The sequence below is a fragment of the Desmodus rotundus genome, chromosome 13 (assembly GCF_022682495.2).
Source record: "Desmodus rotundus isolate HL8 chromosome 13, HLdesRot8A.1, whole genome shotgun sequence".
NCBI classification, from domain to species: Eukaryota; Metazoa; Chordata; class Mammalia; order Chiroptera; family Phyllostomidae; genus Desmodus; species Desmodus rotundus.
In genome coordinates this window covers 12,852,207-12,996,385 of record NC_071399.1, presented here as the reverse complement: position 1 = coordinate 12,996,385, position 144,179 = coordinate 12,852,207, and the positions used below count along the sequence as shown (strand labels likewise).

The 144,179-nt window shown below is 37.7% G+C and overlaps 1 protein-coding gene and 1 pseudogene across 3 annotated transcripts; both read right to left on the bottom strand.

Moving 5' to 3' along the window:
* Positions 1-52,724: 52,724 nt before the first annotated feature.
* On the bottom strand, positions 52,725-119,028 carry MSR1 (macrophage scavenger receptor 1). Of its 2 annotated transcripts, XM_024562724.3 has the most exons (10): positions 118,891-119,028; positions 110,124-110,230; positions 108,217-108,330; positions 101,329-101,738; positions 98,254-98,440; positions 90,854-90,934; positions 85,554-85,643; positions 81,390-81,443; positions 64,597-64,785; positions 52,725-55,410 (listed from the first exon to the last, which is right to left on the bottom strand). In XM_024562724.3, the coding sequence occupies exons 2-10, from the start codon at positions 110,224-110,226 to the stop codon at positions 55,277-55,279; spliced, it is 1,362 nt and encodes a 453-aa protein (XP_024418492.2). In that variant the 5' UTR covers positions 110,227-110,230; positions 118,891-119,028; the 3' UTR covers positions 52,725-55,276. The 2 variants fall into 2 exon arrangements, with proteins under 2 accessions (XP_024418492.2, XP_053772695.1); XM_053916720.1 differs by lacking the exons at positions 52,725-55,410; positions 64,597-64,785 and adding an exon at positions 77,928-79,214.
* An 18,869-nt stretch (positions 119,029-137,897) lies between these two features.
* Positions 137,898-139,454, bottom strand: LOC128779887 (heterogeneous nuclear ribonucleoprotein A3 pseudogene; annotated as a pseudogene). The gene has a single exon (XR_011650717.1). The product of XR_011650717.1 is annotated as a heterogeneous nuclear ribonucleoprotein A3 pseudogene (transcript).
* Positions 139,455-144,179: the final 4,725 nt, after the last annotated feature.

Below are 144,179 nucleotides of genomic sequence, written 5' to 3'. Positions count from 1 at the left end.
ATCATGTGGGCTCCAAAGCCCCCAAATTCTGCATTTGTCACTTCACTTTCCAAAAGAAAGGAATTGTGATTCTTAAAACCATGTGGAGAAATGTATTTCCCCTTTCCTCCTGCAGCCTTTACCTTGTTTTCTTTTAAGAGTTTTTCCTCAAAAATAGATAAATGCATAACTGCCAAGGAAGTAAAAACCCTGGACAGACCTGCCAGGCACGAGAGAGCAGGAAGAAAATGTCTTTGGAACCAGGCTTCCTTGAGTGACACGGCCTTCTTCTCCATTGATTAACAAAGACCTTCTTTTGTCTATACTTAATTTGTCTTGTCTGTGAAATGGACCTAATGCACACGCTCATTGGTTCTGGAAGAGAAACATGAAAATACACATGGGACATTTAATATGGTGCCTGACACATAGTGTGCTCAGGAAATGTTTCATTCCCTTGCTTGCCTATCCCTCTTCCCCACCCCCCTCCGACCACCTAAGTTCGGCCTGAAATAGAAAACATACAAGTAACTTTAACACAACTGACAGATGGAAGTCCCCGGGTCTGATCACAGCCTGGGAGACCACCCTAGCGCTGACCTTGATCACTTTCTTCCACATATACTCTGACGATTAATGCTATGATTTCTGCCCCCAACTAGCTCAGTTGCTCTGATTTTAATAAAAGAAAAATGCACCAATATTTGTTTAAGTTATATGTGAATATTTACTCTAAAGAGATCCATTTAAAGCACTTCTGAACAGCATTTGTCTTATCCCCAAGAAAAACTAGAGATTGGTTAAAATTTGCTTCCTTGTTTGGATGCTTATGAGAACTGACAGCAAACCTTTGCAATAACCAAAGTTTAATTCTCTTTTGATGTTTTCATTTTCTCTACTATTTATTGAAAGTAATCTGGCTTCAGTTAGAAAAGGAGTTGGCAATCAGCGAGCCCTCTGGTTCAGGATGCTATAAACTGTCAAAAACCAAACTTTCCAACGTGATTACAAATTATCCCTCTCTGGCCCTATCGTATCTCATAATTGACCTGTCACCTACTTGTTTTATTCATTATGATAATGGATGCAGTTGGTAACGTATACAAAGTGGAGCAAGTAAAGTCAGGGCCTGTTAGGAAGGCAATTTGATACATCGTGCATTTGAGCCTTTGGAAGACATCAGTCAAAATCTGAGATCTGTTTGTGTAGACATCTGGGCGTTGATGGGAATGATAACCCATTTACTATCTTGGCAGTAAGCAATGTGCTTCTTTACCTCCAGGTACTTGTTGCGTTAATACTGTATATTTTTAAATGCATTGAACACAGCAACTACTTTTCCTTCTCCATGTCCTTCTTCTTTCCTTCTTCCCACTTCCTGTTTCCTCATCTCCCTCCTCCCCTTCTTCCTCCTTGCTCTTCTTTGCCCCAGAACTGTGTAGAAAAGACTGCTTTCTAAATGCTTATACATTTTCACTCCCTGCTTAGTTGCAGAATTCAAATAATTGCATTATTTGGGGTTATAATATACTCATCGAAAGTAGAAATCATTTTTAAGTAGTTCTGGCCAATTGTTAACTAATGAGTTTTGTGGCCTTTCTGGAAATGCTGCTACAAAAGAAGCTGACTCAACAGCTTCCTGGCTGGAAACAAAATGACAGAAATTGTGGCAGCTACTTTGGACTATGAATTGACCTTGAGGACAAAAGCCACAGGCAATGGGGTTAGAACAGAAAGATGGAAAGAGCTTGAGTCCTGATGGCTCTGGAACCTCAGTTTTGACAACATATTACAGGTTCCTTTTGCCTGCAAGAAAAATAAAATTGTATTTTGTTTAAGCCTCCTGTATTTTTTTCTGTAATGTGGAGCACATCAAATTCTAAGTGATGCAAATAGTATTGTATGCTCTTTCATGGAGTACTATTATTGTGTTGTGTGTTTTAATTTAAAAAAACAACCAAAAATCACCGCTAAACAAACATAAAAAAAACAAGATAAAACAAGAACTGTGGCAGCCAATTAAGTTGTAAAATAATTCCTTCTAACATGTGTATGGCCAATGTACATACCCATAGTCTATAGGAGCAAATTAAAGGTTCTATAATTGCCCAAGAAAAGAAAACTAGTGAACTTGACTGGTCCTTCCCAGAATTAATTACTTGCCCATGAATCTCTTTCTTGCAAAACACTTCTAAGTATCTTATGGAATAGTGGTCTTGGAATCATTGCAGAAAACATCACTTTGTGACTGCACAGAACACTGGGTGTGATGAAGTCTGGGCTAAACTCAGGAAAACGGGGGCTGAGTCTCAGCTGTCACTGACTAGCTGGTAATTCTATTCTCTGTAGAATAAAGGACTTTGGATTCCACTGGTCAGGTGCCTTCAGCACTAGAATTCTGTACAGCTGACAGATTATGCCTGAGCAAACAGTTAGCTTTTGGGTGTCCCTGGACTTAAGCATATGCAAATAGCCTCTTTTACATTTACAAAAGCAGGAGAGTCTCAAAGTTTGAATTCTTCTCTGTTTTCAGAAAAACACAACCAAGAATTAGGATATGGCAAGTTTCTCAAGGCTCTGTTTCCTGACTTCCTTGACACGGAGCTATGCTTTTTCTGTTGTGGTTGTGAGGGCTAGTGATTACACCTATGATTCAGTTAAAAGATGGAGTGGGTCACGTATTCAGATGAGTATTTTGGGATAATTATCTTTTAACTAATTTAAAGCTGTCCACAGTCGGACTTGAAGTGGTTGACTAATGCAATTGCAAACTAAGTCTCCTTATAACAGAGGCAGCTTCAGGGTTGTTGCAATCAGTGGGAATTGTGGTCCTTTGCACTAAATAGAAACATCTTCTGATCTGGCTGAACTAAGCAACTCAAAAACATGAAGGAGAAAGAATATGCAAATGCATTTGTACTGTTGGCTGACCTTCTTATGTCTAAAATTGAACAGTTTTGCTTTATAAATAGGAAAAGTAAAAAATGTATACTAATTTTTCATAAAAACCTACTTTGTGGAAATGTAGACCCACAGATTGATTTGTATTTCAAACATTTTAATTTTATGTGTTTACATATGTTTGGGCTTTAGAAGTTAACCTTAAGTACTCTTTCTGATAACAGGTGTTTTTACATGTGGAATTATTTCAACATTGCTAAATATGGTATAATGATCATGGAGATACTTTATACTGGACAGAACAGCTAAATTCAGTGTAACTGAGTATGAAAAAGTTCAAAGTGCATATACGTAAATTTGCACAAAGGAGTAATTAAGAAGGGAGTACGCACATCACTAGGATTTTCTTCATTTATGAGTTTTTCTCATACTTTCTAGACAGTAGCCCAAGAATCCACTGAAAATATATAGTTTTACAGACCTCTGTTACAAGCATAAAGCAAGAGAGACTGAAATCCATACGTGAGTAGTCAGCTCTACAAGGTCTCGGTGTATATTAAATATTTGGTAAGGACAAAAGCCTCTCAAACACTGGCCTGGCACAAACATCTCTGAAGCTCCTTCTTTAGGATCCCATGGGACTGACACAAGCATTCATAGGCAGGTAACATATCAGGCACATTTGCTATGGCCAACAGCAGAAGACAATGCTGCTGCCGGGTCTCCTGTCACTTAACAGATGTGTTTGGTCCTCGTTGCCTTCAGACACTGAATTCATAGATGAACACTGAGTTCAGGTCACATGAGGTGTTGGTCATTCTGTGACACTTTAACAGCAGAATCTAGACAATAGGCATGTGTTTCAGTAGGGGAGATAGACAATCTATAAATGCACTAACTAATACACATACTAATACATTGCATAAATCCAGATTCAGTAACTATGATGAATGGTATAAACAAATTAATGTCATATAAAATAACAAAGACAGTCAGCTGACAAGGGGACCTAATGTTACATCCAAGAGATTTAAATAGAACGGTTGTGTGAAGGAAGAGCAGTGGGGGGAAAGAATATTTTAGGCAAAGATAAAAACAAGTGCAAAGGTCCCCAGGTAGACCTTGATTTGAAAAAGGAACAGAAAAAGAAGTACTTGAAGGAACAGGAATGGCACATGGTGACTGGAGCGATATGCAGAGGCAACTGTGTAAAACTCAGAGCTATGGTACAAATTTGGGGTTTTATTCTAGCTGTAATGAGAAATCAGTGGCAGCTTTTGAGCAGGGGCCGGCCTGATCTGGCCCGTGCTTTGGAACAGCTCTATCCAAGAGCAATAACACTCTGTGCAATGATGAGAATGTTCTCTGCGCTGTCCAGTGGGGTTGTCATATTGGACAGAGTACTCAGCTATTGGGCACTTGAAACGTGGCCAGTGTGACTAAGTTATTGAATTTCTAATTTTACTTAATTTCAATTTATTTAAATTTAAATAGCCATATGTGGCTTGTTGCTGCCATATTGGACAGCAGAGCTTTAGAACCATCTTTCTGGCTTATGTGTGAAGAATAAATTGTGGGCAAAGGTAGAGGCACAAAATTGGGTGTAGAGATGCCAGTTAAGAAACTATTGACATAGTTCTGGCAAAAGATGATGGAAGCCTGGGTCATGGTCATAGCACCTCTGGAGAGAGGTAGACAGTTTTAACGTTTTTGAAAGTAGCCAACAGGACTTGTTGGTGAATTAGGGTGGGGGGAGAATGAGAGTAATGACCCAAAAATGACTTAGTTTTTCAGCTTGTGCAAATGAATGGGGAGTGGCAATTATTAAAGATTATAAGACTAAAGAGAAAAGGATTAGAGGCAGAAAGAAGATGTCTATTTTTGGACATTTTAAATTTGAGATGCTTATTTTTATTTTCTCAAGATGTATGTTTTTATCTCTCATTGTTCTCTCAGTTATTCAATGATTTCAATAAATTTGACAACTCATCCACTCTACAGCACATCTTTCTTCTCTCTGTGCTTCAAGATGTTACCTGTCTGAAATACCATCTGTCACTTTTATTTGATTATATTCCATGCAACATGAATAAACATTTCTTACACCTTTTTGGCAAAGACCAATTGAGAATGTATTTTACATCATGACTGAGGCACATATGCACATATATTTTGAAACGAGAATTTGAGAAAATGATACTTGCTACTTGTTTTTTTTTTGTCTTTGTAATAGTTTAGTTTCTATTGTTTTTTTTCCATTACAGTATTTATGACTTGTGGTGCCCTCTGACATTTTCTTGTTTTTTCAATTTGATTGAGCTTTAAAATACTGCACATACTCAATTGATTTCTCTCTCACTAAAGGGCCAAGACCTAGAGTTTTAAATTCACTTAAGACTGATGTTAAATACTGTCTTTTTTCATCCTGCCCAGACTGCTATGCCTCTCTTAGACATTCTGTCTCTTTTAGGGTACTTACTCTACTCTGCTTTTTTCTCAACCACACTCATTTACTTTCTTTTCCATCTAATTTGCTACAAGTTCTGTGAGGGCAAATAATGACTACCTTTCACATTGCATAGAATAAAGTTGGTCTTCAAATTGTTATGGAATTGAGTATGAGTGGAAAATATACTCTGCTGCACTCCGTGTAGTTCCATGGTAACACCCACACTTCACGCTCTCAGAAATCATAGCTAGCCCGTGACCATGACTATGCATGTGGGACTCACATTCAACCAGCAGGGAGTAAGAAAAACAACTTCCCTAATCTACAGACTTCTGAAATTTAGAGCTGTAGACGATGCAATTAAAACAACTAAACAAGGGGGATAAATAGTGATGGAAGGAGACTTGAATTGGGGTGGTGAATACACAATACAATATGCAGATGACATGCTATAGAATTGTGCACCTTAAACCTATGTAATTGTATTAACCAATGTCAACCAAATACACTCAATAAAAAATAAAGGACTTTATGGAAGAAAAAAAGAATAAAAGCACAGCACAATGGTCTAACTTCTGACTCACGTTTGCCCTGTGATTACATTTCCTGATGCCAGTGCAGCAGGGTCATTACTTTGAGGAAGTCACATCTCCACTGCTTTGCCCTTCCCCACCCCAGAAAACTTCATCTTGAAAGTCTTTAATTCCAGGAGTACAGAGAAAACTTTTTGTTCCCTTGCTGGCAGAAAAGAGAAATTGCAGGGTAAACAGATCCCCACAAGAAACTCTCTGAAGACGCTTTTTGGTTTTGGAGATAGGACACTTATTTCAGTGATTAAGCTGGACTTGTTCAAAGTCAGAGGAGGTTTGGCGACGGTGGAGACTCTGACACGGTGGCACTGAAGCCCCCATGCTGGGAAGGGCGATAAAGGCTTTTTTAAGTATCACAGAGGGTCGTACCTGCTCAAACAGCTCCTTTGAGAGGGAAATATTCTGAAAGGGATGCCTACCTGGTGGCCAGTAAGTGCTGAGCACTGAGCTCCGTAGCCTTGGCCAGGAGCCTCCTGTATTCAGTGCTGACCCAGGGAGGAAAGAGACTTCCAGAGTTGTTGCTGGACCCTGTGAACCCAAACACAGATCCCAACATGGGCAACCAGGGCATCTGTTTCTTATCGTTTTAAAAGATGGTATGTGTCCTAGGGATCTTATTATATATAATAAAAAGAGTAAGCTTGGATCCTTGAAAGCTGGCTAGTATTGAAAATTCCACCAACCGTGGTGGTTGGAGACTTCAGCCAATATTTTAAAAGTTGACACTCTCTGTAATCTAAGTGCTATGGAGCAATCCATTCTATAATAGTTTTAAAGCAAATTAGTCCAACTGGAAAGTTCTTAGTGTTCTACAGGCACCTGGCCCAATACACTCATTCTCCCTATATTTTAATAAAGAAAGCAAGCCAAATACATTGTTCGCTCATCAGTGTTAAGTTCCTTTTCTTTTGATTATGTTGGAAAACCAATATTGCCTACAGAAGACACTGCGTTGACTCATGGGGCATTAGTGTGCTTTCTGGTTAAGAGATAGTTGTAATGTGAATTCTGGCATTTGAAGTAAACATACAAATGTTTCACTGATACAGATTTTATAATTTCATAAAACCAAAGAGAGCAAATCTTTTCTACAGTTGGCTGATGGGAAGCAACTACAGGAGAAGATAGCATGCTATTATTTCTCTTATCTTAAAAATAACAATGACCAACAAAACATTCTCTTCCCCTAGCTTCTACTCTCTCCTCTCCTTCCCTTTATATAAAAACTACTCAACAAAGTTGTCTATAATCCTCATATCTTCCAACTCTCTTGCCCACATTGCTATATCTAAACTATTCATATAGAGGTGACAAATGTCCTCCATTGCTATATCAAATGACCAGTTCCCTGTCCCTATTTTCTTGACTTAACAGCCACACTTAACTCAGATACCTTCCACCCCCTGCCCACTTGGACATTATCTTCACTTGGCTCCCAGGTACTAGCCTCACCGCCTTCTCTGAAACTTCTGCCTAGCCTCTGCTGGTTCTTTCTCACTGCCTAGCCTCGAAATGTTGGGGTGTTCAGGTCTCAGTTCTGGGTCCTTTCCTTTTTATCTACCTGCACTTGCTATTTTGGTGAGTTCATGCAAAATCATGGTTTGAAATATCATCAAAACTCTGATGACTCCCAAACATCTATCTTCAGCCTGGGTCTCTCCTGAACTTGAGACTTTAAATTCTACTGCCTTCCCAACATCTCTGCCTCAATGCCTGATAGGCATCATAAATAAATATGGTTGACTAAAGAAGAAATGAGTAAGTACCTTTATTATGTGAACATTCCCAAGCCACAGTCCATGGTGGGGGCTCCTGCTCCCAGGGTTTGTCCTGCATGGGTTGTTACAAATTTACTTTCCCCCCTTTCCTTTCTCTGATTTCGAAGTGGATGTTGTGTAGTGATATCAGAGTGGGATTCCAGCAGCCTAAGAGATTCAATTTTTGGATAACAAAGAATTTAGTAATCAAAAGTTTACTAAATACTCCTAGTAACAAAATTTCATTTACTGGGGCTTACAGAAGAATGAAGAATCCTTTCATTTACTCAACAAGAATGGGCCAGGCTCTGTTCTAGGTACTGGAGACACAGCAGGTAATAAACTAGGTAAGATCCTTATTCTCGTGACATTTGCATTAGAGTGAAGCAAGGGGAGGGTGAGGAGGAATAAACAATAAACATGAGCAAATAAATATACAATATGCCACGTGGTGACTGGACTATGAAGAATAGTAACACCAGGAATAGAGAACAAAGTAGCATCTCTTTAGATAGGATGATCAGGGACTACCTGTGAGAGAGTTTTTGCAAAGGCTTGGAGAAAGGGAGGGATAGAGCCACACCCCACTCCTAGGGAGGAAGGTTTCCAGACAGAGAGCGAACGTAGGGCAAAGGCTGAAAAGAGCTAGACTGCTTCCCGTGTTCATAAAACACAGCATCTGCTACATAGTTCTCAACTGTATAGCTATTTGGCTTAGTTTGTCCCCTTCTCTTTTCTCTCCATGCATATGAAATTAGGGAGGTCATTGTAAAAGTATCCAGCATGTCTATAAATCAAAGGGTTTTAGTTTAGAGAAGATTATATCATTTACATACCATATTCTTTTTGCTTTTCTGTATTAAAAGAAATCAATTGTTTGTCTAGGTAAGAACGAGAACACATAATGCCAGCACAAGGCGTCTTAATGGAAGCATCCATCAAACCCAGCACAATACGGTTTGTGAATACACGACGCTGTAGATGAGTATGAACACGAACACGCGAGCTCATTTCTATTGCAGTGAAAGGTTCAGCACAAGATGTTTTCTTGAAGGGAGGACATTTGTCATACTGTGTTTATGACCACAGAAATGGATTTGGACAGGTTCCAGTTCTCTTTCCTCTTCTCAAGAACAATTTAAATTAACCTAAATCACGATATCTCAGCATATCTTCCCCTCTCTCTTTACATAATGTGTCTTATTTTGTTATTATTTAATGCTGAGTTTCATTCTCTGGCACGAATCCTTTCGGTGTCGAAATCGCATCGCACTGCGGTGCACCATTTGTGGGTGACTTTGGGGTGTTTAGAGATTAGGACCTAAAAAACAATTAGCGGTAAGTACACTGCTGAAAAGAGCTGTCCTATCTTTCCAGACAGCTGATTTTCCTAGACAAAGGACACAGCAGAAGGAAGAAGGTGGAGGCTTTCTTGCCAGGCCGTCAGGATGCCAAATCACGCCAAGTGAATAATAGATTGAAACATGGTCCAGAGGAACAGTCCAGTTTCTGTATCAATAAAGAGTTTTTAGAAGAGATTTTCTATCCTAGAGAAGATAGGCTAATTCAAATAAAAGAGGTGAACTAGTTTTATATATATATATGTTATTTATATATATATATATGTATGTTATTTCTATATAAAGCTTTTCTTTCTTAAATTCCTGGCTAGACTGTTGCAAATGGCTCTGGCTACTTCTTTGATTCCTCATTTCTTGTCTATCCTATATCTATATAAAAATAATCTGTATATTACTTCTTTACGCTGCCAGCTTTTTTTTAAACTGAATGAAGCACATTTCTATTACAGTTCTCCTCATCTACCATCTTTTAAGTTATTAACTTAAAACAGCTCTCAGTGCCCTGTAGTGATAATTATTCACTTTTCCCACTTAGATATGAAGAAAGTAATAATTAAGACCATCCAGTGGACTCCTAAATGATAAATAGTACTTTACCACAAATAGGAGGTAAATGTAAGTTTTAGAAAGTAAACATTGAGCATACTGAGTTTATCTACCTAAGCCTTCCAGCGCACGTTTTTCTAATAAACTCCCACTCACAAACAAGAACAAGTCTTGCCTATGTATATGCATTATGTGGCCAAATAAGTAGTTTTGTAGGTACTTCCTTCCTGGGTTCTAAACCCACAGGATGTAAAAGTGCCCCATCATGAACTAGAAAATACCTGTTTTATGTCTTGCCAATTATATTGTAAATAATTAGTTATTTATCAATAGTTATATTTATACATAATACCTAATTTGCTGAGATCTACTGTAGCTTTTAATTCCATTTCCACATTGATAAAATGAATTAGAAATCACAGAGTTTAACTAATAAGAAACAATCAGAAATTATTAAGGTGTCTATAAAATTATTATAAAATTATTATAGACTCTTCCACACTTTTTCCTCATTCTGCCTGTTCAAAGGGGTTCTGGCTTTGTCTGGCAGATTCCTACCTTTCCTGGAAAATGTTGATTGTGTTTTAACTCGTGTTTGGTAGCGTTTGGAGAAGTTGAAGGAAGGGAGGAGCAATGTGAGAATGAACAAAGCTGAGAGCAGGGCTGGGCACGCCCTCTGTTCTCGCCCTTCCCCGGCACACACTCCTGATGTCTCTCATTGGGTGTTCCAGCCACACCTCACTCTGAGGAATCCAGTCTGCATTGGAGGAAAAATGCCGTCATAATTACGTGTCTTGTTTTAAGTGATGATCACCACCCTCCAGCTGGGTCTGAAAACTGCTCTTCAACCACTTACGGTGTTTCCTAGTCCATAAACTCATCCACTCCCACACCTTTCTCCTTGTCATGCCATCAGCCATCCCTTCACATCCTCTCTCTCAGGAGATGAATACGCTTCTTATTTCAAAAGTGAGACCATCAGAAAAGAATGTTCTCATTCTTCCTCTACCAAACTACCTACCTGAATCTGGACCCAGTAACCTGCCTTTCCTGGCGCTGTAACAATGAATTCTTTCTGCTTCTCCATGCGGATCCCTCCAATTTATGTGTAGAATTCCATCTATTGTTTCCCACTCAAGGTTTTGTTCCTACAGAAACCCTTTCTCCCTCAGTTTCTCTGTCTTTCTTTTTCTCAATCTCTCTCTCCACCTCCCAACTAGAATCATTTCAATCAGAATAAGATGGCCCCGACCAGTGTGGCTCAGTTGGTTGGGCATCATCCCACAAAGTGTAAGGTCACAGTTTGGCTCCAAGTCAGGGCACATGCCTGGGTTGTGGGTTAGGTCACCAGTCAGGGTGCAGATAAGAGGCAGCTGTTGGATATTTCTCTCTCTCACTGATGTTTCTTCCCCTCTCTCCCTCCCTCCCTTCCCTTATCTCTAAAAATAAATACATAAAATCTTTAAAGAATAAATCAGAATAATATGAACTAGATCTCATCTTAAAACAAAACAGAACATCTGCCTGGAGCCTGCATTGCCAACTAACTGTTGCCTGATTTCATTGCTCTCTCTCTGAGCAAAATCCTTTGAGAACATTTTGTTCACTGCCTCTTCCACTTTCCATTTTCACGTTTTGTTCCCTCTCGAAGCTTTTCCAATCAGATTTTGTCCATATCACACTGTAACGACTTCTGCCAAGGTCACTGAAGAAGGTCATTGGGCAAACGCATTGCCCAATTCTTAGTGTCCGCCTGACTCAATTTTCTGCAGCATTTGTGTTAATCTCTCTCTCATTTTTTGCATGCTATCTTCACCTGGCTCCAGGGATACTATACTCTCCGGGTTACTCCCTATCTCCCAGGAGTCTTCCCCTTGGTCTCTTTTATTAGATCTCCCCTCTCTCCCTCCACCTTTAAATGTTGGCATGCCCTGGGCTCATCCTTTCACATGGCACCTTTGAGTAATTTCAGGTCTTATAGCTCCTTAACATCTAATTTTTCACTGATGGTTCCCTAGATTTAGTGTGTGAGTTCCAGACTAAAATATTCAACTGCTTATTTGACATAGATGGTAGGATGTTCAATAAGTAGCTTAAATTTGATATACCTAAAATAGAACTCTTGATTTCCCCTTACTTTTCAGTATCTCCAATCCTTCTCCATCAAGCTTGATTTGAAGGTTTTAGGTAATTTCAGATTTTTAGCTCTGGAACATTATCAGATTTTCCCAGAGAGCACATCATTTGTACTTAAAGATTTCTTATTCAGAAATACATTATAAAAAGGGAAATACTGTACTTTCATGCTGTGCTCTATATGATTTCAAGGTTCCTTTGGGGGAAGGACACAACACAATGACACTGAGAAGAAAGGCCAAACCCTTTGTCCCCCAGTTCCAACTGGGAGGAAGCTCCGATGCAGCACCCTTCTGGGCTTGCCTCCGGGTGGGGGGCCAACAAACTGGAGTTTATATATGGCACATGGGTACCCAGATTCTGCTGTGTCTGTGGAGCCCGGCTACTTAGAATGATTTCTCAGGGCTCTGGGGCATAGGGGCTGTCCTAGTTGTTTAATATCTGGCCCTGGGGAAATTAGAGTAGGTGTGTATAGTGGTCCAGAGAATGAGAGCCAGACAAGAGACGTGGTTGTTCTGTGGACTTACTTAGCTGCACAAGGAGGACGACTCACCAGCCTTCTAGCCAGGGCCTCAAAACTAGATCAGAATAGCATTCAAAAGAGGACAATACCCGTATCACACACTGGACCTCGTGTCACTCACACGCGCATTTGTATGTGTTTCTATGTCTATGTGTATGTATTTACAGCTACATGATTACTCTCCAGTGGTTCTTCTCTTGTTGTTCTGTCAACTTTAGGTTTCTATTCTGATTTGTTTAATTAAGAATTTTTTTCAGACAGAGTACTTGGATGACAGTTTCCCTTGGGTTTCTCAAATTTTTTCTTTAATGAGGATATAAAGTGAAATCTCTGCAGGGTCTCGGGTGCCTGAACTGTGCCCTTTCTGTCACTGTGGTTGTGGCTGCCCCTCTGCCTGCCACCGCTGTCGATGAGGATTCTGGCGTTTTGTCCTTTGCCTTTTTGTTTGCCCTGAATCTTACAACACTTTCAGACTTTCCAGCTTTCTTTTTCCTTTTCTCTCCCTGAGAGTACAGCAATTTTACAGGATGTCTTTAGGTGCCTTTTCTCATCAATCTGAGCCTGGAGCTCTAAAAGCCCATTTAATCTGTGGCATCAGGTTTTTAGTTCAGGGAAAAAAATTTTCCTCTCATTTGTCCTTTCATTGACTCCCCTCCATCTGTCTTTTCTCTCTTCCTGGTAGTTCGTTGAATCGCACAGGGAGTCTCCTGCTTTCTCTTCTAGGATTCTTTTCTTTTCCCTCATGGTTTGGTTTCAATTTCTTTATCAGTTTTCCCTGTGCTTTGGAATGTTTCTTGCACTTCATTTTTCAGAACACACATTTGAGGAGTACACATCTCTCTTTTGACACCTCTCCTGAATTGTTTGGTTGATAAATTATGTTATGAATCCACAAACATTCTTTTTCTGGGTGTTTGCTATACTGGAACCTCTTTACATATTCTTGCTATTTTAAATCAGATTATTTATATGTATAATGGATTAGTGCTAATAAAAAGCTTTCATATGGTGCCATTATTAAGTCACAGATTTGATTTGAAACTTCAAACCATTTGGGATAGACCAAGACAACCTTAGTGAATAATCAAATTAGCAAGATATATATACGCAGTCATAGAAGTCTACTGTGGTATTTAAGGGAGAGAAACATGCTCTAGAGATTGGCTGCTGTGTGGATAGAAGCAAAAGGAAGGGAACAGACATGCCAGAAGACAAATTGGGGAAGTGGTTCAGGAAAGCACATTGTTTCTCTCTGTCTGGAGTGCAGTAACTTACCCTACCTTGCTCTACACTATGTCTGAAAACAAAATAGGAGAGATTATGTTTGCCTGGCTTTTTAAAATACACTAGAAAATACCCATTTTTTGAAATCTGTCTTAGATGAGGTTTGTTTAAAGGACTTAAACAGATACATGTATTTTAAACATTTAGTTTCTAAATAATTTGCATAAAGCCTACAAATATGTGACTTTATTAAATTTTACTTAACATATGGATGAAGAAAAAAGAGAAAAGAAAGAGATAGAGGGAGGGAGAAGGAAGAAAAAGGAAAGAAGGAAGGAAAGGGGGCATATAAGATATGAAAGATTTTGATCCAGATGTCTTCCTATAAAAAATAATGTAAAATCTGTACACACTTATAAAATTCATGCATATTTTACATTATTTGTAGAGTGAGAATAAAGCAAAGGGATAAAAACAGGCATGAGCATGAGGAATCCTGAGTTCTACCCCTGATTTGTACAGTTTGGTTTTTTAACTTTTTTGTTTCTGAGATTTCCTTGTATAGAATGAGGATGTTATCTATACAAGGTGGGTGAAAGCAGATTTACAGTTGTTCATATGGAAAATAATACAATAATTTATAAGTAAAACAAGAATAAATTCAGTTTTGTGTATTTGCAATTGTAAACTGACTTTTGACCACAGCGTATAAACTTATTGTCCTCCAACTATAGAAGTTTAATAACTAGAATAAATTCTGACTTAAAATTTTCTGATTTCACCTAGTCTTAATTGAGGAATCTATGCATATGTAGTGTGATGTGTGTGTATGTGTGTACGCATGTGTATATATACATATATAAATGTGCATATGTGTACATATAAATGTATATATTCAATGGTGTTTTACTAAAGTGAAGACTTCAGTTAAAATAGTTAAATTTTACTGAATGTAGTTACATACAGGGCCTGGCACAAACAATGCCCTTTTTTATTACAAAATCTTTTATTTCAAATCATAAGCATGTAATTCTGTAGCATAACAACATCACACTCAAGCACACCATATGACGTCAGGTGGAATGTTTGAATTAAAACTATAAATTATTACACCCATATTATTACCCTACTAACCACACTCAAGAAGGCCTTACTTCTGCCAGACCCTGTATGTATGAAGTTATCTACTGTTTGAGCAACTGAGGGATCTGGTGAGAACCTAGAATTTGGACAGTAAGGGTGCCGGAATGCCTATTATTTGCTTGATGTCTTCCATCACAGGGCCACACATTCCTAAGGATAGTCTAGCTTACTTTCCAAAATAAGCAATCAATGAGCTACACTGGTATACTCCAGCAAATAAAATGGGCCACATCACATATGACCCACATCAACAATGCCCCCCAAACCATTATCTTTCCCAAGAATTTATATGTCTATGTATATTAAGTAGGGAAATAGGTACACTGCTTTGAAAGAAAGTGTGAGTCACCTGGCTGGTATGGCTCAGTCTATTGAACTCCAGACTGCAAAGCAAAGAGTCGCTGGTTCAATTCCCAATTACAGCACATGCCTGAGTTGCAGGCCAGGTTCCCAGTAGGGGGTACACGAGAGGCAATCACATATTAATGTTTCTCTCCCTCTTTCTCCCTCCCATCCCCTCTATCTAAAAATAAATAAATAAAATCTTAAAAAACAAAAAAGAAGGCATTGGTAATTTGTTCTTAAAATGAAAGTTTCTCCCTAAATATCTTTTTTTCTCACAGAGTAAATTGACAATAAATGTGTTGTGTGTTTCCATTCTTGTATAAAATAGAACTTGATGATTATATTTTAATGAGGGCTGTGGTTGCAATGTGTGAGCAAAGTAATTGCATAGAAACCCTTTTGCAGTCTTATTCAAATCAGATTAAATATCTGAAAACTATACCAGAAAAATAAGAGGACAATTTTCACTCATTCTTTGTCACTGAATAAATAAAAAGGAAAACAAAATTGCTCATATCATACCTTATAATTATGTCTCTCCTGCTGAGGTATCCCAAAAGACACAATTAAGAGATAACTATTCAGAAAACAAAGGTTTAATTTAGTATTGAAAGAGAAATCTAATAATTCTGAGATTCAGAAAGTAGATGTTTTTCTTGCTTCTCCCTCACAACCATCTGCCCAGTGCATCAACTCTTCTTTGAAATAAAGGAGCATCAAAGAGGGGCACCCTTCACATGGGATCCCGTGGTCTCTGCTGAACCCAGGACTCAGAGAACCTCAAACTTTATGTCAGAGATATGGAAGGACTCTTGCTTTTCTTTACTTTTTGTCCTTTAGAAAATGTGCCTTCTACTTTTAGGGATGAGATCAAAATAGTAAATGTGTCTAGTTATGGTTGGTATATTAGTTTTCTATGGCTGCTATTAAAAAATACTACAAATTTACTGACTTCAAGTAACACACATTATTTCGTTCCAGTTCTTTGCATCACAAGTTTGGAGTGGACCTTACTGGATTAAAAACAATGTGCTGACAGACCTGCATTCCCTCTGGAGTTTCTAGGGGAGAATCCTTTCCTTCTCTTCTCCAGATTCTAGAGGCCTCTGCATCCCTTGGCTGACACGAACTCCCACCCCATACCTTCAAAGTCAGCAACAATTGGTGGAGTATTTTCCATGTGGCATAGTTTTCAACTTGTTGTTTATTTTTTTATCTTATTTATGATGTTTTTAATGCACAGCTTTTTAAAATTTTTATCCTCACCTGAGGACATTTTTTTCATTGCCTTTAGAGAGAGAGGAAGGGAGAGAAACATCAATGCAAGAAAGAAGCATTGATTGGTTGCCTCCTGTACATGCCCATATTGAGGGTCACACAAGTCCAGTCCAGGGGTCACACACGCCCATGCCCGGGCCAGGAACTGAACCCAAGACCTAAGCATGTGTCCGGACTGGGATTTGAACCTGCAACTTTTCAGTAACTGGACAGTGCCCTAACCAACTGAGCCACACAGGCCAAGGATATATTTATACCAGCATAGTCACATGCACTGACTTTACCAAATATTAACCAATACACACATTTTGCAGAAATAATTAATAGTGACAACTGTTAGGGGTATGAGTGAAGTTAGCAATTACCGTTTCTCTGCATAGGCTTCTCAACAGAACTAAGTACATGAAGAATCAGCACCTACTGGGCAAAAAGCAGCTACTTTGTTAGTAGCTGGGCTAGTGCCGAACACCTCATGCTCAGAGTCCTGGTGAAACACTGTGGGAGCATGCAGCCTCCCGAAGTAAACAGGACATCTTTCCATAAGCCTAATTGCCAGTTCTGTGGATTCACTTCCTTCTACGCAGCTGCACGGTCCGAAGGGACAGCTTGTCTGCTTTAGATATGTGTACAAGGGAACGAGTGTGTGAAGGGAGAAACAGGTGGTTACTGTCTTCACCAGGAGGTGACAGGAAGCTGGAACGAGAGGTGTACAGCCAGAGGTGTGCATTTCAGGCTGCAGGAGCTCTGCCCATTAATAACTATGAGCCAAGAAATGCCTTAAAATACAATCAAGGAATGGAAAAAGTGATAGGAGGAAGGAACGGAGAGCATCTTCCCCAACAAAAAACATCAAGACTTCATAACAGCCTTAAAAACATGCAAGCTCAATTGGCAGGAAGAAAATATACTAGCATGGATCATGTCTAAACTCTAGAAGAATAATTTGCAAGTAAATTTACTCTTTAAATCTCTGGGAAAAATTCACCAGTTATAATAGTCACTGAAATCATTATATAAACTACCACAGAGGATGGGATTAATAGATAATAAGCTCATTTGGAGATGCTTCCAAAGTAAACATATTGTAACATTAGATTTTATTGAAAATAATTTTTATTTATTTCCATTGATCTTACTTCTTAAATTTTTTACATGTAATACATTAAAGATATAAGTAAACACACACATAAAAAGCACAAAGTATTAACCCAGCAATACTACATAAAAAAATTGTTCCTCAAGAATAGTATACTTAACTCCAAGATAAATACAACTATATAAATAAGTAACTACACAGACTTGGCCTTCATTTAGATGTTTGGAGAAAACAGCTTCAGGCCTCTACACTTTCTGTACCTTCAACCATATTCTCATTTTTCATATCTCTAAATAAATCTGTTAGTTCACTGAGTTGAGACTTGGAAATGAGCAAGACTTTCAGTGGGCATTGTCTAGGCATCTCCCCAGCAATTAGCTTGTTGTGTATGAGGGTGCACATTTAATTAATTTTCTATTTGTAGGCTATTTTATAATTTTGTGGGTTGGAAATTAATTTGTACAGAACACCTGGTAAACAATATTTGTTCATAGTAATACACATAGATTTTGTTCAGCAAGATACAGTTTCCGCCATGCAGAAAAGATAACCACAAACATCTCATTTTATTGCCCTAAGGGATATCAATCTAATAGTAATTAACACTCATTGCAGCATCCACACCCAGATGTGTATATATATATGTTCTTCAAATTCTCCTTGAACCAATTTTTATATCTTATCAGTTTGCTCTTTAATTTCTGAATTTAATAAAATTGCTGACTTGTGTTTATTCTGTATTTGCATGGGACTCATAGTTTTAACTTTCTGAAAATTACAAATTGCTATACACAGAGCAGTAAATATATTGATTGAACTGGCTGTATAACAATAATCAGTGTTACTGGGAAGTGGTTCAGAGTGGTCATAATAGTTATTGAATTTCTTTATGACCAATGCAATGAGAACATTTTTCTCATTTTTACAAAAAAAAAAATGTAACTTTTCACCAGACTCATTCATGAAAGGGCAGAGGCCACTCTGCAGCCATGGGCTGTGACTATAAAACTGGGGTTCAGGGACCATGGGGAAGGGGTGCCCTTTCCATAGGCTCTGATGGGGATGATGGCCCAGGGGTTGTACGATACTGCAGCTCGGTTAAAGTGCTACAATAACATTGACTCACCCTTGTTATGCTGCAGGCATTGTTTTAAATGCTCTCTGTATATTAATTCATTGACTTGTTTTGTTGGAGAAGAAAGTGGTAAGAAGGAAAGAGCTCAATAGTATGGGGGAAAGCGAGCTGATGTGAATTATCTATGAATCCAAGGAGTACAAGGAATCTGGGGACGTGGGGGTAGGCATGCTTCCTGAACACAAGCAGTTAGACGAGCAGGAGTAGTATTTGTTCTTCCTAATTATTAAATAGTTCATTTGTATTGTTCTGTTTGTTTTTTGGTATCTTTTTTAAAAAGTCCTATAGGCAAGAATTTTAAAAAAGAATTACAGAACAGTAAATGGAAACTGTAGCCAAAGAGGAAAGCTTTCTTTCTTAATTGGTTACACTGATTAAAGCTTCACAAGAACGCAGAAGCAGTCTAAAATAATTTTGACAGGTAACTGGACTTCAACATTAATCCATGCTGACTGAACATCAAGGTCAACTGTCTGGAACATTTTAAATTATTTTCAGGATTCTTGAAAGAATGGCAAAGTAGGCCCTTCTGTGCATGTGTTACTATGGGATTTAGATCTAAGTACTGTATTAACAACCCTTGAGGCATTAGAAGTAAAAATTACTTGAATGCCATTCCATTGAAATAATAATAGAATTTTCAAGATTTGGAAGAACTTAAAGATCACCTTAAAAATGCACACTTATAATATTTAAATATCAACAATAAGCTGTTGTTCATGTATGCCCAGACTCTGTTCATATGTTTCTAGCACAAAAAGTCCTATTTCCTTACAACACTGTGGGATATCTTCAAAAATATCTAACTTTTAATCAGCGCTTCCTTCTGTTGAGCAAAATCTATTCTCACTTACACCCCAAAAATTGAAGGGAGAAGCTGAGTATAAGTCTAACTGGAATTCCAGAAAGAGATAATGGAGGTGGAAGAAAAAACATCCCTGGAATTGGAGATGCCCAATGTAGAAAACGCCCAGATTCAGAAAGCCGAGCAAACCTCAGTATAAATCAATCAAATTGGTACCTTGCGATGAAATTGCAGATCACCAAAGACAGTAATCTTAAAAGCCACCAGAAAGAAAATTATTTACTTTACAATAAGGAATTAGATGGAAAGCTGACTTCTTCCTACAAAATGAAAGCTAGAAAACCATGCAATTATATTTTCAAAGGACTGAGAAGTAATACCTGTCAATACAGTATTGTTCCACAGGGAATACATTTAAAGCATGAAGGTGAAACAAAGATTTGCAGATGAAAATCTTTGAGAGTTTTCAGCCAATATATAACTATACTCACTGGACTGTAGTCAGAAAGAAAAGAAGTTATGACCACACTACGTATGGCAGCCACGAAAATGCAACACCCTGATCTCCTGCTGCAAGGGTCATGGCCGACTGTCAGCCCAACGCCTCCCCCTGGATGACAGTATGTTTTCATTGAGGCTTCGCAACCACCCCAGGTTGATCCCAGCCAATGACTGGACCCAGTGGTCACACTAGGGTCTGCCCATTTCTCTGACTTCTAATGAGCAGGAAGAACTGCTGGGCAACCTAGCAGGAACTGTTTAGGAGCTTCCCTGCAGTTGGACACTTTTTCTACCAAATCCTTCTTCTTTCCCCTTCTCTGTCATCCTTCCTACTGTATTAATTGTAATAATTAATTATTCTTCCTATTGCTTTATTAGTATCTTTATTAAGAAAAAACTTATGGTTTACACTTGGTGAGTAGAACTAGTACTTGGTAGTCTCTATGAGGATGGGTGTGTATGAACTGAGCAAGGAGCCTTGAGGAAATTTCTTAAGGGGTCAGTATCCTGGGATTTTTTTTTTTTTGGTTATATTTCTTAATGAGTTCTGAACCAAAACTGAGTAGGGATAGTATTAGTAGAGCCACCCTGAATCTGTTCCATCCAGCACAATTCTGTGCATAGTGGATAATCAACACTGAACGAATGTGTAAGTTCAATTCCCCTGAAGGTTGATAACTAAAATTCATTGAACAGTCTTACAACCTCCAATACTACAAATTTAATCTACATTAACAGGTACTTATGTTTTCAGCCAGAAAGTTATTCCAGTATTTTTCTTTCCATCAATTATTCACAAGAAAGGGGAACATTTTGCCAGTCGCCATTTTTTGAAATTCTCACTTGGCCAAGCCCCTTGGGAAGATGCTATATTCATTTTCTGAAAGTGCTTTGGCTTTTATGGTAAGATAAAAGATGCAAAAAAATCTCTTTTCCTAATTAGGGAATATCTGCTGCCAAAAGGAAAACATAAAAACATAGCATTGTGCACGCTGGAAGACCTTCCCACTGATGGGCCCACCGTCCAAGACTGGCGTGGTGATCCAGCAATACATACCCCCAAACAGCGTTGTGTTTAAAAAAAATGCATCAGAGCTTCCCTTTTTCCATTCCACTCTGCATATTTTCCTCAGTGCTGTTTTTTAATTACATCCTCATCAATATGGAACGTGTTCTTAGAGCTCGTGCAGCTTTGCAGTCCATGCCCTGCTTCAGAACACACAGCTCTGTTTGCAGGCCACGTTGGAGGCTGCGGTTCCATGGTCGCTCAGGGTTCCGGGCTAGCGGGACAGTGTTCCCAGCCCTTCTCTTTTTGGTGGTGTTGGCATTTGATTGAGTCCTCAGCCTTCTTTCTAGCTTCTCTTAACATTTTATTCCCCCTTCAAATCTTTGTTTTTCTCACTGAGGAGAGAGAAAGCTTGCCTTTCAAGTGGAGCTGGTGTACTACTCAGTTGCCAAGTCTCTCTTGTGAAAATGGGTTTTGCTTTCCTCTCAGTTGTCTCCTCTGTTTTTAATTTGAAACTTGCCAGTGTCTACAGCCAGATAAAATGGCCTGTCTTCAAATCCAGGGGCAGAACAGATAAAATTATGGAGACTTCCAAGTCACTAACATGACGATCATATAGAACAGAGGTGTCAAAGTCATTTTCACCAGGGATCACATCAGCCTCGTGGTTGCCTTCAAAGGGCCGAACGTAATTTTAGGACTGTATAAATGTAATTGCTCCTTAACAGTAAAGCAAGAGCTCAGCACCGTCGCCCAGTAGAAACAAGGTGCCGGGCCGGATAAAACAAGGTGGAGGGCTGGATTCGGCCTGCGGGCCTTCTGTTTGCCACCTGTGATGTATAGGATTTCCTGATATAACTGGAATCACTTTGCAAATATATTATCTCTAACATGTAATTTTGACGGGGTTGGAATAATTGGAGGAGTGGCCAGGAATCCCTCACTTGGATCTCTACCTCTGAGTCAATGCAGACTCAGCACAGTCTGAGCTGACTCAGCACAATCTGAGCTGACTCACCAGAGTCTGAGCTGACTCAGCATAGTCTGAGCGGACTCACCAGCATCTCAGCTGACTCAGCATAGTTCATGACTCATGTCCTCTAAACCAATGAAAGTTAAACTGTATCTAAGCAGTGGCTGTTTTTAACTAGACATCCGGATCTTTAAAGATTCTACTTCAGTTATAAATCTGAAAGGGCTTGAGAATATTTTTGACTGGAGACGAATATTGTAGGGACTAAAAGTAAAACTTTTATTAAGATGAATATGGGAAAATGTACAATTACTCATGTGGTCATGTAAGGGGAAATAAAGTTAGAACCTTAAGAAATCATTCAGACCAGCTCCATTTTACAGGTCAAACAACTGAGATTAAAGCAGGATAAATATCTAGGAAGAACATCTTTAGAATATTCAAACAGACCTGAAATAAGAGCCAGGTCTCTTGTTTCTCAGGGCAATACATTTTATCATACACTTTTCTGATATATATATTTTTAGTACTCAAAATAGCAAAAAAGAATTTATATTACTAGACCTATGTATGTCTCATGTAATACAAGAATCTTGAAAAACAGAAATTATATTTCCATTATATGAATTTGTAATCCAAGGCTCCAGATTAAATGAACAGGGAAAGATACCACATTTACTAAATGTTTCACACACTCCATATAACTCAGCCCTCTCTGGAAAAGAAATCAAGGCCATTTTGGGCATAGAAACCTACAGAATCTTAATTTCACCAAAATACTTTTCTCATATTATTGTCATCATGCAAAATCAGAGACTGGGCTCATTTGGAATTTGACAGATGAGCTAACTACTAAGAAACCTTGGAGAAATAATTATACCATGAAGAAAACTAAATTTTTTCTTTTTTAACTTTCAAAACTGTGAGTTCATGAAAAAAAATATACAATTTTTATTTTAATTAAATATTTCTGTGAATTATATTGAAAATTATATTTGCAGCATTAATCTTAATTCAAGTATAAAATTTCAATTGTATTTTTATAATTAAATAGAATAAGAAATTTTTTAAAATAACACATAATCCCAACATACTACAAATTATTGATTGAGATATATATATATGATGTATGCTCATGTGCATATAATTTAGTATCCAGATTTTTATTTAATATTATCAACAGCATTTTCCTTGAAGTATATGGAACTGATAATTGCTATTAAATTGTGCCATCATTACTAACCTTAGGTCCTTTATAGCTTTGTGTTATTTTTTAAATGCTATGGAACTCTTTAGATGTGTTCCTCTCTCCATTTAGATTTCACTAGCATGAGTGTCCTGAACAGAGGTGACTTCTCTCAAGCATTAACATCTTTTCTTGTCTTGACAAATGGTACCAAATACCTTTTTGTTTCCCAGAAAGGTTATGTGCCACCAGCAATGTTCAACCCCAGCCGTTTCAGTCCACCTTTAACCCTGGAGAAGGCCCATAAAGCAGACAGACAAATTTGCACAAAATGATTCCACATGGCAATCTTTCTCCTTGGTCAAGTGTTGAAATGTGTCCTGGTATTTGCTATCAAGTTCTATTTGTCTTCTGTACATTTTCTGTTCATTTATTTCCTTTTTTGTTTATAGATTGGTTACTTACCTTGTTCTCTGTCTCTACAGAGAACTCACAGAATATGATAAGTGCGTTCACTTTTGTATTATCTACAAATGTATTTTCCAGTCTGTTTTCTTTTATATGTAAAAAAAAATTAGGTGATTCTTTTCACTGTTGTTGTTCCCCCACAACCTTCAGAGATTAGATCTAACTTTTTTACTGTTTTATACCATTATTTCCTCATTCTAAAGAATTTATTTTTTTCAAATTAAATGTTATTTTACTCTGGGCACATCTTAATTTTTCTTTCTTTAGTTTGTAAGTCCAACAGGTCAATTCGCAAAGGAACTAATCTGTGCACACAGACCACAAAGCACATTAAACCAGCAGCATGGTACGTACCTCATCAAGACCTGTTTTGCTACCTCGACATAATTCAGTTTAAGTTAATTCTTTCTGTTAACGTTTTTTCTGGTAAATAAAACAGAACTCGAAGATGTTTTTTCTTCTTCGAGGCGTAGGTGGAAAATGGCTGGAGTTCAGATTAAATGCTTCTCGCAGCAGTATGCCCAGCAGGTGAGATAACTTCCAAACCAGAGCGTGAAAGAGACGGTAGACAGAAAAAACACAGAGACGGCAAAGCTTGTAGAAGTCAGTAGCACGTGATAGTCTGTGTGAGAGGAGCAGAGTTACTTTTAGGAGAATTATTGGGAAGTTGTTTGTCTGAGGATAAATTAGCCTTACTTTTAAGAGCTAAATGACTTGGAAGTATTCATTTCAAACTTCTTTATTTAGGCTGGGCCTAAGTTAGCAAAATTTAGTGGACAAGTAAGGCTTGTCCTACCATACATCCATTACCCACTATGCCTCGTCTGAAATGTGCTTTCCCATGCTTTCAGGCAATCTATCTCTTTCCCTTTGAAAACACAGCTCAATAGTATAGCTAGTGCTTTAAGAAGTTGCACTGTTTAAATTCATTCAGCTGTAATGATTTCTTGAGTTGATGACACTCTTGAAATACAGGGTGGGGCAAAAGTAAGTTTAAAGTGAGTATGCAACACAGTTTATTCTTGTATTATTATGTATTAATTATTGTAGTATTTTCCATACAAACCACCACTGTACGCTTACTTTTGTCCCGCCCTATAGATCAATATGGGTATGTTTTCTATTTGTTATTTGGCTATTTTAATTATTTCTGAATATAGTAGAAAAAAGATAATCATTGGCTGAATTACATTGATAAATCAGGCCAAACAATAGCTTCTCACAAAATGTCCAGGTGCCATTTGGGGTTTAATTATTGGGATCACAGTATTAGCTCTACTATTTGTTTTGCTTTATCTTTGCAACTATAGGTGTTGTTTTAGAAAAGTACATTGGAGGAGAAAAGGTAATTTGTTAAGAGAAGTATCATTTATTTATAGCTTGCTAAACCTGTTTTTAAATGTGATGTTTATAGCTTCAGGGGGTAATTGAAAGCAAAAATAAATCACAATTTTGAAACTTGAAAATATTGAATACACAATTTGATTTTCTTTTCTTTCAGGGAAAAAGCATGATAAACCACAGAAATCACATTGCAAATAACCAAAATAATATTTCTTTAGAGTATACCACCATCCAGACTTGGCCAACAATGAGCATATAAACTTTGGTCCGTATTTCTTTTGGAACACTTAATATTGTTTTCTATTCAAGAAAAATATGCAGCAAAAGAAAAAACTGTTGCCCTGACTGGGTGGCTCAGTTGGTTGAAACAGCATCCAGTACAACTGAAAGGTTGTGGGTTTGATCCCTGATCAGGGTGTGTAAGGAGACAGCCAACTGATGTTTCTCTCTCTCTCTCTCTCTTTCTCTCTTTCTCTCTTTCTCTCTTTCTCTCTTTCTCTCTTTCTCTCTTTCTTTCTCTCTTTCTCTCTTTCTCTCTTTCTCTCTTTCTCTCTCTCTCTCTCTCTCTCTCTCTCTCTCTCTCTCTCTCTCTCTCTGAAATCAATAAAAAAAAATACAAAAAAAACCCATATCCTTGGGTGAAGATTAAAAACCAAACAAACAATTGTTCCACCATTAGTACTATTAAATGTGACATCTATGCTTTTTCTGGGCCTTATCATGTTCAATTTGACTCCCATTTATCAAATTTCAAAAATATTGAATGCCTACTCTACTCTATAGCAGAAGTCCCCAAACTATGGTCTGCCATTCACTAGAGCTTGCAAATTAAATTTATTGGAACACAACCACATCCATTCATTCACACTAGAACACCAGAGTTGAATTGTGGCTATTTCACACTGGAACCCTAGAGATGCATGGTTGTGATAGAGATCTTATGACTTGCAAAGCCTAAAATATTTAGTATCTAACCCTACAGAAAAAAACATTTGCTGACCCCGTGCTCTAAAGGAACATGAACATCGATGGTGAACAGGTAAATGTAGTTTCTGCCCTGTTAGAGTTGAAATAGATGTCATACAATCACAGGTGTAAGTATGGTTGCAATGAGAGTGATATAGAAAACTTCAAGTGTAAATTTTTATTTATATAGGTTTTCAGACTATAAATTTATGTTGAATGCAAACTATATTCATAATATAAAATATGTAAAGGAGTGTTTTGTGAAATCATGTAGGATTTTCAGACATATTAATAGATTGAAGAATATAATATCATTTGCTAAGTTAAATGCTTCTATCCTAGGTTGCATGATAAAGGTAAGGAGAAAGGGTGGATGGCTACCACAGATTTTCTCATATTAATAATTATTTTACTCATAGGGTCATTTCCAAAATTGATGCTTAATAAATCTTATTGGATTTCATTTTGTTTCATATATATCTCATACATATTTATATAGTTACAGCTTTTTTAGTTGTTCAAAGAAGGTATTTATACCTTCCCATTCTTACACACAAAGGTTTTCTTAATTGGTTTATAATAAGAGACACATACAATTAATAATGCAATACAAATAGAAAATCAGAACTTAGGTGTAGGGGTATAGAAATGCCAGCCATGGGATTAAACATAATTTTAAATTTAGCTCTGAGCTTCCTCAAAATTATTACACAAAGGAAAACTCGATTTGTTATAAAGTTCTCAATTTGGGAGGAAAAAAATAAAATCTTTGAGGAAATATAAAACTTGCCTAGAATATATAAGTTTAAATATATATATATATATATAAAATAAGTCAATTATATAATACATATGTCAATTATATGCATATAATTGATCTTCACAATTTATTGCAATCATACTGATGTCTGTGAATGTTTAATATCTGCCTCCAATGTCTAATGCACACACATTAGTACACACACACACACTACATTATATTGCATTTAGTCTCCCCACACTGAAGAACGTAGTTTTACTTCTGTCAATGGCTGTAAGATAGAGCACAATCCCCGAAGGGATCAGCGAGCTATTTTTCAGTGGCCTTGTAAATGTGTTTAGGGTGGTGACATTTTTTGTAGATCCAAAACAGAGATTATAGATGACCCATTTTTTTAATGCTTACGTTTTCTAAAAAGGTGAATTCTTTGGTAGCTTTGGAAAAGTCACTTTTCCTTGAATCTTTCTGTAGTCCAGAAAAGAATTCCTTCTGGGAATCTGATCTCCTGTTTTATTAAAACGAGTATCATAACATTCTGCCAAGGGTTTGCAGTAAATATTTGTGAATGGTTTCGTTGTTGTGCTTCAAATAAAATTTATCAGTGAATTCATCGTGTTTTCTGATACTTTACCTAACAACAACAAAAGAGGCTCCAGCACAATTCCTCCAAAAAAAGCTCCTTAAAAAATATATAGGCATCTCCTCAGTTCCATACTGAAGGTACTCAATTTGTAAATATTTTTTCTAACTTTACATTTTGAATTTTCTGTTCCTTCTCATAGTAAACCAAATGTACTGATTTTTCTTCTTAGACCTGAAAGCGCACCACAAAAATATCTTTGCATGGGAAAATTTTATAATTATGGAGTAGTTATTTTTCACAGCATTGCTGATAGCAATTTAGAAAAAAACTAAGTGTGCAAAAATTCAGTATCCATTAATTAAATTAAGGGACATAGATATAGTGGAATTCAGAGTAGAAAGATGTATTTTTTTTCAAAATACCAAAATTAGATTTGCCAAAATGTCAACATTAGTTATTTATGATTGGTGGGATTTTGATTAATAATTACTTTCTTCATTGTGCTTTTCTGCAGAGAATAAATACATGTATTCTCTGCTTGTAATAAGATAATTATTATTTTTTTTAATTTAAGGAGTGAGTTGCCTTTGGAAAAGCTGTGTTGAGAACACATATTGAGCATCCTTGCCACATAAGAGAACAAAATGACTCTTTTTGAGAGAATGACAGTCAATTGTTTGCTTTGTAAGAGTGAGGAGGAAGGGTGTAAAATACAAGGGTTGTGGGAAGAAAAAGAATTGCTTCATAGCATCTCAGAAGATTGCACCTGCCAGCATATGAAGCTCCTTGTGCATTCTCAGCAGTTGAAACACGCTACCAAGTTGGTAGAATTCTTGGGGAGTTTAGGCTTCTGTAGAACCTGGGGTGAAACTGAGGCAACATACGAGGGTTCAGGAGCCAAGACTGAAGGACACCCACAAGGACATAGGAGTAAGCAGAAGGGTGGGGAAGCTAGAATCTCCCCACATTTTTGCATTACTGGTTCAAGGCACTCCCCTCCTGACCTCAAGGTGGGAAGTGCCTCAGCCATCCCTGCCTGTGTTTGGGAGCTCTTTCCAGGAAACATAAAGTACACTTCCCTGACTTGTATCAGGTGATGTACCCACACCAGCCCAGCAGAAGAGCTTTGTGAATGTGACTCCAAACTAGGTGAATAGATGGGTGTAGTGGGTCATTATGGTTCTGAGAACACTACCTGTAAGCATTGGACTCACAGCCTTTGAGATGGATTGTTATAAAGGGGAGTGTCATACAAGCTCACAAGAGTAACAACATTCGTGAAGGTTTCCCATGAAGAAGCAAGCAAAAAAGCATTGTGCATCAAAAGATACATAATTATTTCTTTTTAAAACATGTCAGACCACTGTCTAGAATGAGCCCCCGTGGTACAGGGAGAGACAGGGACAGAGACGGAGCGCACACAAACCCTCTGCTGCCTCTTCTTATATGTAATGGCGCTGATCCCATAATGAGGGCCCCGCTCCCCTGACCTCGTACAGACCTAGTTATTTCCCAAAATGCTCCCTTCCAAATACCACCATGTTGCGGGGGGGAGGGCTCCGACTGGTGGCCCTGTCCAGTGGGCAGGAGGGACACATTAATTCATGGTGAAACAGTTACCTGCACTTCCGTCTGAACTGGCTACAGATTCAAGGGCTCCCACGACCCTCCATCGGTTCGATGATTTGCTAGAATTGACAGAACTCGCTGAAGGAGCGGTGCTTAGGACGGTAGCTTTATTGCAAAGATTACAGGCCAGGAGCAGCAAAGTGAAAGATACACACAGGGTGTGCGCGCAGGGGTAGACCCGGAGTTCCCACGCCCTGTCCTTGGGACACCCGGGCACGTCACCCTCTCAATATATCAGTGTGTTCGCCAGCGTGGAAGCTCCACCGGGCCTTGATGTCTACAGTTTTACACGGGGTTTTATTATCACTCAGGTGTGACTGATTAAATCAATGCCCATTGGAGATTCAACTCAACATGCAGTTCGTCTCCCCTACTTGGAGTTAGAAAGGTGGGGCTGAAACTTCCTTCTTTCTTTCTTTCTTTGTTTAATTTTCTCTCTTTATGTTTTTATGATGACTACCCCCAACCTGAAGCTATCCATGAGGCACATTGACACAGACTCAGGTATGGTTAAAACGGGCTACTAATGAATAACAAAGACATAATTCTACCACTCAGGAGATTTCAAGGGTTTTTGAAGCTCTGTGCCAGGAACCAGGGACAAAGATAAAATATACTTTTTATTCTATCACAGGTAATGATAAAGTGAATCCCCTCCCTGGCCATAGAGTCCAGCCAGCTGGAGGGGAGCCAACCTAAAATGAAGGCAGTTGGGCAGCTCTGATGCCTGGGAGATGGGCAGGTGACAAGGGTCTGGTCAGACCTCTGTCTTTCCTGTATAGACTGTGGCACACTCCAGACACACACCGGGAGGGAGACTTTCTGTCTCTCTCCCTGCCCTGATCTTTCTGGTATTTTATGCCGTCCATGGAGAAGAGCCTAGAAATGGGTGTGGTTTCTCTCCGTGTCTGAGGCCAGTTCTCACCTGCTCTCCTTGAAGGTGTCTTGTCTTTTCTTAGATTTCAGGCAGTTTGGTTATTCTGCAATCTCAGCTCTCTTATTTCTCAAGACAAGTTAGATTTTTATAGTTTATTCATCTGTGGCTTATCTTTAATTTGTAGTTTACAAAGCTTACTCAAACTATTTTTTTATTCTAATAGTGATCCTGTAAGACTGGCAGGATATAGTTTATTAACTTAGAGTTGTTCTAATTTAAAGGTAGTGTTCTTGCCAGCACATTTCATAGTTCTGGATCATCCCAAATGGATGGTGTATGTGGCTAAAATTCATGTGAGATTCCTTATAACCTGGTTTTCATTAGTAAAGGGAAAGAAGGAATCAGTCTAAGGATAGAGTCCAGAAAGCACATACATTTCTTTAGTCTCCAAAGAAGTTAGCTCATTTTCTCCATGTCCAATATTAGTAACCACGTCCCTTTCATTCGAATCTGCTTTCCTCTACCCAAGCACTGAGACGCAGAATACAAATGTCAGAATGCAGAAGAAATCACTGAGCAGCTACTAAAAATGCATATTCTAGAAACCATCTCCGGTATTTCTGATTCATTGCTAGGAAGAGGGACCTAAAGTGTGTTAAGAAACACTTCTTTGAGGAAGTGCCCTTGGAGATGAGCCCTGAGAGATAACCATGCCTGTTGACCAGATGAAGGGAGGGGCCTGAGAAAAAACATGCTGGTAGAGAAAAAACGTTTTCCAGGACCCTATGACGACCGCGAGACTGTGAGCAGAAGGAGAAGAGGAGCACCAGAAGAGACAAATGAAAGAACTGGGTTGGTATTAAGCATAGTCTTTTGGACAAGATGATGCTGTAAAACACTATACATAAAGCACAAAATCAAACAAAACTAAATACGCTGGCGGGCATCACAACATGGCTCTTGAGGGCTGACTACTGACTGGAAGAATGAAGAGGGAAGCTAGTGTGCCAGGAATATTGTTTCTCCACAGGGTAATGATTGTGTGGGTGCTGTCAGCTTATGAAAACGCATGAAGTGGCACATTCATGATATGTGGACTTTGTGCGTGTATATTATAATGAAGACTTAAAAAGAAAGTTCAGTCTAGCTATTTGTGAAGAGATTCTTCAGGAGGAGCAAGAGTACAGTTGGAAAAACCACCTAGGAGGCTGTAGTCCTGGCAAGAGGTGGAGGTAGCCCAGGACGGAGTCAGAGGAATTCAGTTTGGTAATTGGCATAGCAAGCAGCACAGGACTGAGTTAACTCAAGAAATATACAGTAAGAGATTTTGAGAGCCAATAATTATGCATTTGTAATGGTTATAGATTTATCCTTATCATTTTTCCTAGTTGTATTTAGCTTCCTGATACTAGCCACCAAGATACACACAGTTATTTTATATGGTAACGCGTTCTGGCCAGGCCAGTGGGAACAAAGGACTAAGTATCAGGGGACTTCAGAGTATTGGCAAGAAAGCACCCATATGTGTCAATAAAGATTTGATTTTCTGGTAATGATAAGTGTTATGGAACCAGCAACTCTGTTTTCTGTTCAACCTCTGCGATCTCAAAGTTTTCCACTAGATACACGGATTCTGCTGTTTCTCTGACATCCCAGTTTTAATCCATTATCTTGAATTGCTCCCTACCAGTTGAAATTTCCTCTACTGGCTTTTCTTAAAGGAAATATATGATCACAAAATAAAACTCAGAATTTTAACATTACATAATATAACGTCTTCTCCAGAAGCTGAGCCTGTGACTTGCAGTTTCTGCACTCGGTATGTGGCGAGGTTATGTTTGAGATCGTAAAGGAAACAGAACACAGCTCTTGAGCATTGCGCTGAAGGATGCTTACACCAGATTTTCACTTTGGGCTTTTGAAACTAATGAAATGGAGTTAATCCAAGCTATAATCTCCATGGAAACATTTCATTCGGAAACCGCACGATCGACAATATCCTCATATACAAAGTTAGCGAGGCGGCATATCTGAGATGCCACACATTTCCATATCCCTTGTCCTCGTGAGGAAGCCATCCCTCTGCGTTTCAGGTTACATCGAAAGTGCTTATTAAATCAAGTAACTTTTATGGAGCACTTATTAGTCTCAGAGCACTGTGGAAGATGTTTAGAAAAATCAATCACATAAGGTCTTAATTTTCAAGAGGTAAATGTGTTTGAATTATTTATAAAATAGAAATGCAATAAAGACTTAAGAGACTTTAAAATATGTTTTATCATGATTTCAGCATAGGTACTGTGAAGTTTGTTGTAAACTGTTAAATATGCATTTATCAGGAAGGGTGAGAGGAGATGAAAAGTCCACTTTGCAATAAGCAGGTAAACTAATAGTTGCTGATTACCACCCCCGAACATGACCCTGCTAATATCCAGAAGCAAGAGAACATTTGGTTTCTCTCAGAACCTAATATTTCAACTGCAGAAAGAAACTGATCACCTAGATGGTGACTGAGTCCTAACGTGAGGTAAGGAAATTATAGTCTGGGTAGAGAGGAACGGGTCCCGAATGGAGCTGATTGGGCCAGGGTGCACTGTTCATTGTCCCAGCTCTATGTGGGGCTGAAAAGCAACAGGAGCAGTTCCATTCTGACTGGAATCCCTGGGGTTGCGTCCAAAACGTGCTGGCTAATGGTGGGTTCTCTGTGTGAGCAGGTTGGCCACTTTGAATTTGTCTTCACCTACCGCACCTCGGAGAATACACCCAGGGTGGTTCTTTGAAAAGAGCATTGCCTAGAATTGAGATATTAGCAGATACTCTAAAAGACCAGATTGGTTAGTGGAAGAAAAATTGTGATGGAGAAGTGTTAGAAATATATTAAATATTAGGAACATTCAGCACTGAAACAAGTCCCGCCATGGCCTCTGAATAGGCAGAAAGAGAAGGTAAGACCTGGGTTTTCACCTCCCCATCCTCCCCACCACAACAACATGCCACCACCAGAGTCTTCCAACACAATGTGAATTCAAGGGACTAAACAGCTAAAAATACTGAGAAGCATACATACCATAAAAGAAAGACCCCAAAACAAGCAATGAGTACATAATTTAAAAGCAAACAGAAAAAGGAAATTATAGATTCCCACTGCCCTGCTACACTGCTGTGTCGTTGGGGAGCTCCTAGACTTCCTGACCCAGAGATGACACCAGAACCCGTTCTAATGCCATAGCTGATGTTTGTCCCGATTTATATGAAAAGCAAACATAAGTGACATGAAACTGTGCCAGCTGTTTTAATAGCCAGTAAAGTAGAACTAAGAGGAAAAAATCAAAAGGAAAAAAAGTTACATATAGAAAAAAGTGACATCCCACCAAGAAAAAATAACAAACAAAAATATTTATAGGAGACAGAAGAAGACAGTAGGTATAAGGCATAAAATTAGATATTTGTGTGTATATTTTATGCGATTTTGACTTTATAGATACATATATAAAAATAAGGTTTTATTTGTTTTTTTTTTTTTTAAGAACAGAAAGCCCAGGGTTTCCAAGACAACCACTTCAAATCACATGGGAATGGCTTCTGTGATCTAATGTTCAGTAGACACTGCAATGGGATCACCTCAGGGAGGCTCTGAGACCTGGGGTCTGGAGTCCCCAGCTGTGAGCACTATGGTGGCCAGTCCAGGACTGTAGATATGAAAAGAAGTCAGAGATGTGTATCGGGTTTGAGGGCAAAGATAGAGGAGAGATCCCCAGTTAGACCAGCTCCAGGGCAGGACCCAAAAGCTACTTGTCAGAAATTTGCCCAGAGTTTGGAGCCCATTTAATGTCGGGGATTCAACAATCAGAGCCGAAGGAAATGAGACCCGTGCATTGGAATTCTGATAAATTGGCTCATCAGGCCATTTCTGACGGACCTAGAAAATCAGGAGCAGGTGAGTGTGTCCAAAAACTGGTTTTGCCAAGCTTACCTATGGTTCCATTAAGGGCCAAGCCAACCCAGTGTGGCTGGTGGACTCAAGATAAATGAAAGAATAATGAAAAGAAGAGTATCTATATAAATTATGTAAGCAGGGCCTGAGGAAATAGGTGCATAATTTCCTCACATTCTCACAGTAATGGGTGAGTTCAAAAGTGCTTCACCATTCATTATGACACGTGAAGCTCAGAATAACTGTTAAATAGCCAGAAGCCCTATGTCTGTTGCCATTTCTTAGATGAGAAAACTGATACTCAAGCAAGTGAAATGGTGCGCGTGTTCATGGTCACATAGCTAATCCAAGGTCATGCAGAGCAAATACAATTCTCTTCTCCACTCATTGCTCCAGTCATTAATTTGTTCATTTGGAGTACCTAACAAGGCAGGCATTTATCAACAAGAAGTAATTTCTCCTTGAGCAGCTCACCAGACCACGAGGTCCTCTCTCTGCTAATGCTGTATCCAGAAGGAATTTTCTTCTCCCTGCCTGTCACTGAGCCATTGACAAGAAGGAATGTGCAATAAAAGTATGCAGTTCAACTCCAAGGAGTTTTGAGGACTCAATGGGAGGCCAGAAAGCCCGTCCATTTAGGTCTCATTATCTAGTTTTGCAGTTTGATGCGATTCTATCACCTCTACAACCCACGTGTTTGTTCGCTAGGACCTTTGCACTGATTATGAGCAGCAGCATCGAGGGGAGGAGAGGGAAATTAAAAAGATGAAACTCAGGTCAACAAGTTTTTCTATTTGTTAGTAGCCCATGGATGACAATGGTGAGGAAGCAGTTGGCTTACCGACGAAATGAGCTGACTGGACCACTCGACGATATGAATCATTCAGCCTCACTTTCCTTCCCCCCCCCCCCCCGCCCATTGCCCTGGATAATGAAGTTGGAGGTTTCTCATAGGTACATGACAATTTGCCTTGGATTTTCTCTTTTTCTAGTCCTTTATGCCAAAAATTATAAAGGCCTGCTCAACTACTAGACTAAATTGTTTCCGTGTTAAAATCATTATTAGCTTGTTCGTTTGGCTTTTAGTTAATGGGGTAGTGAGTGGTGCAGACAAAGTAGAAATTCTGCCACCAATCTGAGTCTGCTAACCCCTATTTTTTAAGATGGAAAATAAAAAAAACAGAGAAATTTTTATCATAATTGAATGAGTAGGTTATTTTTTAAACTATACAGGAAGGAAGGAATCAAACTAAATCAAGTTCACAAGCACACTGCTTATAACCACCTTCTAACAAAAGAGTCTGCAAGTCTGAAACATAACTTTCAAAATGACATTTTTGTTAAAATAATTAATTCCTAGGGAGACTTTGTTAGCATGGAACAAGTTTTTCACAATATAATTTGGTAGAACTGTTTGAAACCTCTGTCACAAGGAATAGGAAATTGAATTTAGAGACATCTATGGAAGCTTTATAAAAAACACTTGAGGCGATGCTTTGTTTGGTCCCTGGGAATATGTACCAGGTCCTACAGGAAACCGGAGAAAGAAAGGGGCAGTTCCTTGGAGGGGCAAAGGATCGAATGGAAGAATTGGGAAAGTTTTCAATTATTAATATTTTAGGAGTCTGCCGGAGAAGTGAGGAGGACATTTTAAGCAGGGGGAAAAATAAACAAGCGTACAGATACGAAGATGCTCAGGGTGGTCGTAGAATCATGAGTACCCAGAGAGGAAGGGGCAAGGGAAGCAGCAGGTACAAGGCAAGATTTTAAAGGGCCTTTCACTCCATGGTAGCACCGTGAAGTTTAGCTTCAAGACAATGAACTCCTTACATGGTTTTCAAAAGAGTAAACAGAGTGACTTATTCTATTTTCAAAAGTCATTTGTCACAGAAGTGGATTACAGACTCTTCAGGGAAATTGATCAACGATACTATTACCTATGATCCCTTCTCAAATAATCTCATAAGCAAACAGGCTGCCACTGTGAACCCAGAAGCACCTCCTGCCTGGGGAGTGCTGACCGGTTCCCCCTCTGAGCCAGGCTGTGGTGCTCAGCACTGATCAAGGAGGAGATGTACCATGTGCACATTCACTCATAGCTGTTCCTCAGCCTCTACCAAGCAGTTGCTTGAAGCTCAAGTCCACTCTCTTTAGTATATATTTTGAGTGCAGCCAATTTGTATTATCAAAATCTAATATGGCAGGTGGGAATTCTAAAATGTTATCAGAATAAAGGTATTTAATTAGTGCATTCTTCCATTCACCCCAAAAACCTAAAGGCAACACGTTGCTTCTTGAGAAGGATTTCAAGTCCTTTGTTGTGATTATAGCCATGGGGGCAACTCAAAATATTTGCCATTGATGTTCACCCTCTCTCACCCAAGGACATATTTATTGATTTTAAAGAGAAAGGAAGGGGGAGAAGGAGGGAGGGAAAGGGAGAGAGGGAGGCTGAGAGAGGGGGAGAGAGGAGAAGGGGAGGGGAAGATAGAGAGAGAGAGAAACAGCAATGTGAGAGGAACGTTTATCAGTTGCCCCTCATACGTGCCTGACCTGGGATTGAACCCACAACATGTTGGTGCACAGGACAATGCTCCGACCAACTGAGCCACCAAGCCAGAGCTGCCAGTGAGTTTTAATCAGTGTCGTGAGAAAGCTTTGGCACATCTCATACAAGATTGTGGTCATCTCTTTTACAGCTTTAGTAGCAAAAGTGGAAAGTTGCAGAAAATTGTAAAAATAGAAAACACAGTAAAAAAGGTTTACACTTACTGACCACCATTATCTCAAACCCTGCTATTTGATCATTTATTTAATATAATCTCTGATTTTAGCTAACAGCTTAAATTTCGCTTTTGATTTTCTTCCTTGTGTGAAGACTGCCTGGCGCCTTGCACCTGGCATCCCCACTAAGCAAGTGCTCGTTCCTGATGACCAGGAACCCAGGCAGCTACACATGTACACCACCTGCTCTTAGTGGGATATGATAAATGCTTATTAAAAACTGCCATCTTATGCACATATTTTGTGATCGTTTTGTCTTTGATTTAATATCAAGCCTTTTATTGTAAACATTCCAATCTCCCTTTTCAAATAACAACAGATGACTGTTTTTTTAATAATCGATAAGAGCTATTAGTTTCAAAGTTTATATACAAAATGTTTTAAATTCTAGGACAGTTTGCACTATTATTTTTAGAAAGTTTTTGAAAAATAATAATGCAGTAGGGTTAAGGCACTGAACTTCATAATAAAACTCCTTTATCCCTCTGGACTTAAACTTCAGGATAGTTTAGTCCCCTTATTTGCCTCTTAACCAAATATGATCTTAATATGTATTATCTCTTATTTTCATGTACAATTATTTGTGTTGTAGGTTTCTCGCAAACACACTGCAAGCTCTCAAGCAGCTGAAACGTATGCCATTGTTTTCCAGCTCCCCAAGCCCTCAGACACTACTTGGCATATTCTTTATTAAAAATGTCCAATTAAGATTAAGTATTTAGGTGAGAAACCTGCTTCTACTCCTTTTGTACTTTTAGCATACAACTCAGGAAAGTAGATGTGCTTATAAACTTATGTGTTTATCCTATTTCCTTTATTTCTCCTGTACTTCCTCTTCTCATTTGCTATGAAACTTTTCAGTGTTGTGTGATAGAAGCCAAATTGCTCCCCCAAATAATGGGAAAGTAGACGACAGGCGAATCATATGTTCTAATACATGAATGATGATCTGCCCCAAAGAGGTGCCTACAACATATATGTTAAATAATCACTATAAGGTAATGTAGGGAAATAGGCAGAAACATAGACAAGTGAGGGGAGACATGAATTCAGTACTGACAGGATCGTCATTCTTCTCAGAGAGGAAGATGGACTGCGAGAGAGGACATCTGTGGGGTCAGAATAATGTCAAAAGCAGTAGGAGAGGGAGAAGTGGGAGGAGTGAACTTAAAGCTGGCTTTAACTGAGCATTCAGATCGCTAACAGGAGTATGCCATAAGAGTGAATGAAAACATCAATAAACCAATTTCCAAAACTTTGCAATGCCTTTTCTCTAATCTAGTTGTAATAGAGCATCAGCGGCCATTAGAAACTTGTTTGCACCATAAATGAGAGCAAGACAATGGGTCAGAACCTGTTAAGAAGTAAGAAAATTAACAGGAAGATACAAGTGGTTCAGCGACCCAGACAAGAGGTTAAGACATTAGATGTGGAGTAACAACGAGTGAGACAGTAAGTTTCGTCTCTTGGGACTAGATCAGCCTGTAATAGAATGAAAGCTAAATAGACAATATGACAAAACGAGATCATCTGAAACTATCCCGTACCACAAACTGCCACTGTTTTCTTCAAAATTTTATGTGGCTCTTCTGGGTGGTTAACTCAAAGCTCATGTTGCGTAATAGTATGTTGTGTGGGTATATTACTCAATAGTTAAGGAAATGCTTACTAGGTGCTATAACAGAAATACCCTAAAATATAGTGGCCTAATACAATAATGTTTATTTCTCACTCATGTAAGAGTCCCTGATGTGTTACTGGTTGGTAGCTCCCTATCACCCAGTAGGCCCCAAGCTGGCAGAGGTTTTGCTTCCTATGACGTGACTTCTAAGATTATCTTTATTAGTGTTTTCCACACTGCAAATGAGATGAAGGGAGTGGGGAGACACAGAGGGAGATTTCTGTGGATGGGCCTCTGAGTGGTGTATATTATTTCTTCCCACATTCCTTCAGTCAGAACTTGGTAGCCCAACCGTACTTTCCACAACTGCATTCCCCAGGGGAAGCCAAATAGGTTTGATAGATGTTCTTCTCCTCTGCCAAAACGGGATAGGTGGGGAGAGTTGATCTGATATTCCTTCTTCAGTTCTAAATAATTTATCATATATATGCCATATATATATATATATATATACACACACACATATATATACATATATACACACACACACAATATATACACACACATATATATATACACACACACATATATATATACATATATATATACATATAATATGTATATATATATGTATATATATATAGTTTGCAAGGAAGTAGGGCTGAACATATAAGGTTTATAGGAGATTTAGGGAAGTGATATGCTACTAGGAAAGCTTCTTTCCCCATCCTCCTGTGACACATATAACAGGGGACAGCATAAAGGAATTGAACAACTGGGACAGAGAAAGTGAATGACAAAATGGAATGATGGAAATGGGCGTTGGCAGGTTTCCTGCAAACATTCTGTGCCTCCCTTGAAACATGCTCTCCCTTCTGTAAGGAAGGCCCAACGTTGCGAAAGTCCGTATGACAAAAAGCAGCACTTCCTCAGATGGAGAAAAAAAGAATCGGGTTTAGGACTCCCCACCTCTGAGAGCTCCCGTGAGCACTTCGAATGAGCCACTCCCTATGCTAAGTGCTTTGTTTGCATTAGTATTTTTAATTTTCACAGCAAACTTATGAGGTGATCCTATTCAGATCACTTTTATAAAAATGAAAATTGAAATTGAGAATTTAAGTAACAATATCACACAGCAGGAAGCAGTAGAACTAGAACTACGCCCATGCTAGTTTTATTTCCAAAGCCTCGATTTTCTTCTTCTAGTGATATTGGGAACGTTGAAGCTATCATACTTTGATATAATCAATAATACAGATTTGGAAAATCTGTATTACCTCATTTGGAAAAGAAGAGAGTGCTTGTTAACTTAAGAAAGGTATTTACCTGAAGAAAGAAATGTTAAAATGTTAATAGGTTGTATTTAGGAAGACTCAAATTACAACTAGTTTATTTGATTTTTTAAGGAAATTTCTAACAGAAAGATTTGAACACAATAACAAAACAGGAAGAGTTTTAGAAAAATCCAAAAGACATATTCAAACATCTTCATATAACAAAGAAAAACTTACCGTACACTGTAGGGGTTCAGAATGAGCCACCCCAAGACATACCTCAGTAGTACATGGACTATTTTGAGCTAAAGGACCCTGTGGGCTCAAAGAAACTTCTGTTCTCCCCTTAACTATATAGCAAGTTTTAAGTTAGGAGCCTGGTTCATGGTCAGACTTATTAACACCAGAAATAACCATTCAGCTACCTACATATCAGGTCAAACTGATCATCACTGAGCACATGGCCTCCCTGCAATGGCCTTTGGAGGCTCCAATGTGCCTCACCTCACCCCTAGCTCAGGACGTCTTGTACCTCAATTTCCCTTCTGTCTCTGAACCTCTCATGTATGTGAGCATCTCTGACTCTTTCATGTACGCAGGGTTTCCATACATACATATGTATTCAATGTGATTATTTTCTCTTGCTAATCTGCCTCATGTCTACTTGATTATTAGATCAACAGAAGAAAATCTTGAAGAAAGGGAAAAGTTTCTTCCTCCCTCACAATACTTAAAATTCACCAAGAGAAATTTGTGGCTCTGAAATAAATAATTGTTATCCACGTTTTCATATGATATTAAGTGAAGAAATAGATAGTGGATTTGGAGGGATGATTTCCTTATATGAGTATCTGGACTCTGTTTTAATGTACCTGAGCTTATAAAGAGGGGTTGATAGAAATCAGTATATAGTTTCACATGGGTTACATTTGGAAAATTAATTCTTATTAACCTATTCAGTCACGTCTAGTCCCCAGAACAGATTTCAGAATAATTATTTTAATTTTTTGAATTATAGTTTCTGATAATATAACATTTCTTGCTTCTTTAATAAAAAGAATGATGGTTTAACTTTGCAGTGTTTTTCTAACAACTTTCAACAGTTATTCAAATTCAACTTGTAAAATTTTCAGAATTTTACAAGCCATAATTTTGAAGGGAAGTAAAATATAACACCCCAAAATATGTCACCTTCGCCTGAGGATTATTTTAAACTGAAGGCAATTCTGAAGAAGCAGATATAAGAAAAACTCTTTGCCTCTCCCTATTTACCTAAAAACAGGGCAAAATTGGTAAAGCCCTCCCCTTTCCACTCTTTACCAGGAAGGACAGAAATCAATCACCAGACACAACTCTAGATCCTTCTTGGCCCAAAAGTGGCACCAGAAAAATCTACATACCCAACTTGACTGAAAAGCCCTTATCTTCCATTAGTTTCCCTATATAATAGCCTGTCCTTAATTTGCCACCCTTAGAAACTCATCCTTCTTTTTTTTTTTTTTTTTTGCCTCGCCACTTCTCCACAGATGTATTACCCCTTTGTTAGGATGCTCTGGAAGTCAGGTTTTAACCGCACTGCGGAGCTACTCATCACTGGGTGCTCTCAAGTGTACATTTGCTTGTGCATATAAATAACTTCGTTTATTTTTCTCTTGTTCATATGTCTTTTCTTTCTAATTTGCAGGGCCCTAGCCAGTGAAACTAAAATGAGTAGAGGAAAATACTTTTGCTCTTCTTCAATTCAAAAACATAAAAGTCAGCACCAGGTTTTCTGAATAAAATTCATTTTGAGGAGGACTGGCATGCTAAAGGGCTTTGTGAGCAGACACAGGTCAAACAAAGCAGGACTAGAGAATTTAGAGAAGGTTGTGAATAAAGCAATTACTCTAAAATATAGGGTCTTCTTAGAGAAGTAAAACCTCCGTTTCTTACTTCTCTGAAAGATGTAAAATGTAGGAAAGAGAGAAAAATATACAGGAAAACTGAAAAAAAATTCAGTGAAAAACCGAAAGAACGTGAGTGTTTAACTCACATCAGGTTGGAAAGCCAGCGAGAACATGGAAGAACTAAGTTTGCCATATAAAATACAGAATGTCCTGTTAAATTTGAAGTTTACATAAATCACAAATTACAATTTTAATGTAACTATGTCCTAAATATTGCATGGAACCTTATACTAAAATATTTTTGCTCTTTATTTGAAATTCAAATTTAACTGGTTATCTCTACTACTATTTGTTTAATCTGGCAATTCTTCAGAGCAAATCAATGACTATCTCATTGAGATTATTATTATTACATTCTTATTTCCCATCTTTCTATTAGTATGATGCTCTGGTCTAACCTTCATTTGTGATAATTTCTGACTCTACTTGGTATACGAAATTTTCCAGAAGTTGTTACCACGGGATTAACACTTTTGTAAGTGAGGCTGGGAAGATAAGAAGCTAGGAAATTCCTCCGCAAATGGAATGGGGAAACTCAGACAGATGGCTAGTTCACTCTGCCTCATCCAGCACCTGGACTCACCTGCCTCCTTCTTCCTTGCACGACCACTCCCTTAAGCATTAAGCCTGTACGGCAATGAGGTTCTGATCGGCATCAAATAATCTTAGGAACAAAGCCTCCGGTGTGTTGACTAAGGAGACAAAGTTTTGGTCAAACTAGAGGTAACATCTAGTCCTCAGTTGTGTTTCAGCTCCAGGCCCAGAAAAGCAGCAAAACCAGACAAAGCAACACCATGGCTGGCATCAGGACCAGAAGTGATGACCAATGATCCCATACCCTAGTGCCAATCAGTAAATAAAGACCACAAGCCTGACCCAATATGCTCATGTTGACGAACCAGTATACTAAAAGGCATACTTAGAAGCATGATGAATATTATTCTGAGATCCTCCCTGAGACTTCCCTTAAACTTCCTGCTTTTAAAAACAGATAAAAATCCTTAAGACAAAGAATACAGTGTGCGCGTGCACTCTCTCTAGGGCACACCCAGGCCTTTTTTCTTTAGCTGTGTATCTTTGCTTTCTTACTCCTAAACTCTAAGGGTTCCCACAAGACTTACAACCAGGGGAGCAGTGGGCAGTGGTAGTTCATCCCTGGCTAACCCTTTAAACCTGTCTCCAAGGGCCCTTCCTTTGCCTCTGTAACTTGTTTTCTGAGTCCACGCAGCCCAGCTGACTCACTTCTTCTGCCTCTGTGACTTTATTTCTAAAAGGCCAAGGCAGCTTTCTTTGCAGCCTGCTTGGTTCTTCTCTTCGAGTGTACTTTCCTTTACATGCTAAAATAAGCTCCCTCTTGTGCTAGACCTCTTGGCTCTGAATTCTTTCTTTGCCAAACTCAGGAACCAAAAGACAACATCGCCAGTAACATTAACATTTAGTTAAATACTTGAATTTGGCTGCTTCAGGAAGAAAGCACATGGTTTTAAAATGTAGTAAACACAGATAATGTGTTTTTAATTGTGAATGTATTTATTGAAGGGAACAGAAGTATTAAATGTGTTCTCATGGGTCAGTAATTGCAAACTGAGGAAGGTTTTCCCTAATCCTCATTTTCATACTGTTTTATTTCTCCTGCTTATCCCTCGTCTCTTTCTGATTCCTAGATCTTTCCCTGTCCAGTCCTCTCTGCCTCTTATCCCTAAAGCAAAGCCAACAAATGACAACTCTTAGGTAAATTTACTCCACTGTCCCCACCCTATTGACCTTTTCTGGCTGTTTCATGGTTATGTAAAGTGGTCTGTAATCAATGCAATTAAGGTCTCTAAAAATGCAAACCGCAGGACTACAAATACTTGTGCCTTTGTTGCTTCTCAGTAGAGGAACTGATTACCATGTCTGTTGGTTTAAAGTGAGACAGGGGAATACACAGAGAAAAGCATACAAGATAAACTTCCTCATGGTGTGTTGCTTTTGAATGGTGGCCAGGCCTTCTTAGCACAGAGTTCAGTTGAAGTAAACATATCTTTCATAAACATTGTCTTGTACTCTCTGTCTCTGCTTCCACAATTTCCAATCTGTTCCCAACCTCCATTCCTACCATTCTACTCTCCTGTTACCAAGACTACAAAAACTTACTAGGCCTTGAAATGTAAAGGATACTGTTCAATTTTTAAATTTTGAATACTTTGTACCACTTGAAACTATCATCCCCTCTTTCTGGAAACAATCACCTTCAAATGTTATACCCCTATATTACTTTTTTCCAAATTCAAGAAATGCCTGGCCAGGTGGCTTAGTTGGTTGGAGCATCATCCCGTACACCAAAAGTTTGTGGGTTCAATCCCCATACAGGAGGCAACCGATGGATGTTTCTAATATCACTGTTTCTCTCTCTCTAAAAGCAATAAATATATCCCTGGGTGAGGATTAAAAAAAATAAAATAATAAAATAAAATATAGGAAATAATTACAACTGCAAAATGGTTTACATAATAATGTAATGGACACCACTTATCCTGAGTGTTAAAACATTAGAATTATCGTTCTGACTTCCTTTATGTTTTCTGATTATAATCCTATCTTTTTCAATACCCATATTTCAAATCCACAACTTGATGTATATTATCTCTTTATTTTTTTCAACTTTGATCACATTTGTATGTACCCTTAAATAACCTATACTATTGATCTGCATTTATTTAAAATTTAAACATACTGAGGTTAAGCTGTACAAGGTCTGCCCAGAAAGTGTCCAGCCTTGTACTATGAAAAATAGAGACATTTATCAAAGAAGATACAAGATACAAGAAACATTCTACACAGGACAATTATGACTCATCGCCCTTCAAAGTTAGGACCTTCTTGAGGAAATCAGGTTCATCGGTAGCCGTCTGACTCAAGTCATTAGCAACTGCAGCACGATGCTCCTTCTGCTCTGGTTGCAGAAGCCATGGAACAAATTTTGCCACATCATATTTCATGCCAAGATTCTGTGTCAGAATCTCAGACACAGTAGTTCTTGGAACCCCCAGATTAGCTCCTAGTTCTCGCACTCTCAGTCACGAATCTTTGTTGACTGCAGCCCATACACATCTAACATTCTTAGGTGTTCTGCTTGTTGCAGGCCTTCCAGAGTGTGGATTACTTTTTACAGATTCTCAACCATCTTTGATGCATTTGTGCCACACTTGTATTTGTGCTGCGCTCATTGCATTGTCACCAAAGGCCTTCTGAATCATCTGAACAGTATCCACAGAGGAATGTTCAAGCTTAATGCAAAGTTTGATGCATATTTGTTGCTCTAGTCACTCAGTCATTTTGAATGTGATGGCCACACAGTACATATGCTCACGCAAAGGCATCTACCACCCTCACTGACTAGTACGGTGTCATTGTTCACGCATGTGCATTCCAGTCCACTCTCCTTGGCTGCCAGGTTACATTGATGTTGCACAAACTATTGTTATGTTAACAATGACTGTACCTTTTCTGGACAGACCTTGTATTTCTCCATAGCAGATTATTTTTATTATTAGTTTTTAAGTCAATAATATTTTTGTGAGATGTATTTATATTGGTATATATAGCTATAGATCTTTTCTTTTTAGTTTAAATGTAGTATATTCATTGCTAAGAATTGTGTATGAATTGAAATGTCTGTACTTATCCTCAGATCAATAAAATCTCAATAAAAAAATAAAAATAATATACTTAGTTGACTATCCAAAAGATCACCTTAATAACTTGCTAATCAAATACAGTTTATTAAAACATTGCAGTAAAAAAGAACACAACACAAAGTTTTCAAAGTGTTTCAAGAGGTCGAAAGAAGGAAGGATATTTATGGAATTGTAGAAACTGGGTTGGATGATTTTAAGGTGGGCCTACAAGGCAGGAAACAGCTTGGGATTGGACAAGGTTTACGACATGATGTCTTTGGAGTGAGAATCTTGAAGAGCAACTTGCTGACTCTCATAATCTTGAGGTGACAGGAGAATTATTCATTGATAAACAGGCTGCTCGAGGTGGTCCACAGGCTTACTTCCGGGAGCAAGTATTTTTTTGTAGCAAATGAAATTATTTTGCTTGTCTCCAACACTGTTTAGCATAGGGCTGTGATTAACAGCTCCATTCTATACAACCTTTGGGCAGGAAAGTACTGTTGAGCAGAGCAGGATGATATTGTGTTAAAATTCTCCCAATTTTGAAATAGCCATTTCTTTGTCTATTGACTGTTTCCAATGCTACTACGAACAGTGCTGTCATACCAGTTTTTAAAGATTAAAAACCTAAAACTGTAATAGATAGTTATAAGAAATAGTTTAATTTAGTACACAATGAAGATTTGCTATAACTTAAATTCCCACTGGATCATTATAATTCTCTTTTTTCCACACACTTGCCAGTACTTGCAACTTTTAGACTTTTAATTTTTTCCCAAAAGTTAAATGATACTTTATTATAGTTCAGTTTGTTTTTTTAGTTACTTGGTTCGCTCTGTTAGTTGCTAGTCACATTTTTTGCCCATTTTTCTACTGAGTCTATTTTTTTCTTTATTGATTTTAGATATACTATGATTTTATGGAAACCAATTATTTTCTGATTATGTGCATTACAAATATCTTAATTTTTGCCTTGTCTTTTCTTCCTGTTTTATGTATTTAAAGTCCTATAGATTTTTCAATGTTGCAAAATTCAGCAATATTTTCATTATATTTTACATTTTTTGTCCCATTCAAGAAATATCTCTCTACAAGGAAGTTATAAAGATATCTGCCTGTGCTATTTTTGCTCCAAGTTTTACAGGTTGGCTTTAAACAGTTTTATCTTTAACTGAGCAGGAATTGACTTGTGTGCTTGTTATAAGCCAGGAATTGATTTCATTTTTTACCATTTGTGGATGACCGGTGTTCTCAGTCTACCAGAGAATATCTTTTCCAACTTTCCATCATAGATCACCTTTCCATAAATGTGTGGGTCTACTCCAGGCTCTAACCTTTCATGCTATTTCCTACCTGATATGCCTAGAAAAGAAACAGAAAGAGGGACTCTCAAGGCCATGCTGGGCTACGCTCCCTGTGGATATAGGAACCATACTGGCCATCTTCCATCACAGTCCATCGCTAAGACTTAGTTTGGAGGGATAATAAATGGAAAATAGCAGGATGCTGGACTCCTGTCTGCAGTGAGAGACCCAGGAACAAGTTGAATAGAATCACAGAGCAGCTGAGCTCAGAGATGGCATACAAATCTGGTTCTGTAAACCTGGAATTAAAAAACCACAGTTCCAGTACCAGTTTTGCAGCTTCACAACATATCAGCCCCCGATTAGGATGTTATCATAGTGAGACAGGTCCTATAGATCACTCTCTGAGATTTTGAGAGTGGAGCTTCAGCCAACGCAGCTGCCTGGACAAGGAACCACTGCCGCAGTCCAGGGGACGGCTCCTCTGCAATGGAGTCCATCTTCTAAGGGCTTGGTGGAGAAATACTGGATGAGTTTGTTCATAGATCTACAAAGAAGTCAGGAACGGGTAATCACCTCTTCCTGTTGAAAAAACCGCTATCAGTTTGAGTACCAGTCTAACCTTGAGGCAGGATGGTCTAGAACAACCTCCAGGCAGGACAATAGAGAATCTCTTAAAATTTGTTGCTGCCTCTGGCAGGTAAGCTGATACACAGCAGCAGCTCCAACTCTGTGGCTCCTGTGGGGACTGTGCTTCCAGGTCTCCTTACTAAAGAGCTCAGTGGCTCAGCATGTCCCAAGGCTGAGGGCTAGGACCCCAGGTTGCCCCCCAATTTGGGGTGATTTAGCTCATCCCACCCAGATTCTGCCTGAACTACTGGGCAGGCTCCAAATTGGCCCACGGCTATCTGTTTTAATCCATTGTTAACACCAGTTTGAGTTTCAATAGGCTCTGTCCTCCTGCTATTCCCCTCTCTGCTTTCCCTTTGTCTGGAAGCTTCAATCCTATCATTCATGAGCACATACGCTGATCACCCAACTGCTCTTCCAGGGACTCAGACTACTGTGCACAACATTTAGTGAGGCTGCCAATGAGCTAGAAGACTGCCGTGTTTCTTTATGATAATTATCATTACACTAATATGAAAGAGAAGACCAGTGAGTCTGAGGAAGTTTGAACAATTTGCCGAAGATTATAGGTAGTAAACTTGTTAAATGCAGAGGCAGGATTTGAATCTAGGTCTCCTGGGCTTCCGATGCTGTATCCCTACCACTGTGCCTTTTCACCTACCATGGGATGCACTTAAGTCCTCATGTCAGTGTTCAATCTGCATGCTAGGCCTCCTCATTGCATTGTTTCTGATGCCTCAGTGCAAAGTACGGGACTAACTTTTAACAAATCTCTCTCAGCCAGGTCCATCCTATGCCCCATCCTGCCCTGTCCACAGTGGAGTGATGTCCTTCACATTCTGCTCCTACTCTGCCTTCATGATAAACCCTTGAGAATTACAGCTGATGGGAAACCCACCGTTCTCTCCGACACAACAGTTCCTTTTTATTTTTAGTTCCTTCTCTTTCTCATCTACAAAAGCGACTGACTCAGGGATGCCATCATTACTGTTTCACAGAACACTCAGCTACAGAAAAAGCGTTACAACTAAGCTATTATATTTGTTGTCAACTATTTAAGTCATAAATTGTTTTCCATTAGCTTTAATTTACAAAATGTGCTTTGAAAAGTCAGACAATGTTCAAAGAGCCCAGCAGAAGAGCCCTGGAGTCAACGGTCAGGGAAGGTGAGGCCTCCTCGGCTAAGAAGATTTGTAAGTCATTCAAAGGCTTATTTTAAAGTTCAAAAATGAAATTATTACTGCACAGAGACATCAACACAGCGCTTAGACAAAGGGTACGAGAGGAAAGCAATGACTGATACTTTATATGAACAAATACCTTTATATGCTCTATTAACAATTCTGTGCTTGAACTAGTGGTTATTCACATTATCTTCTAAAATGGATCATTGTTCAGAAGCTCTGGACTGTGATATTATGTGTTACATTAGCAGTAGAATAAAGTGATAAAGGAATTGAACTGTTTTTGAATGATAGTGGGAGAGATACTATGGAATCAATGAGTTTGCAGCATAAGAGAGATAGGGAGCAGGTAAAGAGAGTTCCAGCCCTTCTGACTGCTGTGTAGGGTGCACAAACAGGACTGATGTTTTCCTTGGGTCCACATAATAAGTCACAACGCCAGAAATCAGGATGGAAGGGGTATAGTTTTTCTGGTCTCTCTGGATATGAGCAGAGACACATTAGGATTCCTGGACTAGAGGACCCAGCTGGACCAAAAGAGACAGGGTGTTGGTGTGGACAAATTAGAATCATGAGACCCTTGCAAACTGGGCAGGGTCCCAGGAGGCGCCCCCACCCACCCAAGGCAGGCAGGGAAGCCCCACAACATCACCACTGAGGCAAGTACACAGTAATATGGCTAGCATGTGCAGTAGGAATAATAAGAAGACAACCTCTTTTGAGGCACAGTAACACTCAGCATTATCGGGAAACAGGCTGGTTACCAGGATTACGACTCTGCTTATGATTTAGGTCACATCTGCTTGCTGGGGAATGGGTTTCTTACACATACTCACTCTTATTTCAGTAGCTCGCCAGACTAAGTCATTAAGTAACAGAACCTATTTACTTGCTACAGCCTTCTGCAGATTATGAATAATAAATTCAACACCTCCTTATCCGTGATGATTCTTCCTGTTCATCTCTTATTTACTGGTTGTATCTTATTCCCTTCGGTTTTTCCCACAGTATGTAGCTAACTACATTCCTGCCTATTTTGACTTCTTAGTAAATGTATGGTAATGTTCTCCTTTTGAAACTCACCTGTAAGAAGGGAAAGAATATCGTTTTAGCTGCTCATAACATCTTCTTAGAGAGAACAATAATTATTAGGTAAGTGTCTATTGGTAGACTTAGAGGAAGAAAGTAAGACTCCGTAGCCTGTACCTAGTGACAAAACAAAGTACAATGAAGAGCTGGGATGCTCAAGCAATTTCTAAGCCTTGGGTGCTAAGTTAGAGCCTGAGAGGATAGAAAGAGGGTGGAGGAAAGGTGGGGAGCTAGGAAGCAAAGGGGAGGTAAAATCAGCCAATGAGATGGTCCCAGTGGTGGGGCATGTCAACAACTGGATATTTCATACTGGGTCCTGAGTTGCTTACGTTATTGGGAAACTTACCTGACTCTCTGTCCTCAGGGTTTGTGTTTGCAACATTTTGGGCACAATGGAATTTGAGTAGTGCCCATAATGAGGTGATGCAGGAAAAGAAACCTACTCTTGGAACACAAGTATGAACTCTAAAAGTAACTAAGAAGAAGGAGGAAAGCAAATCTCAGGTTAGACCATCAGTTCTCATTGTTCACTCCAGTAAAGTTCCTGGAGAGCCAGGAAGGGACCTAGACCTCCCTTTGCTATTGAGGAGACAGAAATCAATCCATTAATATAAATGTAAAGGATTTAGTCACTTTATAAGACTTCCCTGTTCAGGCTACAAGGGCAAAAAAAACACAAATCTACATAACTTCTTCTACTTTGTAATTCAGGGTGGATCTGGAGTGAAACATATGTATATACAAAGATATCCGGATCTGAAAAAACTTCTGATTACTACAAAAACATACTTATAATCCTTCAAAATTATGAACTCTTTAAATCAGCATTCTACTGAGGACTTTCATGTTATAAAAGTATATTTTTAAGACTCTAGGGGTGGGGAGCAAGAATTTCATCCCCCAAGAGTTAAAGAGAACATACAGAACTCTGCCCATTGTCCTCATCACTAAAGCTGATAATGAAGATCCCCTCAGTATTGTCTTTCAATGTTGACAGAACCTCCTTTCTAAATGACTTCTTATACAACACCAACATACCTTCTGTTGCTCTCACGTTATTTCATTAATTTTACCAACAGACCTGTAAGTGCTTTCATTATTCCCATAGTCACAGATGGGAAAATTGATGCTGATCAGTTGACATTTATGGAATTTAAAGTCATTTGTGGTGGATCCAGCACCAACCACAAGACCTGAGAACAGGAGTTCCTGGTAAGTGAGGGAGGAGTCAGCCATGAGGTTCTGTGCCCCCCAAATTCCTCCCCTAAAAGTTTCCACATAACACTGTGCCTCTTATATATGCCTACCAATGTGCACCTTGCTTCAGCCTTTAAAGAAAATCAAAGCAGAGTCTCTAGTAACTGTGCTGGCACCTGGCAATGTTGTAACATGAACTACACAATAAAGCAAGGTAGTTATGCCAAAATGACTAATCAGCACTACTAAGAAACTTATAATATTATCATATATTAAGAATTCATCCTACACATATGCATAATTCCATACCCAAAATTATACTGTCAGACTCATTCCTTGAGTATAAAATAGAAGCATTTCTTCTGCATCTCTCACCTTTTCTCCCTAGGTAGCAATAACAACAAGAGGGCTAATGGAGACATTATTAGGCTACGCATCTTACACAGACTCTCGTATCAGAATCTAACTCACTGCAATGGTGACATCGTGAAGTAGAGAGTCGAGGCACAAATATCTTATTTTAAAGATGAAAAATGTTAAGCATAGAAAGTGTCCCTGACTTGCTTAATTTCATTAGTGGCATTGGGACACTTCAATCTAGATTTTGTGACCTGCTCAAAATTGCTGTGAAGGAAGAGGGGAGTCTGCTTCAGCTAAAGCAGACCCCTTATCCTGCTAAACGGATGCCTGGTTGCGCATCACTAGTCCATCAAGCCTGCAGATAAGCAGCTTTTCTCCCAGCCCCGGTCCTCATTAGATATTCCTTCCCTTTCCGTGGCTGCACAGCAGCTCCCAGGTGTCTCCTACATCCAATTAAGAACTCCTAAATTGCAGGTTTTGATCTTCCAGCAAATTGTTGGTTTGTTTTCAACTTAGTGTTCTACTCAGGTGGTTAGTTAAAGTTTTATCTTTTTGTGGCACTGCTTATACAACTCTCCTCTGTGCCAAACCACATTCTTCTCCTTTGGGTCATAACCACTTCCCAAGAAGGGCCCAAGTGTGTTCTGTCTGTCTCGTTTCCTGCTTCTCCACAACTCTCCCCAGCCCGACTGGGATGTACTCTCTCAGGTGCTGGCTGACAGTGTAACTAGCAAGTGGTTTGGATTAAGGCCTTGGCCCGAAGTCTCTCGGACCAGCCAGTTTTACCCAACAGCTTTTAAATTAAACCCCAGACCTTTTTTGGAAGTGAGAGTAGAAAATGACAAACAAACAAACAGAGTGGAGATAGAGAAAATTGATGTAAAGAGAGAAAATTATTCAGTAAAGGGAAGGGAGCTTTGGAAGGCTAGGGGAAGTAGATTCTTCGGGGCCCATTTTTGCCAAAGCTTCTTGACCTGAGATTTCTGCTGTGGTGCCTTGTAGCATCAGCCTGTGAAGGCTCCTCACTCTCTCCTTTTTCCTTTCTTTCTCTGAACGTCTATGGAGGCCTAGAGCTGGCTGTCTACACTGGACAAGCCAAGTACCCCCGCGGCCTTGGAAATGTTCCCCTCATTGTTTTTTATGCATTTTCGTTTACAAGATAATTTCTTCACTGAATTAGACTAAGCTGATCACACAGCATTTCTCCCTGCCTAAAGAGCCGAGTAAATTAAAAGTTCTAGAAACACAATTAACTTTCTATTTTAGTTTACAGAGCACTATCCCATTTTGAACCCTAATAAAGCTGTAATGGGTGGGGATCTCCAAGTCACATCAAAATAAAAACAGTACAGCCTAGAAAGCAAAAGTAAGTTCAACAGAATTCAATGTCTTTACTTATATTAACACCAACTGTGGAGGGAGCTAGTAAATATTACGGGTACTGGAAAATGGATGACTTCGGTTTGTACTTCATGTTTACCCCTGGTTCTTACAATCACACTTGAGTTAGGTAAGCTGCATATAATGATTCCTATTTTGTTTGCTGGGATTTGAGGATTAGAGGTAAAATGACTTCTCTAAAGAATATGCAGTAAGCCCAAGGCACAGCTGGGACAGAAACATGGGTCTTTCCCCTGCCTGCCCGCTACACCGACCACATCCTATGGCTAGTAAATATTAGCCTTTTTGTGAAATGACGCTGCTCTCCAATTCATGGAGAAGACACATAAAATAATAATAAATTAAGTGTTTTATCTCTATAAGAAAAGCATAATCTACAGAGAATATTATGTATTTGTGCTTTATCTTACTAAGCTATAAACTTTCTCAGTGTTAATGATTAAAAGATAATATTGTAATTCTCTTTTACAATAAATGAAATTTATTGAAATGAAAAACAGAACAAATGGTGTTCTAGCATAGGAAATGTTTGGTCTGTTGTCTCTACATAAACATAGTCAAGTTTATAGGTGGGAATCTCCTCCTACTTGTAATTTGAGTACACAGCCACTGGTAGGAAGTATTTGTACAATAAATTTCTTTTCTTAAATTTCTTGACTCTCTTACTACCTGTACTACAAAATAAAAATCTGTTTTTAAGTAGGAAGTCAACTTTAGGATTTGAATTACTAAGATAGAAATATCTGTCTTATCTACTACAGTCCCAAGAGCCATCTCTTCCCAATTAATTTATAACCTCATTTCTTTCACATAAGATGTTTATAAATATCACAAACTGACCTGCCTTTTAATTCAAGACTTTCGATGTATGATGAAGTAATGATGAGCAAATTTGGTATTCCTTGAATCTCTTTTCTTCTGTCTTTCCTTCTTTCTTTCTCTCCTCCCTCCTTCCTAATGTCTCTGCTTCCTTCCTCCTTCCCTCTCTCCTTTATTTTTTTCTCCTGAACTCTCCCAGGTTATTCCTCTAACCTCTCTAATCACTCTGGCAGCTGACTTGGATGTATGACAAGTTGGTTCTCTGAAAGTAAGCAGGCCTTGACTTCCCTAATAAGCCCTTGTCCATAATAGTGGCTGTGTTTTCACATTATTCAACATTGAACCTTTTAGAAGAGAATTATTTTATGTACTTAATGAAAGAAAGTAAAAGAATAATTTATATCATTAATATTACCAGTCTTTTTAGGCAAATCTTGTAAACATGAAGCATCAAAGACTCTTTTTGAAAATAATTGAAATGTTCTTCAGGTTTTATTGAACGCACCGGTACTTGGCCCTGGGGAAACTCTTAGTGGATGATTAACAAATTATTTCAGTCTTTTTCCCCCCCACTCTGTAACCTAAAATTACTCTAGCTAGGAGTACAATTCTGAAGTTTTTCATTCAGGGAACCCCAAATAATTTTAAGGGTCAGATTCATTTCTAGAGTTATGAACAATAATATAGTAATTTCCTTTTTAAAAAAATCACTTGTGTACTTGATGTTTTTGTAGAGAAACCTACAGCATAAGAGCCTGATACTTAATGTAATGCCCTCGAGCCCTGGCTCCGCGTGTTTCAAACCCAGCATAGTTGCCTCCAGATAGCGCGGTTCAACGGCCAATATAATTAAAAATGATTTCATTTCTTTGTAAACTGGAAGATTCTAAATATCAAGCTCACCGCAATTCTTCAATGCCCTATATTCTCTTGTCCTGCCTAAGCCCACTGTCTCCAAGTCCAGAACTACTGTCCCTCTGTTCCTTTCAATACAGTTGACCTTGTGCAGCTGTGAGTTTTAGTTGCTGATTAAGCAGTCTAAGAAAAGTTGGTTGTTTTTGTGCCTGGTGCCGGGTTGTCTGAAATCCGCAGGGTAACACGCTAGAAGGGAAGATGGACGTGACCTGGGAGAGAGCAAGGACAGAATGGAACCCACGAGGATTAGCGCTGGAACCCGCACTAATTTCTCACCGCTTCCAGCTTTGACAGTTCAGGTGGCCTCACGAGAAGGTGGTGAATTCATCATGGAGCTACATAGGCACCCAGCCGAGGAGTGTGAGAAGCTGACAGGGCTTCCAGAGGGAACACAGGGAGGTGTAGGCACTGCCTTCTGCAGACCAGGGGCAGCCTGTGTGGGCTGCACCGGTGCCCTGTTGCCCCCGCAGCGACTTCCTGAGCACAAAGGGAGAGATGGCGGCTGCTAAACACTCGGTGGCCCAACCCCGTGCAAAATGTCTTTTGTGGTCCGTGATAAGCCAGAACAACGTAGGAAAGAGAATTTGGAAAATCTAGCTGTAGCATAGCTACACTGATGCCATATAAATACAGCACAGTAATGGGAGGCAGGGAGGACTTCATGAAAGACTCCAGAAGACAGTTGACACTTCCTTCTGCATTCAAGACATTTGTATGCTGTTAGTTTAAATGCAGTAAGTTAAGTAGATGTATTTGCATTTTAAACAGCCTGCTAGAATTGTAACAATGTAATTATTCAACTTAAATTAAATGCATAACAATCTAAACTCCAGGTTGGAAATGACTTTTTTGATCCACCAATTATTCAGACACATAGAGCAATGGTGGGCCTGTGCTTTTTCTCATAAGTGCTGCCTCAGCTAACTTTGTGATTCAGTAAAAACAAACAAACAAAAAACCTGTCAATACATGAGCATGTAAAATAAATATGTTATTAACTGTGCTATTACAGACCATGTTAATACGTGAGCATGTAAAACCTTCTGATAAAAATCTTACATGGCTAAAACTTATCATTTAAATTGTTATGTAATAGTCAAGTTATTGCTCATCAGAGATCTTGATAGCTGGATAAGATTCTTTTTCTAAAAATATGTACAGATTGAAGATTTCGCAAACGAGAAATTTTCTCAACCTCATTATGCAGAAAGCAATTAAATTAAAATCAACTAAATAGATTACAAAGAAGACAAAAATTACAATCTTATGGTGAAGATATAAACTGGAACCATTGACTGAAATCTGTGTCCATTATTACTCACATTTGTAATCTAGAAGCCTTGAACTTCAGTATATTCAATTCAATATATGTCATTATAATATCCCATTTGCCAAAGTAGATGTTACAATGGTTCAAAAACAGACACGTAGTACGTATGAAGGTCTTCAATATGTTTATCCAGTGATTTTTAAATATTCCTTGTCCTTTGACAATATTCTTAACCTCTTAAATATTAATTAAACTGATTTTAGTGGAGCAAAGTAATAAAAATCATATTGCAATGATTTCATAAATATGAATGAAATATGATACGTTATAAAGTGCAAGTGACTCCAGCATCTTCCTTATGGGTACAGGATCTCACACCCCACTGTCGGATTTTACACTCCTCAATAGATGATTCTCTCCCAAAACAGTATACTTCGTTCAGCCATATTGGACCCGTGCCTGCAAAAATCAGATACATTTGCATTAGTAAGTACAGTTGAGTGTTTATGTTTGAGTGAAACAAAGCCACATATTTACTCACTCATTTAACAAAATGTGTCCATCATTATCTATATACAAGTACTGTGCTCTCAATTAGGATTCAAAAATTAATCTCCTGCCCAAGAAAACTTTATAGTTTGTCAATGTGTAAAAATACTAAAATCCAAAAGGTAAGAGCTATTATAAAGGTACACAGTTCCACAAAATTATAGATTAAAAATGATTGGTTTTCTCCAAGGATTTAACAAATTATTTTCATTTTTAAAAACAAGGAAAGAAATAAGCTTTGATGTAACGGACATACGCAATGCCCTGGTGACCCAAGTGCATGGGTCTAAGGGGTATCTGGAATGCTGGCATCCTGGAGTCCTTTCTTAGCTTCCAGTGGGTTTCAGTTGACATGTGCCTGCTTTACCAAATACGTTATCTATTTTTAATTAAGCTAAGACTACCACAACGAGCAAAGGGCTTAGGAAGTCTCCTGGAGGAAGACTGTGGACTATGAATTGCAAGCACACGCAAACAAGAAAATGGCAGAGCTCACACGCTTTTCTGAACTCTCCCTCAGGTGCATCAGAAGCAAAAACAATGGTGTCAGCAGCAGGCTGCCTCGCAGATATTCTTCTAAATAAACATAACTGCCACTTTTAAGTTAAGGGCTTTATTTTATCAATGAATAAGAAAACAACTGCTATTTTAAAAACAGGAATTCATAGCAAGAAATTTAAAAAGTGAATGTTTGGAAATGTTTTCTGATATACCCTAAAATATTCTAAGTGTTTCATATATTAAAGTGCTTCTTTCTTTTAGGCTTGAGACATTTAGAAACAGAACCTTTGAAAACTTCTAAATGAAGGATTTCATTGGGTTTTGCTAAACATACAATATTGCAAACTCCTAATGAATTTTCAGAAACATTTCATGCCATCAAGAAACTGATGATTTAGCAGCTCAATTTCAACAAACACCTCCACAAAACTGAGGGAGGGTAAATAAATATGTTAATACTGTAGGCATAATCAACAAATCATTTTTTAATTTGGATCAGTAGGTTTAAAGGTTTTCGTTCAGTCACAAGAGCGATATAAAACATATTTAGAAATACTAAATTCAACTTAGAAACAGATCTTCGTGTAGCTATAAAACAGTGTTAAATAAAAGCCTTGTTTTCCAAAGAGGCAAATGTAAGATCACCTATAAGGACACTGCTCTTACTGACTGTTCAAATATTCTGCGAGTTCAATATATAAGTTAACAATAGGTATATGATTAATAATGTATACAGTGCATAGTAGTATGTGCATATAATATAATAACTCAGCAGATATTGAGAATTTTATAATCACGATGTCGATAAAATTGGACCCAACCTTAAAAAATGGATACAGGTGTCCATGTACAAAAAAGAAATCATTCCACATAGTGAGAGCAGCATGGAAATGCTTGAGATACTAGGTATTAGAATAGTTAATAGTCTCCCAGCAACGAAACACAAGGTATATTTATTAATGAGGGAGAAAGAAGGCTGGAGAGAAAGCTGGGGCCATGCTATAAAGTTTTTTGAATTGTATATTGTGAGTCACAAAAAGAAATGATATCATCAGAACTACAATTTTAGAACTATGTGTCTGGCAGAAATGTGGACATTAAATTGAAGAGGAATCTGTAAGGTAATAGGATGTCAATATAGACATTTTCTGTGATGACTTACGTGTTTATTACTTTTCAGATTAGGAAATTTTGATTTCCACATATAAAAAGATGGGTAAATCACTTCATTTTTGAATAATGTGTGCCTTCACTAGAAAGATCCAAGTAGAAGACAAAATTATATTTTGGTTTACATTATCAAGGTAACTAGGAATGTTGTGTTCTTCTTTTAATACAATACTAATTAAATCATTAGGATTCAAACAATATTTCTATTAGAAAAGCAAAGGTTTTCCTGGATTGATCAATTGTAAGAGTATGAGGTCTCTCCAGAAAAAGCCCAGCCATTGTTAATATAACAAGTATGGTTTCCACGACATTAATGTAACCTGGCAGCCAAGGAGAGTGGACTGGAATGCACATGTGTGAACAATGAAAACTTCTCTCTACTATTCAGTGGGGGCGGTAGACGCTGTTGAGTGAGCATGTGTACTGTGTGGCCATCACATTCAAAATGCCTGAGCAAGTAGAGCAACAAATCTGCATCAAATTTTGTGTTAAGCTTAAACATTCCTCCAGGGAATATATTCAGATGATTCAGAAGGCCACACCTCTGGGCACCTGGTGATTGGCAGCTTCATCATGACAATGTGCCTGCTCATGCATCACGTCTCATGCACAGTTTTTTGGTGAAACACGAAATCACCCAGGTGACTCAGCACCCCCTACAGCCCAGATTTGGCACCCTGAGACATTTGGCTTTTCCCTAAACTAAAATCACCTTTGAAATGGAAGAGATTTCAGAGCATCGATGAGATTAAGGAAAATATGATGGGGAGTTGATAGCTATTGGGAGAACTGTGTGAGGTCCCAAGGTGCCTAATTTGAAGGGGACTGAGGCATTTTATGTACATTGTTCTATGTGCAATGTTTCTTATATCTTGTATCTTCTTCAGTGAATGTCTCTATTTTGCATATTACATGAATGGATACTTTCTGGACAGACCTTCATATGTGTTTGAAATGTTCATACCAGTATTGAGCTTTTTCAACTTGAAATTTTAAGGCAGATAATGGCTTTCATTTTATAGTCAAATTACATACATAGCTTTTTCTCTCTGGGATAAATGTTATTTAAAATGTTATTTAATAATTTTTATTCATTTTAATTGTGAATTTTACATCTATGCCATTAAACATCCACATTTTAAAAACAGATTAATGATGTATGATATCAAAATCAGAAATCTTTCCAGGAATACTTTTTGGTTCCCAAATTCTTCTTACAGGTCCCTTTCATGTTTGTGAATGCTTGTATGTGTGAATATGTTTATGCATGTTTTTAAAAACAATACTATGTATAAAATCTATACCAACTTTCTGGAAGTTCCCAAGGGCTACTCAAAAATATAGCCAAATAATAACAATTGCACAAACAGTCAAACTACTCTTATGTTAACATGGAAGGGAGTCAAAATAATGGAACATGTATACATCACATTCACTACATCTATGGACATTTATAAATTGTGTAAACAAGCAGGAGCACATGTTTTCTAAAGCTGTGGCCCCGTCATGTCTGGGAACGCAGGAATGGTGCAGATCCATGGCTTCTAGACCCAGGTACCGGGGATTTGCCCTCACTCTACACTTTGTAGATCTAGTCATTGGATTTGGATCTCAGCAGTGCAGAATTCTTACAATTCAGGAAAAGAGAATTACAAGTGAGACCTCCCAATGGCAGTCACACCAGCAGGACCACTGCCACGGGGTCAGCACAAGACAGAATATTTTCTCAATTAATGTGCCGACACGCGGGCACAAGTGTTTAGAAACCACAGTAGAGGAAGTCGTGAATGTTAGAATTCCATTCTGCCGAACTAAGAATGAATATTTAAACCCACTCTTTGAAGAATTCACAACGTGGCCTGCAACATTCAAAGTACTTCTGATCTGTTATCTCACTGAATCCCCAAATAACCTTAAAAAGTTAAGTGCTTTTCTAGTGTCGCTTTACTGTGGAGGAAAGTGAAAATCAGAGACAGTAAGTAATTTGCTCAAGGTCACATAGCTAATGCATGTGAAGCATTTCCCCCGAGGCTGCCTAGAGCCAGGGCCTATAATCAATGATTTACTGCAATGCTTTGCATTATTAGATTCGGTCCTTCAACAGATGTTCCGAGTACCTACACAAGTGAGCAAAATCAAAGTCCATTTTCTCTCGGACTGACCTCCTGAGGAGGACTTCTGTTCTAGGCAGATGGAGCAGCTGAGGTCACAGGTGTTTAGTGGCAGAGCTGACACAGCATGTAGGACTCCTAGCTCTTATTCCACAGCTCTGAAAAATAGAGTGACTCTGGGCTCTCGTACGAGGAAAAGACTCAAATGCAGTGAACATGCTTCAGATACAGTGCACATACTGTATCTGTTTTCACATATGATTTTTAAAATTTACTCTTCTAATAGCCTTGTAAAATCATGGTAATTGTCTCCATTTCATGGGTAAATAAACTGAGACACAGGAAGGATGAATGGTTTTCTCAGAACAGGGCCAAGTGACAGAACATAATAACCTTTAAAATGTGGTGGTATTTAGTGACTACACAGAGAAGCCCAAATGGAGTTTTAAAAATAATTTTCAGATATGTCATTTTATTTTTATATTGATATATTCAGGACCACTGAGCCTAAGGGGGAAATTTATTTAATACGCATTTCCCATAGCCTTCTAAATTATTTTCTGCATTAAAATGAATGCTAAGGTAGTATAAAATTAATAAAATTTTATCTTCATGCAAACCTCAAAGATAAATAAAACAAATTTGTTTTTGTTTCTTTAGATAATAATTGTTACTCAAGGATTTTGTTGTCGTTGCTATCATTGTTATTTTTTGCCTCCAAAATATCCTTTCTACTTAGTGGAAACCTATGCAAAATTGATGGGTATATTTTAGATGTTTATATTCTCTGATCCTATCTACCTATCTATCTGCTCAGTTATACACCTTCAATCCCCTTTAATGTTTTAGGGCCTTGGGGATTCAAACTGGCTGACTTGGTGCTTCCAAAAGCAGACAATGATAAATGTATTGTCCATGTCCTCTGGGGGTTTATGAGCTTGGCTTGTGTTGCTTGAGATTATGCTTGACAGATAATATCATTTTCCCTTAATCTCTTTTTTTAAAAAAAATAAATGCAGATACTGTTGTTCTTTGAGGGATTTGAGTTCATTTAATCTCATCTTCAGTAACCCACCATTTTATGAAAAAAAAGGGAACCAGATTTTATGCATTAGCTAGATATACATCGAAGCAATGAGGTCTGTGATTAGCTGCTGAGTAGATATGTGGGGAAGTAAAAATCACAAATGGTTAAAAATCTCTGCGCAAATTTGCATTAAATCCAGTTATGACCGCGTGACGTGAATTTGTATCATTTTTAAGACTTCTAATAAAGAAGTACTTTGTCAACAGCTCAAGAAAAACATTCTTTTTTGTATATTTGTTTTGTTTTGTTTTGTTTTGTTTTGCGGGGGTGGGGGATCAAAGCTGAAAACAGAATGGGGATCCGAGTAGAGAATGGTTAAACAGACCAGAGCTCTGCATTCTAGTCCTGTGGTTCTAAAGAAGCTATGTATTTCCCCTATTTTATTACAAATGCAAAATAAAGGGGTATGGCCAAAGTACCTCTAACATTTAATTTACCTTCAAAATTCTATGATTTGAAGATTTTGAAGAAGCATGTCCTCCAGACATGAAGTTCTTAAGGATAAAGAACATTCTGTCTCTTTTTTTAAAAAATTTATTGTTATTCTATTACAGTTGTCTGCATTTTCTCCCCATCCCTCCACCCCACCCCAGCCAATCCCACCTCCCTCCCCCCACCTCTACCCTCCCCCTTGATTTTGTCCCTGTGTCCTTTATAGTAGCTCCTGTAAACCCCTCTCCCCACTATCCCCTCCCCACTCCCCTCTGGCTATTGTTACGTTGTTCTTAATTTCAATGTCTCTGGTTCTATTTTGTTTGCTTTTTTCTTTTGTTGATTATGTTCCAGTTAAAGGTGAGATCATATGGTATTTGTCCCTCACCGCCTGGCTTATTTCACTTAGCATAATGCTCTCCAGTTCCATCCATGCTGTGGCAAAGGATATAAGCTCCTTCTTTCTCTCTGCTGCGTGAGTGGATCAAAATGCCTATGGTACATTTACACAATGGAATTCTACTCAGAACATTCTGTCTCTTAAAGACGCAGGTTAAGACAATGAATCTAGACGCTCCCAACCACCATAATACCATAATAGCTGTGTAAACATCTGCTTCTCACAGGTGCTGCCGGCGCTAAATGAGACCATACAATAAGCACTTGCTATACAATGCTATTCCTACTTCATACTGTCTTTGTTACCATAAGAGCTCTGTAGGCTCTATATCAGGTTCCATAGCATTCAACATGTAAACATCTTTTAAAACGTTCATTGTGCATGGTGCACTATGTAAGAATTTGAGTTCTGACCCATTGAGATATTTTATTTATCTTTGAGATTATTTTTACTCCCATTTACTAAAGCACAGTTCAGAGGTATAGTTATATTTTTGATCTCTTTCAATTTATTTTCGTATTTATTTTAAATTCCACTTAGAAAATCGGTTATGGAATGAGAAAGAGGTAATGAATAAAAGATGACATTTGTGATTAGAATCTTCCTTTGTTTCTGCTCTCAAGTTTGGTGCTTCAGCACAAACTGGTGTAAAGTGAGAAGAGGAGCTATCTGCTCCAGGCCCCGCTCACACCTCCTGCATTTGCATATGGGCTCTGACTTGCCTGGAACAAATTCCCAGACTATCACTGTTGTCTGATAAAGCTCATCCAAGTTTGCTGCAAGGAGACCACTGGGAGGACAGACTGGAGGGTGGAGAGAGAGGGAAGTGACTCACCCCCTCTTCCCTTCCCCATGCAATGATGAGCAAAATGCCTCTCAGTGCTTCCTTATTTTAACCTTTATGTCTACTCAGGAAAAAAGAAAAAAAAAAAAAAAGAACATTCCACTTTAGCAAAAGGTGCACCCAAAGGAAGAAACCTATTTAAAGGAGCATGCTGTAAGCTTCATTTCTATAAATCATTTTTCTTGCAGCTGCAAAACTAATTCTTCTTAACGCTAACAAGGATTATCTCTGGTTAGCCAGATTTGCTATTTTAAACTGACAGAGAGAAAGAGAGAGAAGGGGGGGGGGGAGATGGAGGAATAACTGCATCCAGAAAATTATATTCTTTCTTTAATGGGGGAGTTATACAAAGTATATTCAATTTTTTTAACTTCTTGTTTCAATTTTGGTAATAATAGAGTATTAATGTGATTCTTCTTACTTTCCTAGGATATGACAAATAATTAAAATCCTAATGCATCTTTTCTCTCCCCAACCTTCCAACTCATATTTCTCTTTCCTGTCTCTATGCTGCATTCAAAATTGCTTTTTCTTTTCCCCCAGAGTGACACTGTAAATTTAAGGTGGAGGAGTGGAAAAATGAGGAGTTTATGCGGCTTTACATAAAAAGGTTGTTTGCTCTGTCTAATCCAAAATCAGCTTACAATGGAAGCCTGTTTCTTAAAATAAAACATATAATGAAGCAGATCACCAAATTTATTTCTCAGATTTTTCAGAACAAATAACCTCAGTTTTATTCATTCTCCTGGCTCCTCTTGCTTTATTATTTTGAAATTCTCACACTCATTCTTCACTTGCTTGGTACTGAACTCCACACAGTGGGCAGAGACAAGGGCTGGGTCTCCTCGGGCCGACTGGGGAGATGATCTGAGCTTCTCGCAGTGCCCTTCGGCCACACCTCTCTCCGTACAGGAGGAAATCACATTCAACTGGCCCTTGGAACGGCACTGCCATCTCTGTACAATATAACACAGACCTGGCTCTTCCGCCTTTCAGATGGGAAGGAAAATAACCCTAAAATTATACCATCGGTTCTGGTGAGCACTGCTACGAAGCAGGCTTTGTACTGGGCACTTTTTAGTATGCCAGCTCTTTTAAGATCCCACATAAATCTGGCTTGCTATTATTATTATTCTCATTTTATTGAAAAAAGAAATTGAAACTCTGAGACATGGGTATCAGCGCTAAAGTTTCAACTTTTATCGCCTTCGTTACCAAATTCACTTCAGCAGGCCCTTGAAAATGTGAAAGGAAAAACAAAATTCTGACATGCCTTGTTGTTTTATTATAGTAAAACTCTAGTGTCATTTATAGAATCACCAACTATCATAAATATACACTCTCAATAAAAATGGACACTCATCTTAGAGAAGCAGTCACTTATCTGAATAAAACTTTAGAGAATTGCCTCCAGAAAGCCAAAAAAAAAAATTTACACGAGACTAAACTCTATTGTTTTGTTACTTATTTAAAGAGAAAACGTTTCCCTGCCAGTATTCTACAACACGTATTTTCTTCCTTCGTACCATTGCTCTAGACAGGAAATCACTATAGATGTAAGCAGGGATGGATAAAAGCTGTGGGGCCGAAGAACATGTTACTTGTGAGACCAGGCCTTAAAGTCAATGCAATCTTAAAACAGTGATGTCCAGCTGCGCCTTTACCACCTCTGTTTGGAACTTGGATGGAAAAGCTGCTTTGAAGTCTATGACAAGGCTTGGAATTCAGAGAGGAAATAAAGCTGGGTTACAACATATTGGCTTTCCTACAACAGATTGTATTTTGCCAAACTTTATTAATAGTTTCCCCTGAATTAACACACATATGTGACTGCTCTCACTCTAAATTTGGTTTCTGCTTTGTCACAGATTAAAGGTTCCCTTTGAGATAGGAGAAATTAATAAACTGAACTACCCGGTTTGTTCCTTAAAGATACAAAGCTAAATGCAGAGTTGTCAATTCTCTGGATAATATAAGGTATAAGTAGTGTTCTTGATGAAAGCGATTTTAGTGTTATTAGTCTCTTCGTACTGAACTATTCAGCTAGTCCACACTGATTAAATTATATGTAGACAATTGAGAAACTAGTTTTCATTTTGTCAGCAAAGGCACATCCCAAGAATTCGGATCATCACATGCTGTTATTTCTAAAACTGAAGAACTGTTAGCCGTCATGTCCTCGCGGACTGAGTCCACAGGGAGACCAACTGTCATCTGCTGTTTGAACTGCAGCTGTCTGCTTCATAGATTCCAGCAGTCAAGTAGTTAAGTCCCCTGTCCAGCTTTGCCTATCTCTCTATTTTCCTCTGTGTTTGTACCCTCCAACTAACCAATTGAATCTAAATAAAAGCGAAATGTTAAAAGTTGTCTGAGAGCATATGGCCTTTGATTTTAATATCCTTTTCTTTTCATTTCTACTTTTTAGGAAAGGCCATTTTAAAACATCCTACATAGATTTCTTCTACCTATCCCATAAGTTTCTGTCTCCGCTTGCTTCTGCATATAAAAGAATGCCCATGCTTCGTTTAAAAAGAAAGCTGGAGAAAATTACCTTGTCCAAAACGGGCTCCCTTATGCACAGTTAGAACACCGCGGTATCCCAAACTCCTGCAGACGACCTGTCCCCCACGTAACTCCCAGTGGTCATCACAGACAGTACCCCACTGGCCATCGTGGAAAAGCTCCACTCGGCCTTCATGAGGGCCGCTACCATCAACCAGGCGGGCTGTCCTAGATGGAGCTGCAACAGAAGCAAGCAGAGGTTAATTCCATATGATATAGTGCTTGTTAAATGCTTGTTAAAAAATCATTTTAGCACTTTTTTTTCAGTGAGGGCCATTATTGAAATAAATTTTCAATGTTCTAGCATCACATGATGGTAAAGAGTTTAATTGGACGTGTGGCATCAAAGCTGAAGAGTAGAATCTCTTCCCTCCTTTTGATCATTTATGTAGGTTATGTAAATGAGAACTCTTCAAAGATGATGCTCCCATGACTGGACAATTCAACAGCTATGATTTTCTAAATGTTATATACATTTTTCTTACCATTTATGAAGTTTTATAACAAAGTAAGCCATTATTTTTCTGACACACTAACACACAAACAAAAATACAATCCAGGGACTTTCAATGCCATAGGAGGTGGAGGAGAAGATATTTTGTAATATCACTAACACACACAAAAAAGATGACCAAACATCCTACCTTCTAGCAAGAGAAACAAGATGACTCTGGGGATATTTACTTAGAAATATCAAGGATATTTCTTACGATGAGGCCCCTGGAGTTCGTCCCAAAATATTTTTCTTTTCTTTTTTCTTGAATGAGACACAAAGTAGACAATTGTTGAAAGAAGAGAGAGAATAAGCACCCCGATCTCTTAAGGGTACTGGTTCTATCATGAGGACCTCATCCTCATGACCCATCAAAACCTGATTACCTCCTGAAGACTCCACCTCCAAATATCATCACATTGGTGTTTATGGCTTCAACATACAAATCTGATGGGGGAAGGGGCATGAATGAACACCGTTCAATCCACAGCATATGCCTTAGAATCACAGATGGCTGCCCCACACCCAGAGTTTCTGACTCAGTAATCTTGAGTGGGACTCAAGACTTTGTACCTTTGACAAGTTCCCAGGTGATGCCGATGCTGTTGGTCCTGGGACCAAGCTTTGAGATCTAACCTTGATCTAACCTTCACTTGATCATATATAATAGGTTATATATAATATGATCTAACCTTGAAGATCATATTATATATATATAATATGATCTAACCTTGAAGATCATATTATATATTTAAAAGAGGAGGCATGTTTATCAGACAAACCTGCTGATACTTTGATACAATCCTTTAGTCTCATTTATTCCAAAGAGAATAGGTGCTGATTACTTCCAAACCTCCTATGCTTATGCAATTTTGAAGGGGAATAGGTTCCTCCATTGAATTTTTTAGGACTTAATCTACCTGGGCATGCTTATGCCTATCTGTCATCTAAATATTTTTTAATTACGAATCCGTTATAGAAGTGTGACCACACTTTGCTGATCCTTGCCCATCTCTGAACTGATACAGAGATGTGGCAGGCCAAGAGACTTTTTCAACCACTCTGTTTTGGTGATAGAGAAAAGTCCATTTTGTCATTTTGAACAGCCTCGATCAGCATTTGGTCTGTAAGACTGCTGGTCAGAATTGTCTCTGAATTTAGCCAGCTCATTATATGAATGTAAATAATGGTACAGTTTCTTTGGTATCAAGCTAACCCATTCAGTCCAATTTTTTTCCATTGGGGAATATTTGGTTTGAATCTAAAGATTTCAGAAAAGAGTAATTTGTATGTTGTTGTGGTTTTTTTTTTCTGGGTAGCTGTCTTAATTCTCCTCTTAACTTTATCAACATAGACTTTCTCCATATCCAAGTCAGATAAACACAGATAAACACTGACCACATGCCCACTTAATGGCTCTCTGTATTAGGCATTACTTTGTAAAACTGGCTAAAAACAGAAACAAACCAAAATGGAAATGATCAGGTATGTTAGGGACCATAGGATTCCCTGTGCAACCCAGGGATAAGATTATTTTTAGGCACCTAGAACAGCTTAACCAACTTGAATCTGCTCAGTACTCTCTCCCCGAGTTTTGTTCAAAGCCTCTCTGTAAATTGCTTCATTCTTTTCTTTTGTTGCAAACTAGATATCTCTGTTCCCCAATCCATATGATAAAACGTATGTTAATAACTTCTAAGTTTCTATTTTACAGTCTTTTTCTCAGTTCTAAATGCTCAGGCTTAGTTTGAGCTAGATTGCCCATTCCATGGCCTAAATGGGTTGGGCCAAAGACGTTTTCACTTGCGTTTGCATGGTATTTCCAGAGTGAGGGTGAGATGCATTTCCTTTTTGAAGGGGAGTTTTGAGTAAACAAAGACAATACGTTCATTCCATAAAAGACATTTTACTAATCTTTGTATGTTCATGCAACATTAATTATGCTATATGTTTAGCCCTGTGATCGTTTTCACATATGTGATTGTTGAGTATAAATGAAATTAAAAATCCAGGACTCAGATAATCTGGATTTTAGTTCTGCCTTGATATTGTTTATGTGACCTTATTAAAACATTTAACCTGAGACCAAACTTTTAAACTGTTTAATAGAAAAAATGATATTTGCTCTCTGTAAAATGTATCTTAACACAACTTCTTCTGTACCAGGTATTTTCCTGGGTTCCTGGAATAATTTGAATAAAATATATATCCTGTCTTCAAGCTTCATGTATATTAAGGTTATTAGGAAAGTTAGCAGAAATAATGCATTCTTTAAAATAGTATACAAATGCTTTATACAAATATAAAGGATTTATTTCTACAAGTTTTAAAAATTTTGAGGTTTTCATTTTCTGATGAAAGCATTGGGATGAATATATTATCTGTGTTATTAATCACCTTATTCATTAATTTTTTTTACTGATTCCCTGTTTAATGCTTATTCTTCTGAAAGAAGAGTTCTAAGTGAACCAGGATAAAAGCTCCTGCAAATAGACAAAAACCTACCCTGTGGTTTCAGATGTGAGTTTATTTGACCTCTGTTATTTCCAAACATGATTATCTGCTATTCTGCAGAAACTCTTCTGTAATAGTGATGAGTCAATTATGGGCCATGGGCCAATACCAGTCTGCTGGTGGTTATATAAATAAAGCTTTACTGGAATGCAGCCACATCCATTTGTTTGAATATTGTCTAGGACTCTTTTCATGTGAAAGCAGCAGAGTTGAATAGCTGTGACAGAGACCTTCCAGCATATTTGCTATCTGACCCTTGATAGAAAAAGCTTGCCAACCCCTGTCACAGTTTAAGACACAATAGTCTAGGATTTCAGTAGGGATTCTCCTGCCAAGTGACCCCTGGAATAAATAAAGTCCTGATCCATCACTGCTTTCTTCTCCTGTCCAACCCTCTGAGAACCTCTCAGCCCCTACACTCCTGCTCTTTTTTATTTTATAATTATTCACATTGCCCAGATAAGCCTTGCTCTCTTTAATTTCTGGGGCTGTGGTCCCTTGCCGGAATGCTCCGTTAATCCCGACTCCCAACCTCCCCTGCACCTTCCCCTCCCACACTCACATCTCCCATTTCTCTAACCGCAGCCCTGCTCCCCAGGGTTTAGATGGGTTTCTCACTTCCAACTTCCACAGCACTGCTGGCTTACCAAAGCACCAGTTTATGCAAACTGGTTTCTTTCCTCTAGACTGAGATTTTTACAGTTCTCTTCTTAGCACCTGACAAAAATGTAGATTTTCATTAGTAGTCACTTGGTAAAAAGCTATAATATGAATGAATGAATGAATGAATGGTGAGCTCTTCTTGATATACAACCTACTGAATGAATTAAATTGGTAAATGCTTAAAATACCAAACAATAGAACTAATAAAATTGAGTGTTTTACAAGTCTCTAGAGGGAATATCGTTTCTATATGTAGAAGCAATAAGAGAAGCCGTGAAGGAAAAGATTGATTTTACGGAATTAAACATGAATTTTATTATGGGAAAAAATGACATAGCTGTCTACTGGAAGCACCCTGCCCCCCTCAAGGCAGGAAGGGCCTGGTGGGGAAGTGTGATCAAATGCCTAACATATTCCAAAACCTGATTTTTAGGTTTAGAGGATTTATCTCTTAGTGGCAGACTAATGCTAAACAGAATCTTGGGACTAAATGTCAATTCAATTTGCAAGGAGAAATGTAATTGCCTCAAAAAGGGGAATATTTGTATCTGCTTGACAAGGCCATTTTCTCCCTGTGGGCAATCTTTATAGGAAGTCAAATCACAATAAGTGAATTATTCGTTTAATTAATTTATTAATTTACAATGAGACATAACAGTGAGATTTTGCCTCTGGGACTGGACAGCAAGCTCTTCGGTTCACACATTTTTCTTTATATATGTTCACACATTCCATCAGGTTGGGTGACTTGACATTATCTCTGCTTGATTCACTGTCATTTCACTTTTTAAAGGCAATCTTACTATTCTTACTTCCTAGTTCCGGAGGGAAGAATGTAATATGATAATTTCTATATATTTTTAGAAGTCCATATATAAGTATTTATCATACTAATAGTAAGTTCATATTTCTCTGACCTTAAGATACCAAATAAAAATATGTAGTAGGGCAGATATTTTGCAAAAGATTTTGCAATTTAATCTGAGGAAATAACACCAAATAGAATAAAAATTAACAAGTTCAGAGGTTATTTTTATTTCATTTATTACAGTCTTATTTAAAGAAGGTTACAAAACAAAAATATATTAAATATCTCAGAATAGAGGGACGGTTATACATTAGATGGATAGTGTTAGAGGCATTAAACATAACTGTCAAAAGGATCATGTAGGAATTTGGGAAAAGATGATAATATAATATTAAATGACTACCCCAATATTAACTATGCAAAAAAACTGATATATATAAAAAGACTGGAAGGAAGTATCTAAGCACATTGACAATAATTCTGTATATGGAATAGAAATTGAATATATATTTTTTAATTTTATATAATTATAATTTCTTAAAACTAACATTAACTTAATAAAACAAGTAGTGGCTGGATATTCACTAATATCCTTACTGTTGTAACATGTCTGAGACTCCAAACTGAAATTCATAAAATTGAGGAGAAAGAACAAGGTCAAAATGAGAGTTTTATTTTTGTAATAAAACATACAATACAATACCATCCATTGTTTATGCATACGTGCATTTGTAGTAAATGTATAAAAAACTGAACGGAAAGAAACACATAAACTCCAAGATCATGTTTTATCTTGTAAAAGCAGGGGAGGCAGACTAAATAGAGTTTCAACTGTATTGGTTAAAATTATATATCTTTAAAAACAAACACATGCAGTTTGTATGGTAAAATCTCAGCATTTAAAACATCCAGGTGGTTTGTACATAACTACGTATTAGCTATTTGTTATAAATGGTCTTCCTTCTTTCCTATACATGTGAAATATATTTTATTTAAAGAAGACAACAGATTCACAGAGATGTTGATGGAGCCACGCAGAAGCCCTAAATAAATTATAAAAGTGCTTCATATAGGTCTTTCCTTACAAGTTAGAAACAGATACTGTGAATCTGCAAACCTGCAGCAGACACACAGCATTGTAATTTGGAAAGAGAAGTTGGGAAGCATGTGAACTCTGCGGCTTATTTGCATGTGTCTTATCACTGCTGCTTGGGTGAAGAACTGAGGTTAAAAAAGATTTGAGGAGTGTAATTCACTTTCAGTTATGATATTCTTAACCTCATGGTCAGTTTTTATACCATTTATTTAAATTTGGATTTAAATATATTACAATGGTAATTATTATATTTGAGTTCCAAATGTAACTAACAAACTTTTTAAAAATGGTTTTAGGCTGACCTGGAAGTCCTTGCAATATGACAAAATTCCTCTAGGAAGGGGACTGTTTTTTTTATTTAAGATAATTATCTTAATGAGGTATTTAGCTATGAGAGCTAAAACCCAGATATCAGATGTTTGGGGAAACAAATTACATTTGTCTGAAAAAAAAAGTGTAACCAATTTTGAATCTGTTATCTGGATGTCAAGAGAGACACATATTCCGGAAATCCAAAGACAGAATAAAAAGGAGAAACTAGGACTATAGTAACAAATGCTCACAATTGTGTGCCTTCGAATGGAAAAAGTCCAGCCATTTTTAACATAACAAGAATGGTTCACACGACATTGATGTAACCTGGCAGCCAAGGACAGTGAACTGGAACACATGTGTGTGAACAATGACGACTTCACTGTACAGTCAGTGGGGGCGGCAGACACTGTAGAGTGAGTGTAGTACGTGGCCGTGGTCCCATTCAAAATGACTGAGCGCGTAGACCAAAAACTCCGTATCGAATTTTGCGTTAGGCTTGAACATTCCTCCAGTGAAACTATTCAAGTGATTCAGAAGGCCACAGCTCTGGGCAACTGGTGATTGGCAGCTTCATCACAACAATGCTCCTGCTCATGCATCACGTCTCATGTGGAGTTTTTTGGCGAAACATCAAATCACTCAGGTGACTCAGTACCACTACAGCCCAGATTTGGTGCCCTGTGACCTCCGGCTTTTCCCAAAACTAAAATCATCTTTGAAAGGGAAGAGATTTCAGGCTGATAGTGAGATTCAGGAAAATACAACAGGGCAACTCATGGTGACTGGGAGAACTGTGTGAGGTCCCAAGGTGCCTACTTTGAAGGGGACTGAGACATCATTGTCCTATGAACAATGTTTCTTGTATCTTCTTCAGTAGATCACTTTACTTTTCCTATTGCATGGCTGGATACCTCCTGGACAGACCTCACATGTTCTCTCAAACACTAGAGGTCAGAAGGCTGAAGTCAAGCTGTCAGCAGAGTGACAGTCCTTTTGAAGGCTCCGGTGAAATCCTTCCTTGCCTGTTCCTGGCTTGTAGTGGCTTCTTGGCTTGTAATTGCCTCACTCCGATCTCTGTCTCTGTCTTCACATGACCTTCACTGTCTCCATATGCGCTCTTCTTGTAACAGTGTCAGTCATTAGATTTAGGGCCCAGCTGAACCCAATATGAGTTCGTCTTAGTTTAATTGCACCTGCAAAGGCCCTACTTCCAAATAAGGTCACATCCTGAGGTTTTAGGTGGACACAAATTTTTTAAATTATTTTTTATTGTTATTTGTCTATTACAGTTGTCCCAGTTTTCCCCCCTTGCCCTCCTCCACCCATTCCACCCTCACTCCCACAGTCAATTTCTACACTGTTGTTCATGTCCACGGGTCATTCATACATGTTCTTTGACTAGACCCTTCCCCTTCTTTCCATCATTATTCCCTTCCCCCCTCTCCTCTGGTCACAGTCAGTCTGTTCCATGTTTCCACACCTGTGGTTCTATTTTGTTAGTTACTTTATTTTGTTTGTCAGAGCCCTCTTATAGGTGAGATTATATAGTATTTGTCTTTCACCAACTGGCTTATTTTACTCAGCATAATCTCTAGTCCCATCCATGCCGTTGCAAAAAGTAGGATCTCCTTTCTTTCTGCTGCATAGTATTCCATTGGGTAAATGTACAAGAGTTTTTGGATTCACTCATTTACTGATGGGCACTTAGGCTGTTTCCAGCACTTGGCCATTGTATATAGTCCTGCTATGAAAATGGGATTTCCTCAAAAAACTAAAAATGGAACTGCCTTTTGAACCAGCAATTCCACAAATGGGAATATACCCTAAGAATCCCAAATCACCAATTCAAAAGAACTTATGGACATGAATTTTTAAAAACACTATTAAACCCTGTATCACAAAAGTAGCAGGGATTTGAATGAGGAGACATGGAGGAATATAATTTTTCTATACTTTCATCAGACTGTTTTAGACAGGAATCCCTGGAATTGGCTTAGAGCATGAGGTTGGTACTCAAACAATTTTATTTCACTATTAAAGAACAAAGTGACCCTCACGATGTGAGAACTGCAGACTAGCTGGAGAGTAGATATTTTGGCAACACTGGGAATTTTAGTTAGAAAAGTCAACCATGATTATACTGAACACCCACAGTCCAGCTGCTGAATAATTAAAATAAAGATTGAGAATTTGTTGCTTCAAATTAAACTGTTCCAAATTCAGATGACACAGAGTAAATGTAACTTAATCATGAGTAAGAGTACATTACTTCACTGTATGAAAGTTTAAAAATAGCAGAGGGCTATTATGTTCAATATTCATTGGTCAGATTTTGAATTGGATCATCAGATAGGACTTTAAAATTGCTAAAAAGTGGTAAATATTTAAGACGAAAGAAGAACTTGGTGTTTAAGGAGACTACCCCTCTAGTTGTGTAGGCCCTCACAGGCATGTGATGCGTAAGAATAAGCTCACGTGTGAAAAACAGACAAACTGAAAAATGGAGTGAGACAAGAAAAGCAGGGCACAGAGTTCTCTTCGGCGTGCCATGGACTACAAAGCTGCTCCACCACTGGATTTTCAAAACTGCCAGTTAAATTAAAAGGTCTGCATTTCAAAAAGTGTATCGCTTTCTTCAAGGGCCCGTGTTCATTTATTGGGATGTCATCATTTAGAGCACTCTTATTATTATTTAATATTTTATTCCTAAGTGAGTCTTAGTTTCTTGAGTTACTTAAGAGACTATTTAAAAAAATATAAAGGAAAGTTCTATTTACCTATTCACAGGGTATTTAACATTTTGCTTTTCACTTATAACCCTAGGGCATAAAAAAACAATCGAGTCATCCATTAATATACAAAACAAAGTTAATTTAGAAAACTCACATCATAAAAAAGCATAAATTGTTATTCTTTCTGATTTCTGAAAGTGTAGTCCTCGGCTGGACCTCACAGAAGTCTTCATGTCCCTGTTTATAAGCTGTTGGGTCACTGGTAAGTGACCTAGCCTCTATGTGACTTCATTATGCATTTATAAAATAAACATAACAGGGGCGATTTCATTTTTATGACGTGTTTTGTAATTTTCTTCCAGGACTTTTGTGCAAATTGCTATAGTTCACAAATGTACTTTGATGAGGTTTGGGAGCAAAAGTCAGGTTAAGGTAAAATATAATGTTGTACCTAGTAATAGAATTTAAATTAGAAAAACCAAGACTCAAACTGCAGACTCACCACAAATATAATAGCTATGTGACTTTGCACAGGTTACGTAACTGTCTAAATCCTCATGGGAAAAACAGCAAAGTGATAGCTTCCTGTGAAGTTTAAGTGAAGGAGGTATCCTAACTGCCTGGCACAGAGGGTCACTCTATATATTATAGGCTTTATAGTTATCATTAATATTATTATTTCTTAAAAATTTAGATTTCTGGACTAATTATTGGGATGGGTGATGGCAGCACAAAATACTCATATATTTATAAAAGTTTCTCAACTGCTTTGGGCTCCAGAATCCCAAGGAGAGCTTCTGGAGTTTACATATATCTGACCACAACCCAAACCTTTGAAATCAGAATTTCTGTATGTGAATTGCAGCCATCTGCACAGGGTAAAAGCCTTGGAGGTCATTTAGATGATCTTCATGGCCTGGGAACAGCAGCTAGACCAATACAGAATATGGTATGGTTACTTAGGTCTCTAACTCTTTCACATTATGGAAAAATTGACCTAATACATTGCTGTCAATAGCAATTAGCAAGAGTATTACTAGATATTACTGGACAACACAAGGAGGTTAATCCACTTTTGGGGGGCCCTTTTTTTGCCTGCACGCTGAGATTCAGAAGGGGTGGTCCCGTCTAACCTATCACTTGGTATCTACCTGATCTGGTGGGACGAGTGTGACCCACTCTAGACACTGAAGTTATTAGTCAAAGGAAAACTCAGGGTCCAAGCAGAGACAACAGGAGTTCTTTTGAAGGAGAGAAGGAGGCATCATTTCTCAGAGAAGGCTAGATTTATAAATAATGAAGCATAGCAAGAGCTTACTGGACAATGAATATAACGCGTAAAGAGAAAGAGAGACAAGAGACAGAGACCAAGTCCAAATGAGCTCCTGGATCCCATCATGCCTGAAACAAATATAGCTCTGGAATTCTTAATTATGTGAACCAATAGATTCTATTTCTTCAATAAGCTAATTGCCATTACTTTCTGCTTTTAAAAATTCTTACAAATACATAGATTGGACTATTGGACAAAGAACATTAGAGGTGATTCCGTTCGCCATTAATTTCATCATCATTAGCTACTGCCTACTTAAACTGCATTATTCTGGCAATTTTTATTTTATAAAACACCATAGCATAAAAGAACAACACTGAAATGTGAAAACACAACATTAGCAAGAAACAAATAAAACTGAATTTGTTCTCATAACTATAAAATCACCAGAATGTCTTGAATTTATTTCTGGTACAATCTGGGCCCTCTCTGAGAACAAAAGGACAGGGAGACAGGCAGAGACAACTGAGGCAGGATCTTAGCCTTGGACTGCTGAGGCTGAGACTTGAGACTGCCCGCCAACACTGAGATAAGGGTACTCCCCAAATTCCTATTTAGAAGTCCTACCCCACAATGTGGCTGTATTTATATAGCCTCTAAAGAGATATTCGTGTTAAATGAGGTCAGAAGGTGGAGTCCTAATCAGATAGAACCGGTGTCCTGACAACACTCTGACACCGAACTTCCAGCCTCTGGAACTGTTAGAAAATAAATTTCGGTACTGTAACGCATCCGGTCTGTGTTATTCTGTTTTGGCAACCCTAGCAGACTAATATACTTCCCTTTTTATTTCTTTTTTTTTCAGTTTGTTTTGATTATTTTCAAATGAATTGAGAACTAGAGTACCTCAATGGGTATCAACTTGAAAATGTAAGCTTATCCTTTAACTTGTAAATGAGAATTAAGCAACCACACCTGCTGTGTGGTCATCTGAACATGTTAGAAACCTCTCTTTAACAAAAATAATCACTTTGTCACTGAAACACCTACTTTAAAGGGTTAGAAGACTCTTATCTAAAAATTGCAAAAGCATTTAAGGACCTACGAGATCCTTCGCAGTGGCCCTGGTGGGAACCGCGCGGTGAGAGGCAGCTGGGACCAGGACTGAACTGGACGGGCGCTGACTGCCGGGCCCATTACTGATCAATCTCTGTTGCCATGTACAAGACATCTCTGTCATACACACCATGAGGGAACCCATCTATTGTGTTCATGGGACACAGTGGGTTTTTAGCAACAATTAGTGGGCTTATTTATATAACGCTTTAAACATGACCTAGCTGTCCAGAATGAGGAGCACTCAGCTGACTTGCTAGGAGCCCACACAGCACAAGCACACTCTGCTGTGCTACCTGCTGGCTGGTGCTACTGAGAAAGTGAGGAAGTAAAAAAGAGGCACAGCGCAGTGTGGACATCCACACAGCCAAACTGTACTGAGAAATGTTGAACGTGAGCCAGTTACTGAAACAAAGACAGCATAGTGACAGGTAGCTCCTTCCCCTGCGCGTAAGTAACTCTCATTACTGATAACGGAAGCCTTGTGCGCAGTACAGGGAGACTATATTTCTCAATAATATTCATGGGGGGAGAGACTGGAGGCAATAGACAGGGGGTATATGAAGGCAGAAACATAGACAAATAAAGATTAACTGACAATGCTTTTTGGAATTTGGCCTAATGGGAGTCATGCTGTATGAATTTTTATTTCCTTCGGGTCTTCAAATTTTTAAGTCCATGTTAGAAAACCAAATTGTTCATGACAAATCTGTCCCTTGTCCTTCTTTCTCTCCCCATACCCCGTATATATTTGTGGCTTTATACAAAAAATACACAGAACCAATGTGGGACTGTTGAATGGAGTCCTCGTTACAAAGAGCAGCTTTGGAACTTGATATACTTGGCTCTGAGTTTCTGGTCTTCCACTTGCTAGCAGTAAGTAGGCTTCAGTTCCTAATCTATAAAATGAGAATTTCAATCGAACTTACCTCAAAGACTCTTCTGGAGGTGAAACTAGATAATGCATCAAAAGCCCCTGGTGCACAGCAAATGTTCTCTAAATGTTCATTATTATAATTATGTAGTGATTGGAGGAGAAGGCTTTGCATCAGTCAATTGAATGGTTTGGGAAAGACCAAAATTCATTTATGATTTAGCTGGGTCCTCAGTAGACATCAAGTGAATGACAAATTGATTGTTTGCATCACTGAGTTTCAAGATAAGATACTCTAAAGTCATATCCTAGTTATAGTACCATGGGCTTGAGAAAAGTACAGTAAAACATACCAACAATCCACACATTAGTAACACATATGTTCACAACACAGACTCATACAGTGTGTAATTGTATGGCGGGAATTCTTTTGCTTGAATGAAACACTTACCCTTACAAGTTAGGCCGAGAACACAGAAGACAAACCATGTGACTGGCATGAAAGCTTGGCTAAGACTTGCTTTCTTTTCATTATGCATGATTAAAGTTGGTATAATTTGTACATTTAAACTGGGCTTTCAGCATCTATTTTTGTCTAAGAAGGGAAGCCCTTTTCCCCTAATTTGGAAAGTAAAGCTTGCTATTTCACATACTTAAGAATCTGTTTGTAGTCTGGGGGTTCCGATAACTTGTGCATAGAACCCCTGGAACCATCTCCCAGGATCTCTGGGATGTGAGCCATTCTGTGGCTAACATGGACCAAAGCCTGTTGGCCAGTGAAAGGGGGTCAAGCTTTGCCTGCAAGCTGGATAGGAAGTTGGGTAGCAAGTCTCATCCAAATACACCATGAACAAAGAGATCCAGTGAGTCTCCAGACCTTTCCATTAACTGGACAGTCAGCGTTGCCAGTTTGCTAATATCTGGGAATGCTGGCAACTGGCTGATTCTTCCCCACACCTTCCTTTTTCTTTCTGGAGACTTGGGTGTCATGCAGTCACGCACGGACCCAGAATACCACTGACAACTCGAATTTATCTCAGCGCTGCTGCAGCTTTCTCATCAGCAGTGTCTTGGGGTCATGCTTCGTCTTTCAGCACCTGGGCTCTTGTTTTATGAGCCTGACATTTTTTCTGACCTCTGTGGACAGCTTCTGGCCTCTGGCATGCACTCTCTTTAGTTGCTGTTTTTATTTATAATTTATGCTCTTCGGCTTGGCTCAGACTCCTTGATTTGTGATCTGAACACACTTGTATTGTTCTATCAATGTAAAATCTTATTGCTTATATCCTAGAACATCTCTTTTTGTCTATGACATTCATTTGGCTTCTTAAATTGGCACTCTGCTTTCACTCCTTCCAATTACAGCTTTGAAATGTCTGTGTTAGAGCAACAAGAAAGAGCAGTTCCAGTTTAGAGAGAATACTATGAGCCATAACTTACATGTTTAAAGCAGTTTATGATCTTATAGAGCATCTTTACACACAGCATCTCATGTGATCCTCACAACAACCCTGTGAGGTGGGTGTTGAATGTCCATTTCACAGGGAAGGGAATGGAAGTGGAGAGACACAAACAGGCGCACTACTTAGAATTCTACTAGACCTGGGACTCTGTGTTAAACCTTGACAGAAGGAGGAGTTGTGAAAATGTGATCTGTTAATAGAGAATATTAAAAAAAAAAAAAGATAAAACCTCACATATTTCCTATTCTTTTTTTTTTTTTTGGTCTGCCACTTTCTTCACCCTCATAAAATATCTCCAGTTCTACTGAAATATTTATTTTTCTCCAGGATCTATGGTGGATTATTTGTAGTACAAAATACAAAGAGTTTTTCAGAATAAAAAATCATCAGTATTATTTTTTCATGATCAAAAATTCTTGCTTGAGATAGCCAGGCAATTTAAGAAAAGTTTTGTTTTTGACACCAATGTATTGAATGAGCTATTCAAGTTCCACTTTACCTCACTATAAAACTTGAAAAAAAATGCTGTAATTTAGGGACAAAGAAGACAAGAAGGTAAACTAATCAAATCAATTTAACCTTTTAATATTCTAAGGAATTTAAAAATTGTGATCTCCACTAAACATCTATAGAGCCCTATTCTTTCTCCAATATAGTTTTACATAATACAACTGGCTCTCTAAGGCCAGACACAATGGCTGTCTTATTAGTTGTAAAGTCCAGCTCCAGGGGATACAGGATGAATCTATGTTGAATGAATGAATGGATGAATGGATGGATGGCTTTTCTTTTATGTTATCCCTATCACTGGATGAGAAGAGTATTTTTGGATATTAAGAATATAACCCAATGGGTTGAATCGGTTCAGCGAGCACTGGATGAGCGGGTGGCGGAGGAGTCTGGCCTGGCTCTAAGGGCTGGCTGGAACAACATGCCAGCCCGTGCAATGGGAGGCGTCCCAGTTGGAGGTGTTAGCGGATGGTAGCGTTGGTGGGAGACTGGAGTGGGGAGAGGTATGAGCAGGAGAACAGAGGCCAAAACAGCACCCAGGCCTAGGAGAGGAAGCCATGCAGAAGCCGGGCACCACACAGGAGCCAAGGTCTTTTGGAGGAGCCACAAAGGGTTCATGGAGTCAGCTGTGCTGATGACTTGTCCAGAGGTGAAGGGCCTTTTAATGAGATGGTAGCAGAGGGTGTCCCACCCAACCCACCTGATCTTAAAAGGGCCCTGCCCTAATAGGATCAGGGAGTGGCACCGGTCCTGATGTGTACATAAAAGAGGAAATCAACTGTTACTTGTATTATATTTAAATTAAGCCTGAGAATTTATATAAAAGAATGTCTATTAAAATAATTCAATATAAACATTTATATACCAGAATTAATTAAAGATGCGGGGAGTCAGGCACTTCCATAGAGAATCAATTGATACAATTTTTTAGGAGCCATTTGCAAGTATCCCTCAAATTGTAAAATGCATGTCATTTTTGAATTATTGATTATACTTCTAGAAAATTCTCTATTAAAAATATTCCCACAAGATTATGGATAAGAATGCTGAATGTAACATTGCTTATTAAAGCCAAATCAAAGCAAGCAAAACTTTCCTAGTGTTCAGGACTAGTGGATTGAATGACATATTGTGGTAATTACAGTATCGCTGTGTAATGGGGTAACGGAGAGCCACTGGAACAAAGGTAGAGCCGTATTACTGACATGGGCAGGTGACTGGCATGTTAACTTAAATAAATAGAAGGCAAAGCATACTGTATAGATGTTTGTATATATAATCCTTTCGCTCTTTTTGAAACATAGAGTTATATGTATTCCATGGAGTCCGGAGGCTATATATACTTATACGCAGAAATACCTTAGTGCTTTCTCAAAGAAAGAATGCACATAAGCTTCAAATAGCCATGAAAATTCCTGTAATTGGAAACATTTCTGAACACATCTGAAAAAAAAATGTTCACCGCATTTGATAACCTCAGGAGACAGAAGACTTGGGTGTGTTCAGTTTACAGACTGCAAAATAAAGAAGTCCTGTATTTGCCAAGATGGGCCAGACTCAAAGTTAAGTAGCTCAGAAGAAGTCTCAGGAAAGGGAGAAGAAGTGATACAGAAGAACCAAAGATAAAGAGATGAAGATAGAGAAAAAACATGAAGCTAGGGGAGAGTTATACAAGGAACACAATTGAAAATAAATGGGGTGACAAGGAGAAGGGGAAGAAGTGGGAAAAAGTAGACAGTAGACAAAGGTAATCAGAGAAGAAAAGATATACTAATGTTTCTATTATCTTAACATAATAACAACACTAATAATCACCGAGTAACACTAAAGCACCTTGAGGAGACACACAATACTCAGTGTTATTTAGTTCAAGGGCAAACAGGCGAACACTGCAACAAATGTGGGAAATGTCATGTGGTTAGACCATACTTCAATGCCTGGCATTCGCAATGGTGACACTAAGTTGTCTAAAGGTGGCACTCATATACAGTGTTAAGATAAAATAATTGCTTTTGTTAATGTGGAGAAATTAGTACTGTATTTCTAAACAATAACTATAATGGAAAACTGCTAGATTAGTACTGTATTTCTAAACAATAACTATAATGGAAAACTCCCCTAGCTTGCCATAATCTGTCTACAGCAGACCCTTCATGGGTAATCACATGTAGTTCCTATTGAGAATACGGGGGGTAGAGGGGGGATCACTTGAATCCTGAGAAATCAAGTAGGGAATCCGTATTCCTTTTCGTGATCCTTTCATTTTATCTGTGTAGATTCAACCAGGACACAACGATTGCCTTGTGGCATGGCATTCTGAAGACATCACATTTAATATTCAGTTTTTAAGGCCCATTATGGATTCTGGACATTGCAATGTGAGGTTAACCTTCCCCACAGCAGAGAGCCCTTTTGTGAAATCTGTTCTGTTGCAGTTTTAAGGGTCTTGGATACACAGGAGCACTCTTCAAGTTTTTAGTAAAATAAAACAAAGCACAAAACCCCAGCCATCTCAGAATTAGCCTGGCAGAGCTCTTAGATTGCCCAGACTCCTATACGGAACATTCCGGTAAGCTCCGTTAATAGGCAAGGAGACGGTAATTGTTTCTATTCATAAGCTCCATTTTCCTCCACCAGATAGAAATTGGCTTGAAAATCGAACAATTTTTTTTTTATGTGGAGGTTTTAGAAAATTGTGCTCATCAAAAAACAAAATACAAATGAGAATCAAAGAGTTACATAATTTGGATCTGTTTTACTCCAATTAAACATACTTGCTGAAAACCGGGGCTGACTTCCACAGAATGTAGGGGGGTCAGTGCGGAAGTGCCTTCTCAACGTTTGCCTCCAGCCCGGACACCACCATCAGAGCTCATTTATCACGAAGGGGCGCGCACAACAGAAAACAAGAAACTATACACTTACATGCCATGCTTCTGCTCCCCTTTTCCCCCTTCTGGCCTTTCTGTCCAGGATTTCCTTGGGGGAAAATAAGCAAAAAAAGAAAACTTTTTAAATCAGGGCAAGTCACAATGCTTGCTTCAAATGGAAACAGAACAGCACAAAGTAATCTAGCATATCACTTATAACAACCTGCAGAAACTCAAATACAATAACAATGTTAATAGTCATTATTGTTATTATATTAAATATTATTATTATATTAAATATTATTATTATATTAAATATTATTATTATATCATGCTAGAATTCCCATTACCAACCCGGCACTGTTCTGGGTAGATCCTTTACAAATGTTATTTTAAATTAAGTACCAGGGCATTAAATGTCTCATTTACCTAAAAGCAGACAAAACTTAAGATGCAGTTAACTTGATTTGGGCTTATTCATCCTTTTCTTTCCCTTGTGTCTCCCATCTCAATCTAAACTGTGTTTTTCTATTCCCATTATCTACCGTGATTTCCACTTCCTTAGAGGCGTGCATCCCAAGGCTGGGCTGTGAAGGAGTTTCTGGGCATGCAATCCCTCACCTGTTGAGTCCCAAACACTGGGGGTCAGGCCCAGTAAGCTGTTTAAACAGGCCCTGTAGGTGATTTCGGTGCCTGCGGAAGTTGGAGACCCATGGACCTAAAGAAATTCTCTGCATCGCTTAGGCCAGCACTAACACTGTAGCACGTCTTGCTGGACAGAATGAATCATTCTCTGCTCTCTGCTCCCACAGCATCTGGTCCTGCTTCCTAAATGCTCATTACATACCACATGGCTTTAGAGCTAAGTGCTTCTGCATTTCCCTGTCATCTGATCTTGAGGGCAGCGGCTGGGCTATATTTATCTCCAGCACACAGTGACCTCTCATGAAACTGTGCTGACTGGGTGAATGAATGAATGAATGCATGCTCTCCCAAGTACTCTGGCTAGTGGGCATTTGTTGAACTCCAGGAGTTTGAGAGTAGAAAAAATATCTAAAACTTGTATAAGCTATAGCTAATAACCAACATGGATAGACATCTTGCGTTGTGATAAAAAAAAAAAAGGAATAAATAAAATAAGTACAGTAAATAAAAAAACAAGCTGTTAATCCAAGATACAAATAATAAAACTCAAAAAAACTGTTTGAAGCACTCAAGATGTCTATTGATTAACGGTAGTCCACTGTGATATTCATTTAGAAAGTTAATCATTATGATTTAATGTAAATAGGAAATTACAAATAAATTGTTCCAGAAGGAGTCCCAAACAAAATCTTACCGTGATTTGATTTTTATAGAAATTCTAAAACATGGGTCTTCTTATTAGTGTTGTTTTGTAGGTAAGAAAACTGAGGCACTGAGAGGCTGACTGCGAGGATTCAGAGATAGGATTCAAACATGCACCGTGCTATCTCTGACAAAAGCAAATAAGTGTGTACTATGCTATCCCTGTATTTCCTAAAAGGGCAAAGAACATATGATACATGAAATAACTGTGTGCCCCCATTAAATTCAAGGTCAAGCCACTTTGTTTAAACCCCCAATATGACAAACCTAAGATTGAGACCCTTCACATAAACTTTACAGAATCATCTCTTTGACAGAACTTTAGAAGAGAGATTGTTGTGAGGAAATGTCAACTCCGCCAGGGTGGGGAGACAGCGTGTCTTGCATCCTCATCCCGGAGCCGCGTGGGCGAGGCCCTGCAGGTGCTCTGTAAATGGGGTTAGCTGCTTCCCGTGAGTCGGATGGGTTGTGTATGACAACATGGCTCTTCTGAGGGTTATTTCTAACTTCTTCCCTCACCACTTAGAGAGAAAAGTTGTGTAAAATAGGCTGTTGGGAGATAGTGAGGTCTTAGGATTCCTAAAGTTCTGCCTCATTTCCCCTTTCTGTTTAGACTTTCTAGAAAGACAAACGGAGACAACTGTACCTGAACAACAATAAAAAAATGAAAAAATTAAAAAAGAAAGACAAATTAGTAACTCTGATTTGCTTATAGTTCACAGTGATATCCATTTATAGTTAATCATTATGATTTAATGTAAATAGGAAGTTATAAATAAACTGCACCAGAAAGAACCCCAAACAAAATCTTACCACAATTTGCCAGAGACAGTAAGTGAGTAGCTATTTGACATAGATCGTAGACTTTAAACTTAGAATACAGATAAAATGCATGTTTACCCACTTCACAGAATTACTTTTAATTATCTTGGAATCTATAAGTAGCTTTGCAATTTTGTCAGATTCAAGGTTTTTAAATATATTTATCTATTGAACACAAAGTGCCCAAATAGGAAATTCAGTAATTCCTGAGTGATGCAGATAATTTCCAACAAATTAATTAAATGGACAAACATTTCTTCCCATGTAGCCAAAAAGGCATGATTACAGCTAGACAGTTTTAGAGACGGCTGGTACATACATTCACCATTCAGTTCAGGTAATCAGGTTGCTGGTGGACACTGAGTGTAGGTTGGTCATTTGTGGCTAGCTGATTTTTTCTAAGCCCAATTAACATTGATACAGTCCGTAAACACTGATGCTGTCAACGCCAATTATAAGGGACACATGGAGAACAACGGGGGGTGGGGTGGGGTGGTAGAAATGGGAGGGAGGTGGGAAGGGCTGGGGGTTAGGCTGGGATGGGGGGAAAAGGCAGAGAACTGTACTTGAATAACAATAAAATTAGAGAAAAAAAAATACCTGGACACACCTGTTAGAATTGCTTAAATCCAAAACACTAACATAGTCAAAGGCCCGAGGATGTGTAGTAGTAGGAATTCTCATTCATTTGTGGAGTAATAGGAATTCTCATTCATTCTCATTCACATGGGAAGGCAAAATGGTATAGCCACTTTGAAAGGCAGTTTGGCCGTTTCTTATAAAGCTAAACACAGGTTTACCAGGCAATCTAGCCATCATACTTCTAGGTACATGCATGGCCACACAAAGATATGCACATGGATGCCTAAAGCAGCTTTCTTCATGATTGCCCGAACTTGGAAGTGACTAAGACGCCCCACAATAGGTGAATGGATGAATGAACTACAGTAGGGGCACACAATAGCACATACTGAGCATTGAAAAGAAATCAGCCTTCAAGCCACAAAAAGATATGCAGAACCTCAAATTGCTCAGTGAAGGAAGCCACTCTGACAAGATTACATACAGTACGACTCCAATTATATGACATTCTGGAAAAGACAAAAGTATGAAGAGAGCACAAAGATCAGTGGTTGATGGAGGTTGGGGAGGGACAGGGGCAACGATGAGCAGGTGGAACAGACCACAGGGGACGTTTGGGGGCAGTAGAACTACACTGTATGATATGTATTATAATGGGGATACATGGCATGACACATTTGTCAAAGCCCATAGAATGAGCACCACCAACAATGAACCTTAATGTAAACTGTTGACTTTGATAAATAATAATGTATCGATATTGGCTTGGCAATTGTAACACATGCATCATACTAATGCAAGATGTCAATAATAGTGGTTACTGTATGTAGATAGATGGTATATGGGAAGTCTGTAATTTTCTGTGCAATTTTTCTACAAACCTAAATGATAAAGATCCTATTTGTTTTGAAATTAGGGGGAAAAACCTGCTCAATTCTAAAATTTCTGTGCAAAATTCACAATTCAGTTTAGCCTTCTGGCTGGCATAAGGAATAGAAATATCTTCATGCACATAAATTTTAAAGGGCATGAAAAATGTTGATTACAAGTAGTAATATACAACAGCAGGTAGTTTATCTTGCATTGAATAGGATTTCAGGTCTATCTGTATTTTGCCAACTATCACCAAAACTGGCCCATTTTGGTTAAAGCATTGTTTATACTTTGCTTGTTTGTTTTTCTTTGCCAGTCTTTCCACTCTCTTTGTTCTAAAATAGATACTGTTTTTCATGGTGATTTATGGTTGTTGAAGTTTGTAAATTCTCTGCCTTTTTTTTAAGCTATTTTCCTTTGGGACACAGAAACTTTCCTTAGGAGGACAATAATCAGTTCTGAAATGTTTCAGACTGCTACACAGACTGCATGTGAATGCTACTATTCATACTGTGATGATCATTGTTTTTGTCATCTAAGAAGTATGAACAGGTGTTCACATACTCTATAAAGAAAATATACATTATCATAATACCTGGCCTCCCGGACTTCCCTGCTGGTCCTGAGAATCCGCGACTTCCAGGAAAGCCAATCGCTCCCCGATCACCTTTAAGCCCTGGGGGACCTGCATAGTCAATGGATACAAACACAGTGGTAATAATTCACATTACATATAGACTTCGGAGTATAATGAAACAATCTGGTTCCATTAATGGACATGACATAGGAGACTCTCCAAATGGAGTAATAATATCTCTCCTAATATTTCATGTGTGCCATTGGCAGATGATATAAACTGTAAGTAGAAACACTAGTGTATTTAGTACATTGTAGGTTTCCAACGAATGACATTGTTATTACAAATAAAAACGTATCAGGGGAAACAGTCTTGGCATTTTAACCAGAAGGCTTATGTCGTCTAGTATCAGAGTATTTATTTTTAAAAATTGGGCCCCTAGCTTTGGAATATGCTACTCTAGCTCTCATGGACTTGTTTTTACATATTCCATTGTAATCCCAAACAACAATGCAACTACACATACACGCATACATTTTTCTGTAGATATTATACACATATACAAAACCATGGTTTTACATACTTAAATAAAACAGCTTGTTTTTTGTACTATAAATCACTGTAGTAATTGTGAAAACTTCATATAAAAGCAAATAGTATTTTCCTGTGGAATAAAATATTCTATTCTGAAGTCCAGTAGCTTGAAATAAATTATTGCAAAACGTCATTTTAGGTGTCGTTATTAGTTCCCAGAAATTCAATTGTCAGTTACCTCCTTGGGAAACACATTATGAAAAACTGATTATATATCTTTTGCCAATGTCGATCTTTTAATATATTGCCATTAGGTTAAAGTTCCAGAATGCAGGCTTTATGGCTTATATATATTTAATTCATTAACAGTATTTTCTTAAGGTTCATTCATAGACACAGAAATTTGAGCTAACTCTTCTCTAAGAGATATTCAATTTAAGAAGTATATTATTCTAAAGAGTTAAGAAATATTATTCAATCTAGTATAAAATTTGGATTCTAACAGATAGTAAACAGATATCCAAAGCAATAAAATTATAAATTATGTTTGGAAATATTAGTAAAGTCAGGATATCTCCATTTAATTTAATTACTCAATATATGCTATTTTGTATATGTATAGATATGTTGTATATATAATATGTATATATGTCTGTATATATATGCATGTATATATAGTTATACACACTTTGTGGTATATATCAGCTGAACTTCATAGCATATGGACAAATAAAGACCTAACATCAGTTCTCAAAACAGGCTGATAGGTTAATATTTATACCTTGCTTCATTATCAAGCAAGGCAGTCAGACCTTTGCACATGCGATTCTTAGGATCTGCCTCTCAAACTTACAAATCAAAACATTGACTCTGAACTTCCTTATTTCTTTACCTTAGAACATTCTCCACTTATAGGGTGAGACTCATTTTTACCATTTTCTCAATTAATGCAAGAAAAATATACTGAGCCAGCATATTGCTCAGTCCATGCACATTGGTGGAGTTACAACTGTTCTTATCCAAACAGGTCTCCCAGTGTGGAGACAGAAGGTAAGAAAGTTAACAAATAAATGTAGAAGGTAATTATGGAGATTAAAATTTTAGAAGAATCAAGAAATGTCACAGAATGCCTTGGGAGATCAGAAGGAGCCTCTCCAAGGATGGCTCAATGAGTACATCATACTAATATACAAGAGTGACATTCATACTAATGCACAATAGTGACATTCAGAATATAGCCGTCCGACTAGGGGTTACATTACATTTTTAATAGGTGAAGGATCCATAAATGAAGCACTGTGATCCTAGAAATTACTCAATTATTAGACCTTTATTATGGCAGATGCTTACGCAGACTCTATATAGTCCATAGAGTTATGTGAATCGTTTGTATAACACTTGTTTGGAAACGTGTTTCTTTAACTATAAGCATGACTCTTGAATTTTATTCCAGGACACCAGATTCTGTGAGCCTTTCAGGTGGCAATTAGCTGATTTTCTGCAATAACCTGTGTCGAGGGGGAACGGTCTGGTCCCTGCTTCTAATCCACAGGAAACACAAGCACATTTCACATAGAATCTCAGCTATGACGTGTGTTAGGGTTTCAAGGGGCCTTACGCATCCTCCAATTCAAATCTGTCGTTTTATAGAAGCAGGAACAGAAGATGAGCGGTCCAGCCACCTCTGTGAGGCTGGTCTGGTCATTATCGACATATTCTGGGTGCCCAGCTCTGCATGGAGGCTTCTTTCTGGGGTCTGGCAGACTGGGTAAGAACATGGACTCTGCAATCCTGTCCATCTGTGTTCAAATCCTGGCTCTGCCACTTACCAGCTGCAGCATGATCTTGGGCAAGCCATTTAACCTCCCTGTGCATCTGTAAAATCGTGCATTATTTGTTCCTGTTTCATAAGTTTGATGTGAAGAGTAAAAGAGCTAATTAATGTAAAACACTTAGAAAAAATGCCTCCCATTTGACAAATGCTTTGTGTTGGCTCTTTTCCTCCTTCTGCCCTCCTCTTCCTTCTTTAATATAATCATTATTTCCACCAGCTTTTGGTGAAAGGTGCTACATTTAGTTTTATTTAACAATATGTACATAGTTAGCAGTGACGTTTTGAGATTCGCTGGCACAACACTCCTCACTCAAATGTGTGTTTTAGCAAGCACTGTCCTGGAGGAAGCCAGAGGAGAGGCCTTCCTAGGTCAGTCTGGGAGTAGAGGTGGGATGGGATGAAGACACACATGAATATAAAGACTACTAAAATACGGTTCCTGCACTCCAATATCCACAGTTATGACAGAATTTAGTTCTTCTCCAGAGACCTGATTCCTATGGTGGAAAATTCAGGCTATGTAAGAAAGTGAACAGCACCAGCCGATAGTGAAAATTCAATCAAAGGGGTCTTTGGTTCCCTCTCAAGCAAACTTATGAAGGTGGTACCTTCTGTGCATACTGGTCAGGCTGCCCTGTGATGCCACAGTGGGCGAAACCAGACCACTAAGGCCTACAGGCTGCACAAGTACACGCAGGAACTGTCTTCTTCAAAGCATTGCTGTCATGGTAGACTAACCCTAAAAGTGGTCCCCGAAGGATCTCAGATGAGATCAAGAGTCCTCGATGACGACATTCATCACCCTTATATAATTATTTACTGTGCTGTAAGTTCTATGAAGGCAGAAACTCTGCATTTCTGTGCATGAAACCCACAGAGCCTTGTAGAGCACCAGACACGCAGAAAGCGCTCAATTAACATTCTTTCAAGTAAAAGGCAATAGGTCATTCTCCCTGGCATATTTCCAAGGAAATGACATTCTGAAGTAAATTTCTATTGTTTTGAGGTAAAGCATACTCTAGCATAAATGCACCTTGTACACGAGTAACAATTGTGATGGCATTGATGATTTATGACCACTGGGATAACCACTTAAGTTTCTCAGATTTTCCTATTATTATTGTGAGCCTAGATGACTTTGACTTCACCAAGCTGAGCTTAGAGGGTCTAATAAGATGCATAGGTAGGGTTTTAGTGAACTTGCTCAAATCAGGAAGTAGAATTACCCTGACAGTTCACCATATATTCATGACTTCCTCATTCCAGTTCTCAGTATGGGGCAGTTGGGCAATTTGGCAGAGAGTGAAATAGAATGCAGCAATTAAGTAGGTAGACTCCATCGGGATTCCTGAAAACTTGAATAATTCTTCTGCTGTACACCAAACCAAATGGTGAACTAATCATCTAAAAGAGTCAACATATCACTCCAACAAATAAAACCTTTCTCTTACGAGGGCTTGGATAATGCCTGTTTGTGTAAGTGAGCGATACCAACCGCAGCAGACTCAACCCTCACTACAAGAATCAAGGCAGCTTCACAATGGCACCTGCATGGGATTAACTAAAGCTAAGGCTTTTAAATCCCTCTTTATATTTCATACACCCATAATTCAGAAACAGCTGCCAAAGATGCTCCCAGGTGAAGCTTTGAGTGGCAGGTGGAAGCCCAGTCTGGACTTTCGTGGCTGAATTATAAAGCATTGACAAGGCACTTTGCAATGGAGGAGCTGATGAACTTTCACAATGGCAGGTCCGGCAGCTGACATAATACTGGATACTTCAGCTGCTGATGAATTAACGCACCATTATTAACATCTGCTGAATGCCCATCAAATAGAAAGACTTTTCTCAATAAAGAATCTTACCTGGCAGTACTTTCAAGGGCCCACAAAATGTACATATAAATACACACATATTCATTTTTTCTTTAAAATAATTTTTAAAACTTTTTCATGTAAACTTGATATATTGGCTTTTAAAACACAATTCTACAAAGGTCAGGCAGTTGTAAAATTCATGTTTTTCATTTCTAAAAATTATTTTTCTGATGTAACCTGGACTACTCAATACATTGATCAAAAAGAAGAAAATTTTATGTAATCAAAAGACAGAAAAATTAGATAAAATGCATGGTATTTAGACAGTTCCGTCAGCACGAACCATTCCAGTTATGACGAGACCATGCAATATTCTCCCCGTTTGCAAAAAGCACGTGGGGTATTTGATTTCTAGCCAAGAAGAACATGGCAATCATGTCATTGTTGTCTTCTTAATTTTCCTGAGAGCAGAGAAAGTTTTTGCTCTTTCTCCTTTTCTGCCTTCTATTATCTTCTTTCAAAATATTGCTTTCAAGATTGCACCATAGACAGGGAAGATAATTGGAAACAATTGTGCTCTAAGTAAAATGCAATGTCTGACAACCAAAGTGAAAGTCAACTGCATTCTAGTCAGCCTTCGCATTTGGATTCCGTAGGTTTTGGCAGATGCGTTCCACTTAAGGACTATAGAAGGAATTTAATCCAATTTGCCTTTGACTTATATTAATGCATAATTTTTGCATCTTAAAAACCAGATTACTTGCAAACATATTCAGCATGAAGACGGCTGTCATATTCTCCTCCACGGGAGATGTGAAGCTAGATCGCGCCTTATGCTGACTGCTGTCCGTGATATGGACAACACTCCCTAGATTTATGCGCTTTGCGAACAGCCCCATGCGGTTACTCCGGCTAAAGTCTCTAACTTTCTCCAGGATCAGCACTTGCTGATCCACACGTTAGAGTGATCAGGCTGCTGGGACAGGTAATACGCCCCTCGATGCACACACACAGACACACACACTTCCCACAGGGAAATAAATAGCTCTCGCCCGTACGCGCATACACAGATGTGTCTTACAGAGCCCTGAAGTGCATGAGGAAGTTTGAGTAAATAGTTCCCATTACCGTACCCATTGGGCCTGGGCTGCCTCGCGGGCCGGCTTCTCCGGTGAGACCTCTATCTCCTTTTTCACCTGGGGGTCCAGGGGGACCTTTAAAAAATAAATTACAATTACTGATCATAGTTTTAAAGCGTAGATAAAACGGATCGTTCATTTGTTAAGACAATCGTGTAAGTAAAGCCGAAGCCTTTTATTTGTTACAGAATAATGCAGAATAAGTAAGACTGACCTTCCCGAACAGAGAGAGGCACACCCTGCTATGGAGCAGTGCAATGTCATATACTCACAAGGGTTGCACAGCCCTAAATTAGACAACCTCATTGTGGACACATATTTATCTGTGCCTTGCACCTTTCTGGGTTCTCAGAACTGGGGCACAGAGAAGAGACACTGAGTCAAAATCAGCACAAACCCATATTAGCACTGTGTACATACTGGACAGATTTTCCTATATTGAGTTCGAAGCCGTGTGTAAAATGTATAAGGAAAAACATATAACTTATGAGTGACGCCCTCAAGGGAAACTAAACCACACATAGCAGGCAACCAAAACACTAGAGTTGGAAGTGACAAACTCGGATATTTGTTAGGTTCGGATCAGCGTGAGTAGCAGTGTAAAAAGACTTTATTGAAGGAGTGGGATTTGAAGGGTACTTTAAACATTGAAGAGAATGAGATGAAAGAGAATTCTGGGTAAGTGGGAGAGATGCAGGGAATGGAAAACAGGTGGAAATAAGTAAAGGGATCCTTTTTCAAGTAAAATATTAAGTAGAACCCTTACTTAATATTTTATAGATACAGATATTCTAGAATAAGTTGGAGGGGTTAGAGGGAAAACTTGACTACTGGGCTTCACAATTTCCCAGGTGTCTCTGAGTACTGAGTTAGATCAACACTGACTTGAATTTCATTTGAATTTCATGTGCCCAGCAAAACAGGTACGTGATACGTGACCACTGCCTTAGAATGATGGTACCGAGCATGTCTTTAGAACCTACGGGCATCCTACTAGAATTCTCTCTTCTTCACAGAGTGCACAGGGCAAGCATTATTCTCTACATTTGCAGCAAACACTCAATTTTCTTGTCAGCTCCAAAAGGAAGAAACAAACTTGGATGGGTCATCGAATAAGTGAATAGCAATGTTTTAAAAGGCATTTCCAATTGCTGTGGTTCAGCCACATACACAGCCCAAGGACACCACACAACTATATTTAGTATCACTGGTTAGAGCTGTTTGTTTATAAGTTTTAATTGGATTGGGAGATATAACAACTGAAGAATTTTAAGAGGTAACCACATAAATAGGTAAAGATTGTCTCATGAGAAAGTAAAATCAGTCCATTTTCTGTTTCTTTGGAAGTCCTTGTCCCTGCTTCTCTCTATTCTTCTGAACTGTTCCATTTTTTAAGGTCTAACTTGAATTTTTAGAGCATTCCTTTCACAGTTACTCAATTTCTAAGATAGCATTGTTCTTCCCAGTGGTACATTGTCCGTTTATCTGCATATACAACATTGGACAGTAATGTTTTATTGTGTTTTCATTACAAAAGCAACTCTACTTATTATAGGAAATAGAAAAGCCTAGAAAAGAAGTGAGAAAGATATAATTCATAATTCTATCATTTTAAGAGAACAATCATGTACATTTTTCCTGTGTTTGTGTTTGTTATTTGTTATTGCACATTTTTTTCACATAACCATCATGTAAACTACATACTACTAGGTATTAAGTAATTAACTAGCAAATTCTCCTAAGCTATAGCTTAATGCTGGAAACATATATTTAGGTGGTGCACAAGAAATGTGGTTCTACATCAGCGGGAATCTGTGTGCATCTCCTATTCCAAGTAGAACGCTCTTCCCAGCAAAGGGAGTTTAACTTCCACACCTTGAACACAGCCGTCGACTCTGCACAGAGATGAAGGAGGCAGCAGCAGGCAAGGCAGAAAGACTCAATTTGCAGGCTGAGTTGTGCTGAGCAAATTGAAGGGAAGCAAATCCACAGTACCCAAGGATGGTGTTTTTTGTTTTGTTTTTGTTTTTTAAATGGACAATCAAAAACTTTGATTTAGTAATTCAAGCTCTAAAGCAAGATACACTGCATTTGTATATAAAGCACTGCAGGAAAAACCAGAATGTGAGAGACAGAATAAGGGACCTCCTGAGTAGATCTAGGCTCTTAGCCTCCAGATTAAGAGTTTTCACCATTTCTTTATAGTAAGAAAGACGTGAAACTCATAATCACTAATTATCCTTTCAGTTACTTTGCATGTAACTATATCTCGTAACTGTATATAGCTCTAAGGTTGGAGCACTAGTTCAATCATAACGAACACATGTTATTTTATAAGATTCTGAGTTAAAAATCCCCCTCTGTCTATTTTTGTATGAAAATACTGACACCAATTGGCAGTTACAGAATAGTCACAAAAATGTAAAGTACAGCATAGGGAATATAGTCAACAGCCCTGTAATACCTGTGTATAGTTGCCGGGTGGGCACTAAGCTTATTGGAGGAGCACTTTATAAGTTACAGAAATGTCTAACCACTATACTGTACACCTGAAACTAATATAACATTTAATGTCAACTGCAACTGAAAAATAAAAATATAACTTGAGGAATAAATCAAGAAGAACAAGAACAAAAACCTGATACCAGGCATCTGACTACCAGAGGAAGGGAACCAGGACAAAGTTTTCTTTAAAGAGTTCTAACTAGGTACATTAGATGTTAATTTTTTTATTGTTATTTTGGTCTTTATATAACATTAATCTCAGCTACTATACTCTGTTTTATTTTTAGCCATTGTTATGTCCCTTCTACTGCTAAGACCGAAATGTGGGCAGTATCTCAATAAACGTGTTTAGCATCTTACATAGTTGTGCGGATAGAAGTATAGACATAAGCCCCTTTTCTCCCAGTTTGTTGCATAGAACTTTTGAGAACATTGTCAGCCTCATGCTATCCTGCTACCTCTCAAAACAGCTCCCCTTGCTACCCCTGCTATGGTTGCCACACTCATCACCCTGAAGTCGGACTATTGCAGAATTTCTTCTTCATCTGCTCTGAAAGCATTTTGTCTATTTCATCCTCAGATTTCCTTCGATCAGCTTTTAAAAAGTGTATCTTTATCGATCTGATTGATTTGTTGATCCATGTATTATATATCTCCACTGGAACCATAAAGAAACGTAGCAATCTATTCTGCCATGTTATAGAAACAAGAATCAAGAACTTTAACTGAGGAGACTTTGAGTCCATTGTAGTCACCTTCTTTGTTTGGAATTACTATTTAGCTTCTCATAATTCTGTTTCACAATCATACCACTAACCACCTCTGAGCATCAAATGGAAAGAATGCTACCTGTCAGCTCCGTTGCTAACATATGTCAAAGGAAACTAGATTAGTAATGGCCAAAACATATGATTTTCTCGAATTCAAAAAGCCCTAAGAATTCACATTATTTTTCTTCATCTTTAATACCTCATAACTGTGAAGTTATAGGAATAATTCATAAATTCTATAGCAACAATTTTCCACGAACAAATCCCTCTATAAAACATACATATAAAATCCACTATTTAGCTCCTTCCTTATGGTAATTTTTTAAAAAGGAAATCAGATTTCTACATAGCCCCAAGATATACACTGATTTAGAATACTCAGTAATCATAAATATCATAGATTAACATTATGCAGTTTAGTGCAAAGCAAACCCAGGCATATTTTTATTTAAAATGCTCAGATGATGACATAGCACTAACCATATCTGCCTATATTTCCAGAGCTAGGCTTCGTGTCCTACTCATTATGATCATAAATTTTTATTTGTTTTCAATCTCGCCTCATATTTAGGTCATAAAAACCTGCCAAATCTTCTAGGCTCTTACTGCTTAAACCTGCCCCTTTTTTGTATTCTTCCAGTTTTCATGCTTACTGAGTTAGATATATTTGATCTGGAAGAGGCCTTAGAGACTTTAGTCAAACGTAGTTACAGAGGGTCGGAGAGAGTGAATTGTTCAAGGTCCTAAAGCTAATCAGGTAAAACCAGAACTAGAATTCTTATTTCCTGACACCCTAGGCTACACTATTCCAAACTTAATTGACTTCATTTTTGACATCTGTTCTTCCATTATTCCTGAGATTATATGATTATATTTTTATTGATAGTAGCTAAAGACACAGTCTACTTTTAATTCCAGTAATTAATTGCACACAAATCTCTAACTTTAAATACCATCAATTGCTTATTCTTCTTCTTTACTATTATATATATGTGTGTGTGTATATATACATATATATTAGATACTACAAAATAAACATTTTCCAAATGAATATAATGTTATCTTTTTCACCACTGAGACATATCATATTTTATTTCTCTTAATGTTCTTCCTCAATGTCCACCAACTTTGTTTCTTTAAATCACGATGCACCCATTCATCACCAAACTCTGTTTCAACAATTTGGTCCTTCAGACTATAACTACTAAAATTACCTGAGAAATGTATTAAAATATCTTTCTCTCTTTAATCTTTACTGTTATTCAGAAACTGTTAATATAAAAAGGAGGAGCAGAAAGTAATGACGCTGATCCTACAACCCACAAGTGACAAAGAACTCAATTTATACAATATGTCTCTCTGGGTTATAGTTTAATAAATAGTTATTCAAAGTTTACTTTATGGCTAGATGCTGTAATAATATAAAAATAGTCCCTCATTTTAAGGAACTTAATGTTTCCAAGAAGATGTAACATTTCACTAGAAGATAGTATGAGATGACTTTTAGATATGACAACCATATTAAGAATTCTCCTGTGTGTGTGGGGGGGGGGGGAATACTTAATGTTCAATGTAAAGGAAGATATAAATGTCAGTAAGAATATTACTGTGGTGGAACCAGAGAAGGTTTCATGTAAGAGGCCCCACATTAGATGGGCATTGAATGATAGGTATGTTTCGATATTAATAGAAGAGGAAAGAGATTATTTCAAGTGAAGGAAAAATACCTGAGGCAGGATGTAAAAAGTGTTGGGTATGTTAGAATCACGGTAAAATCAATTGAAATATTTTGTATCAGAAAGGGAAAAGAAAGGGCATGAGGCATTCAAAAATCGTTAAGAAACCATGAGTGCCAGAGAGAGAAGTACATGTCTAATAAGGAGGCAATGAGACATTTTTACAATCCAGGGTTTCCCTTCAGGAACACTACATTCTAACAAGAATGAAGAAAAATTATAGTGGGAAAGACTGAGGCAGGAAATGATTGGGAGTCTAGTTCCATAGCTGGGCAGAGTAGTGATAAAAATAGCTTACTCATGAATATAAAGAAGTGACAAGGGGATAGAGACCATAGAAAATAAGAACTAATGATAGCCTGGGGAGAAAGAAGGAAAACAATTACATTTTCTTCTTGGAAACCTGGGAGAATGATACTGCCAATTGCAAAGTGTAACTTAACAACAAAATACTAAGAATAAGAAGAAATAAAAGTACTGGCTTCACTTCTCCATTCAACACGTATGTAATTGCTCACCCACTATATATCAGGTGCTCTAACAGGGCCTATGTGTGGACAGGAAGTCCTGAAGGACAAGACCAAACTTCCTGGAGCTCACATTCCACTGGGGAAGACGTATGTAAACAAATAAGCAATTGAACATGGGAAATAAGTCCCTGTAGCAGTAAGTGCTATGAGGAAGTTAAAGCAAATGATGATAGAGAGAGAGGGAGAAGAATGAGAATGGGGGAGGGAAAAACGACCTCTGAAAGCATGATTTTGAGTGGTGCCAAGAAGGACTAGAGATGTAAGAGAAGAACATTTCAGAACAGACAGAAGGGATCTAGTGCACATTCTGGACAGCAGCACCGTCATTCTTTCAGACGTCCAAGCCAGACAGAGGGAATGCCGAGGGTAAATTGGAAAAGGAGGGCAAATAGGTGGATGGATGCCAGACCCAGTAGGAGTTTAGATTTTCTTCCATGCCTCATAGGGAGACGGCAGAGGGTCTTAAGCTTGAGAAAGAAGAGGCCTAATTATATCTTTTGATAGCACCCTTTTGCTCTGCATCATGTAGAATGGATTAAAAGTAGAATCAGGGAGAACAATTGGGAAGCTGATGTATTACATTAAACTGGAATGCAGTTGCTTAAATTAGAGTAGTAGCAGAGGAGACAATGAAAGGGAGTTTTATTATAAATATTATATGCGAGAAGAGTTAACAGGACTCATAGGTGGATTAGATATAAGGAATGAGGGAAAGAGAAAGGTCAAGGATAGCTTTCCAGACTGAGTAACAAATTGGACAGCGATACAACTAACAGATAAGATTGGGGAGGCAACAGATTTGCAGGTAGATGGGTGTGGGATGCTCAAGCACCAAGGATTTGGTTTTGGATTTGTAAAGTTTTGGATCTTTATTTGAAATCTGCCATGGAGTTGTCTAATTGTTAGCAAGAAAGCTGATTAGTTTAAATTTGTCTTTCTCATCTGTTTTAATGTAATAATTAAAGAATACATACAATGTGTTCGACATAAGTAAGCTATAAAGCACAATAACAGAGAGAACATCTCTGCAACATCACAACCCAGAAAAGTAGGTATCCATCTAGGTACTCCCAGGTCTCATTCATCTATTTTCTTTTCAGAGATAAACATTAATATGAACTTTGTGTACCTCATTTCCTTGTATTTTAAAAACAATCATTGTTATTATATATGTATACATCTGTAAATATGCATTATTTAATTTTACTAAATTGTGGGCACTGTAAACAAAATGTACTATATATAATCTTCTGAAACTTGTTTTTTACAAGAGACAAACCTAAACAAAAGGATACAAAAAGGTTGAAAGTAAATATGGAAAATACTAAAAATATAAGGAATTAGAAGCTAGTGTGAAATATATATGGTATATCTATTAACTTGAAAATCAGTAATATTCAACTTGTTTTACAAACAATACAAAAGTATTTGACAAATTCATTTTTTTAGGAGAGTTCAAAGTCTTTTTGAATTAATAATAAAATAGTGTAAGACATAAGAAAGAACCTGGAAGTTTTGGAAAAGAGAATTAACAACCTTGATTTTTGAACAGGTAGAGAACGTTGTGCCTTACGGAAAACCTCTTTTGCTCTTCAGTAATACGGGATACTTGGAATAATGACTTACTAGACATTAAGAGAGATTTCATTTTTTAATCCCTTTCTGTTGAAAGAACTCCAGGATACTGTTATCATACCATGTTTTAATATGATCTGAAGACTTCTTCCTCTAGGTAATTGTAGTAAATATATGCTCAAAACTATTTTAAGTCATAGGATCCAGAAGACCAAATCTCAGTGTGTATCAATATCTTTTAATATGCCATTTTCTGGAAGAATGAAAAGATATTTTACCTTGAATTAAAGTGATATTTTTCAGTGTCTGAGAATGTTCCCAGTCTTTCAGTCTGAGGTCATTAGTGATGTTATTCAATAGTTTCACTTCCCCTTTTATTTCCTGTTCCAAGCGTGCATGTTTTTCTTTCATAGACATAATTTCTGCTGACGCATTGTATACACGCTCTTCTAATATACTCATCTCCTGTGAAACATAGGCAAGCATCCACAATTTTTGTTACACAATTATTTATGAAATATGTAAGTTTAAGAAACTCTGAAATCCACATTAAAGAATCCACGTAATATTGCAAGAATATTATGGAATAAGAATACAAAAATTAGAGAACTGTTTTAAGAGAGTAATTCTTTGGTTTTGAAGCATTTCGTCTCTGACTGAATGGCTGAAATTTCACATCCTCTGTGGTGCCCCCTATCAATTAGCTGAATATATTTAAGGTATTCTTCTATTACCAAATATAAAGATGTCAAAATGCTAATCAATTTTTAAAAACTTGTTGCATGGTTTTTAATTCACCTGATATAAAACTTTTTATATTGTACTAATAGTAGAAGCATACTATGAATTTGGTAGATTTAAATATTAAACTGTTTTACAGCAGTAAAAATGTTGAATGGCATATTTCTCAGTGGTAATTGACATTCAGGATAGTTTTTCATATTCAATGCAATCTCAACTAGCATATTAATGATATCTTTTAATTTTTATTGCCTCTGTATTTGAGGTTTCATTGTTTGTTTTCAAGTATAATTATATGTATTTTGTGTACATTTTTATACCTGCATGCATATATAGAGAGACTGTGAACAAGAGATATCCTACTTGTTTGATCTGGGACATACTTTTAGTTTTTACTCTATAATATATTAAGAATATACACTATTTGATATCAAACTATTAATACAAGGCCATTGTAATCAAAACAGCCTGGTACTGGCATAAGAACAGGCATATAGATCAATGGAACAGAACAGAGAGCCCAGAAAAAAACCTAAAACTTTATGGTCAATTAATATTTGATGAAGGAGGTGAGGGAATATAATGGAGTAAAGACAGTGTCTTCAATAAATGGTGTCAAGAAAATTGGACAGATACATGCAAAAAAAATGAAAACTAGACCACCAATTCACACAATACACAAGAATAAACTCAGAGTGGATAAAACACCTAAAATGTAAGTCACAAAACCACAAAAATCCTAGAAGAAAACATAGGCAGTAAAATATCAGACATCTCTTGTAGCAATATTTTTGCTGATATATCTCCTAGGGCAAGGCAAACAAAGGAAAAAAATAAACAAATGGGACAACATTAAACTGAAAAGCTTTTGCACAGCAAAAGAAAGCATCAACAAAATGAAAAGGGAACCCACTGTGTGGGAGAACATACTCACCTATGATACATCTGATAAGGGGTTAATTCCCAACATATAAAGAATACACACAACTTAACACCAGAAGACAAACAATCCAATTAAAAAAATGGGCAAAGGACCTGAATAGACACTTCTCCAAAGAAGACATACAGATGGCCAGTAGACATATGAAAAAATGCTCACCGTCACTAGCCATCAAAGAGATGAAAATTAAAACCACAATGAGATACCATTAAAGATCTACAAACAACAAGGGCTTGCAAGAACGTGGAGAAAAGGGAACCCTAGTGCACTGTTGGAGGGAATGTAGACTGGTGCAGCCATCCTGAAAAACAGTATGGAGTTTCCTCCCAAAATTAAAAACAGAACTGCCTTTTGACCCAGTGAATCCACTTCTAGGAACATGTTCAAATAATCCTGAAACACGAGTTTGAAAGAATATAGGCACCCCTATGTTCATAGAAGCATTGTTTACAATAGCCAAGATCTGGAAACAGCCCAAGAGCCCAGCAGTGAATGAGTGGATTAAAAAGCTGTGGTACATTTGCACAATGGAATACCACTAGGCCCTAGAAAATGAGAAAATCTTACCTTTTGCAACAGCACAGATTGACCTGGAGATTATTATGCTAAGTGAAATAAGCCAGTCAGAGGAAGACCAATAGCATATTATTTCATTTATATGTGGAGTATAATGAACAAAATAAACTGATGGACAAAATAGAAACATTGGCACGAATACATGGAACAGATTGGCAGCTGTCAGAGGTGGGAGGGGGGACTGGATGAAAGAAGGTGAAGGGATCAGCTATAAAACATATATACACAGCACACAGACACAGACGACAGTATGGTGATAGCCAGAGAGAAAGAGGGCTGGGGACTAGGTGGAGGTGGGCAAAAGGAGGGGGGCAGGGGAGAGGCTTTGCTTGGGGGTGATGGCACGTGATGCAGCGTGCAGATAATGTTCTACTGAGTTGTTGTACACTTCAAACCCGTATGGTTTCGCAAGCCAGTGTTACGCCAATAAATTCAATTGCGAAACATGAAATAGAAAAAAAATATTGGAGTGGTATGTCAAGCAAATAATGAAACTATTATGTAATATTTCTCCATTTTATAATGTTTACGATATTTTTCAATTTTTAAAAGTTAAAATTGTATGCTTTTTCCCTTATTCTGAGTATTAACTTTTGTGCCTAATTTTCTGTTTATAATTTCGTATTATTTTTTCTTAAGGATTGTCCCTCCAAACCTGGATCTGCCCCTGGGTATATGTGCCCACCATGGAGGGGTCAATGGCATGATGTGGGGTCATTTGTGTAGTTCTTTGGCCCCTCCCAAATGCCAAAGGTATTTATTTAAATATTAAATAAATTCATTTTAAGAATAAAAAATAATATATTTACCTATTAAAACACTTAGAGGCTGCCTTATTTGTAATAATTTAGTGGATGTATACTGTGTATGTTTTTTTTTAATTTGTTTGATTCCTACTGATATTTTGCTGGGAATCCAGAAAAGAAGCCAGGTAAATCTGCTTGAGACCTTCTGGTAAGATTACCAAAAAAGAATCAGGGTAGGTAAGGTGATGTTCAAACACGATTTGCAATGTTTGTTTTCTTGTTTATCAGAGGAGATAGGATCTAAATGAATTCAATGTCAACCTGTGACTTTCCGATACAAAAGCTCTTACCTCTTGATGTTTAATTTTACTCTCTTGGACTTTGCCATTCAGTGTTTCAATACTGAGCTGCAAAGCAAGCAATGTGGTATTCAGACTTATTAACGACTTGGAGATTTCATCTATTTCATTTCCATGTTCCTGGACTGAGGAAACTGCAGCACTCAGCTGGACAAGCACATCATTAAATCTTTGATCAGTCGTCACACTGAAGTTTTGGAAATGCTCTGAATCTATGAGATTGGCTTGTGTATCTGAAATATACTCGATTCTTTTCTCCATTTTGTTCATGTTTTCTGTGACAACTTCTCGAAATTTTATTTCTTCACTATCATTTCCTTTTCCACTGAGATGCTGAGGAATATCGTTGATATTAATTGAACCAACTGTGCAGTTCTTCCATTCCCACTTTAGGAGCTGAGCTGCATATGTAAGCAAAAACAAGCAGAGTCATGGTCTGTCTCCTTAAACACATATACCTGTCTCCTTACATGCATTCGCTATCATTCCATTCTGAATCTTGCCTGTCCGTTCCATTCTAAGGTTCTGAATGCTAACCTAAATCAGGTATTTATTTAAACAGACAATGTGTGAACCGCAGTAGGCACACTGCTGAGAGGGCAACCGTCTCCTCTTCACACTTCACACGAGAACTTATTCCAGGATTAAGCCATTCTTCCTGAAGTCCTGCTTATAAGAATCTTTTGGGGCCTGGCTGGTGTGGCTCAGTGGATTGAGTGCCAGACTGGGAATCAAAAGGTCGCCAGTTTGATTCCTAGTCAGGGCACATGCCTGGGCTGCAGGCCAGGTACCCTGTAGGGAGTGCCCGAGAGGCCACCACACATTGATGTTTCTCTCCCTCTCTCTCTCCCTCCCATCCCCTCTCTCTTAAAATAAATAAGTAAAGTCTTTACCAGAAAAAGAGAGAATCTTTTGGACCATTGTATTTGATTTCCCAGTAAGAGAGATTCTACAGACTAGAAAGTGCATTGTACCCTATTCCTCGGGTCTGTCGTTAGGATGAAATGAGATAATGTTAAACAGGGTATCAGAAGTCAGTGTGTTCAATATGTTAGTTATTATCAAGACAAATGGTGATGCTGACAAAATATGTGGTAAAAGCAGAAGTATCAGTGTTACCCACTGTATGAGTAAGTTGTGTGGTTCCTCTTCCTCACCCTATCCTTAAGCTGGCAGAGAACTGTCATGCTCAGTTACACAGGTCTAATTTATAGCTGGTGGAGCAGAAAATTGGGCAAATAATATTCTTACTTCAGAAAGTATTATTTTTATAAGATTCCCCTTTGCCTACTATAAAATATATATTCATAGTAGAAAATTTAGAAAAGATGAATAATAAGGAAACATAATTTACCATTAAAACCTTCATCCCAAGTTAAATGCTCACAGTTTGGAGTATGTATATCAACTCTGGCTCTCTGTTTTCACTATCACATTATTACTATAAAGCAAGCTTACATTTTATATGCAATCTGGAAAGTACTCTAAATTAATACTATATTATAAAGACTTTTGCATATTATTTAGAATTGTTCTATAAAAAGAATTTTAAGAACTACATTGTATTCTGTATATGGATCTACACAATTTATTTAACAAACCCCTTACATTTGTTTCTGTTCTTACTAATATATTCAATGTTTTGATAAACAACCTTGTGAGTAATTATTTCCTGAAGAAAAAAATCTATTAAGTGGTATGGACATAAAAAGCTGCTGATATGTATTTCCAAATAGACGTACACTCTCTAAACAAACTAATTATCCTTCTGAAAGGATCTGGAACAATATATTTACAGTTTAAAAAAATAAAAGGAATAAACATTAACTTTGCAGATAAAAATAATACATAATTATACACAATAAAGAAACCATTAAACACTATTTTACTTCCAACCAGCGATGGTTAAGATTTTGTTATCTTTCTATATCTCTACCTCCATTATTCATACCTTTTATCTACATATATATCAGTCTCTTATTCATATTTGTTTAAATGTATAAATTTTTATACTTCACCATTATTAAGCAATAATAAGAATAACTTCATATACTTGTATTTGAGACATATATCTACATAGTCAGCTTTTTCTGAACTGTCACTTTTCTGAGTAAAAAATGATGCAGCGATAGTACCAGCTTTATAGGATTCTAAGAATTAATGAGATAACATATGAAAAAAAGAAACATTTAGCTTCTACCCTTAGCTCAGGGTACCTGTTACGTACATGGGACCTTGGTGTTCTTTCGCACAGGGTCAAGCTGCCTGACTCTGGAATCTAGCTCTGCTCCTCACTATTAGCTGGGGTACCCCAGGCACGCCATTTATCTCTTCTTTCTTAGGTTCCCTCAGAGACCTGCAAATAGTAACTGTCTCAACAGCGGTGCTGAGGATGAATGAGATAAGGTATGGAAATCCCATAGCACACAGGTGACACATACGAAACTTCTATTCAAATTTAAGCGCCTTAACCATGAAAGAGGTTATCTTACTTACAGGGGAAACATTTACCACCTTCACTGAAAGAAGCCGTTGATGGTGGTTGCGATGGTAGACATTATTATATTAAGAATAAGTATTAAACTATATGTGCAATTAAATCCCTATTTAAAAAAACACATTTTATTATGTGCCCCTAGTTACATTCTCTTTAAAGCTGGCTTATTTGAATTAATAAAACACATGTGACTATATGATCCACAACAGAGACTATGGGGAACCGTTCCATGAGTGGGAAATGTGGCCCAGCCCCCACTCAGAAAAGCCAGTGGGGAGCAAGTTTCGGCGGTCAGGACCCACGTCCACAGACAGGTTCTCCCGTGGGGAATCAGGCCTGCATTGTACCTAGGCTGCTATGAGACTTGCTTTTGCTAAAACTCCCTCACCCTGAATTGAGGCAGCAAATGTTTATTGAAGTATCTTTAACTACCTAAAGTCTGTGCTAAACCACCTAAGTATGGAGTGTAACCAGTTCAACCACTTTCCCCCTTGATCTGTAACATCCTTCTCTTTGAAGTAATTAGCAGTATTCTGTCCTTTGTTGTCTGTAAAAGGTGATCACCTACAGCGAAACTGTGCATAGTAAATGAGGACCATCCTCGATGTAATGTGCCCAGAAAAGCAATAAAGGCCTGTCCAGGCGGGGGTCGGCTCTCTCTCTTGGGTTCTCTCTGGCCCTCTCGCCCTCTCTCACTTAGAGAGTGGCCATGCCATCCCTTTTCCTCCACAGGATTTCCGTAGTCCCTGTGTATTTGTCTATTGCAGCCACAACACCGGATCCTGCGGGCTGGGGTCCGCATCAAGAGACCATTTTAAGTGTTCATTATTTTATACTTCTTAATGTATCAACAAACTAGAAAAAAATTATATTTCTTAGTGGGATCTTATCACACTTATTAAATTAAGTGTGGGAGCACCTTTTTGGTTGACAGCCTCACTCATGCACTCATCAATTATGTGATTTATTTATTAAGCACCTACTACATATAAAACACTGTTTGAGTAACTCTCAGAAGAAGACTGACTGAAACTCAAAGTTGTTCCTTAAATTTTTGCTTTTATGATTATTATTCCTTTTTTTAAATAAGAATCTGGTTTCTTCCCTGGTGGGTATGGCTCGGCTGGTTGGGAGTCACACTGCAAAAAGAAAGGTCACTGCTTGGACTCCTGGTCAGGGCACGTGCCTGGGCTGCGGGTTCAGTCCTGAGTTAGGGAGTTGGAGGCACATGCGAGAGGCAACAGATCGATCGATGTCTCTCTCCTTCTCTTTCTCCCTCCCTTCCCCTCTCTCTAAAAAGAAAGAAATAAAATCTTAAAAAAAAGAAGAAGACAGGTTCTGGATTAGAACTGCCTGGGTTAGCAGTCCTTGCTCTTTCCTTTATAAATTGTATCTTGAGCAAGTTAATCTGCCAATGCTTCTATTTCACTTCTGTGTAAATGGAATAATAATAGTCAGTATTTAAATAATTAAATGAGCTAATATATGTAAAGTGCTTAGAGTAATTCCTGGCACATAATAAGCATTTGATAAGTTTCAGCTCTTTCGTTATTTTTAATATTTTGGATTCACTATCTGTGACTTACATATCCATTTGTATGACCCTGATAACTAGGGTAAATTAATATTATATAACATAAAAATTGAGGGGAGGTTTGGCATTACAATGAGTACAGTAATCTGTGCTTTATTTTACCAGGAAAATTGATCTAATTGTTCAACCATATAATTTTACTTATACTAGAATCAATTTCTACTTTATATGGGCAAAGCAGCCCTTTTCCACAGTATAAATGAAAGACCTGATTTAACAAAAGGTCTATATGACCAAGAGTTTTTATTTGACATCAATTTTGACATGAATTGACAAGAAAAGTAACATTTTGTTTATAGATTTAAAAACACAACAGTGCTTATTTCCCAAATTCTGAATGAAAACCAACTTGACCCTTACTTCCGTTAAAAACGTTTAACTCTGTACCACAAACCTAGGTAACGAATGCCAGAGATTCTGTTTTCGAATATTTCCTTCCCCCGCCACTGGACAGATGGCGTGTTTTGACTTTTCTTTGTCACGTTGGAAAGCAAACCAGTTTTCATGGCTTGTGCAAAGACCTAGGGATAGAGTTGCATTTGATTCTGCAGATCACAATTGCTCTTTCATGTTGGTAGTACCTTCTCCTACCAAAAATCTGTATTATTCTCAGCTGAAGAATCTTCAGCATTTCAGTTAAAATTTATATAAATCAATGCCAAATTATATTTTATTGTCCAGAGACATAATCACGTTGTTATACTACACCAGTGACCCAGTAGCTTCTTTAGGAAAAAGTGGCATGTGGACTAGATGTTATAATTCAGAAACGTCTTTCTACGAATATGACATTGAAGGTTAAGTAGAGTTTTTATGTACAAATTTTTACTTTACCCACCAGTTCATATTTGCCAAAACAAAGTGATTACTATCATTTTAGGGATATATTTTTTTCTATAATTGCAACTTTTTGATAGCAAGTAGTGATTGTGCATTGAATTTTAGTTCCTTTTCTGGACAACATTCCTATCTACAATGTAATTAAAGCTGTAAATGGACTGTCAGTTGTTTATTATTCAAGTGTGATAGACACAGTAAGATCTATTTCAACTTGTGATGAATTTGGGTGCTAACATGAACTTATTGATTTGAACATTTTTACCTTCTTGTCAGTCTTCACGGATACCTGCTGTAGTTTTAGTTTATAAACCCTAAAACAAATGTGTTGACATGATAGTATTTTCTAATAGGTCAGAGATTTTAAATTTGGTCAGAACCCAAAATTCTTTATAGATATTCTGCATAGCTTATTAGAAAGAAGTTGCATTCCCGGGTGGGCTCTGCATACCATGGTTTGTATAAAGGTGATCAAATTCACCCAAATTATCACTGCCTTATAGCTAATAATCACAAACTAAAACATCTTTCAGCTATGCCTTTCAAACTACAGATAGGCATGTACAGAAACAAAGTAGAGGCGACCTCAGGACACCGGGAAGTTAATTTCATGACAGATACATCAGCTTTTTTTACTTAGACGGCTGTGTTTGGTTTGACTGGCTCATTGGTTTAGTTTGTCGTGGTTGGTTTTTCTTTTTTCTTTTGTTTTTAATAGCCAAAATAGGAGCTGATCTTTACCTGTGGAACACATTTTCCTGGCTAAAATTATGGCAACTCTGTTTGTTTTTTTAATCGTTCAAGCATATTTTGTGCTAAAAACCCAATTACACTGGGAGATAGCAGACCATCAAGGTCAGGAGTCAGGGGTCACGGGTGGGAAACTCCGGCTCCACTACTGAAGAGTCTCCGTTTCCTCCTGTGGATAATGAGCACAGGTGCGTGTCTGCTCAGGGGTGACCTGAAAGATGTATTTAGATGATCTGTGAAAAACGTAGAGCCCAATGTCTGCACATAGTAAGTGTTCAAAATGATAGCTACTGTTAACCAGTGTTGTTGCCTTACTATCATTTCTCTTTTAGCAGCATTTTTGCTTTGTTTTGGAATATTCCTTTAGATTGCCTCTTAGCAGAGGAGGTCTGGCCTTGTGTTTAGGAGCAATTTCTTGTTAAGCTGACTAATATGCACATAAAAACATCTCTTACTCCCAGCCTATCTCTTACTAGAGCATACATCTGTTTTGCCGGTCATAGAGAAAGGAGAGCTACAAGGCATATAAACTCGAATGCCAATCAAGTATATCAAAAATGCTACTGAGGGAATTAACACTTACAGAAAAACACATATACCTGGAAAACACCTCAAGCCCAAGTACAATGGTCTGATTTTTTTCTTTGAAGGGATACTATTAGGTTATTTTTAGAGATGTTTTTTTTTAAAAAATGGCTTAATGAAACAGGTAGCCATAAAAACATTAAAGATATGGACCATTATTTTCTTTTAAAATGCTTACAAGAATATTCCTTTTTGCCCTCGATACAAGCAGTAGAGGAACTTTATCTCAACTGGCTTGTTTTTACATTTTAGGCATTAATGTCAACAATCATGTTCATAATTTAACATTGGCAACAAGGATACTAATCGTGAAATCGGTGACCCACCACTAGACGTCTGTAGGACTTGGATGATAATATATTTTTGAAAATGTCAATTCTTTCTACAGCTATATTTTAATCTTTAATTTGTCTATTCTACTTCATTTTTTCTATTTCTTCACTTAACAAGTTTGAAGACTCTTTTTTCATTTAATAAGTTTGAGGAACACCTTGTCATATGAGGTTCACCTGATGACTCTTCCATATACAAAAGACTAAATGCTTCTTTTTGCTTCTAGAGTAACAACTAATACACACGATGAGCTGCTGGGTTTCAGAACTCTAGAATACTGTACCTGCCACTATTCCAATGACAGGTATGAGAATTACAAACACGAAGAGATAAAGGGCAATCAGTGCAGCTTTGAAGGACTTCAGTTTCTCTTGAAGGGTAGGGCCATTTTTAGGATCTAAAAAACAAAAGCCCAACCTCAATTAGAAAACGTAATCTTATTTCATTAAAGTGTTTGTAATCTGCAGTTATATGGTTAGTAAGAAAACAATTGAAATAAAAAGGAGAAAAATTGCTCCTTGTTTATTCAGTAGGAAGCAAGAGGAACAATCACAGACTAAACCAATACGCCCCTCACTATGGGCATTTCATTTACTCACCCATTCACGAAGCATCCCCGGAAAACGGACTACCCTCTACATGCTGTGCTCGTCTCATTTTGGAGCATTAATTGATAAATTTTAATATTGATACCAGCATATGTGAACACATTTATTCTTCTGTTTCATAGGGGAATATATTCTGGGTGAAAATAAAATCCCTCAAGAAAACTCCAAAACTAAAAACAAGAGTTATGAGGAAATGAAGGGAAAAGGAGAGAAATCTTGAAGAGGTAAAGAAAAGGGAAAAAACCAGGAAAGATCTAAGGAAAAAGAAAAGAACCACCACAGTACTAGCGAGATGGGCTATTCCATCTGCCAGATTGACTGAGCCTGAAACCCTTCTTCCCCGTTATCTGCAATTTACAGTCACAACTCTTCTGCATGCTGCCTTTTAAAAGCTCTCAAAAATTGTGTGTGTGTGTTTTGCTTTGTTTTCTATTCCCAATGATGCTGTTCTCCTTCCTCAATCTCTCAACATCTCCACTTTCAAAAGCTTTATTATTACCTTTTTCTACCTTTTCTCCTTGTCTCATTGGTGCCACATGCTCCCATCTATTGCTAACACAGCATGCAAGATCCATCATGCCTTGGAGTTGTGACCTGCATTTCAGGATTTTCTGTGTAAGAATTCATATAAGATCCTTTAACTTTGCATTTGCTGCCTCCTCTGACTGAAATATCTCTATGACTTCTTCCCTACCCATCCCATCCCCTGGTAAAATATACTTAAGGGCTTAAGCAGAATTAAAGCACCTCTGTCTTCAACACCTTAAAAGAACCTGCCCAGATAAAGCCAAGTAATGTATTCTGAGGTCTTGTGGTAACCTGTACAAACAGTTTCAGCACTGTTATGTACTGAATTGTGTTTCTCAAAAAGATATTGTTGAAAACATTGGGTATCTGTGAATGTGAACTTATCTGGAAAGAGGATCTTTGTAGAGATAATCAAGTTAAAAATGAGGTCATACTGGATTAGGATGGGCCCTGACCCACTGACTGATGTCCTACAGGAAGAGGACATGAAGACACCAGGGAGAAGACCATGTGAAGATGGAGTCACAAACAAGGCGCAGTGCTAAGGATTACCAGCAGCCACTAGAAGCTAGAAAGAGGCAAGATGGAATTCTTAACCGAGAGCCTTCAAAGGGACTATGGCCTTGCCAACACCTTGACCTCAGACTTCTGGCCTTGAGAAGTGTGAGAGAATAATTGTCTGCTGTTTTAAGCCACTCGTTTGTGAGCATTGGTTACAGCAGCCCTAGGAAACTAATACAAGTGCCTACCACCCATGATTTTCAGATTAATTCATGGTGCTAGGTTTACAGTCATCTCCAGGACCTACTCCAGTGGCTGGGAAATCGGAGAACTCAATCAATGTTGTGGATTAATTTAATCTATTATAATGTCTCCTTACCTCAGTTTAAGCTTATGATGGATTCTCTCTCAAGACAGAGATAGGCCTACTTATCCAGTAAGTATAACTTTAACATTCATACACATGTCAGATAAGTGTCAAGACTCTAACTTTACATAATGTCAATACCTCTAAGGGTGACCTCCCTGGGCATCCCCCCCTTCTCCTACTTACTCGGAGGTAGCAAAGTTGTCATTGATCGAGCATCAAACTTCACAGATTCTGAAAAGCTATCGTTGTCCTCCAGTTCATCAGGAATGGTATTCCACTGTGCCATATTTCTGTCAAACACACGTAAAAATTTATCAATTACACATAAAATGGCTAGGACCCTTTGGTCCAACATTTCCAAATGAATTTCATAATTAAAATTTAATTTCGCCAAGGAACATAATTAACTAAATTTATATACCTACTCTCTACATTAACATATTATATTAATACCTACCCATAAGGTTTCAATTGTAGCAGGAAAAGACAGACTTACATAGAAACTACTCATCCCTCTCTCCATGTGCAAATGTGTATGTGCTTGTATGTGTGTGTGTTCTGAGAGTGAGAGATAGCTTTTCACCTTTAGCCATAAAAACTATTTTTCCAAGTGGCAGAAAACAATGATTTAGCTGAAATGAGAAAATAATTTGCCTTAGAACAGAGAGTTGTGCAAAATTTGAAGCAAATATTTCCTGTGGTCTTTTATCAGGTCTCCATGAGCCAGTTCTTACTCTGCCAAGGCATCTGCTCATCACTCTGGAGAGATAAAATCTAGTCAGCAGATTAGGAATCACGGGAAAAACAGTTTTTCCCCCCTTTCTTACTTGTATGTATTTATTTATTCCTCAAGACTCCTCATTATACATTGGCAGCATCACAAATATGTCCTTGTAGCTTTTTAGGCACAATCTATATTTTATGATACGATCTATGCCTGTATCTCTTTAAGATGCTTTGGACTCATTTGAGAGCCTTGATTAAAAGATAGTTTTATAGGACTTATCCCCAGAATTTTCAATGTTTGGGGTGGGAGAACCAAGAATTTGCAATTCCACCAAGTTTCCTAGAAATGCTGCAGCTTCCAACGTGAGCACTCACAGCTGAAGAACATTTTCCGTGAAAGGAAATGATATGATGCTATCTTGGAGAAAATTCAGTTCATTTGACTGATAAACTTAGAATAACACCAAAATCTTATCATTTCTTATTTTCTTTAATGGTGAGTCATGGATTTAGCCCAGCCGGCTGGCCACGTTGAGGTGAGAGTACTGGAAGCTCCAGAACATCAAATTCATAGCTCCTCCAGGAAATGAAGACAATCATTCACATGCAAACATCCATCCTGCTTTTGGCAGGGGTATTGCCAAGTACCTGGACCCCAGTCGATATATGTTTTTTAAAAAATACATTACCAAGGAGATTCTTTGTATTGCAGTTTGCAGTGACAATCTTGGTTCATGCAACATTCTGTGAATTGGTCTTAGTTTCCTTATATCCTGTTGATCTGACCAGAGTGTGTTCTTAAATGATCTGGCTGTGGTGGAGGAAGGAAGTGGAGGGGGAAGGTATAAAATCTACATACTCTTCTCTTAGGTAGAGGCGAAGTACAAGAAATTACCCTGGAAAATTGATCATTCTAGGAAACCAACTTGGAGAATTCAGACCCAGAGTCCCCTAGCACCTGCCTCTTTTTCATTCACTCTGTTCTTTGAATTGGATGACAGTTTCACTTGCCAAGCAAGACAAATGAACAAACCACTTTAAAAACTGAGATTGCAATAAAGCTTAGCAAAATTAATTTTTAAAACTATGGGTCAAAGCAATGAGGACTATGTGGCAAAGCTTTTTAACTTTGAACTTAGTTTATAAAAAGCAGACTCACAAAGTATGCATTCAGATACACCTACTATGTAAGTAGAAATCTCTTCTTTCAGGCTGCTGACTGGCCCTTCTCAGTGTGTTTGATTATGGCTTTGGTCTTAATATTTGAGTTAGTGTGACTCCATTTCCACTTAAATACAAAGTAAACATCTGTTATAATACTCAATCTTCTAGATGGGATTATTGTTGTAAAAAAGATGAAACCCTTTGAGTCTGATAAATCTCTCTAGACTCTGAGGTACATAAAAGGAGGGACCATATTTTATTTTGTTAAATATTTATTACCAGAGCATAAAGCAACCTGGAAGGTAAAATATACTGAAAAACATTTGTTGAATGAACTGATTTGTGTTTTATAAGGCACTGGTCTCATATATTATTTTGGTTTGGGTTTTGGTTTTTAAACAAAATGGATATTTTGAGACAGGGGGACCAAGAAGGTGTGCTTTTCTGATAGGGAATTTCTTGGTAAGTTTTGTTCTTAATTCAGACTTTTTCTTCCCCTATTCTACACTCATTCTTCTCACAGCTTCCTTGAACATGAGCCAAATGGAGGGGCTGGTGACTATGTGACACTGCTGAGACTGCCACTCACTGTAGCCTGTTCTAAATCAGCATTTATTTTCCTTTTGTCAGGTCAATGGCAACTAGCGGGGGACATGCCCCGGCGGAGTTCTCAGGAGGACATTACTAGCATTTTGGTTGAGACAATTCTGTTTGGCAAAGGCTTGTCTCAGTGGTACAGCAGGTGTTTATACCACCCCAGCTGCCACCCACGAAATGTCAATAATGTCTCTTAACCATGACAGCACTGATTTCTGCCCGCAAAAGTCCCAAAACTTCATCCCTACACACTTCCAAACACCCGTGTCTTCTTGAGAACCACTCTTCAGTATGTATCCCCAATGTGGATAGAGAGTTAGGAACACTCTCTGCAACATGTGCCTCAAGCAATTGGACTGTTCACATGGAAAAATGGGCATTTCCCATGTGCTTCAGCAATACGAATTCCTCACATTGTTTTGGGGGATATTTCTCAAATCACTGCCTGCATGTTTAGCCCTTTAAATATATATACACTATAAACTTTTGTTAAAGCTTATATGAATATTTCTTACAGAAAACTTAAACAGATTATTATTTTAAAGAGAAAAGAAAGTAGCAAATCCAGGATTATAATATGGTGGTCTAACTTTGGCCTCAATAAATGGAAGTGAATGTTATTCTTATTCATATACTCTCCCAGAAGCTCCACATGTACTTTTCAATAAATTTGCAATTTAGAACCCACAGGGCCTTCTTAGCTTAAAGGACTTTTCTTGGGAGAAACAAAGTATTCTACTCTTTTTCCTTCCTTCCTTCTTCCTTCCTTCCTTTTCAGATGGCTCTAGAATGCCAGAGGCTACCTCATGAAAAAAAAGGTAAGTATTAGGATATTTTTCAGTCAATATACTTTGAGATGGAAATGCCTAACCCTTCACGTAGACCAGTTCAACAAATTCCTATTATGTACCGTTACATCAAGCACTGTGTAAGTCACAAGAATGCCAAGGTCAATGAATATAGAATCAAAAGATCTTAGGCACTAATGTGGGAGACAAAAATCTATAAATTATCACCAGTGATATATATATATATATATATATATATATATATATATATATATATATATATAATTTCCAGCTCAGATGCCATTTTTGGTCCAGCTCAGAATTATTCTTTTTAATAATACAACTAGCTACAATGGTACATTTTCCACGTCAACTTAATTTTTCTTTTTTTTAGATTTTTGGGTATCAGCATATAATCTATGTAATCTGTTTATTATAATCATTTATTCCTTCCAGTCTTTGGCCAGTGAGATACAATGGTACAGTTGGGTATAAAGGTAATATAGAGATACCAGCAAAGTATAGTCACCTCAGCCAGAGGTCAGGCTTTATTCTAGTTCACTCTCATCACGAGACCCATATCTGATTGCACAGAAATCAATCTTTTGACTTCCTCGGATCCATTCCTTCCACTCTATTCCAATTTTTTGACGTGAGCTCATTTTTCTCTACCCCAGCGAGGCATCATGGATAGTAGCAATGGAGTTGGCAATTAAAGGGGGGAATTCCAGAGGCATTAAGAAAGAAAAGGAAAGGAAAAGAATTGATGAACAAGCATCACAAGGTAGCACTTTAACAAAGAATAGGAGAAAAAACATCAAACGAAATGTTTTTCAGGAAAATAATACGGAAGACATAAATTTGAAAACAAGCATGTTTAATGGGCAGGTAAAGGAAGAAGAATCCGTAGTAAAAGTAGAGAAGAGCTCTGACACTACTGTAGGAAAACAAGTCAGAGGCATGGCAGAGGAAAAGGGTTTTCAAGGCATGCGAGGACATCTGTAACTTGCTACATGGAATTCGAGCTGTTTTGCCTTATGGTAGAGACAGAAGCAGGGTCTTGAGAGATCAAGGAACAGTAAATGTGCCCTGGCTGGCGTGACTCAGTGGACTGAGTGTCAGCCTGCGAACCAAAGTGTCACCTGTTCAATTCCCAGTCAGGGCACATGCCTGGGTTACGGGCCAGGTCCCCAGTTGGGGGCACATGAGAGGCAACCACACACTGATGTTTCTCTCCCTCTCTTTCTCCCTCCTTTCCCCCTTCTTAAAAATAAATAAATAAAATCTTTTAATAAAAGGGGAAAAAAGGAACAGTGAATGTATAAAAATGATGGGCCTTGAGTGTACAGCAGAAATCTGGTCATGCTCTTGCCTTTCTATTGAGAACAGATACAGAAGATTGCCGTAGACAGTCCATTGAGGGGAGTTTATTTTTCCTTGCTTATTCCTCCCCATCTTCCAACTTATTAACATTGGATTGTTCCAGGTCTCCGTTTTTGCCCTCTTTCTATTTTTATTCATTCACATGGGTGTTCTCACCAACATCTCTGCTTTAAATACAAACTATAAGGCTGGTTGAAGACTCCTACATCAGTATCTGTTGTCCAGACCTCTCCTCTTAATGCCAGACCTGTACATGCAATTCACTAACAACATCACTACTTGGGGGTGTTTAGTGGCCCAAAGCTGGGGGCCTTCCTTGTCTCATACTCCACAACCAATCAATGTCACCTTCCCTATGACCATCCTGGTTGGTGCCCCATCAACTTTCTCAGCTGGTCTCTCAACTTCACTCCTACCCTTTGTATTTTATCCACTTATTTCTTCTCCACGCTACCTCTAGGGCATTGGTCTCACCAAGCAAGTCAGATCATGCCACTCCATTGCTCAAAACATGTGAACACCTTCCCATCTCACTCTGGTCCTTATTAAAACCTCACTTTCTTACATGGACGTTTTCTGAGCCTCAGATGTAAAATTGCAACATAGCTCTTTCACTTCCTCAAGTCCTTCCTGGCTTAAGTTTTCTTCTCAAAAAACATATCACTATCCAACTTGAAATACTTGTTTTTAAATTCATCATGTCTATTGTCTGTCTACTTTTACCCAAGTTAGATCCATGATTCAAGAGTTTTTATCTGTTTTGTCCAGTGACCAGAAAGTTCCTGGCACTTGGTAGGTGCCCATTAAATATATATATAAATTATAAGAAATTTCACAAATAAATGAAAGACAATATTTTTTGCAAGATGACTAGGTTTCATATATGGGGTTATGCTTCAAGAAAAGTTTGTATTTAACTAATGTGGAAATTACAAAAGTTCTTCTTTTATATAATGGCAAATAAAAAGGTTTTCTCTGAATTGTCTGGAAATAGGAAACTGAAACAAAAATTTCACCCCCAAATTTTCCACTTTGCCTCAAAGGCATTCATTAGACTTACTAGATGACTTCAGTTCTCTACTTGCATTATTATTGCAATTTTTAAATAATTTTAAAGAACACACACATATAAAGTTTTATTAGCAGCTAGTGAACCATTTACACAATCCAAATTTGTCTTTAAATGCCATTTCCAAAGTTAAAAGAAAGAGTAGCCTCACATAAAGTTACAATTTCAACCAAATGTCAATGCACCGACAAAGAACTGTGAAATCTTCCGAGTTTGTGTAATCTATCAAAAGGATGTTCTCGTGAGAAGTGAAACAAATCTTTGCAATATCAGCTTTTAATAAAGTGGGTGAAAAGTTTACAGAAGCTACAGTAGGAAAATCATATGAAAGAATTCCAATGTTATCTTGTTTGGAAACATAACTGCTACGTTCTTCCTGTTTTTTATTATAAGAACATTATAACACTATTAGAGATAAACTGGGGCAAAGTTTCTATCGTCCTTTGCTCTAATGTAAGAAAAAACACTTTCATTTTTAAATGAAATTTGAGTCTTTGTGCCTACATGTCTATGTTACTTTGTTGATTCATAGTGATGTTACCATTTGATTGTATATACCTTCAAGATCTTATTCATATTTGTATACTTTAAATTGTTTTTTAATTTAAAATTATGGGCTACATAATAACTCATCAAATATATGAATATTATTCATGTGGCCATTTCTCTATAATCTAATTCTGCTTTTTAAAATGTCCCCCTCTTCTTCGGAGGGCAATATTTACTAATACAGACAATGTAAATATTTTCATAATTTCTCTGTCTTTTTTTGAAATGTTGTTTTAGGATAACTCACCATATGTTGACTATAATCAAACTATCAAACTATGTGAACAGAAAAAATATTTTAAACTTCTTGGTATCTACTGCCTAACTGCTCTTTATAAAGATTATAAAAAATTTACAACGATTCTCATAGAAAGTGAGTATGGAAGCTTTAAACCAAATTCACCAATATTTAGTAATGATATTTATTTTAGAATCATTGTGATTTTGATGAAAATTAATATCCTAAGGAGGCTTTTATTTGCATTTTCTGTTACTAATCTCAAAGACATACCATGTAATTATGTATTTTCTTCTTGGGTTTTTTTTTTTAAATTCATATCAATTGCTCATAGATATCAATTGCTCATATATACCCAGGGAATCTTTACATAAATAAACCCTTTTATACAATATATATTTTATGCATGGTATTTCTTCTAAGACTATCCTCTATTCAGATTTGTCATCAAACTATTAAGCTTAACTTTATCTTTAATATTTGGAGTAAATAATAACTTTGTAATGAAAAAACTTTGATTTTGAATGAACAGTTAAAAATGTTACAAATACCATATGATCTCACCTTTAACTAGAACATAATCAACAAAAGAAAAAAGCAAACAAAATATAACCAGAGACATTGAAATTAAGAACAATCTAACAATAGCCAGAGGGGAGGCGAGAGGGGACAGTGGGGAGAAGGGTTTTCAGGAACTACTATAAAGGACACACAGACAAAAGTAAGGGGGAGGGTGGAAGCAAGGGAGGGAGGTGGGTTTGGCTGGGGTGGCAGGACGGTTGGGGAGAAAATGCAGACGATTGTAATTGAATAACAATAAAGTAATTTTAAAAAGTGTTACAAACTAAAAATAATTATGTATTTGTGAAAAAAATTGCTCTCCACTTAAGAAACGTGCCCATAAAAGGGATTAAGGTAAGAAGTGCAAATAAGTATACTGTGCCTGGTACTCATCCCTGGCAGTGAAGGAGAAAGAGCACCAGTTTGAATCTGAAGTCTAGGCTTCAATATTGGTTGTGCCATTTGCGAACTATGTGACCTTTGACAAATATCTTCATTTACTTGACTGTAGTTTATATTTATGTGTAAAACATGATTAAAATTTCAATTTAAATAATTATGAGGATTTAAAATAATTTTTGTAAATTGGTACACAGACAACCATCAATAAGTGAATCATCTTTATTTTAACATAGCAATTTCTTTTTTTAAAGACTTTATTTATTTTTAGAGAGAGGGAAAAGGAGAGAAAAAGAAGGAGAGAAATATTAATGTGTGGTTGCCTCTCATGTGCCCCCTACTGAGGACCTGGCCCACAACCCAAGCATGCGCCCTGACCAGGAATGAAACCTGAGACTGGTTCGCACGTTGGCACTCAATCCACTGAGCCACACCAGCCAGGGATAAAATATCAATTTCTTTTTATCTGAATTTTTCCAATTATATCCTCACAGCAGCTCCTTGAAGTATACAGCAGTATTGTCATTTTACAAGGCAAGGAAACTGAGACCTGAAAGGTTTAAGTAACTAGTTAAAGTTATACAGCTAGGGCGTGGAGAAGCTGGGATTTGTATGCAGGCAGGGTACTTACAGGACATCAGCTACTAACTGCTGCAGAAAACATTTCTATCTCAGTTCTGTAACTTTTCTATCACTATTCTCACATACTCAGAGACAACTCTAACTCCCATTTTATACTGTGTCAATCTTACCCAGTCTTCAAGACAAATCTAAATTCTAACAAATTCATGAATACTTATTAATGGTCCTTTCTCTCTTTTGGCCTCTCTTATATTCCCATAGTAGTTATCTGCACACTGTTGTGCTAGTTAAGGTACTCAAATTATATGTTAACATATTACACCGTATTAGGGTGCTCAAGTTATATATTTGTCTTAAATCATGAACTTCCCGAAGACAGTATTTTGACTGTGTATTTCCCTACAACTAGTCCAGTGAATGTACACATTGATGCACAAGTAATAGTTCCTATATGAGTGTGTAAAGGTAATTAAAAGGTATTAAGTTAAAGCCAAGAGTATAATGTGAAGATTAAGGAAATGTGACTAATTAAATGTTTAATTATATTTTGAATAAAGCCAATATTTTTCAGTAAAATATACACAGTCATATGCTAAAAATTTCCTACCAGTTTAACTTACAAAGTATTTAGTATATTTCATATACATATCTATATACACACATACATTTTTATTCATGGAGAACCTAAGAAAAATTTCTATTTTTTACCACTGAAGCCATCAAACTAAATTATTAGAGATAGGATAAAAAATCCTACCATAAACTATTGATGCTGTGTATGTACACCTATATATACATACATATCTCATACAACACACACACACCCAGACACAGATTAGATCCATATAATTAATAGAAGCAATTTTGGAAAAACATTAAAATAAATTACTTTACCATTTGTCCTAAAGACAGCTGAACTGGTTTATGCACTTCCCGCTCTTCACAATTGAAATGTAAAATCTTTATCACATAGTGTTTCAGTATTTGATTCATGAAAAAAGGAAATGACACATTGAGTGTTGAAAATCTTCCTTAACATCGTATTTCAATAGTACTTTCATGAAAGCACAAGTTTGCAAAATCTAAATTTGTCAGATAACTCACTCCTCTTCCTATCTAGGACATTACAAAAGAAAAAGAGAAGCAGAGGAAAAAGAAACAAGCTTTACTATAATAGGCAGATTAATTCTCACTTTGGATGATATCTACACCTTCTATCAATTCGTACCATTATCTTCTACTAAACTCATTATCTTCTATTGCTTCTCATTATACCTTCTTTCATACTAGGGAAGTTTGAGGCATAATTCCATGTGTAAGTGAACTGATTTTCTTAATTTCTCTCCTGATCACTTGTCTCTTGTTTCAAATGGAAAGCATATGAGAAAAGGACACAGATACTAAGTAAAAGCAATACTAACAATGCTCACTTCAGCTCTATGTATGCTGACACTAGCATTATCTAAAGCTGTCTTGTGAGCCCCTAACCAATTGTTTATTGCTTCGGAAGTGTAGTGGGGAAAAGGGGTCTCAGGCAGGGGGTCAGAGGAAAGAGATGTCTTTCACCTTCCACCGCCCTGTCAGAGTTTACACTTTTCAACTCCTTTATTTGATCACGTTCAATAAGTTCCAGTATGTTCAGTAAGTTCCAGTATGACAAGCATAAGAGGTATGCATCGCATTAATGAGCCAATTTTTAGATCTAATTCTTCTGGAAGGTGTTAGTTTATATTCCATGGGTGCTCTAAACAGGGGGACATGATATTTTCTACCATAAATGGCCAAAATAACCTTGCCACACCCTTGAACGCCAGAGAACCCCCTCAGAAGACAACATGCTGGGGAGAAAGAAGGCAGGAATGGTGCGCTGCGCTCAAGGAAGAAAGTAACAGTATTATACAGCCACTCTTTTATTTTGGGGGAGATCGATAATATTTCAGTTGTCCTTTTTTAATTGACATTGGTTCACAAAATCATACAGGTTTTAAGTACACAACTCAATAAAACATCATCTGCACACTTAGTGTGCACCCGTCACCCCAAGCAAAGTCTCTGTCATCATTTCACACACACCCCCACCCCGCTTTGCCCACCTCCACCTTGTCCCCACTCTCCCTTTCCCTCTGGCTATCACCCCCTGTCATTGGGGTCTAGGGTTATGCACATATGCTTTTTGCCTGATCATTCACTTTTTTTTATCTGGTCCCCCAACCCTGCTCCCCTCTGACAGCTGTCAGTCTGTTCCATGGATCCGTGACTCTGTTTCCATTTTTTTTTCAAATGCACCTGGCATTTTAATGATAGATTCTTTTTAAAAATACTTGCTGAATTCCCATGACACACAAGGTGAGTTTACCTGTAGTTTCTCATTTATTCTTACAATAATTTTTGAGACAGGAACTATCAGTGACCTCACTTCATTAATGAGGAAATTGAGACTCACGTTAAATGGTTTGCTCTGGCAAATGGTTGGGCCAGAATTCAAATCCAAACACTCGACTTCAAGTCCCATACACTTCTGTCTTCTTCCTTTTTTAAAAAGTTAAATGTGTTGGGGTGACATTAGTTAATGAAATTATATCGGTTTCATTAGTAACAGTAACAGGGACACAGAAACAAGCGGTGAGAGCTCTAGCCAGGTCGTTTGGGACCAGCAGTGGGATCGGGGAGCCGGGCAGGTGCTGGAAGGCTAGTGGGCTGCTCCTTCACCACACTCAGGGCATCACCACATTCTTACTGAAGAGGAACTTAGACTAACATCAGAACTGGCTCTATTTTGTTTGTAACTGTTTGTATATAGGTACGTCTTCTTTTACATATATATCTTATAAAATAGGGTCCCTTGGTGGAAATTAAAAAAACTAGAATTTTTAAAAAACTTAAAGTTGAATACCCCTGTCAACGCTACGGGATTAGAAAAGCAAGACTGGGAATAATAAATTAGACAACAACATTCCAAAATTCTAGCCTAGTGAGGTTTATTTTTGTCAGAGTAGGCTGTATTTCTAGTATGTCTCTGTAATATTGTTATGTATACATCTTTACTTTCACGACGCTAACCACTTCTCTCTTTGATCACTTCCACATTCTTCAAAAATCTACTTATGCATTAAGAAAGCCCTCTTTCTTCGGTGTGTACAAATAACATACAATGTGTTATATAATATTGTCTGTTAGGTTTTACTATATGTAAATGCCTTACCAGGGAACCAGGTAGAAAATATATTCAAGTCAAGCTAATGATTAATTGAAAGAAGAGAGGGAACGTCCACGGTGTCGAGAATTTATATTCACTGCTTCATTTAATTTCACAATAACTCTGCCAGGTCATTTTCCTGGTTAAGAAATTGAGGCTTAGAGATATTAGGCAAACTGGTCAAGAATAGAGCTGTGAGTCATTGGAGCTGGTATTCAAACCCAGTGATACCAGATTTCACATCTTGGCAAATCTAAGATCAGTCTATGTCATATTCCCAGGGGTCTCTATCAGAAATGTCGTATCAAGAACATTCTGCAAACGTGGGTGTGTTCCAGGTCCCCTGGGTGGTGGCTTTTCCCTCAGTCTCTGCCATGGGATTCCCATGACTTCGTTTCTGTTGCCTGTGGACGTGCGTGTCTAGAGTGCAGGCTACGTAACATCATTCCCAGTGTAACATCGTTCCCAATAAAGTTTTCAGTCAGAGAGAAACAGGTTGGAAGAAATGACTCAAGTGTCTTAGGGCTCACTGTGGTGAAAGCAGACATGCTGAACCCAAAGGAAGATATATCTCACACTCTTTAAGAGATACTTGTGTATCTACAATTGCAACAGGCCATGAGTTATAAGGTATGTAATGCCACATTTTTATGTGAAAAATTGGCCAAGATGATACTTGTAATATCCTGAACTCAAGGCAACAATTAGAAAGTGATTTAAATATATCTTAATCATGTTGCAATGGACACATCTCTACGTGAATATAAAACATGTATATAACTATCAGATCATACCTGATCAAAATTGATATTAAAAACTTACAGCCTAACAAAGCTTTTGTTTGATGATTACAAATAGAAAAGTAAAAATCTTGATATTATCAGTAAATTCTCTATAACAATATGGGAACAGAAATTTCCTACACAAGTTTTATTCAAGGTAAAATATAGAAACACACTAAGTATAGTATCAGAACTTAGCAGGATCTTCCTTCCACTAAGCCTACCAAAAATGTTTTGGTTCCATCACAAAATCTTAAACTGATGTTGCTGATTCAGGTTTTAGTATTTTTACAGGATCTTAAAATCTTCTTTACACATGCATTACACCTCAATAGTTGATTAAAAACTATAGACCTATGGAGTGTAGATTTAAATGTATGTTTCTATGTCAATATAAAATTAAAATAATATATCAACACTCAGTGGAGTGGAAGGACCAATATCCATCTTTTTCTTTGAGAATCAATGCATTTTATCAGATTTTAAAAGAAAGTGCACACAAGACTTCTAGTCCCAGTCCCAGCATCTAAAGAGCTTGGAAGTCATTGATGTGCCTACAATAGGAAGAAGTAAAAATTAATGACTTTTCTTGGAGCCATTAGCTCTCTAGCTGCAATTAGCTCTCTCTCTGCAACTGAGGTTGCAAGGCAAAGAGCCACCCAAATTGCAGAGAGGTGACTAGAGAGGCCCACAGCTGAGGTCAGCTTACTGGGAGCAGAAGGCTTGGACAGGAGCATAAACACGTGAGAACACTTACATGGCCATTTTGCTGAGTTGCTGGATGGTGACTGAGGACTAGTGAGAGAAGTGGGAGACTCTAGGGGGCTGCAATCTTAGGGAGACCCCCAAACTTTCCTGGACCCTATCTCCAGAAATCTCACTGGGTCTTGACAATGAAGAGCCAAAAATATATCACTGTGTGCCTCTGGTGCAGAAAGGGGAAAAGTAACCATTTTTAATTGCATTTGTTAGAATTGCATTGTTAATAAAATTATATAGATTTCAGGTGTACCATTCTATAATATATCATCTGTATATTGTATTGTGTGCTCACCACCAAAAGTCTAGTCTCCTTCCATCACCATTTATCCCCCCTTTACCCTCTTCTACCTCCCCAAATCCCCCTTTCCCTCTGGTAATCACCCTATTTTGTCTGTGTCTGTGAGGTTGTATTTCGGTTTCTGGGGGGTTTTTTTGCTTAATCCCTTCACCTGTTTTAGATAGCCCTCTCCCCAGCTGCCAGTCTGTTCTCTGTATCAGTGAGTTTGTTTCTATTTTGTTTGTTGTATTTATTAGATTCCACATATGAGTGAAATCAGATGGTATTTGTCTTTCTCTGACTGGCTAATTTCACTTAGCATAATACTCTGTAGGACCATCCATGCTGTCACAAAAGGTAAGATTTCCTTCTATTGTATGGCTGAGTAGTATTCCATTATATAAATTTACCCTAGCTTTTTTATCCACTTGTCTACTGATGGGCACTTGGGCTACTTCCAAATCTTGGGTATTGTAAATAACACTGCAATGGACATAGGGGTGCATATATCTTATGAATCAGTGTTTCGGGTCTCTTTTAATATATTCCCAGAAGTGGAATCACTAGGTCATAAGTCAGTTCCATTTTTAATTTTTTGAGGTATCTCCATACTGCCTTCCACAGTGGCTACTCCAACCTGCACTCCCACCAATGGTGTGTGAATGTTTCCTGTTCTCCACATCCTCGCCAGGACTTGCCGTTTGGGGATTTCATGATGAGAGCCATTCAGACAGGTGTGAGGAGGTATCCCATTGTGGTTTTAATTTGCATTTCTCTGATGATTAGTGACATTTAGCATCCTTTCACGTGTCTATTGGCCAGCTGTATGTCCTCGTTAGAGAAATGGCAGTTCAAGTCCTTTGCCCATTTTTAAATTGGATTTTCTTGTTGGTGTTGAGCTGTTTGAGTTGGTTATAAATTTTGGATATTAACTCCTTATCAGATATATCATTGGCGAATATGTTCTCTCATTTGGTTGTCTTTTCATTTGTTGATGGTTTCCTTTGCAGTGCAAAACCTTTTTAGTTTGATATAGTCCCATTTGTTTATTTTTTTCTTTTGTTTTCCTTCCTGAGGAGATATATCTAAAAAAATATTACTGCAACAAATATCTAAGATTTTACTGCTTATGTTTTCTTCTATGACTTTTTTGGTTTTAAGTTTCACATTTAAGTCTTTAAGCCATTTTGAGTTTAATCTTCTGTATGGTGCACACTATTTTATGATAAAAACTCTCAGCAAAGTGGGAATAGTAAGAACATACCTCAACATCATAAAGGCCATATACAACAAACCCCCGGCCGAAATCATACTCAATGCACAAAAACTAAAATTGTTTCCCTTAACATCGGGAACAATACACTGATGTCCCCTTTCACCATTCTTGTTCAATATAGTACTGAAAGTCCCAGCCACAGCAATCAGACAAAAAAAAGAAATAGAAAGCTTCTAAATTGGAGTGTAAGAAGTAAAACCGTAGTTTTTCAGATGACATGATAATGTATATACAAAATCCTAAAGACTCCAACAAAAAAACCTGCTAGCACTGATAAATGAATTCTGTACAGTAGCACAATACAAAATTAATATTCAGAAATAGGTAGCATTTTTATACATCAATAATGAACAATCAGAAAGAGAAACAAAGAAAATAATCCCATTTACAATTGCATCAAAAAAGGCACCTAGGTTAAATTCAACCAAGTAGTTAAAAGATCTATACTCAGAAAATTATAAGATACTGAAGAAATAAATTGAGGAAGATGCAAATAGAAGGCAACATATACCATGTTCATGGATAGGAAGAATTTACATCATTAAAATGTCCATACTACCCAAAACAATCTACAGAGTCAACACAATTCCCATCAAAATATAAATGGCTTATTTCACAGAACTAGAACAAAGATTTCAAAAATTTATATGGAAACACAAAAGACTCCAAGTAGCCTCATCAAACTTGAGAAAAAAAGGACAAAGTTGGAGGCATCATGCTACCTGATTATCAGACTAATACTACAAGGTCATAGTAATCAAAACAGCATGGAACTGGTATAAAAACAAACATGTAGACCAATAGAACAGAATAGCAAGAAATAAACCCACACCTCCATGTTCAATTAACATTTGACAAGGGTGGCAAGAATATACAATAGGAAAATGATGGTCTCTTCAATATGTGTTGTTTAGAAAACTGTTCAGATGCCTGCAAAAAAAGAAAGACAGAAAGAAAAGTAACAGTTTTAAGATACAACCAGAGCATTCTCAACATCAAAAGCTTCCCCTCCAGTGAATAGACGCATCTGATGGAGGCAGAGGAAGGGCATTACCCAAGTCCAGCTTCATCGCTGTACTCCTTAGAGGGGAGAGGGGAAAGGCAGGGCTAGGAAACGCCCATGAACGTCACAGCCCAGGGACTCAGGCTCACTAAAAGACTGGGATTTAATCCTAAAATTATAGAAATTGTCCCCTTCCCCCTAACTTACCACCCCATCAACAGCGCTGCCAGATGATAACAACAGAGCTGACGGAGTTGCAAGGTTCTTTGTTAAAGGAAATTTGTAGGGAAACCCAAATGATAACAGACAAGACAAAAACAAGGATGCTAGAAAAAAAAGTTAGCCTCTAACAGCTGCAACAAACATTAAATACAGCCCAACTTCTAACCAGGTTATCAAAAACCTCACCCTAATGCCTATTTATCTCAGTTCCTCTTACCTGATATATCATTTCTGTCTTTCAACACAAAATTACAAGTTTTGCTATAAGGCAGGAAAATGTATCCCAAGCCCTAGAAGTTATGCTCCTTGGTGAGTTGGGGAAGTACAGGAGCAGAGTGTGGCCAAAATATTAGTGACTAATTTCCTTACAAGCTCAGCTGACTCCCCAAAGGAACATTAACAATTTACCCTTTCTTTGCAATTCATGTCTTAATAAAAAGACACAAAAATGCCAGTTAAAAAAGGGAATGTGAGCTCAATTTTCAGTGATATTTTAAAAATATGAAGCACCACTGACCTGGGTTTGGGAAGCGAGGCTGCAGAATTAAAATGACAGACCCATGCAGTTTAAATAAGCTTAAAAGTGCTAAAAGTGTTCATTTAAGTCTGAGCAAAACTCATTAAGTTCTTACCCAGACGCTTTCTGGAATCATTATGGGATGTCAGCCTAGGGGGTCAGGAAGAGAAGAGAACTCATAGCCAAGGGCATTGTAGCAAAGTGGGTATCATTTACTTAATAGCGATTCTGCATGCTCCCTGGGCTTTTCTTCTCTTAGCAACTCCTCTTTATCTTAAAATGAGAGAACTTGAAGGCCCTTCAGAAATTATGTAGGGGTCACCTGGCCAGTGACAGAGCATGAACTAAATCTATGTTCTTTCCACTATGCAACGTAGGTTCTTAGATTCTGTGAACAATGTGATTATTTATCTGTACCTCTCCATTTCCCCTCTGAAAAATTCAAAAGCCACCGCTGGTAATTACCAGGAGTGCTTCCGAAGCTCAAATTAGTCTTTTGTTGTTTGATCTTCCTGCGATGGCTTTCGGAGAATAAAAGGCCCCTTTTCTTTTGCCTTCTACATTTCTTTCTTCTTTTTTTTTAGATTTCATTTATTTATTTTTTAGAGAGAGGGTAAGGGAGGGAGAAAGAGAGGGAGAGAAACATCGATCGGCTGCCTCTCACAGGCCCTCAACCTGGGACCTGGCCTGCAACCCAGGCATGAGCCCTGGCCAGGAATCAAACCAGCGACCTTTTGCTTTGTGGGATAACGTCCAACCCACTGAGCCGCAGCAGCCAGGGCACCTTCTACATCTTTGGAGCACACCACTCACTGAGGAACTCTAAGCAGGAACCACACAGTGAGAGGGTCTGAGGTCTGAGCCATGCAGTTCCTAGCATCTCCTGGGGGGCACAGAAAAGAGTGAGAACAGGAGAGTGGTGCTGTGCAGTGAGGCGAAGAGTAACACCTCCTTAGCCAGGAGCCCAGAAGAGGGCAGACAACCATCTGAAAGAGTGGAAGTTGAATTGCTGAAAAGGAAGAGAAAATTCTGGAGGGAGGAAACAGGGCATCCAAATGCCTGAAGAAGACAAGAACAGGAAGAACATCAAAGCCCAAAGGCAGGCCAGGGTGGCTGGAGGGAAACAACCAACCACCCCAGAATGTGGCCAGTAAGGTTCCAGGTAAGTCAGAAAATTAGGTAGGAGGCTAATGGGTTGAGAAGTTTTTCTTTATCTTAAGAGCAACACCAAGACACTAATGATTTTGAAGTGGGACTAAGGAGATACATTGGGACTTTCAAAGTTGATTCATTCACATTGCAATGTGGAGAATGAAATGCAGGTTGGAAGTTAGACTGAGGGCAAGTGGACTAGTTAGGAAGTTAATGTGCCAGTGCGGTGGGAAGCTGGAGGCAGTCTGGACTCGGGTGGTGTCAGTGGTAATGGAGAGAAGTGGACAGAGACATTAAAAGGCAAATTTAATGCGGCTTGGTAATGAATTCTAAGTTGCAGGCAGTAGGCTTGTAAATGAGACAAGGTACTACTGTAGGTCCACTCTTTACCTCTCTTCACCCTTCTATTTTCCCCAACGGACTAACATTTTCAGACTAAAATCAACGGCTCCCTTGACCTCTGGCTTCCAATTAGGTTTAGCAAATGGGCAGCCCAGCAGGAGAATTGTGAAAGGAAGAGGAGTTAGTTCTTAATGTCAATTGTCTAGAAATAAAATGAATATTTGTTGTCTGGGAAGGTATAGAAGCTACTTGACCTATATAAGCAGAAAATTTCTGGGTCTGGTAGGCAGAAACCTAATTCTTTTTATTATGAGGATTTTAATATCCTACCCAGCTCTAGAACCACAATAGTTAAAAAAAAAACCAAAAAATCCACAACTTTTTGAGTGATGGGGCCCTTGAAGAACCCACAAGTGATAGAACTTGTGGAAAGCAGGATAATGCTCTCCCTTAGGAAGGTATCCACATCCCAACTCCCAGAACAATGTAATATTATAGGGCAAAGAAGAACTAAAGTCACTCGTGGAATTAAGGTTGCTAAATTAAAAAAAAATTAAGGCACCTGAAATTAAAATAGGGAAATCATTCTGGGTTATCTGAGTGAGTCAGGATCCTTAAAAGTAGAAGAGGAAAGCAGGAGAGGGTCTGAAAAAGGGATGTGATGATGGGAGATTGGCCAGAGCAATACAAGGTTGCTGGCCTTGGCAATGAAGGAAGAAGGCCACTAATGACTGTTGTGCCTCTAGAAACTGGAAAGGCAAGGACAGGTCCCGCCCCAGGGCATCCAGAAAGGAATGCAGCTCTGCCAACACTTGATTTGAGCCCAGCGAGATCCAGTTTGGACACCTAACCTCTAAACCTATAAGAAAATAATTGTGTTATTTTAAGCCTCTAAGTTTACATGAATTTGTTTTTGTAGCAGTAGAAAAAAACTAATACAAGATTGTATTTGTTTCCTAGGGCTGTCACTCAAAATACTACACTGGGCTGCTTAAACAATAGAAATTTCTCTCTCTGTTCTGAAGATTGACGTCCAGGACCGAGGTGCCCGCAGGTCTGACTTCTGCTGAGGCCTCTCATTGACGTGCAGGTGACTGTCCTGTGCTTCTTCTTCACATGGTTGTCCCTTGGTGCTCACAGTCCCATTGTCTCATTATTAACATTTCCTCTTCTTTATAAGGACACCAGTCAGGTTGGATTAAGGCATCGTGTTACCTTAATCACCTCTTTCAAGGCCTTCTCTCCAAATCTGGTCACGTTCTCAGATACTAAAGCTTAGGGTTTTATCATGAATTCAAGGGGACTACAATTTAGGGGACAATGAGATCTATCTCCTAAACCTCCCTTGACACCATCTCCAGAGGGTCCCGAGGCAATACACCCAGGGGACTGACTGGGCCCTGTGAATTGGATACTTAGAATTCATGCCATGTTGGATGCTTGTGGAATGTCTTGGCCCAAGTTCATTCTCTTCGAAAAGCCAGTCAGTCTCTTCCACCAGCTACATGTACAAAGTGATCTTGCAACAGAGAGGAAAGTGACTCCTCAGTTCCACAAGAATGGCCCGGATATTGTTGCTGATGAGTGTTCAGTATGTCAGCAGCAGAGGTAAGCACTGCAATCCTCTGTTTGTGGCTCAGCCAATCTATCTGGTGACAAACTGATTATACTTGCCTTGACACTTACCATCCTTCTGAGAAAACAAAGGCCCAGAGTATCATCTTTTCAGCCAGGATTGTAAGTATGGTAAACATCAACTTTGAATTAGAACCCAGGTTGTTTGTTAACTGATCTTTCTTTGCCACATTGCACTACCTGTGGGTATGACATCGATGATTGATGTAAGCCATTGTCTTCTGACTAACAGCATTAGAGACCCTCTCTGTTTCCGGTCATTTCCCCACTGTGAGTATCTTTTTGGGAGGCAGAGACTGTGAGGCTCTAGGCTCCGACATCTCTGTCTTCTGGCCCCTTGATAACTGGAGCTCAGGCTACCAGTTAAGCCAGGCCAGCAACTTAAGCCTGCCAGGGTTTTGAGTCTTGAGAAAATAAGACAAAGATGTTAGGATAGGGAAGAAATGATTTATAGCAACGGTAGGAATGCCAGTCCAGAGGAAGATTTACTATCGAGAATCTTGTGTTGGTGATGCTGTCTGTGAGCATCATCCTTAAATAAGACAGGCTTTGGTCCTCTGTGCTTAGCCTTTTTCACTTCTCGCCCTTTCCTCAGTCGGGGTTCTCCAGCCTTCCTACTGATTCTATGAGGGATCAGAGTGTCTTTCAGGAAATTTCTTTGCTGCTTACAATAGCCATAGTTCTTACCACTACAATGGCGATGATGCTTGACGTAACCAACGAAAAGCTGATGTAGAGAAACCAGATAGTCTCGAGAATACTGAATACTCTTCCCTGGCTAATCACCATTGTCTAGGACTTTTTCTTTCTTTATTTTCCAATTCAGTTTTTAAGAGTTCAAAATTTAATAGTTTATCCTATTCCAATGGTAACTTTGTAAATGGCACGCTCTCTGCAGAATCAAGGGCAGTATGAATAAATGGATTCTCTTACATGAAAATTGGTCACATTCCATCTCCTTTTATTCAATATGTAATATGAATATGAGATGTGCTTTGTGACTGTTAGTAATGTTCCATCAATTCACTTTATGTCGAATGACTTAGAGGTAACCACTTTACTTTACCAAATCTATGATAAAAAAAACAGTTAAAACTTCATTAATTAGGCTCAGATGACTGATCAGATCTGATGGAGTCCCACAGTTCCCTGCAGCTCCCTGCAGGACAAGGGTGTCATCCAAAACCCAGTCACCTAAGGAGAGCAATGAATGTGAAAATAAAGATGAAAGGAAATGGCAACTTTTCATCCTAAACCAATGTGAAGGATATTCCACAAAGGACAAAAAGCAACACTACCTTTTGAATAATAGTTCAAAGAAGAGGATGATTCAGAAAAATGAAGAAATGGAACTAGTGTAAAATGCTCAAAATTGTGTTTTTCTTTATAAGTCACAATTGCAATGCTTAATCTTGAACCTTCTATTATTTAGAAATGAATAAAAATTATCTTAAAGATTCCTTTGCAAACAAAAGTTCTCTGAAATTTAAATGAGTTTTTCCCCTCTGTCATAATGCTTAAAACAAATTTACGGAGCCTCACATGGCAAAGGGAACAGTCTCCCCCCGCTGTTTTTACCTCACAGGGACGAGATTCTGTTTGTTTATTTGTTCGATTTATTTTGTTTTACTACGGTAGACAGCAGCATACCAAATATTCTAGCCTGCCTCTAAAACCTATACCCCAAACACTCTGTTTCGTACATTTTAAAGTATTCACTAGCTAAGTCAGATTAAAGAGAATTGTTAGAAAATTGGTTACCGACATTATTATGCTTACATTGCAGAACGAACTCCTTGCATCCAAATCATTTGCTATAGTCATGCAACATAGGAGAAAAGGAGCAAGGTGAGACCTCTAATGATAGAGTGTAAACTAGCTGGTAGAAACCTATTCAGAAAAGAAACATGGTGTTACTCATTCAAGAAACACATTATAGAATCCTCAGTGATTTCTCAGGAACTAAACATTTTCATTTTCTTATGATAATTTACTCATTGTTATACATAAGATCCTTATTTAAATAGCACAGAATATAAAGTATGGATGCTAATGCATGCTGTTGAGACTGCATCCTGCCTCTGGAATTTACTGTGATATCAGGCAAATTATTCTACCTCAGTTTTTATCAACAAAATGAGCATTTAGAAAAGAAACTATTAGAATTGAATAAATTCATATTTGTAAAACACATTTAATAGTGCTTGGCATTTAGTAGCCCTCTATAAATGTATTGTTAACAGCAAATATAACTTATAGAAATGTTAAAATTCAGAAATGTAAAATCAATATTGAATCTTCTCCATTACTATGACAACTTGTTTCCCTAAAAGACAATCTCTTAGGAAATATTATCTGATTGGCAATAGTGTTCATTTTTACCAGCTGATTTTTAACCCTGGCACACCCTTTCACCCAGTGCCCTCAATTGTGGGATTTGTTTTGATATAAACTAAGTGGCTGGTTATATTTTCTATTTTCTTACGCATTTCTTTCCTGACAGAATTTTTTATTCTTGATAATTCAACAATTTAAATTAATAATTTACATTCTATAGAGTGGGAAGATGCTTGTTATATATATCATCGTGATTGATTTGCTTATGGAGTCTAGCTTTATAACATCATGGCGGGGGGGAAATCACAAAGTCTAGAACCAACCTAACTGGTTCAGATCTATTCTTTAAATTCCAGATCTATTCTTTAAAAAAAAAATTTAATGTTAAAACTGCTTTATTATTTTTATTGTTATTCAAATACAGTTAACAAGCAAGCAAAATACAACCAGAGACATTGAACTGACAGTCACCAGAGGGGAGGCGGAAGGGAAATAATGGGGGAAGGCAGGGGAAGGGTCATCAAGGAACATGTACAAATTCCAAATCTACTCATTAGCTCTGTGACTTTGGGCAACTTATTTAACCTCATTGTGCCTCCGTTTTGCTCATCTCTGAAACAAGGATAAAAGAAAGTTATCTCATAAGTTTGTTATGAAAGTTAAATAAGTTTATAGCTGTGTCTCCCTGAGTGTTCATTAACATTACTGGTATTATTATAATAATTCATATGACACCATTATATTTTAATTTTTGGTACCCATTTCTGGGCCTTTGAAATATCTATTTGCTGTAATTTTCAGTAGCTGTCTACCCTTTGACATTGCCCATATTTCAAAAATGTGTTTATTGAGGATCTGTGATGAGTTAGCCAGTTTGATAGACATGTGGACGAAATAAATATACGATAAAACACTCCGTGTGTTTAGGTTTGAAATCTGGAAGGGGCGTGCAGAAGTCGTCGTTAGTACTCCTCAACAGCAGATTCTCCTTTCCTCCCTAGGCATTTATGAGATCACATCTTTCAGGCCACTTGTGGGTCCATGTGATTATTACAGCTGATAAAATATGAAATGAGTCACATGGGCCACTTTGGGGCTAAGGCAATGGAAAGTACAAACTCAAGTAGGAAAAGCACGCTAAAATCTTAGAATTGTAAAGATTATTCAACACTGGATTACACATTGCAAAGAAAATGGCATGACATCAAAAATAGCATACTATAACATGCAAAAAACACAATACATTTAAATTAGTATTCAAAATACCATTTCTTAGAGCAGTAACTGCCTCTTTTCAAATAAGATAAGACACTTTAAAGTTTTGGAGAATTTCACAGAACATAATTAAGAATAGTTTATAAAATTACAAATAAAATGTTCTATAGGGCTCTTAGAAATGTTTTGAAACATCTTTAGAATGGAGTCGATTTCATGATATTCATAGCTTCAGTGAAAAAGAATGTCAGCTTGCTCATAAATCATAGGACTCATATTTCCTGTTTATTTTTCTGTTTTCATATTTCCTATTATTTACTAAATCATATTTTCTCTTATTTACTAAAGCGAAAGGAAATTTGTTGAAATGTGTGTGCATCTATATTGAATCATGGGATTTAATAAAATAAACTAATTTTATTTAAAAAATACAATCAAGTTTCTCAAAACATTTGAATTAAATGTGTACTAAAACCTGAATATCTTATCTTTATAGTATTGGTCAGTAAACTATGGCCAACTGCCTGTTTTTATAAATAAAGTTTTATTGGAATACAGCCATGCCCATTTGTTTACATATTGCCCATGGCTGCTTTTGCTGCACTTTAGAATTAGGTATTTGAGACGAGAGTGTATATCCTATAAAGCCTGGATTATTTACCACCTTTTTAGAGAAAAGTTTACTAACCTCTGCTAATGGATTTTAAAATTTCCACTAATTTATCAATTTTTAAATATTTTGAATTTAGAGTTTAATGCACCAAAACAGAAATCTATGTTTTAAGCAGAAAGGTATTTAATTCAGAGAATAAAGTATAAAAACCAATATAAATGGAACCACTTTAAAATGGAGTTGGAACGGACATCCCAGAGTAACTGCTTTGCATGTCTTACTCCTCAGACCTTTGGAATGTTAAAACTGAGCACAGAGTATTCGGTCAATGCAAAGATAACAAGAAAGCAAACCTCATGACTACCAGACTGAATGACATTCCTTAGAATCACTGTATCAGTTATCGGCAACCATTGAAATGCCTTCCTCCTTTTCATGTAATTGTTCCCCTTACCATTCTCATAAATACCACTTACCTTGACCTTCGAAACAGAACACTATGTAAGTTCCTGTCTGAATCAATGCTTTCCAAATAGCTATTCTTTTCGATCTCAAAGAAACGCTTGTTGCCATTCACTTTGGCCTTTAATTTTTAGTTAACCAAGGCGTCCAAAAAATTGTTAGAAATGCTGAAGGGGCCAGATCTAGTTTGGGGCCATCGAAATATCTGCCAGACATTGAGAAGAGAAAAATTTTCAAGTTACCCTGAGACTAATCACAAGGTGTTTCATATTTGCAGGCAATCTAATCTTTGGTCTTTGGATTTTTTTTCCAATTTTTTTAGTCTTTACTGCCTTTATCATTCCTGACCATCCAGAAGAAAAACCTCTAGAACTGCTTGATCAGTAACACTTCCAACAAACTTTCCTTTATCTTTTAAGTGGCTGTCCAAATCTCCAAATTTTAATCAAATTGAGGACCTAACTTCTTAGCTCCCACTCCAGGGCTAGTGAAGGATGTGTAAGACACAGAGGGCTGTATGAAAAATTCATCATTTCCAACTGGATTAAACCCTCATAACCTGCCAGTCTTTTTTACTGGTCTTTATTTTTTGCTTTCAGCATCTAATCCAAGCTTTTGGTAGTCTTTTCAACTCCTATCAAGCCTCCTTTGCCCTTAACACTCAGGAAAATGTCAATCTCTAATTGCACACTTCCTTGAGAAAAATGTGATGAAGCTTGGATTTCCTCCAGTTACTGACTCTAACGTGCACACTTTTCTCTTGGTGTCTCCTCAGGCTTGCCCTTGGTGTCAGAACACAACTTTGTCCCTATAATCTCTGCTGTTCAAAAATTATATTTTCACCTTTGCCTTCTAACTAAACAGCTAATTGCCTACTGGATGGCTTCAACTTGCATGATTAATAGTATTAAAACAATTTTTTATCCTCAGCTGAGAGCATTTTTTGTATTGCTTTTAGAGAGAGGAAAGGAGAGATGAAGCAATGAAGCAATAGAGAGAGAGAGAGGGACAGGGAGAGAGAGAGAAATAGAAACATCAGAGTGAGAGATAAACATCAATTGGCTGCCTTCTTGTATGTGCCCTGACCAGGGATGGAACCCGCAACCTTTCAGTCTATGGGATGCGATGACCCACCTGAATCACACCGGTCAGAGCTGATTAACAGCATTTTTAACATAACACCTCTCATATATGTTATTTCCATCCCTCCTTCCCCCCCAAATTCTTATTCTTACTCATTTTCTTTCCTCAGGAAATGCTATCATGCTTCACCCAGGTGCTCTAGCCAAACACTGAAGTCATCATTGCATTTCAAGGCAAAGAGAGCAAAACATTGATTTTTAAATAACTTGCCATCTGCATACAATTGCTAAGTCAAATTCATATTTCACCACTGAAATTTTAGATGAATCAAAAATGTAAAGTGAACATAAACCAAATCAATAAATGCTTTAGAAGGGACTGGGAATAGGTGTTTTAGTCTTGATCAGGGAAGGTTTTCTTAAGAGATAAAACCCAGAAACTACAAAAGGAGAAACAAGGTACTGGGTTACATTAAAGTTTTTACATCGAATAACACATTGTCAAAAGCGCCTGAAATGTGTGTGAAAAAATATATGTTTAACATACGGGCAACTTTTATATATTCATTTCCTTACCAATACTGTAAAGTACTTCCAGTACCCATCTACGTGTTTTAAATTGAAAACATCTCATCCATATATGACAGACGAGAGATATTAGATACACTTCATTAAGAATGGGCAACCCAAGTGGTGTGAAAAGATGAGAAAAATACTTGGAGGAGAAATTCTTCAAATGGTGCTGAATTTGCTTTGCTTCAAGTTGGTGTAGTTGAAGTCCTCGTCCAGTCCCCACAGTGTCGCTGGCATGTTACATATGCTCATAACTGTTCAATATGTCAATGAGCACATTTGAGTAGTTAATGCACATCTGACACTCTATGTAAACTGATTTACTACTCATTATAGTTTTGAGAATGATGCTATTATTACTTTCACTTATAAATTAGTGAAAGGAGCCAGAGACAGGTTGATAAAACTTGTCCAGGGTCATTCAGCTGTCAGGTGTCAGATCTGGGATTCAGGCCTCAGGTTCAGAGGCTCAGTTCCAGAGACTGGGTCCTTAAGACAATACCATAGTGTCTCTTAGTGATTTCCTATATATGTTTAGATAGAGAAATAAATGAACAAATAATGAATATATGAGCATATTACTCTTAAGGTAATTATAATGTAAAACATAACAAAAGTATGCTGCTTAATTTCCAAATACTTGGGAATTTTAGTGATATTTCCTTTTGGTTTTTAATTTAATTTTATTGCTATCAGAAGACATATCTTTAAGGTTTCAATATTTTCAGATTCATTGAAACTTCTTTTATGTTTTCAAGTGTTATCTATCTCTGTACATGATCTGCGTGCATTTTAAAAGATGAAACAGGAAACAAAAAGTAGTGATGCCAGAAGTGAACTTCAAATCAGATATAAATGGAGGTACCGGAGAAATAGCTGTCTGGGGGGCGTCGAAACCCCCGCTACGCAGGAGATTCTAGATGTGCAGCTGGAGGAACACAGGGAAGGCAAACATTAACAAAATTAGAAAGGGGTGTGACCAAAAAAATTAAGAGGTTTTAAAGGAATTGATACTGGCAAAAAATTGCACATTACAGGAACTCTCAGAGAAACTGCAAGACTTGAAAGCAAAAGGATAAACTATTGGAAGCTGATTCAATCACAGTAAAGAGTAAGAAAAGAGTTTTGCCAGGGCAGAACAAAGATGCCTCCTCTGTATGGTGTTCTGCTCTATTCAAACTACTTTAGAAGGCAAGCTCTATTCAAACTACTGCTGACATTATATTTGACAAAGAAGTAAAACATTTCAATCTCAATGCGTCGTTTTAAATTACAGTATATTAAAGAACTGTTGTACTCTTTTTCATTTTTCCTATACATTTATAACATATGGGAAAAAAGTTTTCATAATGTTTGGACAAAAGTTAATTTTGAAGTTAACGAATCTACTATAATTTTTCTCTTTGCCTGAATATGCTCATTGTATTTTTAACTGGCACAGTTGTTTTTGAGTTCCCACAACACCTTTTTAAATGAGAACTGCCTATATTTGAAGTAGCCAATTTTATAAGACAGTAACATGCCGTTTGACTCATTTGACGGTCTACACATACTGTGAAATCATCATAGCAACTAAGACATAATAATGAACATTTACATGAAGAAAAATATTTGTAGACAATTTCCTTCTAAAAGGAGGTGAGGGTGGGTGGGGAAGGGGAAAGTAGTGGTGGGAAAATGGAGACAAGTGTATATGAACAACAATAAAAAAAGATTTAAAAAATGAACTCAAACATTTATAAAAATAAAATAAAATGAAATATTAGACAGAATGGTAGAAAGAAAATAGAAAGAAAATTATTTAAGCCCACTGCTCTGTTTGATTAAACTGGGAGCAAGTTGGTAGCACTTTCTAAGTTGTGACCTAAAATAAGCATGATCAAGAAACTAAAAGATAAACACATCTTTTTCAAATCAGACAATTTACAATTAAATTAAAATGATACAAATTTAATGATACACTTAAAGGCATGGCGAAGAGAGACATTCACATGATATAGTTCTCAAAAATGATTGATTAGAATTCTCTGACATAGCTAAGTTGGTTTATTTGGTCTGTTTCTACATTGTGAGTTCCCTTTATCTATAAGCAATATCAATATTGACAGTTTCCCACGGTACCACTACAGCATTTGCTCAACATTTTTTTTTTTTTTTTTGAATTTTGAGATTTTTTCATTTGAAGGTAAATCTTAATGCTATTAAAGTCACAAATATGCTAATTTAAATACCCAATTCTATTTATCTAAAACACACAATGCAAACATACAAATATCTATTCTCTCCACATGTCAGAGCCCATTCATTTCATGGTTTGGAAATGGGGAGAATAGATTCCCCTTAAACTGCAAGTCAGCAGGTGTTTCTTTACAGTTAACTTTAGCAAAATTCATACAAAATAGTGATTAACAATGGTCTTCTTTACTTGTTAACTCACAAGGAAACACCTTCAAAACTGCATTTTGTTAAAGATTCTGTACTAAAATGTAGAAAAACTGAACTACACAAATATTGAAAAGTTAAAAATTCCTTAATTTTTTATTCCTGGTACCACTACCACAATTTACAGGGCAATATACCTGATGTAATGAAAAGAAAAAGAAAAAGACAAAGCTACAACAGATAAAAGACCTCAGGAATGTACATCTAATTGACACTACATTACATTAATCAATAGCTGCACTTTTTGCAAACTGTGGCTATGACAGTCCTGAACAAGAAGGGTTTCCTGTTTAAGCTGCAGTAACTTTTCTGACTATGGATCATCGCTCCTTCTGTGGCAGATTTTTACAGTTCCTCTAATGCATTTGGGACGACTGTCTCAAAGTAACCTGCAGCTTTCCTGACAACTCCTCGCTCTCTCTCCTGCTAAGAACTGTAGCCCTTTTCTGCTGAGTTTTTAGAACCTTCTGCTACCATATCCACCACTTCCACCACCAGATCCATAACCACCACCATAGGGGCTGCCCGAGCTTCTTCCACCAAAACTGCCCCCCTTCATGGGTCCATAATTTGACTGCTGTTGTCCACTATAATTTCCAAAATCATTATAGTTCCCACCACCACCATAGTTACCACCAAAATTTCCCCCTTCATTGTAACCATCATATCCACCACCACCACCATATCCACCACCACCTTGGTTTCCATATCCGGGTCCACCACCATAGCCTCCTCTACTACTATAACCAGGTCCACTGCCATAGTTGCCACCATCACCTCCAAATCCATTATATCCACCATCACCTCCTCCATAACTACCTCTGCTGCCACCTCCACCATAGCCTCCTCTTCCACCAAAGTTTCCACCACGGCCAAAGTTACCTCCACCACCTCCAAAGTTTCCTCCACGACCCATAAAGTTGCCAGATCCACCTCCACGGCCTCTTTGCGATCCAGCAGACTGCATTTCTTGTTTAGAAAGGGCCTTTTTCACTTCACAATTATGCCCATTAATAGTGTGGTATTTCTGAACAACAATTTTATCAACTGTATCATGATCATCAAAAGTTACAAAAGCAAATCCTCTTTTTTTCCCACTCTGCCTATCTTCCATTACTTCTATGGTTTCAATCTTGCCATACTTTTCAAAGTAGTCTCTCAAATTATACTCTTCTGTATCTTCTTTAATACCACCAACAAAAATTTTCTTCACTGTTAGATGGGCACCAGGCTTTACAGAATCCTCTCTAGAAACAGCTCTCTTTGGTTCCACTACACGGCCATCAACCTTGTGGGGTCGAGCACACATCGCTGCATCCACCTCCTCTACACAAGAGTAAGTGACAAAACCAAAGCCCCGGGAACGTTTTGTTTGGGGGTCTCTCATCACCACACAATCTGTGAGCGTGCCCCATTTCTCAAAATGTTCTCGTAAACTATCATCTGTAGTTTCAAAGCTCAAACCACCAATAAACAGTTTTCTCAGCTGCTCTGGTTCCTTTGGATCGTGGCCCTCCATTTTGAGACCGGACTCGCCTCTTCCAACTCGAGTTCAATATGGGACCGAGAGGAAGAGAGTTTGCTCAACATTTAACAGCTGTGTACACACAGATTAAAAGACAAAAGTCAGAGTTTAATTCCCTAGCTTCTGAGATAGCTTTGCCCCACCTTGCTTTATGTCATAGGATTGGTAAGCTCTGATCTTCGCTCAGGTATTAATGTTTTTCTTTTTGTTAATTTAATTTTTATTGTTATTCAATTACAGTTGTATGCCTTTTCTCCCCATCCCTTCACCCCACCCCAGCTGAACCCACCTCCCTCCCCCACCTTCACCCTCCCCCTTGATTTGGTCCCTGTGTCCTTTATAGTAGTTCCTGTAATCAATCCCCTCTCCTCACTGTCCCCTCCCTACGCCCCCCCTGGCTATTGTTAGATTGTTCTTAACTTCAATGTCTCTGGTTATATTTCGTTTGCTTTTTTCTTCTGTTGATTATGTTCCAGTTAAAGGTGAGATCATATGGTATTTGTCCCTCACTGTCTGGCTTATTTCACTTAGCATAATGCTCTCCAGTTCCATCCATGCTGTTGCAAAGGGTATAAGCTCCTTCTTTCTCTCTGCTGCGTAGAATTCCATTGCGTGGTATTAATGTTTTTCCAGAGGTCTGCTTTCTTCTGAAGGTTTCTTACACATGTGCCTTCTCTTTTATAAAATTAATTCTCTTGTCATATAAATATTTAAAATAGACTTCGGAGGCTCACACGCATCAACTATATAAAATTTATTTTATTTCATTGCTGGTTTTAAAAACTAAAGCAGTATTCAAAAATGCAGTTAGAAGAATATATTCTGTTCCTCCTGTTACCATGAACCCGGGAGTTGCAAAGTGGTAGGAAGAGAGAGTTTGGTCTAATCTCACAACGTGATTAGTGCGCTTCAAAAAGGAGAAGCCCCAGAGTCTCTCTAGGTCATGTGAGCAAACAGCCAGAAGAAGGCCATCTGCAAGGCAAAAGCAGGATCCCTCACCAAGAGCCCACCTCAAGGCATCTTGTTCTCAGACTCGCAGCCTCCGGAACTCTGAGAAATAAATTTGCTGTTTAAGTCACCCAGTATTTTATTAGAGGAGCCCAAGATACAAGATGACTAATACACAGTCTTTTTTTGTTGTTCTTACCTTGATAGCTTTTTTACCATTCTCTCTTTTTGCTTGATGTTTTGTAGGCAATAATATAAAATGTATCTGGGTGCAATTTTTTTCTAATATGTACTATTTGGTATGTTTTTACAAAACTCACATCATTCTTTCTTTCCAAAAATCTCCAACTTATCCCTACAAAGTCTGCTTTTCTGTTTCTGGAACTATTGACACTTCTAAATCTTTCATATAATTGTGATGCTTTATTTTTTCCTGTTTATTTATATCCTTACATAATATGGGATAAGTAAGTAAACAAGTAGATATGGGCCTTTATGGTAGAGTACTTTCTCTTTTATTTTTATGAATATTGTTTTTCCTTTTATTTCTCTGAAGAATTTAAACATTTTCTAGGTAGACATTTAATTAACATAGCAAGACTTATTAAAAAGACATTTCCTTTCCAACAGCATTGTAATGTAACCTTTGTCATAAATCAAATGACCCTCTATGTATGTACAGGTCTGCTTTTGGGCTCTTGTTCTATTTATTGGTGTTTTTGTCATATTCCTTAAGTGTATTGTTAATCACAAGTTTTGTTCCACTGTATTATTAACTAATATCTTATAGAAGCTTTTTATAATGTGATTTATTTTTCACAATAATGAATGCAATTTTGTTTTTCAAAATAGTCAATAATTTAATTTTTATAAAAACTTCTCATCTTTGATTATGTTGTCAAGGTTTTTGCTTCATAATTTAGCTGATGAAGAATTCATACTTAGACATGACAACTAATCAATTTCCTTATCATTCTCTTGTTCTTAATTATTTGCAAGCAGGTTTGTCCTGATGAATTTTTTAGAACACTTGACCATTCATTGTAGTTAAAGTTAGATGGCAGAAACTCCATATATGTTTAATTAGAAATATTGTGCTAATTTCAATGCCCTGAAAAGAAAATAATGCCACCACCAACTCCCTGCATTAAGAAACCTAGACTTTTATCTCAGGATAATTCCCAACACAGTATGTGACACAGGAACGAAAAGAAAAATTTGTATAAAGAAAAATATAGAGACACCTTTTAAAGCTTTCATAAAAACCTGTTATTTAGACCAAAAAATGTCTTCACATAGTTTCTGGGCTAGAGTGTCTATTAACTATTTGATTGATTCTATGTGATGATCTAAATATAAAAAAGCAAATAATAGTGAATCATAAAGCAATTTTATTTCATGTTCACTGAAAATGACAATCTGGTATGGGATTATACATTTATATGTTTCCTTCCCATTATCATCAAGAAAAAGCAATTGGTGATTGAGAGAACTGATTTGGGAGAAAAGAACTGATTCAAAGAAATAGAAGAATCTGGATTTGCTCTTTCATACTTTTATTAAAATGGAAATTTGCAGTATAATTTTACTTCCTATTATTTCATCATTTGAGTATTTATCTGTATTTTTAGGTTTAAGAAAATAGTTTATGATAAGAATGAGGAAATCTAAGTAAATGGATCTCTTTCTCACATTAAATGATGCAAGATTTTCTGTCTATAGAATGCTATACTCAATGTAACATTAAATCAAGATGAGGAAATATTTTAGATTATATGAATGAAGAAGAAATGGAAAAATAAGCTTCATTGAATTCTATAGAAGATATGGCAGCACTTGAAATAAAGGCTACTGTTCAAGGATAATTTAAAAACTTAATTTGTTATTTTAGTAATTGTGACTGAGAACTTTGACCTCAGTGCCCCGACAGGGTAGGAGGAAAGCCCAGGCTTCTACCAGCATATGGGAGTTCATGTTGTGATGTGAGCCAGACTATGAAACAGATAAACAAAACTGAACAAAAGATCAAGGTCATAGCAGAGAAGTCTGGGTTTCCCGATCAATGGACTCATCCCTGTGGAACTCATAGATAAGTAAAGTAGAATCATAGTCTTTCACCTCACTCCGTGGCATTTTCTGCTGGGTACCACACAGCCATATCTAACAGAGGCCATGATCCTCATGGTCAAAATCTCCCCGAATTTTGGCACATGGTTCTCCTTACTGAGGGGTATGGACTGGGAGCGGGAAATGTGGTAGTTCCAAAGTTATCTCTAACTTATTAAGACCTAGCATTCTAATTGAAGCAACAAAATAAGTGGCACTATTGTTCACTAAGATTCTCATTTTGCCTTTCTTAAAGAAGAGATCATTGACAATATTCTTTAGAAAATTTAAAGTGTATATTCTTTGAACGAGCTAAAAGATACGCATCTGAGAGTTCAGAACAGAAAAGGAAGCTCAGCATTGCCTCCAAAGAAGGACTTGTGGAATCTATTTTTCTCTTAAAAATTATAATTTTAACATATACTAAATACCAATTTATGTCCTGCTATTTTTTTCTTAACCTTTACCAAAATTATTTTTATACATTATTGCATACCACACTTGTTTCAACAAAAATGTAAAGGGATTGTTGAGGGTTCAGTGGTTGGTATCTTCATAGAAGAGAAACAGATTAAACCAGTGCTACGATTTGATTGAGTGTCAAACAGGGAAAGTAAGTCACCAAATAATAAAGGAAAATAGCAAAACTACGGTAGTCAAAAGGACAGAATTGTTTTCACAAACATATAAACCTTGACATATTTATTGAACTACAATGTCTTAGAAACTGTGTTGGGCTCTGCAGATGGAAAAAGTAAGGCATAATCCTGCTTTCAGGAGCTCACATTTTGGGAGTTAAAATGCACATTAGAAAAATATATCCCCACTAGGAAAAAAAAGATTAAAAATCTCTCATGAAGCATTCTAAGGCATAGGAGTACAGAGTTTGTCACTGCGAGATGCCACAGGGACACTGAGCTCACACTCTACGGAAGAGGGGCGTCCTACGTAGCAAGCAGAACTAAATTAAAGATGATCATGGGTTAGAAAAGGGTTTTCTGTGTGGAGAGAAGGACAAAATCAAAATATGATAGTGATAGAAACTATAAAATTGCAAATAACTGTATGGAAGAAAAGAGGAAGACAGGAGAAAATAGATACACAGACCTTTTTTATAATTTTGTGTTGAGAAACTTTATAATTCTGATATCAGAATAGCATATTAGGCAACAAAAATGGATGGGAAGTACATAGACATTTGGGCCCAACTTCACTGGATCATATCTTAACTAAAAAGAGTGACCTGAGAGAACTAATTCCAGGCCAATATCACCTCAGTTTCCTCATGTGAAAATCGGGAATAAAACATGTTGTTTTTACCTTAATACAATGTTGTTTTGAAGGTCAAATGAATTAATATCTTTTAAAGTATCTGTTGTAGAACAGGGTCTGATACATAATAAGCACTCAACAAATAGAGCTATTACTAATATTAATAAAATCAGAAACCACAGATGTTGATAGATGTAATTGTATATAGTACAAAAACACATTTTGTAGCAACAGTGGTGCTAAAGTGTGTTGATTACTGGGTGGGAAAATTGAAAAGGACTCACAGACTTCTCAGTGTGAGCTGAGACTGTAACCCTCTTAATGAAGGCAAAGGATAGGTGAAGGAGGAGAAAAAGAGTGAAGGCAGCATCGGCATGTGAGAGATTTTGAGGTGTGGTCCTTTCTGGGGCACACAGGATGAGGTTCACCATCGGATTATGAGAC

Coding starts and splice junctions, on each gene's coding strand:
- MSR1 (XM_024562724.3), bottom strand. CDS start 110,226: ATGGCACAGTGGAATACCATTCCTGATGAACTGGAGGACAACGATAGC. Junction 85,644..90,853: donor AGGCAGCCCAGGCCCAATGG/GTACGGTAATGG, acceptor TTGACTATGCAG/GTCCCCCAGGGCTTAAAGGT. Junction 55,411..64,596: donor GGGAGCCCGTTTTGGACAAG/GTAATTTTCTCC, acceptor TGATTTTTGCAG/GCACGGGTCCAATATGGCTG.